Source organism: Rousettus aegyptiacus, unplaced genomic scaffold, assembly GCF_014176215.1.
Source record: "Rousettus aegyptiacus isolate mRouAeg1 unplaced genomic scaffold, mRouAeg1.p scaffold_m13_p_3, whole genome shotgun sequence".
NCBI classification, from domain to species: domain Eukaryota; kingdom Metazoa; phylum Chordata; class Mammalia; order Chiroptera; family Pteropodidae; genus Rousettus; species Rousettus aegyptiacus.
Window position 1 is genome coordinate 81,768,407 of NW_023416306.1, and position 137,424 is coordinate 81,905,830.

General features: G+C 47.6%; 9 protein-coding genes and 2 pseudogenes across 17 annotated transcripts in view; 7 read left to right on the top strand and 4 right to left on the bottom strand.

The window, feature by feature from the left end:
* The first annotated feature begins 12,904 nt into the window (after positions 1-12,904).
* RPP25 (ribonuclease P and MRP subunit p25) lies at positions 12,905-14,957 on the top strand. The gene has a single exon (XM_016144136.2). The coding sequence runs from the start codon at positions 13,264-13,266 to the stop codon at positions 13,900-13,902; it is 639 nt and encodes a 212-aa protein (XP_015999622.1). The 5' UTR covers positions 12,905-13,263; the 3' UTR covers positions 13,903-14,957.
* Positions 14,958-21,329: 6,372 nt separating this feature from the next.
* On the top strand, positions 21,330-33,023 carry LOC107510524 (cytochrome c oxidase subunit 5A, mitochondrial). Of its 2 annotated transcripts, none has more exons than XR_004949943.1 (5): positions 21,330-21,532; positions 27,137-27,253; positions 29,485-29,606; positions 30,886-31,054; positions 32,861-33,023. XR_004949943.1 is itself a non-coding variant. In XM_016144137.2 (5 exons), exons 1-4 carry the CDS (start codon positions 21,427-21,429, stop codon positions 30,997-30,999), a joined length of 459 nt encoding a protein of 152 aa, XP_015999623.1. In that variant the 5' UTR covers positions 21,333-21,426; the 3' UTR covers positions 31,000-31,008; positions 32,861-33,023. The 2 variants fall into 2 exon arrangements, 1 of the variants encoding a protein (XP_015999623.1); XM_016144137.2 differs by having other exon boundaries at positions 21,333-21,532; positions 30,886-31,008.
* Positions 33,024-49,520: 16,497 nt separating this feature from the next.
* Positions 49,521-55,646, top strand: FAM219B (family with sequence similarity 219 member B). Of its 2 annotated transcripts, none has more exons than XM_016144146.2 (5): positions 49,521-49,801; positions 50,002-50,089; positions 50,799-50,876; positions 51,308-51,356; positions 52,861-55,646. In XM_016144146.2, exons 1-5 carry the CDS (start codon positions 49,588-49,590, stop codon positions 53,023-53,025), a joined length of 594 nt encoding a protein of 197 aa, XP_015999632.2. In that variant the 5' UTR covers positions 49,521-49,587; the 3' UTR covers positions 53,026-55,646. The 2 variants fall into 2 exon arrangements, with proteins under 2 accessions (XP_015999632.2, XP_015999634.2); XM_016144148.2 differs by having other exon boundaries at positions 52,864-55,646.
* Positions 55,647-56,617: 971 nt separating this feature from the next.
* MPI (mannose phosphate isomerase) lies at positions 56,618-67,054 on the bottom strand. Of its 5 annotated transcripts, none has more exons than XM_016144141.2 (8): positions 66,943-67,054; positions 62,079-62,206; positions 61,120-61,320; positions 60,242-60,383; positions 59,723-59,905; positions 58,399-58,572; positions 57,577-57,785; positions 56,618-57,266 (listed from the first exon to the last, which is right to left on the bottom strand). In XM_016144141.2, the coding sequence occupies exons 2-8, from the start codon at positions 62,160-62,162 to the stop codon at positions 57,048-57,050; spliced, it is 1,212 nt and encodes a 403-aa protein (XP_015999627.1). In that variant the 5' UTR covers positions 62,163-62,206; positions 66,943-67,054; the 3' UTR covers positions 56,618-57,047. The 5 variants fall into 5 exon arrangements, with proteins under 5 accessions (XP_015999627.1, XP_015999628.1, XP_015999626.1 ...); XM_016144142.2 differs by lacking the exon at positions 66,943-67,054 and adding an exon at positions 62,654-62,751 and having other exon boundaries at positions 61,210-61,320; XM_016144140.2 differs by lacking the exon at positions 66,943-67,054 and adding an exon at positions 62,654-62,750.
* A 127-nt stretch (positions 67,055-67,181) lies between these two features.
* SCAMP2 (secretory carrier membrane protein 2) lies at positions 67,182-87,857 on the top strand. Of its 2 annotated transcripts, XM_016144145.2 has the most exons (10): positions 67,182-67,358; positions 77,789-77,857; positions 78,292-78,390; positions 78,903-79,031; positions 80,299-80,416; positions 80,907-81,035; positions 81,692-81,851; positions 82,964-83,065; positions 85,951-86,068; positions 86,281-87,857. In XM_016144145.2, exons 1-10 carry the CDS (start codon positions 67,302-67,304, stop codon positions 86,413-86,415), a joined length of 1,116 nt encoding a protein of 371 aa, XP_015999631.1. In that variant the 5' UTR covers positions 67,182-67,301; the 3' UTR covers positions 86,416-87,857. The 2 variants fall into 2 exon arrangements, with proteins under 2 accessions (XP_015999631.1, XP_015999630.1); XM_016144144.2 differs by lacking the exon at positions 78,903-79,031.
* On the top strand, positions 73,178-73,296 carry LOC118600542 (annotated as a pseudogene).
* A 635-nt stretch (positions 87,858-88,492) lies between the features above and the next one.
* Positions 88,493-96,267, top strand: ULK3 (unc-51 like kinase 3). 2 transcript variants are annotated; one of them, XM_016144138.2, is made up of 16 exons: positions 88,493-88,644; positions 89,307-89,447; positions 89,532-89,652; positions 90,216-90,320; positions 90,985-91,128; positions 91,323-91,405; positions 91,872-92,027; positions 92,206-92,311; positions 92,522-92,562; positions 92,795-92,897; positions 93,026-93,090; positions 93,177-93,255; positions 93,330-93,370; positions 93,741-93,788; positions 94,007-94,073; positions 94,194-96,267. In XM_016144138.2, the coding sequence occupies exons 1-16, from the start codon at positions 88,543-88,545 to the stop codon at positions 94,208-94,210; spliced, it is 1,419 nt and encodes a 472-aa protein (XP_015999624.1). In that variant the 5' UTR covers positions 88,493-88,542; the 3' UTR covers positions 94,211-96,267. The 2 variants fall into 2 exon arrangements, with proteins under 2 accessions (XP_015999624.1, XP_015999625.1); XM_016144139.2 differs by having other exon boundaries at positions 88,623-88,733.
* Positions 96,268-99,409: 3,142 nt separating this feature from the next.
* On the bottom strand, positions 99,410-104,262 carry CPLX3 (complexin 3). Its single transcript, XM_016144149.2, has 3 exons — positions 104,015-104,262; positions 102,753-102,840; positions 99,410-101,007 (listed from the first exon to the last, which is right to left on the bottom strand). The coding sequence occupies exons 1-3, from the start codon at positions 104,176-104,178 to the stop codon at positions 100,783-100,785; spliced, it is 477 nt and encodes a 158-aa protein (XP_015999635.1). The 5' UTR covers positions 104,179-104,262; the 3' UTR covers positions 99,410-100,782.
* A 92-nt stretch (positions 104,263-104,354) lies between these two features.
* Positions 104,355-120,442, bottom strand: LMAN1L (lectin, mannose binding 1 like). The gene is made up of 13 exons (XM_016144150.2): positions 116,715-120,442; positions 114,152-114,306; positions 113,938-114,045; positions 113,774-113,832; positions 112,173-112,272; positions 111,685-111,805; positions 110,578-110,633; positions 109,854-109,986; positions 109,405-109,556; positions 108,226-108,293; positions 107,228-107,351; positions 106,451-106,578; positions 104,355-105,425 (listed from the first exon to the last, which is right to left on the bottom strand). The coding sequence occupies exons 1-13, from the start codon at positions 116,890-116,892 to the stop codon at positions 105,293-105,295; spliced, it is 1,515 nt and encodes a 504-aa protein (XP_015999636.2). The 5' UTR covers positions 116,893-120,442; the 3' UTR covers positions 104,355-105,292.
* Positions 111,034-111,151, top strand: LOC118601437 (annotated as a pseudogene).
* A 1,826-nt stretch (positions 120,443-122,268) lies between the features above and the next one.
* The window catches only part of CSK (C-terminal Src kinase), an 18,111-nt gene continuing 2,955 nt past the window's right edge, over positions 122,269-137,424 (bottom strand). The window contains exons 2-13 of the mRNA XM_016144151.2: positions 127,170-127,249; positions 126,716-126,829; positions 126,493-126,605; positions 125,953-126,172; positions 125,002-125,095; positions 124,737-124,802; positions 124,554-124,653; positions 124,369-124,459; positions 123,848-123,921; positions 123,568-123,763; positions 123,374-123,460; positions 122,269-123,124 (exon numbers count right to left, since the gene is read on the bottom strand). Coding sequence (XP_015999637.1) covers positions 122,942-123,124; positions 123,374-123,460; positions 123,568-123,763; positions 123,848-123,921; positions 124,369-124,459; positions 124,554-124,653; positions 124,737-124,802; positions 125,002-125,095; positions 125,953-126,172; positions 126,493-126,605; positions 126,716-126,829; positions 127,170-127,184 — 1,353 coding nt within the window. The 5' untranslated portion in view covers positions 127,185-127,249 and the 3' untranslated portion in view covers positions 122,269-122,941. The remainder of the gene's footprint in view (positions 123,125-123,373; positions 123,461-123,567; positions 123,764-123,847; positions 123,922-124,368; positions 124,460-124,553; positions 124,654-124,736; positions 124,803-125,001; positions 125,096-125,952; positions 126,173-126,492; positions 126,606-126,715; positions 126,830-127,169; positions 127,250-137,424) is intronic.

The following is a 137,424-nucleotide window of genomic DNA, read 5'->3' on the forward strand; positions in this document are numbered from 1 at the left end:
GCTATGTGACACATTTTAGCTTTTTATCTGGGTACTTATCTCTGCTGATAAAATCAGTGTTATATTAGTAACAAAGATGAGGAAAATGGATACTGAGGAGGATATCAGCAGTGTCTGCCACACTTGGTGAGCATGAACACACTAGAGAGTAGCCTGCCAGCAACTGAGCAACAGAGTGTCATGTGCTTCATTCTGTGTGTTACCTGCAGAGGCAATAGGGAGTTCAGCTCAATCAATGACTCAATACCATGCAGGTGGTAATGAGCACATCTACTGGGTTATTTCAATTTTACTAGAATGTGAGCTGCACTGAGCAGTGTGGCTCTTGTGTTGTTCACTGCTGTATCCCTAACACCTACAACAGTATCTGTCATGTAACTGAGACCAAATAAGTATTTTGAATGAATAATTATTGATGATAGTGTTGCTTTCTTCCCTGGACATCCTTTCAATCCTTTCAATGAACTCCTATCACCTGATGTCCTTGAATGTGGAAACTGCCAAAGCCTGTTAGGGATAATTCCTCCCCAGTATTGCCCATTCCATTCATTCTTAGTATGTAATTTCAACTCCTTCACAGGGAAAAACTAACTGACATGTCTCTACATCCTTTCCTCCTTCTTATCTATCTCAGAAGAAGAGATATAGGCTGCATGTTTGCCCCCCCCCCCAAAAAAAAAATTAATATGTTGAAATCCTAATCCCTAATGTGACAGTATTAGGAGGCAGGTCCTTTGGGAGATGACTATGTCATGAGGGCAGAGCCCTCATGATAGGATTAGTGTTCTTATAAAAGAGACCCCGCAGAGCTCCCAAGCCCCTTCCATTGTGTGAGCATATAAGAAATCTGAAAAACATGGAAGAGGGCCTTCACCCAACCGTGCTGGCATCCTGATCTCAGACTTTCAGCCTCCAGAATTATGAGGCTGCCGATAAGATTCTCCAAAAATGGCTGCAGCACTATTTCTAGTCCCACACACCCTCCCAGAACCTTGTCAGTCCTCATCAGAAAATGTAGACTACTTCCTTTCCTCTTGAACATGAGCAAGGTTAGTAACTTCCTTGATAAAGAGAATGTGGCAGAAGTGACACTGTGTGACACCCAAGATTAGGTCATAAAACACAATATGGTTTATGTCTGGCTCTCCCTCTGTAATTCAATGCTCACCCTGGAATCCAGCCACCACACAGTGAGGAAGCCCAAACTAATCCAAGCTGAGACCACAGGGAAAGGTCCACGTGCAGAACCCAAGGCTTTCAGCTGACAGCTAGCAGGAACCAACAGATATGCGAGTGAATAAACTTTCAGATTCCAGCTCACAGTCTTCATGTCTTCCAGCTGAAATCTCAAATATTGTAGAGAAGAGAGAACAATCTTGCTGTACCCTGCCTAAATTCCCAATCCACAGAATCCGTGAACATAAGTGATCGCTTTACACAATTAAATATTAAATAATTTGTAATGCAGCAGTTGATAACTGGAACAGAGGCCTCTTAGCATCCTATGTGCACTTTCCAAAGCATTAATCTAATCAGGACAGGTCTGATTAAAATCCTGCAATGATTTCTTAGGCTAAAGTCAAAGCTGGTGAGCCCATCAGAGTATTATAAGAGATTTCAGGTATCACTTGGCCTTCTTCCCTCCAGGTTACATCTGTGCAACTTTGGGATTCAGGGCAATGGGTAAAAGCAGTCCCAAAGTAGGTTAATAAAGAAGGAAACAGTAATAGTCAGGCACAGGCAGTGCCTAGTTCTTAACATTCTTCTCCAAGGAAGAGGCCACATATAAATCAGAGAAAGCTCACGGTCTCCATCCCCTGCTATTCTCCATCCCTTTCTCCTGCCATAAAAAGCTGCTGGTCATGAAAGATTTCCAGGTGAATTTCTTAAAAGTTTCAAGTCAAAGTTGTAACCATGGGTCACACTGATCTGCAGATTGTGTTTTAAAGTATGAGTTAGTTGATATAGTTAACTGTCAGTAGAGATGGCTGCCACCTCTATACAGGCTCTCATGCCTGTATATGCGAGTCAGGCCTTCTATTAAGAGGTAGAGTTTATTTCCCTACACCTTGAGTCTGGGCTGGACACATATCTTGGTATTCGTTTCTTTGACCAATAGAATGCAAAGGAAAAAACAATATGCGAGTTCTAGGCTTAGGCCTTATGAAGACTTCCAGCCCCTACTTTCATCCTTTTGGGATTAAGCCACTCAAGATATAAGTTTAGGCTATAGACCACATGGAGAGAGACTACATGGAGAGCATTCCAGCCATTTTAACCAGCCTAAAGGCAGCCCCAGACACGTGAGTGAAGCCATTTGAGTGCTCCAGCCTCTGTCAAACTCCCAGCTGAAAGAAGATGAATGAGTGACCCCAGCTGGCACCATGTGGAGCAGAACTGCCCAGCAGTGTCCAACCAAACTACAGAAGCATTAGAAATAATAAATTCTTGTTATTTTTAGCCGCTAAGTTTTAAGGTGACTTGTTACCCAGAAAAAGGTAACTGAAACAGTTGACACCATTAAAAAACATTGAAAATGTTACATAAAACTATAGAATTTGGGGGTCCTTTTTCTGAAAACATACGGACTTCAGGGCAGAATCTGAAAGGTGTACCCCCAACCCATAGTGAAGATTTGTGGGTACAACAAGACAACTGCTTCAAGCAGGGGAGGAGTTCTACCTTTTCCCATGAGTTTTCCCAGGGAAGGGGCAGAAATGATGAGAGCTGGTGACAACCAGTTATAACTCCATTATCTTTCCCAAGGCAGGTTCACTGAGCAGGTCATTAATCAGCAAGTACGCATAATTTCTGAGCACAGAGAGAGAGAGAGAGAGAGAGTTCTGGGAATTTTGCAAACAAAATATGTTCTTTTCCCTTGTCGAAATATATAAAAATTATTTTCTAGGACAGAACATACAGGGAGCGTCGTGATTTATTTCAGAACAACCAATGGCAGGCATACTCGGTTAACTTCATCTTTCTCTGAAGAGAAGGGAAAACATAATTACCTGATGGTGACAGGGAACCCTCATGGCCAAAAAGGAATTTAACCAGGTCACTCGCTGAACTTGGTGGAACCCCAATTCATCCAGCTTGATTTGGAGGCTCTGTTCTAGGCCAGTAGGCTAGGGGATAAGGACAACAGGGGTATTATGTGAAAAGAGCTGTTTTTCACTCTCACCACCCTGAAAAGGTGGGGAAGGGGCAACTGCTAGAAAGAGAGGTGACCCAGGAAAGAGGGAGCTATTTCCTGGCTTTTTCTACCCAGTGTTCCAGACCCTAGGAGCCTCTATAGCAACAAGATTATCATAAGCCTCACTGTGATAAGAAGTGATTGGAGAAGGGCTCTATACATGTAACATTCAGAAAAGCTGATACAAAAAAAAAGAAGCTGATAAAGCCACTCTTCTATTGAAATGAAGCGGAAAATGCTAAACCACACACAGGAAAAATAAAAGCACTGGGTCTGCATTCCTGCTTGTCAACAAATAGCTGGGGCCCAGCTGCTCTGGCTATCCTATGGAGGCTGACATCCTGCTCTGCCTCTATTTTTTTTTTTTTTTAACCTCACCTCCAGGTTTGCCTATAAGCTTTACTGCTCAGTAGCTGAGTCCTGGGCAAGGGAGTTAGCCTATCTCAGAAAAGTGGAAGTGATGATTCCGTGGAGGTACAAGGGGATAACCTCAGACAATTCCAAGAGGAAAGCACTACTGTCATTATCATCATTTCCATTTGACAGGAGAAGAAACTGAGGCACAGAGAGTTTCCACAGTTTGACCAAAGGCACAGCTAGCAAGGGGCAGAGCTGGGATTCAAACCCAGGTAATTACTCTTAACCACCCACTAGCTGCTTCTGGGTGTTATATGGGCAAGTATTTTGTAACTTGTGGGGAAATTCAGTGCACCCTGAAGAATAGTTATAATTCTAGGAAGGCATACACTAAGCACCCTAGCTCTGCCTCAGGTCAGAGCTAGAGGAGGAAGAGCAGCCCTGGTACTCCCCAACTAGACACAGCAGAACCCTAACCTGGAGTACCAAGACCTTCAATATGGATAGCTGAGGAGGCCTGTAGCTCAGCAGTTTCCAGCCTTTTTGGCACCAGGGACCGGTGATCCTTTGAGAATCTAATGCCTGATGATCCGAGGTTGAGCTGAGGCAGTGATGCGGCACTGGGGAGCAGCTACAAATACAGATGAAGCTTTGCTTGCTCTCCTGCCACTCACCTCTTGCTGTGTGGCCCAGTTCCTAACAGGCCACTGACTGGTACCAGTCCTTGGCCTGGGGATTGGGGACCCTGCTGTAGCTGATGACTTTCTATCTTTGCTTCCCTTTCATCCCGCAGAAGGTCTAGTGCCATAATTAAGAACAGATTGTGGAGCCAGAATGTCTTTGGACTCAGTCTAAGAGAAGAGGTACCTGGCCTGGCAGGGACTCTCTCTCTCTCTCTCTCCCCCAGGCCACTTTTGACTCCAGGCATCATGCCTAGCAGTGTTACATTTACGAAGAGCTGCGATAGCCATAATCCCACTCACCATTACAGGAGAGCCCTATAAGTTGGTGACTGCTCTTATGCTCATGACCCAAGACTTTAAAACAATCTTAGAAAAGTTGTCATTCATGCATCCATTTAACTAACACTTATTAAGTACTTGTTGTATGCGAAGAAATAAATCCAGCTCTCCTGATTCAGTCTTTCCACATATTTGCTTCACTATGTTGATTCCTGATTCCCTCTCCTCCAAAATTTGCCTCCTAAACACTCGCCCTCTGTTGTGGTTTTAAAATGTCTACAAATTATCCCCCAACAAAATCCCATCAGAATATTTTAAAGAAATAGAACAAAAAAATCATCAAATTTGTACGGAAGCACAAAAGACCCCAAATTGCCAAAGCCATCCTGAGAAAAAAGAACAAGATCAGAGGCATCACTCTGCCTGACTTCAAATAATACTACAAAGCGACAGTAATCGAAATGGCATGGTACTGGCAGCAAAACACACACACGAGCCAGTGGAACAGAATCAGGAGTCCAGAATTAAAATGATACTTTATGCGCAAATAATTTTTGACAAGAAGGAGCCCAAATAAACAACCGAACGCTTCATCTTAAAAAAAAAAAAAAAAAAAAAAAACTAGAAAAGGAAGAACAAATGAAGCCTAAAGTCAGCAGAAGGAAAGAAATTATCAAAATAAGAGCAGAAGTAAATGAAATTGAAAACAAAACAAACAAACAAGAAGAAAAACAATAGAAAAAATAAATGCCACAAAGAACTGGTTTTTTGAGAAGGTTAATAAAATTGACAAACTCCTGGTTAGACTCACTCAAGAAAAAAGAGAAAGGACACAAATAAACAAAATTAGGGATGAAAGAGGGGAAATTACGACTGACGTCGCAGAAATACAAAGGATCATACAAGAATACTGTGAAAAAGTATATAACACCAAATTTAATAACCTAGAAAAATGGACCAGTATTTAGAAAAATATCACCCTCCTAGACTGATTCAAGAAGAACTGGGAAATCTAAATAGACCGACTAGCAGTATGGAAATTGAAATGAGCATCAAAAACCTACCGAAAAGTAAAAGTCCAGGACCAGATGCCTTCACCGGTGAATTCTACCAAACATTCAAAGATAATTTAATACCTATTCTCCTCAAACTCTTCCAAAAAATCAAAGAGGAGGCAATACTTCCCAACTCATTTTATGAGGCCAATATCACCCTGATACCAAAACCCAGTAAAGATAACACAAACAAAAAACTACAGACCAAGATCTCTCATGAACACAGATGCAAAAATCCTAAAAAAGATACCAGCAAACCAAATACAGCAACATATTAAAAAGATTATACACCACGATCAAGTGGGTTTCATCCCAAGGGCGCAGGGATAGTTCAACATACGCAAATCGATTAATGTGATAGACCACATAAACAAATTAAAAAATAAGAATCATATGATTCCATAGATGCAGGAAAAGCCTTTGACAAGATACAGCATCCATTTATGATCAAAACACTTTAAAAAATCAGTATAGAAGGGAAGTACTTAACATAATAAAGGCCATATGTGACAAACCCTCAGCAAACATTATACTTAATGGTGAAAAACTAAATCCTCCCCTCTAAGATCAGGAACAAGGCAAGGCTGTCCACTATCACCAGTGTTATTCAGCATAACATTGGAAGTCCTAGTGAGTGCAATCAGGCAAGAGAAAGATATAAAAGGCATCCAAATAGGAAACAAAGAAGTCACACTGTCACTATTCGCGGATGACATGATTCTCTACATAGAAAACCCTAAAGACTCCACAAGAACACTACTAGAAACAATAAGCAAATACAGTAAAGTCTCTGGATACAAAATCGACATTCAAAAATCCATAGCTTTTCTATACTCTAATAATGAAGTGTCAGAAAAAGAAGTGGAGAAAATAATTCCTTTTGCAATTGCAACAAAAAGAATAGACTACCTAGGGATAAATTTAACGAAACAAGTGAGGGACTTATATAATGAAAACTACAAGACCCTATTAAAAGAAATCAAAGAAGATACAAAGAAATGGAAAGATATTCCGTGTTCTTGGATTGGAAGAATCAACATAGTTAAAATGACCATATTACCTAAAGCATTATACAGATTTAATGCAATCCCCATCAGAATCCCATCGGCATTTTTAAAGAAATAGAAGAAAAAATCGTCAGATTTGTATGGAATCACAAAAGACCCCGAATTGCCAAAACCATCCTGAGAGAAAAGAACGAGGCTGGAGGCATCACTCTGTCTGACTTCAAATTATACTACAAAGCTACAGCAATCAAAACAGGATGGTATTGGCAGAAAAACAGACACATAGACCGCTGGAACAGAATCGAGAGTCCAGAAGTAAACCCAGATTTATGTGGGTAAATATTTTTCAACAACAACAAAAAAAGCCAAAACCATATAGTGGAGACAGGAAAGCCTCTTCAATAAATGATGCTGAGAAAACTGGAAAGCCACCTGCAAAAGAATAAAACTAGACTGTTGTCTATCACCACACATCAAAATTAACGCAGCATGGATTGAGAGCCTGAATATAAGACCTGAAACAATAAAATGCATAAAAGAAAACATAGGAACTAAACTCAAAGACCTTGGATTTAAAGAGGATTTTATGAATTTGACCTCAAAAGCAAGGGAAGTAAAAGCTAAAATAAATGAATGGGACTACATCAAACTAAAAAGTTTCTGCTCAGCAAAAGAAACCATCAACAAGGTAAAGAGATAACCATCCTAATGTGAAAATGTATTTGTAAGCAATGCCTCCGACAAGGGCCTAATATCCAAAATATACGAAGAACTTATATGACTCAGTAATAACAAAAAAACAAACGATCCAATCAAAAATGGGCAGAGGACCTGAACAGACACTTCTCCCTAAAGGACACACAAATAACCAACAAGTATATGAAAAGATGCTCAACATCGCTAGCTATTAGGGAAATCCAAATCAAAACCACAATGAAATACCATCTCACACCTGTTAGAATAGCTATAATCAACGGGACAAGTAATAGCAAATGTCGGAGCGGATGCAGAGAAAAAGGAACCCTCATATACTGCTGGTGAGACTGCAAATTGGTAGAGCCACTATGGAAAACAGTATGGAGGTTCCTCAAAAAACTAAGAATCAATCTACCGTATGATCCAGCAACCCCTCTACTGGGTATTTACCCCAAAGACTTGAAAACTCATATCTGAAAAGATTTTTGCACACCGACGTTCATAGCAGCATTATTCACAGCGGCCAGGACATGGAAGCAACTGAAGTGTCCTATGATGAATGATTGGCTAAAGAAGCTGTGGTACATATATACAATGGAATATTATTCAGGCATAAGAAGAGATGAAATATCGCCATTTGCGACAACATGGATGGACCTCGAGATAATCATGCTAAGCGAAATAAGCCAGACAGAAAAAGTTGAAAATCACGATATCACTTATGTGTTGGATATAAACCTAAAAGCCACAAACAAACAGAACAAACAAACAGAGACTCATGGACATGGACAATGGACTAGTGGTCACTAGAGAGTAGGGGTTGGGGGAGGAGGGTGTAGGTAGATGGGATAAAGGGGTTCAAATATATGGTAGCTGAAGGAAACTGGACTTTGGGTGGTAAACACACAATAGAATATACAGATGTCAAATTATAATGTACACCTGAAATTTGCATTAAATAATGTTACCCCAACAAACTTAATAAAAAAGTATCCCAGCATTTTCAACAGAAAAAAATTAATATTCCAAACAGTGCAATGAATCCCTTCTAATCAATATTCTAATAAAGCAATTGTAAATTTGAAACAAATTAAAAATAAATAAATACATAAACAAACAAACAAACAAATAAAATGCCTGGAAATTCTTTAAATCTGTTCCCTTCAAGAAGTGGAACATAATTCTCCTTCAGATAAGGCTGGGCCATAATAGGCACTGTGGCTTCTTACTTGTTTTTGTTCTGTTCTCTCTCTGTCTGTCTGTCTATCTGTCTGTCTGTCTGTCTCTCTCTCTCTCTCTCAATCTTTCTCCCCCTCCCTCTTTCTTTCCCTTCCTCCTTCCTCTTTATTTGTTCTGGGGAAGCCTGCTGTTATGTCAGGAGTATGTCTAAGGAGCGATCCATGTGGTAATGAACCAAGGCCTCTGACCAATATCTGAGTAAGCTCGGGAGTGGAGCCCCCAGGCCCAGCCAACACCTTCACAGCAACCTCAAGAGAGGTCTTGACCTAGAACCACCCCATAAGCTGCTCTTGGATTTCTAGTCCTCAGAAACTATATAAGATAATGAACATTTTTGTTTTAAGCTGTTGAGTCTTGGAGTCATATTTATGCAGCAGTAAATAACCAAACATCTACCCTACTGTAGGAGCCCCCTGTCTCCTTGCTGGGCAGCTCAAAATCAGGTGAGGTAGTAAAATAAGTCAGAGCACTACCATTCAAATATCTGTGATTGCTGCTTTCTAGCTGTGGTATATTAGACAAGTTACTTAACCTCTCTGTGACTCAATTTCTGCATTTGTTAAACAAGGATGAAAGGAAGATTATGAAGATTAATGAGGGACTAGATCCGTTAGAGTACTTGGCCCAATGCTGGGCATTTGGTGAGTGCCTGATAAATCTGAGTACCTGGTTCCTGACTCTTCTGCGTGCTCCCAAGCCCCCACTGGGAGAGGCTGGGACTAAGACCAGAGGCTCCTCATCCTTGAGAGACTTTCATGATGTGACCGTTCTGTCCCTCGTGCTGGACCCAGACCAGATGAAGGTTGCTTTATGCAAAGCCCTCTTAGAGACTGTCCAATAGTAACTGATGTTCATTCTGACATAAATCAGCAGCTCCCCCTGCCTTCTGTTATGTGCTGGTTCCTAGAACAGGTTGTGGCCCTGACCTGGTCAACTATGGAAAGTAAATTCCGTACCTGGTAGCATTCACATAATGGTACCGTGACTATCCCTCCCTTAACCATATATAATTCTTTGGTACCTGCCAAGCTGCTTGGGGATTCATTTCCCTAGCAATCGCCCAAGACATGCCTGGTATAAATTGCCCTTAATAAACTCCACCAATTACCAACTGAAGTGGCTAGTTTCTCTTTTGGGTCTTTTCCGTGCCATCGGCTTAGGGAGGTAGATTTTGTTTCCAGTTTCTCCCTGGGCCTGCGTGTAAATGAACAATCCTCCTCTTGCCATTGGAGATAAAGGAGGAAGAGACTTACCTTGTGCCAGGGATTTTCTCCCAGCCTTGGGATGAGAGGAGACTTTCCACCACACGCAGGTTGTACTACTGGAAAGGGCACAAGCCTGGCCAATGCAGAGCAGGGCCTGGTGATGCATCGGCCAGGCTTGTGCTCCATCCTAGTCACCCAATCACCTTCTCTTAAGGTGAAAGGAGTCTAATTTGCTACTTGTTAGTCCCTAATATATTAAGAAAACTGAAATCTCCAAGGCTTTACCCATTTCCTTTCCTTTTCACCAGATTTATTTCCCCCTCATCTCTCTTTAAAATTTTAAAAAATTTACCTAATCACAAATACTATATGAAAAATTTTAGCCAACATTTCCTGAGAACTTACCAGCCAAGGTTCTAATGCTATGGGTCTCACAATCACTTTATGAGGAAGGTTCCTATGTTAGCTCCATTTTATAGCTGAGAAAACCAAGGCATAGGGGTTAAGTGAATGCTCAAGGTCACAAAGAGGCAAAAGAAGCTAATGAAAGGCTTCAAGGCCAGTATCTCACGACATGGGCAGTTCCAAGGCTCTGTGCTGAATTTCATATTCATATTTAGTAATTTAGCAATTCTTTTCTTAAAGAGGCCCACAAAAACTGGATGCCGCCTCAAAGATAACAGAATAGTGTGTTTTCTTGCAGACATTTTAAAAAATACATTTACATTTATAAACATGCATACACGGAAATAGCTTCTCTCCTTTTAAAATACCTATGGTCCCACTGTGTGTATAGCTAGCACCAAACTCTTTCAAGATAAAGCCCGCGTCTCTAACTATCTCAGAGTATGCGCCACAGATGTTTAAATTTGTTGACCCACCATTCCAAAGTTGAGTCTTCCACTGCCCTTCCAACCGTGACCGCCTCTTCCCCGAGGTTCCTCCCGGCGTATTCCCCCTTCTCCGCGCTCCTCATACCTGTTTCCTCCCTCACGGCTCCCCCTTCTACCCCACATCTTTGCTACCTCTACAACTCCCCCATTACTAGCTGTTCCCCGCATTTCTCCTCTCGTCGAGCCGCTGCCCAGTCACCCCTCCCCCGACCCCGCCGTTTCCCATGGCCCCTCTCGGATCCTAGTGTCCTGCCCCCGCGAACCCCCTCCCCCGCCTTGACCTCCCTCCCTAGCCCTGCTGCTCCGCCGCCCGGCAGGAGCGGGATACAGCCAACGGGATACGATGTGCTTTGACAGGGTAATGAATGGCTAAAGCGGTAATTAGGGACCCGGCGGCTAATCACCACGTATATTTACATTTTAAGTACTGCAGAGGGAGCGGGGAAGGGTGGGGACCAGCAGGAGGAGATGCCGGCTTTCCGCGCTCTCGCTCTGCCGACTCTAGTGAATGAAGTCTTGTACCGCTGGCAGCTGGGGAGAGTAGGGGCGATGCCTTCAAGGGGCAGCCCAGGCGGGTGCCCCATCCTCGCCATACGCAAAACTCGAGCTCCCAAGCCCCTTTCTCCTATTTGCAGACCCCTGCCTGCATCCCTCTTCACCCCTGAAAGTGAACTTTCAGCTTAGGCTGGCATACCCCATGGATGGAGAGCTCGCTTCTTCCATAACTAGACAGTTCTAACGTAGCTTCCAGTTCTTTGGGGACTTTTTCTCAGGCTTAACCAAAACTGCCGCCCTTTAAGTCTCACAACTGCCCTGGCCCTACAGAGCCTGAGGTTCCTCGCGCCCCGCCACACGCTGTAGACAGTCTTTGTATCTTCTAAAGGCTGCGGTGCCTCCAGCTCCTATGGTTGTTCCTCATGGGGTTCCCAGGAGCTGGCGCGGGGCTGAAGTCCAGGTGCGGAGCGGGACGCAGCCGGAGGGCGCCTGATCTCAAGAGTGCGAGCAGGAGATTGGAGAGGAGGTCGGTCACTCATATGTTGGGGCGCAAAGGTCCACTTGCTCCGGCCACTCTCAAGTGTCGGTAATGAGGTCAGCCCGATTCTGAACAGCGCGGGGCCGAGAACTAGGAGTTAAAGGATGCCGAGGAGGCTAAAGCAGCCATGAGGAGGACTCCAGCAGTCCCCTCTGAAGACTGGGGCCGAGCTTCTCCTGGCACTGTCATGACCTCAGCACTTTCAGGGTTGCCTGCCTGCTACATCTCTCTGTGCACTTCCCATGCTTCATCGTAGTCACCGGACTCCCTCAGTTCTGACTGTGCAGTGCGAGATGGGGAGCGAAAGGATTAAGAGCGAGGCGCTGGGGCAGTTCTAGGGAGGGTCTAGCTCCTCCTCCAACCCCCTTCCTCCCTTCAGCAGTCCTTCAACCCTAACCTCGCCTCTATCTTCATTGTTCATCTCTTCTGGCAGGAGATCCGGGGCTGCTCTCTCTCGTTTCTGCGGAGCTCCTGGAAAGGGGCACCCAGTAGCTTCATAATGACACCAAAGCTTCAACTTCTCACCTTCCTCCCTTTTCTCTCTTAAAAGCTTAGTCTTCGCGTAGTCTCCTTTTTGAAAAAAAAGGACCTCAGAGGTCTTGGTCCCCCTGACCCCTCTCGGTCAGGGGGACCAAGGCAGACCGACAACGAATTCCATCTGGAAGAAAGGGGATCCATGTAAGCAGGAAGCATGCCTGGCTCACCCTCAGGCGCATAGCTCTAATAGTGGAATTTCAGGAAGACATGGAGGGAGCGTAACTCCTCTTGAGACGGGGGATCTTGTTCTCTTCCCATTCATCCTAGGAAACAGCCTGACCCAGAGCCTCACTCCCCACTCCCAGAGGTGTCCGGGGGTCCGGTAACCTCCAGTCTGATCAAGAGCCGCGAGGCTGAGACCTCAGTGTCCGGCTGCCCTGAGAGGACCACGCCCGGACAGTCATCCGAGGGCAGGCGCGGAGTGGGGGGGCGGAATCAAAGCCGCCGGCACTTGCTGACCATGCACAGGCTGTCCTTGAGGCAAGAATATTGGCAGTTGAAGGGAGACAGAGTTCGGGGGTGGGAGGGTTCCTAGAAGAGTGGGGGAAAGAAGCCCCGCAGACCGCTTGTAAATCTTCCCTTGGGAAGGGAGAAGAGGCGGCCTTCTGTAAGAACGCGGAAGGGCTCCGGGATTGGCTTGAAGTGGCATTTGCACAGCAAACGCGGTTTTTATTCAGGTTGTCAGTTCATAAGGGTTGGCTCACGGAGGACTGATGGCGATTATAGGGGAATTTCGCCTACCAAGTCAACCCCTGGCTCTGCCACTGCGCGCCACAACGCGCGCCGCTCCCACGCCCCTATAGCAGACGATCCGACTGGATCAGAGAGGCAAATGAGGGTGGGGCGGAGCCTGGTGATAGGGGCGGGGCTCCCAGGCTCCTCGGCCGGGCCTAGGCTAAAGGCGTGGAGCACCCGGCGCTGAGAGCGCGTAGTAGAGCAGCGCCCACTGTACACAAGTGGGCGACGACGATCGCGACGTCCCAGTCCGCCCGCTAGCGTCCGCGCCGCTCCCGCACCCTTACCCCTGGCGGCCCTTGCTGGGCGCGGCTAGCGGCCATGCAGCCCCGAGGTTGAGGCGGCCCCATGGCGAAGCCCGCTTCCCCACTGTCCGGACGACGACGGCGCATGGAGAACTTCCGTAAGGTGCGCTCTGAAGAGGCGCCGTGTGGGGGCGGGGCTGAGGGGGGCGGCCCCGGCTCCAGCCCTTTTGCGGACCTGGCGCCGGGCGCCGTACACATGCGAGTCAAGGAGGGCAGCAAGATCCGGAACCTGCTGGCCTTCGCCACCGCCAGCATGGCGCAGCCAGCCACGCGCGCCATCGTCTTCAGCGGTTGCGGTCGGGCCACCACCAAGACCGTCACGTGCGCCGAGATCCTCAAGCGCCGCCTGGCTGGCCTGCACCAGGTCACGCGGCTGCGCTACCGGAGCGTGCGCGAGGTGTGGCAGAGCCTCCCGCCAGGGCCCACTCCCGGGCAGAAACCTAGCGAGCCGGCCAGTCTCAGTGTACTTAAGAATGTGCCCAGCCTCGCCATCCTACTTTCCAAGGATGCACTGGATCCGCGACAACCTGGCTACCAGCCCCCGAGCCCCCACTCTGGCCCCTCGTCCCAGCCAGCCGCGCCGACGTCCAAGAGGAGCCTAGGGAAACCCGCTGCTGAAGAAGGCTCCGCGAAGCGATCGCAACCTGAGGTAGGTGCTGCGGAAGAAGAGCGGACGGCCTAAGAACTCATGGCTCTGAGCCACCGAGACTAGCTGGATCTTAACCCCAGCGCCTCGACCTTGAGACGCACCTCCAGCACTTCAGCCTCGGTCTTGGGGAGCTCACAGCCTGATCTCAGCTCCTCAGACTGGCATCATGGACCCCACGGCCACAAGAGAGGGACCCCAGGGAAGCTTCTGAGGCGGTTGCTCCTCCACTTGCGTTGCCTGAAGACACAGAATTTCATCTCCAGCCTTTCTGAGCCATACTGGGATCTTCTTCAGGGAGGGAATGGTGGGCAATGAGACACCTGAACGTTGCTCAGGACCCCCAGTGTTTAAAGGCACCCAGCATTCATTAGGGGGAGAGAAGTGTGGAAGCCAAGGAGAGATCGCTCTTGGAATCACCTCCATGATTGGCAACGGAGGGTATGGGGTGAGAAACCGACTGTTTGGAGGCAGGGGCGTCTGAGTTGGGGGGAGCCCCATTCTGCCCCTCACCCCAGGACAGTTACCTTTCTAGTGTTCCTTCCCCTGCTTTTAAGGAGCGTCCTGAGATCATGGTGGCAGGTGCGTCACCATGGGCTCTAGCTCTTTTAACATCCCCGGTTCGCCATACTAACCCAGAGAAAGAGCCCCAGGACAGAACTCTCCATGTCTCCTCCCTTGAGCCCCACACAGATGGAGTCTTGCTTCCAATAAAACAAACAAAAATGGCTCTGTCCCAGGTTTTTTCCTAACCACTTGCCTGTGCAAAGACAGCTCTGGCCTGCCCCCTTGTGTCTCAGTCCCCTCTAGCCTGGGGTTCCTTAGCCTTTGGAGTCTTCAGGGTCAGGCACAGAGACGGGACCGCTTTAAAATGGTGCAAGAGGCATATTGCCTAGGTCCTGGTTTCTCTCTCTCCAGCCCTCTTTGGCTGCCTCTGGCATCAGGGGCTTATGGCTGGAAGGCAGCCTGTCTCCCCCTGTGCATTACCACTACGGGAAAGGTAGCAGCACATTACTTTTCTGCGAGGGGAAGGAAGGAGAGCATTGATGAACTCCCTGGGTCACTGCCAAGGGTGGCAGACCCTGCTAGGGTCCCTAAACCTGCAGCCTCCTGCCAATAGACTGGGCCTTAGCTGGAAGGCTGGCACAAAGCCCCCCGATCTCCATGGGTAGAATCTCCACTGCTCGCTCTTTGAGAAAGGACAGCACACCCTTGGGAGAGGGGGAGGAGAGAGACTGAGCACTAATCCACTGCTGGAAATTACTATTCAGCAGAGAAGCTGGGACTAGGGCTGTGAATCACTGCAGGCTTCCTGATAAGCTGTGCCTCCAGCCCTGCACAGCTGTCTACAGAAAGATAACAGCCTCACAAACCTCTGCCCAACTCCATGTCATCTAGGGGAAGGGGAAGAACTCTTGCAAGTAAAAGTGGGGGACACATAGCCCCAGGATCTCAGAATCACACCTCATTCCATGTAACTCAGCAGCACCCTGGGAAGAGGAGATGGGGAGGAATAAATGTCATTTTGATGGCAGTACCCTGAATAAGTCCTTCTGCTGGTGACAGGAGGTGGGATTCTGCAGCTGACAGGAGGGGCTCTTCAGAGAGTTGCCCCGGTTCATATCTCTACTTGAGCTTTGCTTTGGATCAGTTAGCCATGCCATCCAGACTCCAGCACTGGTTGCCCTCCCCAATTTGTTGTTTTTGATGATGAATCCCTGGGGAGGGATAAGGGGGTTGGGTGTGGTTGTTGACCCTCTCAGGGGTGGCCCAGTAAGTGTGGAAAAAATGTAAATTATCCTAACAACCAATGACCCCTGAGTTGGTCTTGGGCTTCCTCACTAAAAATAAATGATAAAACTTGAAAAAGGTTCTGCATGGTAGAAGCTTAAGAGAGAGACTGAACTTGGTTCTGGAAAAGGTCCAACTCTCCAAGACCACTAAAATCCTGATTGCCAGTCAACAGGACTATTATGCAAGTGGAGGCTTTCTTTTTCGATAGCTTGGGTCAGGTAAGTCCCCTTCCAGCCTGGAAACTTCCTGGTGTATGGAGAGAAGAGAGACATGTTGTTACTCCACTTTCAGAGTGTTAACCTGCCCCCGTGGAGGGCTGTTTCTGCCTCCCAAACTGGCATTCTTCTCTGCACCGCCACTCCACCTTAGCAGGTTCAGTTCCCAGGCTTTTGAAAGGATGCCAGTGGAACCTAGCACCCATGAGCACCCCACCCCTGCCTTGCTAATCCTCTGACCCTCCTGACCCAGGAACAGACTCTAAAGGAAAGTGACTCATATCCCTGTATACCTCCCCCAAGCCTGAGGTGGGACCTTGAGAAGTAATGGAATAAGGGGGGGAGGGTGAGTTGCTAGGGGAGCAGCTCAGAGACAGCCCACTTTGGGAGCCAACTAGTACAGAATGGGAGGAAGTGGGAAGCCCCCCCTGTGACCTCATCTTTCCAATAGCGGCCTCTATCCAGGAGCTCCTTGGACCCTGCCTTGGGGTATTTGTAGGCTAGAGGTGATGGTGAAGACTCATACCCACAAAATGGTCAGGTCACACAGTCAAAATCCATTTGGGAACATAAATGTGTATAATCCAAGTCCAGAGCCTGTTGTGGACCTCCAGCCAGGCCTTGAGGGACTTTATTGTCGTGCCAGTTTCCAATCCAGGTACAAGGTGGGATGGGGGTAAGAATCACAGAATAATCAGACATTATTTCTACCTCTAGGAAGTCTCTATCTAGTGGGAAAGAAAAGAAAGTTACATACAGCACAATGCCATAGTAGTGGGAGAAGGCAAGAGCTCTGAGAAGGAGCACCTAATTCACCCAGAGGTGTTGATGGAGCTGGTTCCCCAAGGACCAGAAGGTCTGGGCAGGAAATTCCAGGCAGAGCACAGAGGGATGATGTTGAGGCAGCCTCAAGTGTCTGAAGGATATTAGGATCTTAAGGTTACATGGTAAGAGGCAGGTGCGACTGGAAGACTAGGTGGGCGCAAGGCCACAGGGAAGCCACAAGAAAGTAGGGGGCTAATGGAAGCCAAGGAGTGCCCTGGTCTGCTTGGTGTTTAAGAAGCATCCCTCTGACACTTGTGTGGGTGGGAGGTAGATTGAAAGGGACCTGACTGGATTTCAGAGGCTACAGGGAGGTAAGAGAAGGTACAGTAGTATTAAAAACAGAGATGGGAACAGAATTGGTAGGATTTCACTTTCATTACAACCAGGACAGAAGAGGGTTTCTCCTTGCGGCATTAGCCCTAGCCTGGCTAGGACTCGACCTTCTATCCTGACATCCCAGGGGACGTGCAATACAAAGAATTTTTTATTTATTCATTTATTTTTGGTGAGTGAGATGTCCACATCTCTAAATTGGTAAAAGCCTTCAGAGTTGTTTTCCATTGACTAATAAATCTGCCAAACATGCTCACTGCACAGTAGGGAGAAGACTAGGGTCAGACACACTCCCACCCCACGCTCACACACACCCTACCCCCTTCCTCCATCTCCCAGCCCCAACCCCATTAGTTCTGCAGTTTGAGTTATTACTATGTCCACATTGGCCACTTAAGGATGCTCTAGTCCCCTCAATTTCACTGAGATTGAAACACCTCTTGGTTTCCCAGGGAGAGATGTAATTGAAGAAACAGAGGGAGGGAGGGAAGGAGGAAGGAAGGAAATGTGGCCACAGAGGGTCTCCTTGGTGACACCAGGTTTCTTCTCAGTGTGTAATTGTGCCTTCATTATTGTGATCCTCTGGTTGTCAGTTTCCCCACTGAACCAGAAGCCCATGATTGAATGGATCCTGCCTGTCTTACACTATAGCCAGCATCTAGTACACAGGAACCCCACAGAGAGGTGGTGACTGAATGAATAGACTGGCTGAGCCAGATTTCTGAACTACTCTGATGCTATACAAAGTCCTTAACTGTCTAGCTCCATGGACAGTGGGCAAAAATTCCCCTATCTCCAGCTCAGACAGCTACAAAGACTCAGTTTTCCTTGTTGGAAAAAAAAAATTATAAGGATGTGCAAAAATTGGAATCTGCATACATTGCTGAAGGGAATATAAAGTGGTGCAGGCAGTTCCTCAAAAGTTAAACATAGTTACCATTTGACCCATATGATACTCCTAGATAAATACCCAAAAGAATTTAAGACATATGTGCACACAAAACAGGTACTCGCATGTTCATAGCAACATTACTCATAATAGCCAAAAAGTGGAAACAACACACAATGTCCATAAACTGACGAATGGTTAAACAAAATGTGGTATATCCATATAATAGAGTATAATTCTGCCATTAAAGGGATGAAGTATTGATTCATGTTACAACATGTATGAACCTTGAAAACATTATGCTTACTGAAAGACACTAGACAAAAAAGAATCATACGTTGTATGATTTTATTTATATGAAATATCTGAAGTAAGCAAATCCACAGAGAGAGAAAGTAGATTGGTGGTTGCCAGTGATAATGGTTGTACAATATAGTGAATGTGCTAAAAACCACTGAATTGTATACTTCAAAAGGATGACTTTAATGGTGTGTGGGTTAATCTCAATAAAAATTATATCCTTTAATGATATTCTGATCATGAAAATAATAATTTAGGAAATTACATAAAAGGAAGGACAAAAGCATAGAAGAAAGAAAGGAAGAAAGAAAGCAAAACCATTAGAATCCTCCTACCACTATTGGATGACAGCCTACAGGATCACCTCTGAAGGTTGCTTCCTGTGCTACCCCTTCTCCCTGATTCTTGGTGGTCCATGTGGTTTGTTTGTCCACTCCACCTCCATGCTTTATCCCTCATCTCACAACCTGTCCTACGCTGGAAAAAGAACTTCTATAATTTTACAACAGGAATATTCTTTTTCTAGAGAGTTAATGGTTATCATTTATTGAGCCCATACTGTGTGCCAGCCAGGACATATTGTTTTACATGCATTATCTTATGTAATCTTTTCTAAACTTATTAGGTTGGTTCCATTTATTATTCCCATTTTATAGATGAGGAAATTCTGGTTCAGGAAATTGGAATAACTTGCCTAATGGCATATGACAGAGCTATAATACAACAGCAGCTAGAATGCCATTCCCTCAATGCCTTGTCTTGTTTATCATTTTCAAAGCAGTCTAGCATAGTAGTAGTGTGATCCCCTTCACAGGAAGTGCTCAAGTAGGGACCTGAGGAAATGGAAGCAATGTTAAATTCAATCAGACTAATGGCCTCAAAGTTTCCTTTCAGCCTTGAAATGAGAGGATTCATCCCCTCCCCCCACAACAGGCTTCATTCTCACCAGAGAAAATAGAGCTTTTCTTGAATGTGCACTTCCCTTTACTAGAAATTCAAATGGCGGAACAGTGTCTTTTTATTTATAAGTTCCTCAGTAACATTATCTCTTCTCTCTTTACACTTCAGAGGAAGTGCCTCATTACAACTCTTCCAGGAGGAAGGCTCTGGCTGCAGCAGGAAGCTGATAAGCTTATCAACTGGTGATGATGACATCCTTGAGGCATTGAAAGTCCAGCAACTGCTTCTCCAGAGGGACAAAAACATGGTAGGAAGAGACAAAGACCCTAATGGCCTTGGGCAAGTACCAGAATGGTCTAAACTCATCCAGGAAAGATCACCCACCAGAAACAGCGAAATGGATTGGCGCCTGGAGGCGCAACTGGAGGCAAACTTGGGAACAAGCAGCTCCCCCCCCCCCCCCAAGTAGGCTGACTTCAAAGATGAACCCCAAGATTCATGCCCCCTGGTGTACATGCCTTGTATAATTGTGGCAGAATCTGTAAATTTGTTGGGATAGCATTTGCAAGATTTGGCTACTAATCCCTTTACTTTTGAGTTAATCAAAAGAGAGGTGGCCTGGAATGTGTTTGACCTAATCAGACGACATCTTTAAAAGAGGATGGCTTGAAGAACTAAGCCGTGGTATTGTGAGAGGGCATATGGAGAGCACCATGTGGTAAGGCCCTGAGGATGGCCTCTAGTATCTGAGAATGCTCCTTGGCTAACAGGTAGCAAGAAAAAATTGGGACACGGTCCTACACTTGTAAGGACTGAATTCTACTGACATCCTGAACACGCGTAGAAGAAAACTCCGAGCTCCAGATAAGACCACAGACCTGGCTGACATCTTGATTTCAGTCTTGTGAGACCCTGAGTAGAGAAACAGCCTATACTTTTGACCTACGGAAACTGAGAAATATAAATGCGTATTGTTTTGAGCTGCTTAGTTTGTGGTAAATTGTTATGCAGCAACAGGAAATTAACACAGGAGTCTATTCCTTCATCCATAGGGTTAAATACTTCTAAGGTTGTTATGAGGCTTAAATGGGATAATAGATAGTTCGAGCATACAGTGGCACATAATAAATTATAGTCATAATTGTATTAAACAACCACACCCTAGTAGCCAATCTAAGGCACTATAGGCAAAGTGGAGAGACAGACTGGAGAGTGACCAGTACTTTTCCAATTGTGGGGGCCCTAACCTCATTCTGAGTTTCTAGCTCTTGGGGATTTGATGAATATTAATGAAAATGCAAAAAGGTTCAAGCTTTCCCAAGTATCCTTTGGTTTGGTTGGTGGGAGGTGAGGGCAGGAGCTTTGAAAAAAGCTTTTGTATCCTTTTCCCAGCCAGGTTCATACCACCTAAAGCTATACTGCTAGGGAAGAAAAATGGCAAATGCAGATGCCCAGGAGAGAGGGCCTGGAGTGAGGAAGAGGACCCTTGTCTATCTTGTCTTTCCTCATTGAGCCCAGGGATAGAGAATGAGGGAAACCAAGACAAAAGAGACTGTTTCATTAACTCTGAGTAGCTGTGGGATGACTCAGACCTGGGGGAAGTGGCTCCACTGCCCAGGAGCTCAAAGTCAGGATGTAGGGCTAGGCCAGAGGCCAGATTAGATGTTAAAAGTCTTAGAACTTAATCAATATTAGGGGCAGTTAGTTTGGCCAGAAATACCCAGAATTCTCAGAATTGGAGATTTGTTGAAAGAGCCTAATTCCTGGAAAACAAACTCATTTCTGAGCTTGTTTCCTTATCTGTAAAATGAAGTGGCTGTACTCATTTTTAATGATTGAGAGTTTATGATGTAAGTTACTAATAAGGTCCCTTATATGTAAGCAGTTCGTTCTCTTATTTTAGGCTCAAACCAGGGCATAAGTAAATAAGGCATTTTTATTATAATTTGTCGTTATTGTTGTTATCATTCCCATTTCGAGGTGATGGAGTTGCTTCCGGAGCCAGACTTGAACCACGATACCGTCCGCAGCTCTTTTCCTGATGGCCGCTGACGTCCACGGAACCAGAGACCCCACAGAGCAGAGAGCAGCGACGAGACAGTTTGTTCTTAATGGGCCGCCGTAGCCCGGCCTGAGCCGGGCGGTGATCCTTCCGCCAGGGCGCGAGCGTCGCAGTGGGCGGGATCTCATGCTCCGCCCGCTGTGCGTCGGTACGTGAGTCCGGTTCCCCGCAAACCTCCGAGCGGCCAGTGATCTCACAGCCGGCTTCTCTTCAGCTTCGGCCTGCGTGCCGCCATCGCCGTCATGCTAGGCACCACTCTTCGCCATTGCGCCGTAGCAGCGGCTGCAGCCGCCCGGGCCAGCCCTCGAGGCCTCCTGCACCCTGCCTTGGCTCCCGGCTCTGCCGCCGGTAAGCCCCCTGCCTGCTACCGCTCGCACCCGCGTGTCCTTGCGGTGACCTGGTCCCCCGCCGCCACACGAGGGCAGGCTCGCCCCGCGGCCTAGCGGCTGCCCTAACAGCCGGCGACCGAACCTAATGACCGTGGGCCGCCCTCCCGGCCGCCTCGAAGTGTGGAGGACACGAGGAGGCGCCCCCGGGGCCTCCTTCAGCGTGACTTCCTGGTGCGGGCTTCGCGGACCGGTCAGGTGTGGACCTGCTGTGGGCTCCCGAGGAGGGAGCGCATTGCACCTCCCGCGTCCGCCCGACCCCTTCGGTCCCTGGGCTGTGACCGTACCCCGGCGCTGACCCTTGCCCGACTGGGAGTGTCCGCCGCCGGCCTCCAGAGCTTTGGCGAAGGTGACTTTGAGCCTCCATGCGCGCCGCTCAGTCTAGGGACCGGGATGGCCCCTCCGGACACCTTGGCACCGCCGCCCCCAGCGTCTTTCGAGAACACAATATGCCTCCATGTGGGATACAGTATGCTTTTTACCAGGCATTTCTCATTTGGCATTTTGTGTTGTCTCCTTCACAGACCGTTCTGTTCATTTTTAGAGACTACTGTGCCACCTTCTAATTCTACGTTTACGATAAATCGACGTTATTGGTTGTTTCCTGAGGTCTAAGAGCCTGAATATTGATAGGTCATATCATAAGAATGTTACTGTTTCGAAAAGGGGGTACTACGGACTTGACTCGGGTTTGAAGCCTAACTGTTGGGAGTATGAGATGTGCTGCTGATTTCTGTCTTACTTTGCCTTCACCTTGTACAGTGTGTTGCGGGTGACGTTGTGTCCAGCACTATAGTTTTCATTACTGTAACTGTATTTTGATCTTAGCTGTGATGGTTGTATATGCTACATTAAGCTCCTAAACTTGCATATTTAAACGTAACGAACTCAGAAACTAAAAACTAATAAGGGTTAATCAGCATTTTGAGTGTTTTAAGTATACACTACAGGTCTTAAGGAATATTTTACTTCATTCAATTTAGATCATTCAGTTTAGACTCTGTCTTCTATAATTTATCATAGAACGGTAAGGCTGACTGACATACACTTCAGAGACCATGGAGATCATCATATTTTATCAAACAGGAAACTTAAGCTCATCTTGGGAATCTTAACTCCTTGATTAGTGGTAGAACCATTTTCTGTTTTTTAGCCATAGTAATTTTTGGCCCATTCTGATGTTTGTCAGATTTTATGGGTTTTTGTTCTTTCTTTATCTAAATGCAAAAGTAGCAAATACTACTAAAATTTTTTCATATAGATACACTTTGGGGAGGTTTCTTATGACGGCTTCAAAAGAATTACAACATTTTGTGGCAGGTTGAGGAAAAGGCAGAGGTTTTTGGCAAACTATCAGTTAAGAAGGTTCTTTTTTTCTTAGTGAATTCGGACATAGTGGTTTTATCTCCTAGTTATTTTATCCCTGCTCTTTAGTATAATCCATAAACAAAATTTTATTTCAGGTGTTTGTGCCATAAGGCCTAAATATATGCCACAAGGAGGCAGTATTGTCTACAGTTGTCAGCGACTTTCTAACTTTGTGACCTTGTACCTTAGTTAACCTTTAGATAAAATAACTCTTAGCATCTTTCCTTGCACAAATGATTGGTACATATTTGCTTTCTTATAGTGCATCTTAGTTTTGCTTATTATAGGTTGGGGTTTTATCACTATGAGACTGATGAGATTTTATTCTATTGAAAATCAGAAAGGATTAATGTTCTTAGATGAGCCAATCCAAGATCAAATGAGAATATACTTGAAAGAGAATTATGGAGAAGTTAACTCGAGGGCCCTTGAGTTTGCTCTAAGAAGCAACATAAATTCTTATTAGGTCCATAATAAAGCCTCCAACTTGAAACATTTTTCTTCCAATAACTGCTAAATTAGGTAATTAAAATGTTTTAAATAATGACTAGATTCTCTAGTCAACCCTTAATAAGTTAAACAATCCTGGCTCCTACATCCTTACCCTGATAATTTGTAAAGTGTGGGAGTTTTCTCTTTCCCTTATTGTCTCAAACAAGGAAAGCGGCTATGGAAGTAACACCCTTGGATGCGTTTACTTGACACGTTTGTGTCTTTCCTTAATGCCAGATTTATTGAGTGGAACCTTCTCAGATAAACCAGTCAGGTTTCCATGCAGGGTAACACAACACACAGAGATGAGAAGGGACGCGGAATGTACAGAGTCTTACGATACAAAGCGAAGGGATGGAAGTCAGCATCTCCAGGATGAACTCTGTTTACTGGCCCCGTAGATTGTGCGTCAGTCCCACGCCATCAGCTGTGATGGGCATGTCAGACTCTTCGACTCTCAGCGCACCTATTTGTGATGTTCTTGGCTTAGGCTTGAGCATGATTTGTCTAAGGTGTTAAGCTTATATGGACCTTCCAAGGTGGAATCCTTATGCTTATCGGCTCCTACAATAGGAGGCTTATTGGAAGCTTATCATGGTTGCTGTTTCTGTGGCTTTGGGCATTCTGGTCACATTCTAAGGGTGTTCCTATTATGTGCCAGTTGACATTACTGTCATGGCTCCCATGGAATCCATTTTGTAAAGTCCAAAAAGTCCTCAATTCCTTATACACTGGTGAAAGGCTAAATTATCACCTTCCAGCCTTTTCCACACCACTCCCTCATTTCTAGAGTTCCAGCCTTTGGGCCCTAAGGTCCAAGCCTGCTCTTAAGCTTTGCAGCTCAATAACCCTGCCTTTGAGCTTGTTCATTAGTTGCTTCTTTCCCTTACTTTTAGAATCACCGCCACCAAAATGTCCATTCTTTGGACTTTGTCCTAGCTGATTAGTTATTAAATGGAAACCAAAGAGATTAAGGAGCCCCCTAATTTTTCTAAATATGTTAGCTTTTTTTAATAGAGTGCTTAACTGAAGGCCAAAAAGCAGTATTAGAAATAGCTTTTTACGTTTTATAAACTATATAAATGCTAACCAATGTACAATATACTTGCAACTAATAAAATAAAGTTTAAAAAAAAAGGAATAGCCTTTTAGGTCTTCGAGACTGTAGAAATACCCGTTTTTCATAGTTGCTTCCCTTTTCTTGCTCTGGAACCTTCAGGTTGTATGAAAGCACTGAGTAATTGTGTTCTAAAATAGTTTGCCTTACAAGCCTCAAAACTAGGTTGAAATGCTATGCTTAATTTTGGTCAGTGGCAGGAAGGGAGAGAATGCCTATATAGTTTACCTACAAATCAAAATGTTAAGCATATGGGGGGCATGTCCATAGCTATGAGAATACATATATTTCATATTATCGGAATTAGAAATATAATTTAAACCATGTGGGAGAGTCTTTGTCCTCCTGGAAGGGATCTTTGTTCCTGGGACATGCTTGGTGTTCTAAATAGTTATTTCATATAAAGTTTTGGGGTTTTTTTTCCTTTTTAAGACAACAAGTTTGTAATTTGGGACTCCCAGAAGAAAGGTAAACAAATCATTGAAGATGATCCATTTATCTCCTTGACTAGGATTTGTAGTTGCTGGTCATCTTTTTTCATAGAAAACAAACAAAGCTACCAGTCATCTAATGAAATACATGCCCAGAAGTTAGCAATAGAATTGGCTATCATGAAATGGTTTTCTATGCTTTCTGATATATTAAATGTGAATGATAGTCCTGTAAGAGTTATTAACTATTGTGTAGTTTTGATTAAATGTTTACACTTAACAAATATGGTTAAGTCTAGAGATCCATTATTTTTTCTTGTCATAGAAATTAAAGAGTGTCCAATTCTAGCCCATTTATATAAATGTCCCACTTTATTCTGGACTCAGATTGTGGAGGTAATTTATGTCTCTGGTAAGATTGGGACTTGTTCTGCGGCCCTCTGTGACTAACAGCAAGTATTTTGCTATAGGCTTAAGCAGTAATTTAAGTAATTTAATCACTTTTGCTTGATCTAGCAGTGACAGCCCATCTCCAGAACTGGCCATTATTTCATCTTTTCATCTTTTTCTGTTTTCTTTTTTTCTTTGTACTTCTGCCAGTTATCATTGCATTCAGGATGCAAAGGATATTGCTAATATTTAAATTTCAGAGTATTTTTAGAGCCCAGAGGTTTCTGAGTAGTTTGGTTTTGGTTTTGTTTTTTTGGATAAGCTTTTAAAAATAACTAGAAATTATACCATGCTTGTCTAATTCATCTAATAGGAAATGCAAAATTTGAAGAATGTTTTATTTCTATAAATTATGATTTCCATAAATAGAAGGTCAGTTAAGACATTTTTAGACAAAAATTAATTTACAGCTACTATTTATTGAGTACCTACCTACAAAGTGCTAAGCCCTAGGTAATGTTACCTAGCTTTCATTTTTAATTGTCATCATCTGCTAAGGTGGTATCCCTATTTTACAGATAAGGAAAATAAGACTTGAGTTAATTTTACCAGGGTCAAACAGTGGGAGATTGAAGAGCCTAGATGTATTTGACCACTAGGCTTTGCTGTTTCCTAAAACCCAAAGGTAAAATTTCCTTCTGCCCCCTCTCTGATCAGACAGAGGCTTTTTAAAAGAATCAGACAGAGGCTTTTTAAAAGAATCCAGATTTTCTAACTCCCAATTCAGTGTCCATTTGACATGCAGAAATTAAAAATGGAAAGGCTTTGTGTATGGTACTGCAAAGGGTATATTGATTACGAGCAGAATGCTAAGTGTGTCTAGCTTCTTAGCAGTCTTATAAAGCAGTGTTTCTTTTATTGGATGTAAGTCAGAGGGCATGTTCTCCCTTAGAGGGTTTATCAGAATTTGTGGGGAAGGGGCTGTAGTTTGATCAAATGAATTTTAAATTACCATTGCTTTGTCATGATGTGTAATTTATTTTAGAATATAATAGTAAGCATAAGATGTTTTTAATTTATCAAAAATATATCTTATAAATTCTCTTAAGAACTAGAATGAACATTATTTTAAATTAGGAGTTAATACTCTGCTTATTACAAAAACTCAGATATTGTGGAAGTGTATAAAGAAACAAAGTTTTCCCTTCCAAAGACAACCAATGTTAAGAATTCCAAGCTATCATTGCATGCACATTAGGGGGAAAAAAGCATAAACATACATCTATAGCATTTTTTGTTCTACTTTTCTTTGCTTAATTTTTAAGATATTTTTTCATATCAATACATAATATTTGTTTTATTTGACCTGCTGAATAATTTTCCTACAGTGACATTTAGTTGATTCAAAACCTAATGCATTGAATGTATTAAATAACACTGAACTATACACTTAAAAATGGTTAAGATGGTAAGTTTTATGTCATGCATATTTTAACACAATAAAAAAAGAAAAAAACCTCATTGTATTGACAGAATATGTCAAGTATTACTTCTGTACATTGAAATTAATAAGAAAAGCTACATGTGACCCAGGGGGGGAAAAATGGACAAAAAATATAAATAAACAATTCATAGAAATGAACAAAATACATGCAAAGATGCTCAACATCTTGAGTAGTCATGGGGAAATCTTATTTTTATATTTAAAAAGTTGAAATGTTTTAAATTTAGAAAATCACTTTTAAAAATTATTCTTTCTTGATTGTAGCTATCCAGTCAGTTCGCTGCTACTCCCATGGGTCACATGAGACAGATGAGGAATTTGATGCTCGTTGGGTGACATACTTCAACAAACCAGATATCGATGCCTGGGAATTGCGTAAAGGTAATTGGAACATAGTTATATTTGTCTGTTTTAGTATAGAATTATGAACTGCTTCGTAGTCTTCCAGTACTTTGTCGAAGGCAACTATTTTGAAAATATGCCTCATGTACTGCCATGCAACTTGCAGTTGGAAAGTATTATAACTACCATAGTGTTTCCTGTAAAGCAGGATTTTAAAGCAGGCACAACTGACATTTTGGGCCAGTTAATTCTTTGTTGCAATGGTTGTCCTTTCCCTTGTAGGATATTTAGCAGCATCCCTTGCCTTGCTTCTACCCACTAGGTGTCACCTTCCTCCCCTGCCAAATTGTAACAACCAAAAATGTTTCCTGGGGGAAAAAACGCCTCTGTTTGAAACCACTGCTATAATGATAGGTCAAGGTGAGCAAGAGTTAACAGTTTTGTGTCTTTTAGACAATTTGTGCAATTTGGTTCTTTTTCTATTTTGGTAATAGTTTAGAGTCTTTTTGTTATTTTTATTCTTAGTTATGATTTGTTTTACCCTGACAGATCTTGTCCTAAGTAAGCTAGCTTGTTTTTCCTAATTTTGCAGACGTGCATTTAACATAAATAAGAAGCATTAATGATAACTAATCGAATAGTTAGACTAGTAGATCAAGTTTAGGCAATTTATCTTAGACCAAGAGTTCAGTCTCTAATGACTATATTCTAGCATTATAGTCACTAGTGTCTTTATTTAAATATTTTAAAATAAAAAGAAACCTAAGTGTTTCAGACTTCTCTGCAAGAATGTAATGACTCCATTTTGCTGCAACCAGTGAAATTCTTATTAAATAATCTTGAGAGGTAATGAAAAGAACAGCAATCTGCATTCCTATTAAGAGAATCTTAAATTTTATGATATGTCATTTGGTGCAGGGCTGAATGAAATCATGCCCAATCATTTTCTGGTTGAATATTTGAGTTCGTGCATTCTCTATATCTCCTAAATGCCCTCATCTGGGCTTCATTAACTCCCTTTAAGCATTTCTCTGGTTGTTTTTAGATTACTTTCCAATCAAATTTGTTTTAAAGCAACCAAAGAACATACGTTGTACTGAGAATTAAAGATATGTATTGAAAATAACCTTCTTATTTGACAAGAAACCAGCAAATTATTATGAAAATAGTGTTTGCATTTAAGGAAACTCTTGAATATTTTTTTCCCCCAATCTGCAGGCTACTTACAATAGTTCCTTTCTTTCCACCAATTCATTGTGGAAGATCCACTATGATCTTATCATCTAGAATTTGTTAAAGGTAGATTCTCTCGTTTTACACAGAGAATAGAGGCCAGATAGGGTTCCAGGACTCAAATCCAGTGTATGTGTGGAGGCTTCCCCACACCAACAAACAAATCTGGACCCCAGCAGGATGTCCAGGAATTCAACTCAATGTAGTATTATCAACCCTACCTGGTAGGAAGTAGAATCAGATTCCACAGGTAAAGAGCCCAGTATCACAAGACCACCCTCCACTTCAGAAGCCAGTTGCAAGCCCAAATTGTTTACCCATGATTCTGACCTACTGGCTACAAATCAGAGGTTCCCACAACCCCCTCCTTAGGTTAGGACAGCTTACAGAACTCAAGAAAACCTGTTTTATCATCAGATTACCCGTTTATTACAAAGGATCTAAAAGGATTCAAAGCAACAGCCAGATGCAGAGGTACATAAAGTGAGGTCCCAAACCAAGGAGTTTCTGTCCTCATAGAGCTTGTGGCCTGGCATAGTGGCTTATGGAAGCATTCTAGTACTCCAGCATGGAAGCTCTCCTAAAAAGGACTGAGAAATTGTTCTTTGGGTTTATATGGAAGCTTCATTATCTAGTTGTGATCGACTAAGTCCTTGGCCACTGGTTAGTAATTCAACCTGAAGTCCCACTTCCCTCCCTGGAAATCAAGGATGGGACTGAAAATTTTAATCCTCTAACCACAGGTTTGGCCCCTTCTGGCAACCAGCCCCCATTCTTTGGTGGGATCCAAAAATTATTTCCTTAACGTAATAGGAGATATCATCGTTGCTCTCATCACTTAGGAAATTCCAAGGAGTTTGGAGCCTCTGTGTCAGAAACAGGGGCAAAGACCAAATATGTTTCTTATAAATCACAATATCTCAAGGCCCAAAAAGACCAAACCACATGTCTGTTTTCAATAAAAATATAGATAACTAAATTATAGTTTTAAGTGAGAATATCCCAGGTTGATATGACCCCTCTTTTTAATTTAACAGGAATGAACACACTTGTTGGCTATGATCTGGTTCCAGAACCCAAAATCATTGATGCTGCTTTGCGGGCATGCAGACGGTTAAATGATTTTGCTAGTGCTGTTCGCATTCTAGAAGTTGTTAAGGTCAGTGAAATAATGCTAAAGTTGTTCTTGAAGTGGATGGGCTATTTATTAGGTATCAGCATATTCTGTATTTTTTAATTTGTTAAAATACCTAAAATTAGTTCTTGTATAGCTAGAGAAAGCATGCACTGTAGTTAACAATCTTTCTGGAGTGCATTTTGGCAGAATTTATCCAGGACCTTAAAAATTATGTTTGATACCCTTTTGTTCAGCAATTCCATTTGAGAATTTATCTTAAGGAAATAATTAAGGCTATTTAATGACAATTAATATTTGTTCTATTTGTGATATGAAATTAGGTGTAAATGTTATAAGTGGTTTCTTAAGATGAGACTTCCAGGAGAAGTTATTATTATATATCTCCTAATGTTGTAGTAATGTGTTTACCATTTAAACATATCTATATTAAACATTTATAGGGTATTAACTGAAGAAAATTGTGAAACAATTTTTGTGATATTACCCTATTTTATTAAAAATATAGATGAAATATAGGAACATATAGTCTCCCTCTTATTTGATGATAGTGTCTGGTTTTTCTGTAATGAGCAAATAAATATATTGCATTTTAAGCAAGATTGTATAATTAAATACAGCTAAGGAGACCTAGAATTTGTTAAAGGCAGAAGATTTAGCAGCCTGGCAGTGTCTTAGTTCATTTGACTTTTTAATATTTGTCCCTAGGGACCTTTGTGACAATATATAGGTATAAATTATATGTTAATGGTGAAAGTCAAAACTCACTTGCGCTGGAAATAAGTATTCTCTGTAGCTTTCCAGGAAAAGACATGGTCTATAAAAAAGAAATTCATAGTTCAAGATTATAAGAGGGAAATTGTGGCATTACTTTATCTACAGTGGGTAAGATAATTAAGGGTTCTGTAGGCTATCAATTCATTCAGCACCAGTAGTTAATTCAGTTAAGGTCTCAAATTGGAGGCAAATTTAAAAACTTTTCCTGTGTTAACTTAATTATTCCTGTTGCCTGCTGAGCATGTTTAATTACCTTCATAGAATTCTGTCATCACCACCTTCTTTTCCAGTAACTCAGGCTTTAAAATATTTTTTTCTGGATTTAGTCTAATTGTCTTAGTCTCAAAGTGTCTTGAAAATTCACCTTGAATAATGCCCACATTGTTGCTCTCTTTATTGAACAAATATGTTGACTTAAAAGTAGGTAACTTGTATTGTCTGCTACTGTCCACTGCATTTTCAAGTTTATTTTGTAAAAGAGACAGCATCTCAGAGAGCTAAATGTGAATATTTTCTTTGCTATCAGGACAAAGCAGGACCTCATAAGGAAATCTACCCTTATGTCATCCAGGAACTTAGACCCACTTTAAATGAACTGGGAATCTCCACTCCAGAGGAACTGGGCCTTGACAAAGTGTAAACCCAATGGGTAAGCAGCATACCACTGAATAAGGCAGGAAAGAATCCAGGGAGGGGTGAGTAAGTGACATTTCAGTGTTCTCAGAGTAGGACCTTTTAATGAGCTTGTTAGAGGCTATGAGCATAGAGATTTAGAGACTACTAATGATGATAACTTTACGAAGCTAGGGGTGTCATTTCTAGTTATTATCATTATTTTAGGGGTATAAAGGCAAGTAAACGTCTCCTTAATTAAAAATCTATATTAAATATTTCAAGCATAAAGAATAGCATAGAGAATAAATGTAACCACACCCAGATTTTTAGATATTATTTTGCCATATATGCTTTAGGTTTTCCCCCTCCCCAGGAAATGATTGTTTTCACATAGAATTGAAGCCCTCTGTGTACCCTTTCCTCATTCTAGCCCTTTAACCTCCAGCAAACTAAAGGTAATCAACTAATTCAAGGTGTTTATCATGCATGCTTTTATACATCTGTTTGTTATTAACAGCAGAGTTTTTATAATTTGATGCTTTTGTTTCTGTGTGGCCGGGTTAGAATTTAATAGTCAAGTCAATATTCATTGATAATAAAAACTTATTTGATACCTTGTTTCTGTGGAAAGATAACAGGTAATAAAACTAGCCACAAGATTGTCTAGGTAGTGAGCAATGTGCAGAAAATCCTATGTAAAACAAAATACATCAGTAGTAACTTATATTTTTATTTTATTTAACATGTACAATGTATATAATTCTTGATATGTGTCAGATATTTTTAAGTGCCATATAAATAGTAACTCATTTAATTATCAAACAGTCCTGTGAAGTAGTTATTATTATTATTATTATCCCCATTTTACTATTTACTGATGAGAAAACAGGCACCTTGTCTAAAGTCACATTTTAACCCAGGCAGTCTGGCTCCAGAGTTTATTATACTTACTATGCCACATGTCTTGTATAGGCATTTACTAAGGCCATACTCCTGATTCTCAGAGGTAAAAAAAAAAAAAAAAAAAAAATGAGACTTAAATAGAGGTTTTGCTTCTGAAAAATGAGAAGTTTATTTTTAGAAGGTGAAACTTAACTATATTATAAAAGTTTCAATAAAAGTGGACCCAAAATTATTTGAGGAACTATTATCAGATCCCTCACAAGATAACCAGTGAGCCTGGTTAGGATATCAGTAATAAATACTTATTTAAAACTCTTGGAACTCAAAGAATCCCTACGTTCAGTCTTCCTGCTGACAGATTGAGCAGAAAATGCCTGAGGTTTTGTAATCCACTTTTGAGATCTCTTTAAAACTTGCTTTTTGGAGCACAATCTTAATTTTATCTTTGGTTATCACCACCACCTCCCTGAAATCAGATAGCTTGTCTTTGTAATAAATGGAAAGGTTTTTGTGTGTTATTAAAAATTTCTGTGAGTACTTGGAGAAAACTAGATTTTCAAAATAGAAGATTTCCTAGTTAAATTTTTGGAGCTCTTGTCTGTGGTTCATAATTTCATAATGAAGGAAATAGACATACAAGAGGTGGTCTAAACACCTGGGCTTAATTTTTATTTTATCAAGTATTAATCCAAGGAGTCCGGAAGATCTTTGTTATATGAGATATATTCTAGCTGCAATAACAGGTTTCTTTTAAAAAAAATTTTAAGGGCAACCCCCCAGCACTTTTCCGATTGGAAAAGAAGACTAACCCAGTAAGCACCAGGTATCAGCTAGCCCCCTGTGAGTTGACTATAGGCAGGATTAAATAAGAGCTACACAGAGGCAGTGATTTCCCTGAGCTGTTGCTCTAAAAAAGGTGAGTTTTAATAAGATTTCTGCCTTTTCTTTATTTCCTGGCTAATTCTTCATGTTTTCTCTTACAGATGGGCTTCCCAAGGATTTACTGATTATGTTACTTGAGTAAACAATCACCTGGAAATACTGATGATAACATATTACCTTATTTGAACAAGTTTTCCTTTATTGAATATCAAACTATATAATAAATAAAATGACTTTAATAAAAATTACTTTGAACTGAAAATAGATATTGTTCCATGTGTTTGCATTTAAAAGCAGAAAATGAACTATAGTAGGTCCATTGGCTTCACGGTTTTATTGTCACTTTATGTGCTGAGAGGACTGCTTTAATTTTCTGGAAATCACCTGACATGAAAGTCAACTATATAAACATATTTGAATGCACTGGCTGGTAAATAAGCTAAAAGCTAAAATTCATTTATATCGAATTTCCTTGTTGACAGAGCCAGCAAGCACTCTGGACTTAAGGGATTTGTTGTTAGGGGATCAAATTGTATGCCTTCCCAAAACATACAAAGTTTAAAAGTGGTCATTGAAGTAATCTTGAGGATGTGCTGTGAAGTAACCAGCCCCTCTCTTAGTGCCCCTTTCCTTCCCTACTGGTTCTTCCCTGGCAGTGCAGTATTAGCCTTTGACATCAAAGAATTTGCTATCGTAGATTTTGAGACTTTCTGCTTAAAGAACTGAATAAATGGGTTTACTTCTTGAAAGAATTAGTAAACAAATCCTGTCTTATTTTAGAAGTCCCATAATATTGGAAACCAGCTGCTGGATAAAGGGGTTCCAGCTCTGAGTGACTTCTGCTATAACCAGTTCAGATTGCAGCATTTGCGGAATAGGATTAATATTAGGTTGAAATTTAGATGTCTTCTCTCCTAAAGCCATGTAAGGAAATGTTAGTAAAATTAGTTTTGGTAAGCTTTAACACAAATGACCTTTTATAAGAAGCTGATTCCCTACCAAAAAGCCCCCTCTTCTCCTTTTTTAAGAAGTAGAAATGTGAAATAAACTAAAGCATCCACATACATCTGTTTAATGGTTCTTAGGTTTGATCCTTCTGTGGGCCAGGTTTTTTCCCCTCATTCCATGTAGTATAATGTCCTAGTCTTTGCTGCTCTGTTTTTCCTCCAGATTCTCTAAATGTTTCCCTGCCAAGGATGAATATCAACATCATCCTGCCCTTATAACCCTAGAGACTGTGGGGGGCAGGGAGGGGCGGTTAACAGAATAATCACTTATGTAAAGATGTCATGGCAGATTTTTAAAGGTCTGTGAACGTACATATTGGTACTATGAGAGAAGGAATGTTTAAGTTCAGGTCTAAAGGATCGGGGCTGTTTGTTTATACAGGGCTTTAGCTAAAAGGTAATTTCAATTGTATGTCATGTTTGCCTTTTGCAACATTAGAGTGGGGAGGAGAGATTTTTTTTGACAGCTCCCATATGTGTATACATAATCACATTTAAATCTGCTTCTTTATTACCAAGATCGAAAGGATTTACTCTAGCCGAAAAAGGACCATGTCAGTATCATGGGCTCTTAATATATAGGAGGAAGACAAAATGATTAAAATGGTTTCTGTTCTTAAGGTCATGCGAGGTGCCTGAGAAAGGAGCAGGTTCACAACTACAAGGGTAAAATAAGTGCTGCGATGGTCTTTATGCCACAAACATATTGAACAGGTACTATATCCTAAGCATTGTGCCAGGTACTGAAGATAAAGCAGTGAACAGGAAGGACAGAATTGGAGCCTGGAGAAACTGGTTGTAGGGGCTCAATTTAGGAAGCTACGCCTTGTGGTTATAAATGAGGATTTTGAGTTATGGTAGTAGCAATAGAAATAGAGATGAATTTTGAGTCACATTCTTGAGGTGTAGTTAACTAACTGATGAAGGGAATGAGAGCTCTTGGCCCATTTTACAGATTTGAGTAATGGTGCCATTCATAGGAAAATAGCAAAAAGAGGAGCTTGCTGCTGGGTAGAGAGGGTACTGCATTTGATTCTGGCCCTGTTAAATTTTAGTGGACAGGGTAGGCCTAGAACTCTTGAAAGAGACAAAGACTAGAGGTTTGAAACAGCAAAACGTGAGATTTCTAAGGAAGGCCATTAGATGTGAACTATGTAGGCTAATAAGTTGTGGGAGCAAGTACATTTAGAGGGAAAGGAGAATATTACAGAAAATTTCAAACATTTACAAAAGTAGAATGGTATTATAAATTCCTGTAAGCTCATCACTTCAACAGTCATCAATTCATGGCCACTCTTCATCTATATCATTTACCTCAACTCCAAATATTTTGCATCAAATCTTAGGTGTCATGTCATTTCATCTGTAAATAAATATTTTGGAGTATCTCTAAGTACATACACATATTTAAGCACAACCACAACAAAGAAAGGCTATTAAACTTTTTTTAAAGGAAGTTTGGTCTTTTTTCCTACAAATAAAAATATCTTTACTGTTTTTCTTCATTATAAAGATAATACATGCTCATGAAACAATACAAAAAAGTACAAAAATAAATACCTAAAATTTCATCACCCAGTTATAATCACAGCTAGTATTTTGGTGACAATCTTTCCGAATGTTTCTCTGTTGTATACATGGATACACTTTTGCAGGCTGCTTTACAGAACTTTTTCTTCGGTAGGTCAAGACTTATTTTTTATGTGGATAAATTTATGTCCTGCTTTTTAGTGGGGTGTAGTATTCCATAGTATGGATGTTTAAACTTGAGTAATGGCTTTTGTAATAATTTTGTCAAAAAGGTATACATGCATTAAAAATGTGCTGATCCTAAAGTGTATAGCTTGAATTTTTACGTATGTGTATCTATGAAATCCAATGAAGGACTTCTAAAAGCCATTTTTTGAGGATTAAATGAGATTAAGTGAAGTTATTAGCATATAGCAATGTTTAACAAACGTTAGTTTCTCTGCAATGGAATTGAAGGAGATCAAGGCCAAATTACAGGAGGTGAAGTGATCCTAGGCAACGAGGGAGGAGGACTCCTGAAGAAAGATTGTCCCACGAGGGTGATTAGAGAAATGGTGATTGTTGAAAAAGGTACTGGCGTTTTTTTCCAATTAGTTGATTCATTTTATATTAGTTTCACGTGTACAACATAGCGCTTAGACATTTATATAACTTACAAAGTGATCACCCCAATAACTCTAGGACCCATCTGACACCATACGCAGTTATTAAAATATTAACTATACATACTCCCTATGCTATACTTTATACTCCATGACTGTTTTGTAACTGCAAATGTGTACTTGTTAATCCCTTCACAATATTGGCATTTCTTTTACATGCTGGAGATTTTTATTATGTACTCGGTTAAACCGGTAGATAGAAAGTGGTTACTGTTTCCTTTGCATCTCAAATTCTGTTGAAATTTCTAAATTTACTTTTTACCTGAGTAAGTCATTTGTGGTATTAGAAACAGATGGGTATTGTGATGAGTTTTGTATGTGCTAACTTTTTTTTCTGGGTTTATTGAAATATAGACAATTAGTTGCTCATATTTACATTGTACCATTCAATTAATTTTTTTCATTTATAGTTGGCATCCAATAATACATTAGTTTCAGTTGTACGGCATAGTAATAAGAGATCTATATAACTCACAAAGCGATCACCCCACTAAACTTAGTACCCCCTTCCCCCTTACATATTTATCACAACATTATTAACTATTTTCATTATACTACACTTTATATCTTCATGACTGTTTTGTAACTATCCATTTGTACCTCTTAATTCCTTTGCCCTTTTTCACCGTACCTTGCAACCTCCCTCCAATCTAGTAGCCCTCAAAACATTCTCAGTATCTATGAGTTTATTTCTGTTTTTTTTGTTGTTGTTGTTATTTTGTTCTTTAGATTCCACATGTACATGAAATCATGCAATATTTGTCTTTCTCTAACATTTCATTCAGCCCAATACCTTCTAGGTCCATCTTTTTTCCATCCCCTTCCTTTTAGTCTGTGTGTGTCTTTTAATCTGAAGTGAGTCTCTTTGTAGGCAGCATGTGTAGGAATCTTGTTTTCTTATCCATTCAGCCACTCTCATCTTTTGGTTGGAGGACTTAATTCTTTTCCATTCTAGTTACTTGTTGATGCAAATGTGTAGTTATTACCATTATTTTCATATTTTTGATACATGTTTTTTATTCTTAAAGAAGTCCCTCCAACATTTCCTGTAATACTGGCTTGGTGATAAATTCTTTTAGCTTATTTTTGTCTGGGAAGCTCTTTTTCTGTCCTTTGACTCTAAGTGATAACTTTGCTGGATAAAGTATTCTTGGTTTTAGATCTTGGGTTCTCATCACATTGAATATTTTGTGCCAAGCCCTTCTGTCCTACATAGTTTCTTTTGTGAAATCAGCTGCCAGTCTTATGGATGCTCCCTTGTAGGTAACTAACTGCTTTTCTCTTGCTGCCTTTAAGAGTCTCTCTTTGTATTTAAACTTTGGCATTTTAATTATAATGTGTCTTGGTGTGGGCCTCTTTGAGTTTATCTAGTTCGGGACTCTCTGAGCTTCCTGGGATTGTATGTCTATTTCCTTTATGGAATGAGGGAAAATTTCCATCATTATTTCTTCAAATAGCTCTTCAACTTCTTGTTTTCCTTCAGATACCCTATGACACAGATATTTCTACATGTAATTGTGTCCCATAGCCTCCTTAAATTATTATTATAGTCTTGGCTTCTTTTTTCTTGCTGTTCTGATTGAGTGTCCTTGGCTTCCCCATCTTCTATATTTGATCCTCTTCTTTATCCATTCTGTTGACTCCCTCTAATATACTCTTCTTCATTTCAGATAATGTATTCTTCATTTCTGACTGGTTCCCTTTTATAATTTCCATTTCCATTTTTATTTTTTATCTCTTTGTTAAAGTTCTGAGTTCATCTACTTTTCCCCTAAGTTCATGGAGCATCTTTATAACCAGTGTTTTGAACTCTGCATCTGTTAGATTCCTTGACTCCATTATTTCTGGATCTCTGTTCTAAAATTTACTATCTTAAATTTTAAGTGTACGATTCAGTGGCATTAAAGTACATTCACATTGTTGTGCAATATCTCTTATATGGTTTCTGCTTCTTTGTATTCTCATTTTGGCTGCCTTTCTATGTCTGTTTCTATGTATTAAGCAAAGCTCCTAAGTCTCCTGGTCTTATTAGCATGGCTTTGCTTAGTAGGTGTCCAGTGGCACAGTCCTGAGAGGGGTTCAGCTGCAGGCCCAGTTTAGCCTCAGCCTGTGCTCCTCCAGGACCACCTGTTAAGATTCATCAAGCAGTCCACAGATGCTATGCTTATAATTGCCTCAAGAGGCCATGTCAGAAACCAAGGACAGCTGCCACCAGTGTGAGTCTTGGAGTTGGCTCAGCAAGGAGAATGGGCTCCCTGCAAGGACACAGCTGGATATGGCTTAGATGGGCCCATGAGTTGGAGGAGGTGGAGTTTCAGGGAACCCTCTGGGCAGAGAGACTTCTGTAATCCAGATTGGCTGAGTCCGCACACTGGGAGGAGGGAGGACCTCAACAGAGGATCAATGGATACTGCCAGCACTTCTGCCTGGGAGAAAGCCTCGCCTCCAGCCCTCACTCCGACAAATCAGTGTCCACCCTGGTGCCACCCGACCCCGTACAGCTGACCTGGCGCTACTTCTCAGAGCAAGCAGGTCCATCACTGTGAAAGTCAGCTCGTGGACACAGCCCTTTTAAGAGGTGTCTGCAGCTGCCACAGCCTCTATCCTACTCAACCGGTAGAGACTGGCAGCCTCACATCTTTACCCCCTACCTTCTACCATTGTAGAGTGATTTCTTGTTTATCTCCCTAGTTGTAGTGCTTCTGTTCATCTCGATCCCAGATGACTTTGCCTGCTGTTTGCTCCGTTTCTGTTACAACTTTAATGTGGTCACAAGAGGGATCAACAAAGCCTCTATTATCTATGCCATTTTTTTTTTCAGATCTCTGTAAATGCTAACTTTTAAACCCCTTAAAATTTGTTATAGCAAAACCTTAGATTGCAGAAATAAGCACTACCTTTTAAATTACCTTATGTATCCCCTTTTCTCTAAGATAAGGATGGCGAACTATAACCTGGGACAAATCCATCCTATCACCTGTTTTTATACTGCTGGTAAACTAAGAATTGTTTTAACGTTTTAAGTTGAAATGTAAATAGTTGAAAAATCAATAAAAATAATATTCTATTACATGCGAAAATCATTAAATTCAGAATTCATTGTCCATAAATAAGGTTTTATTGGAACAACTTGATTTGCTACACCTTGATTTGCTACACATTGATTTGCGTATTATCTATGGCTGCTTTTTTGTCTTTTTAAAAAATTGTAAAGCACGTAAAATTTACCATCTTAAATTTTAAGTGTACGATTCAGTGGCATTAAAGTACATTCATATTGTTGTGCAATATCTATGGCTGCTTTGCACTACAATAGCAGTTGAGTGGTGGGAACAGAGACTTCATCATCCACAAAGTCAAAATTTTTTTCTTTAATATTTTTTACCTGGCCATTTATTGAAGAAGCTTTCCAACCCCTAATCTAAACTGGTAGAATCATTTTCAAAGCAAGCAAATATCTAAATCAAGCCTATTACTAAGAGGCAAAGGTGATTAGGTAAATTAAATCTGATACATTTCTTATTCCCACCAAATGTCTATGCTTCCCTCTCTCATTCCCTCCCCCTCCCTCCACACACACTTTAGTCAAGTTGGATTGACTCCTTTGCTCTTCTGGAGAAAATAGGTATATCTTTTAGCTTGATGGATTCTAGCTCCATCTAAAAGAAGTAAACAGCAAATATTGTTCGCAATGTAAGGAAGACGATCCTTCCATAGGTTTTTGGTGGCTTCTACCCTAACAGAATAGGATTTCTAGCTTTTTCTTTCCTACTCTTCATCTTGAAAAATTTCAGACCAATAAATGGTTTGCTACATTTGTTTTTTACCTAGTTTATATACACACTTTTTTCCCTCAACCATTTGAAAGTTGCAGCCATGAAACTTTACCCCTAAATACTTAAGTAGACATCTAAGAACAAGAATTTTCTCTTCCTACACAACCACAATATTGTTAATATGCTTCCAGAAGTTTGGCATAAAATATGTAGCTTATTTTTCTGAAGAGTACAGGCCAGCGGTGGTGTAGAATGGCCTTCAATTTGCATCTACCAGATTGTTTCCTTATTATTAAAATCCGGTTAAACATTTTTGGCAAGGATATTACAAAGATGATGTGAAATTCCAATCATATCCTACAAGAGGACATGTCACTATGCCCCTAGTATCTTTTTATTATATCTACCTATCAGCTGATGGAAAGTAATACAATGTAGCAATAAGGTGAGAAAATGGAGTTTGGTTTCAGACCTGTGTGCAAATCCCAATCTACTATCCACATGACTGAGTACTTTCCACATACCCTTCCTGTGCTTCAGTTTTATTTGAAAATGGAGCTACCTTGCAGGGTTATAATGAGAATGAAAGATAAGGAAAATTAGGTCTTAATTATTATAATCATCTTAATGATTTTGGTGCTTGGGAAAACAATTTAAGCCTAGCCATTCTTTACTGATCTTTGCTAGGTACCACCACAGTTTTTCCTGTCTGTTTAACTAGATGCCAGGGAGATTTCCTTAGCAGCACACACACAAAAAATCCATCTTCACAGTTTGCAAAGGCATTATTCATTTTGTCTAGTTTTGCATCATTTTCCTACATAGGGGAAGTTTGTTCAAAAAGACAAGTGATACGATTCTGTGCCAGGCTTGGCTCTAGAGCTGTCGCTATGCCTTTATGACTAGCTTTTCTGCCCAGTGTTTTATTTTTAAAATTTTCCCCCGTATTCTTCTCTTTTTTTAAAAAATGATTTTTATTTTTCAATTATAGTTGGCATATAATATTAGTTTCAGATATACAACATAGTGATTAGACATCTATGTAACTCATGAAGTAATCACCTCAATAAATCTAGTACTCATCTGACACTGCACAGGGTTATTACAATGCATTGACTATATTCCTTATGCAATGCTTTATATCTCCATGACTACTTTATTACTACCATTTTGTGCTTCTTAATCCCATCCCCCCTTTTCACCGACCACCCTAAATCCCCTCCCATATGGTAACCCTCAAAATGTTCTCTGTACCTATGAGTTTGTTTTTTTGTTTTGTTTTGTTTTGTTTTGTTTTGTTCTTTAGATTCTCTCATGTACATGAAATTATATGGCATTTATCTTACTCTATCTGACTTACTCCACTCAGCACAATACTCTCTAGGTCCATATGAAATATCTTTTTCCACCCCATTACTTTTAGTCTATGTGTGTCTTTTAATCTGAAGTGATTCTCTTATAAGCAGCTTGTATAAGGGTCTTGTTTTCTAATCCATTCAGTCACCCTATCTTTTGATCACAGCATTTAATCCATTTACATTTAAAGTACTTTTTGATAGATATGTAGTTATTGCCATTATTTATATTCATATTTTTGGTACATATTCTTTTCCTCTTCTTAAAGAAGTTCCTCCAACATTTCCTGTACTACTGGCTTGGTGGCGATGAACCCCTTTAGCTTTTTCTTGTCTGGGAAGCTTTTTATCTGTCCTTCAATTTTAAATGAAGCTTTGCTGGGTACAGTGATCTTGGTTGTAGACACTGGGTTTTCATCACTTTGAATATTTTGTTCCAAGCCCTTTTGGCCTACAAAATTACTGTTGAGAAATCAGCTGACAGTCTTATGGGAGCTTCCTTGTAAGTAACTAATTGCTTTTCTCTTGCTGCTTTTAAGATTCTCCCTTTGTCTTTAACCTTTGGCATTTTAATTATGACGTGTCTTGGTGTGGGACTCTTTGGGTTCATCTTGTTTTGAATTCACAGTGTTTTTCGGACTTGTATGTCTATTTCCTTCATCAGGTTAGAGAAGTTTGCAGTCATTATTTCTTCAAATAGGTTTTCAATTTGTTTCCTCTTTTATGGTTTTGATACCCCTATGATGGGAATGTTGTTGTGCTTGATATTGTCCCAAAGACCCCTAAACTATTCCCATTTTTTTTGGATTATTTTTTCTTGTTGCTGTTCTGATTGGGTGTCCTCTGCTACCCCAGCCTCTAAATTGATGATTCGATCCTCAGCTTCATCTACTCTGTTGATTCCCTCTAATGTACTTTTCATCCCAGATATTGTATTCTTCATTTCTAACTGGTTCTCTTTTATGTTTTCTATCTCTATTTTTGTTTTCTATCTCTTTATTAAAGTTCTCGCTGAGTTCATCTATTCTTCCCCTAAGTTCATTGAGCATCCTTATAACCAGTGTTTTGAACTTTGCATCTGGTAGATTGCTTGTCTCCACTTTGGCTCTTTTCCTAGAGCCTTGTTCTGTTCTTTCATGAGGAGCATGTTTCTTTGCCTCTCCATTTTGGCTGCCTCCCTGTGTTATTTTCTATGTATTAGGTAAGGCTCTTAAGTCACCTGGTCTTAGTAAAGTGATTTAGTAGGTGTCCTGTGGGGCCCAGTAACACAGTCTTCCCTGGTAACCTGAGTGTGGTGCTCAATGTATGTCTCTTGTGTAGGTTGTGTGTGCCCTCTTGATGTAGTTGAGCCTTGGTTGCTGTTGGTACTTCAGTGGGACTGACCCTTGGGCTAATTGGTTGGGAGGGTTGGCCAGTGAGGTGCTGACCCTATGGAGCAGGATTCACTTTAGCAGGGCTCTGGTGGCTGCCCAGTCTGCCTCTTGGGTGTGTCTTCCTCAAATGCAGCCCTGGGTGTTGCTCCAGTACCGTAGCTGGGCAAAGCAGGCCAGTGGGTGTGCCAGCCCAAGGGCCTCCTGAGGGGGGCCCGGCTGCAGGCCAAATTCAGCCACAGCCTGTGCACTTCTGAGGCTACCTGGCAAGAGTCACCAAGCAATCTGCAGATGACTGCTACCTGTGCTGGGCTTATAGGTGCCTCAAGAGGCCAAGACAGAAATCAAAGCTGTCTGCTGCTAGTGCTAGGCTTAGTGCTGCTCAGCAAGAGGTACAGGGTACACTGAGGCCAGATGCTGTTTCTTTGGGCTTTGTGAGCCATTGAGAGATTTTAGGACAGTCTGCAGCAAGAGCCAAGACAGGTCATTTGTATGGAATAAACCATACAAATGGTGGGCCTGCATATTGGGAGAGGTAAGTCTCAGGGGCAGAGCAACCTATGTTATCCAGGGTGATGGAGACTCAGATATGGCGGCTGCCTGCATCCGCATGCTGGGACCAGGGAGGGCTCAATCAAGGAACAATGGATACTTCCAGCACTTCTGTCCCGGAGAAAAATGCCCCTTCAGACCTCACCCTAAAGCCTGACAACTCAGTGTCTCCCTGTGTGACCCTGGAGCTCTTCGAGCAGGTGCCCCACTGCTGGAGCTCAGAGCAAGTGAGTCCATCAGTGAGTAAGTCCAAGTGCGAGCCTTTTAAGAAGAATGTCTGTGACTCCTGCAGCCCTCTGTCTCACTCAGCCATAATCTTCACTGGGTTTTCACAGCCAGAGGTTGTAGAAACTTCTCTTCCCAGTACTGGCACCCTAAGCTGGGGAGCCCAGTGTGGGCCCAGGACGCCTTGCTCTTCATGGAGGGGAGGGTGCTCTGCAGCCAAGATAACCCTCCCGATTCTCCACCACTACATGCCACACAAACAGAACAGGGCCGTTTTGCATCTCCATCCCTCCTACCAGCCACAGAGTGATCTCTTATGTATGTCCCTAGTTGTATGACTTCTGTTCAGCCAGAGCTCAGGTGACTCCCAGTGATAGTTGCTCTGTAGTTTCATTATAATATTGGTGTGGTCATGAGAGGAGGCATGCACAGTATTTACCTTCTATGCCATCTTGGCCAGTCTCCTCGCCAGCATTTTAATTCTAAAAGTATTTTGTTAGAGCAAGTATCGTGCTCTGGATATAGATTCTGCACATTTCTCTCTGAAATTTTGGAGACTGTCATTTGTATTAGTGTGCTAGGGCTGCCATAATAATACCACAGGCTAGGTGGTTTTAAACAACAGTAATGTATTTTCTCACAATTCGAGAGGCTGAAAGTTCAAGATCAAAATGCCAGCAGGGTTGGTGTCTGATGAGGTCTCTCTGTCTATCTTACAGATAGCTGCCTTCTTGCTGTGTCCTCACAAAGCCTTTTACTCTGTGTGCACACATCCCTTAAAAGGGCACAAACCTTATTGGATTAGGGACCCACCCTCGTCTAACTTTAATTACCTCCTTAAAGTTTCTGTCTCCAAATACAATCACATGGGCTTTAGGGTTTCCACATATGAATTTGGGGATGGGGTGGGGGAAATGACACAGTTCAGTCCATAATATTAAAGACACAAACCTGACTGGTAAAAAAAGAAGACAGGCTTTTGAGGCAGATAAGGATTCAATTCTCAACTCTACAACAATGTGGCCCTGTGACCTTCATTTCCTCTTACATATGTAAAGTGGGTACGACAGTCCATATGAGAATGTTCTGAAGATTGGGAAATATCTCTTCCCTAGAGGGAGGTGACATAAATTCATGTTGGGATGAAGGTGAGGTGATCTGGGAGGCCAGAAAGACCTTGAGATTCATTGGCTCCATCAGTTTCCTATGCTCTACCAATATAGGAGAAGTCAAAGGCTAGACGGATGAGGTAGGAAAAGAGCGCCTCAGAAGGAAGTAGCAGAACAAAAAATTCACCCCCCCAATGCGCATAGATACAAAAATCCTCAACAAAATATTAGTAAAGTAAATACAACAATACATTAAAAGGACCTTATACTATGATCAAGTGGATTTATTCTATGGATACAAGAATGTTTCAGCATGCATAACTCAATCAACGTGAAACACCACGTTAACAAAATTAAGCTTAAAAATGGTATGATCATTATAATATAGAGAAAAAGCATTTGACAAAAATGTAACATTCATTTATGATAAATGCTCAACAAAGTAGGTATAGAGGAAATGTACCTCAGCATAATAAAAGCCATACATAAAGGGCAGGCTTTGTTTCAGGGAGCAGGGTATCAAAATACATACATACATACATGCATGAAAAGAAGTCCATATATGAGAAGCCCACAGCTAACATCCTACTCAATAGTGAAAAACTAAAAGCTTTTCATCTAAGACCAGGGACAACAAGGATGTCCATTCTTCCATTTTTATTCAACACAATATTGGAAGTCCTAGCCAGAGCAATCAGGCAAGAAGAAATAAAAGGCATCCAAATTGGGAAGAGAGAAGTAAAACTATCGTTATTTGCAGATGACATGATATTATATATAGAAAACCCTAAAGACTCTACCAAAAAAGAAAAAAACTGTTAGAATAAATAACTTCATTAAAGTTGCAGGAATCAAGATCAATATTCAAAAATCTGTTGCATTTCTATACACTAATGATGAAATATCAGAAAGAGAAATTAAGAAAACAATCCCATTTCTAATTGCATCAAAAAGAATAAAATGTCTAGGAATAAATTTAATCAAGGAGATGAAAGAACTGTACACTGGAAACTATGAGACATTGGTGAAAGAGATTAAAGACAAATAAATGGAGAGAAATCCTGTGCTCATAAATTGGAAGAATTTATGTCCATACTAAAAGATGAAATGTTCACACTAAAAGCAATCTAGATTCAATGCATTCCTATCAAAGTTCCAATGGCATTTTTCACAAACAATCCTAACATTTGCATGGAACCACAAAAGGCCCTAAGTACCCAAAGCAACCTTGAGAAAAAAGAACAAAGTTGGAGACATCAAAGCACCTGATTTCAAACAAAGCTGTAATAATTAAAACAGTATGGTACTGGCATAAAAACAGACACATAGATCAATGGAACAGAATAGAAAACCCAGAAATAAACCCACATATACATGGTCAATTAATTTACAACAAAGGAGAAAAGGATAGTCTCTTCAAAAAATGGTGTTGGGAAAACTGGTCAGCCATATCAAAGGAATAAAACTAGATTTCTATCTTATACTATACACAAAAATTAACTCAAAATAGATTGAAGACTCGAATGTAAGACCTGAAACCATAAAACTCCTAGAGAAAAGATAGGTGGTAAGCTTGACAGTGGTTTTAGCAATGATTTTTTGGATCTGATTCCAAAAGCGAAGGCAAAAAAAGCAAAATAATAAGTGGAACTAAAAAGCTTCTGAACAACAAAGAAAACCACTAACAAAATGAAAAGGAATGAGAGAAAATATTTGCAAATAACATATCTGATAAGAGGTTAATATCCCGTATATACGAAGCTCAATAACAAACAACAAATAATCCTATTTAAAAATAGGCAGAAGATCTTAAAAGGTATGTTTCCAAAGAAGACATATAGATGGCCAATAGGCATATGAAACAATGCTCAACATCACTAACCATCAATGAAATGCAAATCATAGCAAAATGAGATATCACTTCACAGCTGTTAGAAGGGTTATTTGCAAAAAGAAATAACAAATGTTTGCAAGGATATGGAGAAAATGGAACCCTTGTACACTGTTGGCGGGACTGTGTGTGTAGCCACTATGGAAAACAGTATGGAAGGAAGTTCCCTAAAAATTTAAACAGAACTACCATATGATCCAGCAATTCCACTCTGGGTATTTATCAGAAGACAATGAAAATACTAATTTACAAAGATATATGCACCACTGTGTTCATTTTGAATCACTGTTGATAATATGGAAACAATCTAAGTGTCTGATAGATAAATGGATAAAGAAATTATATATATATATATATATAATATACAATTAAGCCATAAAAAAAATGAAGTCTTGCTATTTGTGACAACATGGATGGACCTTGAGACATTATGCTAAGTGAAATAAGTCAGACAGAGAAAGACAAATACCATATGATCTTACTTATATGTGGAATATAAAAGCAAAACAAACAAAACAAATTCATAGATACAGAGAACAGATTGGTGGATGCAGGGGAAAAAAAACCTATTAGAACCAGGGGATGGGTGCAGGAAATCAAAGGGTATAAACTTTCAGCTATAAAATAAATAAATTGTGGGGATGTAATGCACTGCATGGTGACTGTACTTAATTCTGTAATGCATATTTGAGAGTTGCTAAGAGAGTAGATCTTAAAAGTCCTCATAAGAAAAAAAGAAAAAAATTATAACTGTATGGTGATGTGTGTTAACTAGACTTATTGTGGTGATCATTTTGCCATGTATACAAATTTCAAGTCATTATGTTGTACACCTGAAACTAATATAATATTACATGTCAATTATACCTCAATAAACAAAAATTCACCACTGTTCCCCATCCCTACGCCCAATCCCAGATACTTGCCAGTGGACAGGATAACCATAATTCTTGACTGATGAAGATTCATATGTTCCAGGATTAAAGATTAGGGAATGGGTGGGATTCCCATGATTTGGGGCCAAGGATAAAGATGTGACTGCTCAAACAAGGGCAGGAGGGCTTGAAAGCCAGGGTGGAAGTATTTGCTCCTAACAGCCAAGAATTTACCTCCACTCCACCCCACCCCCAATAACAAAGAAGACTGGAATCAGAAACAAGGAGGTGCCTTATCTGTCCAATTCATCATTATATCTATAGGGCCTGAAATAGTACCTGCCACACCTTAGATGAATAAAGCTTTCCTGAACAAAAGATCTGAGGATCCCTAGTACAGCAAGGGAGCCAGCCAGCAGTCACTTTGTGTTAGGGTTTGAGTAGAAGGGGTGAGGAAGAGTGGTTTTGGGTCCTATGTGCTACGGAAGTTCTTGCCCAGGAGACTCATTCCCTTCAACCTAGACTTTACTCTTTGTTGTTTGTTTTGGGGAGTGAAGAGTCATTTATTTTGCTTGAATTCCTAATGAATAAATTTCTTAAATGAGAAAGCGAACTGCCCACATCCAGGCCAGAACAATTGGGCAATCACAATTTCTTCATTAATAAAATGAGCTTGAAAAAAATTTTAACAAATAAATAATAAATGAGTTTGGGCTATATAATTTCTAACATTCCCTCCTATTCCCAAAGTCCTATGGTTCTAAATTAACTAAAAGTTAAAAGTGGAAACAGAACATTAGACAAATATGTATTACTATGACTTTGTGCTAAAAACAAGGGATAGGAAAATGAATAAGGTAGTCCCTTGGGGAGTATAAAGCCAATTGAGAGAATAAACACTAAATACTTAGAACACTGTGTAACCTTTGTAAGGTTACATTTCTCCAGTGCTTACTATATTCCAAGCACTTGACATTTAACCTCACAATACTGTTAGAGAGGTACAATAATCCCCATTTCTCAGCTAAATAAATTGAAACATAAAGAGGTTAAATAATTTGCCAGTAAGTAGTGAAGCAAATAGTCTGGATTCAGGGTTCATGTTCAATCACATAGCAATTAATTGATCACTAATGATGAGACTCAAGAGGGATATAGATAAGAGCGCTCAGACTTTTTTTTACTACAAGTTCCTGGACATTTTGTGACATCAAATAGGTTTTGATCACATTTTCTTCGGCCTTTGGTAAGGTCCGCATCAGTTTAACTAGCATCATAATCATGAGAAAAACCATTTCTTTGGAGTCCACTGGGAGCTGAGTTGAAATTCTAGGTTCACCACTTAACTAGTGAGTTTGACCAAGTCTAAGTCTCATTGTGTAATAGAAGTAACAACCAGCTTCAGTGGGTGGTCAAGAGGATTAAATATTAAGTTCAGCCATATAAAATTACTGTTTCTGGAGGTCAAAACAGAGGTGGAATCTACCAAAATAGTCGGTATTCCTTTGTGCTTCCACGTAAAAAAAACAAAAACAAAACTCCATCCCTAAATTTTTTTCTCTTATCCTTCCTAAGGCATAGTCTAACTCAACTATTTGGGTGGCCCTGGGAGCTCTTAAGTCCTATATTGTTGACATACCCTGTGGAGGCCAATAAATTAGCCTCGGGACAGCCTCATGAGATTTGGCAATTCCTACAAGGATCTGGAGCTTCTTTCTAGCCAGCTACAAACACGTCCCTTGGGGGCCAAAGAAGTCAAGAGCAGTGACAGCTCCGTGCTCTGCCGCACACAGACTCAGAGCACTTTCACCGTCCTTTCTACGGCCTATTTTTATTTTAGCTGTACGACAGTGCATTACATCCACATTTTAAACTGTGGAAACTGAGGACTAGAGAGGGTCTGGCCTCGTCCAAGGTTTCAGACATCGCGTAGTGCTGGGAATCACGTGGGTTCAGCTATAGTTCCATCAGTCCAGGCACTGCCCCTAGTTACGTGACCTCTCTCGGGCCCGTTTCCTTTTCTGGAGAAGAACGCTAATACCTCCCTTTCTCATACAGCCCTTTTCGATTTAACCATAACTCTCCCAGCCCCGCCCTTGGGAGTTCCGGGTTTGGCGATATGACCCGCGAGACACCGCAGAACTATGTGGGCGCAGGGACATAAAGGGCTCGGTCTGCGGGAGCACACTCTCTATGAATACCGATATGTGATTCTGACTACAGACAAACTGGACGCGAGAGCCCCAACTTCACAGAGACAAGAACCGCAGCGCACCGGAACAGATAAAGGGAAACTACTCCGTCCCCACAAAGGCGAAAGAGCTGTGCCACGCCTACAGGAGGCGGGGCCGGAAGCTCGTGTGAGTACGACCCGCGACTGCGCGCTGCCATCTTGTTCAAAGACCGCCTCCCTCCCTGCTGTCGGCTGGTTAGCCACACAGCTGGGCCCCGCAAGTGGGCAGGGCGTGGCCAGGCCATGGCGACCGCGGAGCCCAGTGGGCACGCGGCGCGGGCTTCAACCCCAGGACCTGGGTCCGGCGGGGTTCCGGGCCGCGTGGCAGGAACTGCGGGGGCGCCCTCTAGGCTAAGTGGCCGCAGAGTACCCCGGGTCGGGGAGCGGACCCCGGCGGCTGTGGAGAAGCGGGGCCCGTACATGGTGATGCGCGTACCTTCCATTCAGGCCAAGCTGCGTGAGTGCGGCCTGATGGGCGTCTCTGCCTGGGCGGGCTGCCGTGTCCCCCGGGCGGGCTCCGGAGCTCCACTGGGGCGACCTCGGAGGGGCACCTGCTGCCTGTTCCCGAAAATATGTTCGGCGAGAGTGGGTTCCTGGCGTTTGGGAGAAACGGCGGAGTGGGGAAGACTCCGCTGACCCGGGCCCTTTGACTTCCAGAGAAGCACCGGGACCTGGCCAAGGCCGTTCTGCGAAGAAAAGGCATGCTGGGGGCCTCGCCGAACCGCCCCGATTCTTCAGGGAAAAGGTGTCAGCAGGCGCCACCTCTTCTGTGCAAGCAGTTTCCAGAAAAGGCCTTAGTCCTGGGTCTGGGAGACAGAGGCCTCACGTTTAAGGCCGAGCTAGGGATTCCCCTGACGCCAACGTGTCAGGTTCACTATTTTAAAGTAGGAAGAAGAAAGACCTTTTTTTTCCTTTTTCCTTTAAGGATGTGATGGTGTCAGGGAAAGGACTTTCTTTGGAATTAGAGAGTTTTGTCAGGGCAAAGAATCATTCATTAAATGAGGAGCATGATGGCTGTATCTCTAGGACTGAGGATGGAGAGCAGTGTGGAAACAGCTAGTGCTGTGTTTTTAGTAAAACAGTGGTAAGCTGAGGGCTGGGTAGGACCTTATCCAGTGCCTCTCTTACAGATAAGAACTGAAACTCAGGTGAAGGGATTTGTCTAAGGAGTTGCGGTTTTTCTGTACTCTGGTTAAATAAATGTAGGGAGGGTTTGCTTTTCCCGATTCAGAAAGAAGGTGCACCTTTCCTCTGAAGTAGTAGGCGGAATGGTGTGAGGAACTCCATATTCTGAGGAGCTGTAGCCAGATACATGGCTGGCATTGGTGGGTGTGTGACCAGATAGAAGGCAAGTCAGGAGTACAGTCAGTTTTTTACATAAGAGCAAGTACTCTGGCTTTCTCTGTAAATGCTGGTGCTCATATCTGCATGACCTCTTTCCCGTCTCCCCTCAGGTCAGTGAAGTTTAATAAGGGCTATACTGCTCTTAGTCAGAGTCCAGATGAAAACCTGGTGTCCCTCGACTCTGACAGGTGAGTGCTCTCCTTGGAAATATTCCTTGGGGAGTGAGTTGGGTAAAACAGCAGATTGCTTGTGCCTTTGCTAGTTCCCTATCTCTTCCAAGACCCTTCATGCATATTCCAGGGCTGTCTTTAGAGCACTATCTCTTCCCAAGATGGCTTGATTAGAGGACTCATGCTGCTCTTGGAGATTTGGAGCACCAACCTTGTACGGGGGAAATCATCCTGCCTTATGTCTTGCACTGTTAGTGACAGTAACCCTGTCCCTGCTGGAGCCATTGAAGAAACCATTTGTACTTACAGCAGATTCTGGGCTTGAGTTCTATGGTGTGTGGTCTTTGCTTTATAAATCCTGCAGATGCCCTTGCATGCTCTCCACCTGGCCATATGCAGCTGTGCTCTATAGGCCTCCCACTGAACTGACTATCTTCCTCTTCTCCTAGTGATGGGGAGCTGGAATCCAGATACTCCTCCGGGTATTCCTCTGCAGAGGCAAGTCCAGAATGCCTTCCTGTGTGGGGCCAGGCTTCAGGCGGTGTCACCACCACTGCTAAATGCTTGTCCGGTGCCTGCTACATGCATGGCACTATGCCAGACTTCGGTTGGTTCTCCCAGTTTTCTACACTGCCCCGCCCCGCCCCGCCCTTCACCCAGCAGAGGTATAGGTATCTGAGGAGAGCTGTTGAAAATCCAAAAGACCATAGCCCCTTAGGGCTGGAAATGACCTCACAAGTCTTCTAGTCCAGGCCACCATTGAGAACAGGAATCTTTTAGATATATCCCAGATAAGTGTTTCCCAGCCTCTGCTTGCTTGGATGCTTCTTATAATCGGGTACTCACTACCTCTAAGAAACCTTGCTGTCTGCCTTCCCTCCAACACATATGCACAATTCTTTCTTCAGGGAGCTCTTAGAGCTAAGTCTTCCTTATTAATTTGAAACGTCTCCTGCAGCCTGGACTCTGGTCCTAGGCCTGTCCTTCAGTAACTCATAGTTACTCAGTTACTGGAGGACACACAGTAACTCATAGTCTCATACAGTAACTCATAGTCTCCTTTTTTATTGTCTCGCATCTGAGATCAGCATTCTTGTCTCTCCCCTAGCCATCCTCCACCAAGCTTGCTTTCTTCCAGGCCAAATGTCTATTCTGTCAGTTGTTCCATCCATGGGAACTCAGACTAAGATACTCTTGGGCTGGCCTTTTGGACATGTTTCCAGAGTGATCATCCCAGACAGAAACAAGGGACATAAAGTTCTGGCATATGTAGCTTACTGCCTATGACAAGTGAAGTGCTGGGGACATGAGTGTACACCACTGGTATTATTCTCCTGGAAACCCTTGGCTACCCCTGAGTTTCTGCTAAAGAGAATAGAGGCAGCTTGGAAATTGTATCCTCCTTCAATAGCTGGGTGCCTAAAATTGTTAAAACTAAGAAAAGAAAAATTAGCCAAAAGCCAGAGAAAGTCCTACACTAGTCCAGTCTGATTTTCCTTCTGCTCAGCAGAACTGGTAAAGCCAGGTTGACAGGTTCCACTTTGCAAGGAATGAGTTCTGCTGGTACTGAAGGACAACATGTCTAACCAGCAGTGTAGACAGAGCCGTTCTCCACCCTATTCTACTCTAAGTCATATTCCTCTACTATTCTGTCTCATCGTTCTATCACTGGCATATATTTTTCAGTCTTCTTAGAGACCAGTCTGAGTTCCCAGGGGGAAAGGTCAGAGCATTGATTTTCAAACAATCTAGAATCTTGTATTTATGTCAGATGCCTCAGTATTCTTTAGAGAGCACCTTCCCTGAGGTTCAAGACAGTGCAGCCTGGACAGTACTGGCTCAGGTGCTGCTGCCTGAGGCACAGGTAGGAAAAGTTGGTACTTCCTCCTATAGTCCAGGGATTTGTGGGTTTGTCCTGAGGGTGGAGCTTGGACTGGAAGCTCCAGTAAGGGAAAGTTATTTCTGCTTTGCAGCCTGGCTTACAATTCTCTCCTGCTCTTAGCAGGTGAACCAGGATGTGAGCCGCCAGCTGCTCCAGGATGGGTATCACTTGGATGAGATTCCAGATGATGAGGATTTGGACCTCATTCCACCCAAGCCTATGACCTCCTCCACGTGCTCCTGCTGCTGGTGCTGTCTTGGGGATTCCTCCTGTATTCTCCAGTAGACAACATAACCCCCTAAAATGGGTCCTGCCCATCATGCCTGCAGAGCCCTTTCAGTTCTTCATAGGTCACGGAGTGCAGTGGGAATTGCTGTTTGCCCCAATCACTGGAGGCATGGACCTTCTGGGAAGGTCAGTGACCTGCAGTTACCCCTTACCTGGTGCTTCTCAGGCCAGAGGCCCTCATCCAGGTGATAGGGTGAAACAGGTGCAATTCTGCAGATTTTCTTTACCGTTGGAACAGAGTTTGGCAAAACCACTTTAATAAGGGCAGGAATAAGAAATTTTGGCTCTTAGGGTGAGTGACAAAGCTGGCTAAGAAAAACACTTGAAGACATCCTGACTGGTATTTGTCATGCTCTTTGGAAGGAAAAAGAGCTTTTGTGCCCAGGCTGTGCTGGATGGTGTGTGGAGACAGAAAATAGCACTTTGTGGCTTACAGCTGGGAACCTTTGAAAAAGAATATAACTTGGGACCAGTTTTAAGAAATTCCTTAAGCTCTCCTACTCTTCCTAACTCCAAGAAAAGTTATATGTTTGCTCTTTCGGACACTGTAGAGCAAGGCTCTTTGGTCCTGTCTCACTGGCAGGGAGGACAGCAGGAATAAGGCTTCCAGAATCTCTGAACCCAGAGCATCCCTAACTGCTTCAAATGCCTGGGTAGGTTTAGTGACTCTGGTCAGCCCTAGTTAGAGAAAAATTGCTCCACTATGTATATATTTGTCTTTCATTAGTCACCATTCTTTGCCTTTGTCTTAGCTAGTTTTCCTACCCAGTCTTTGAGCTAAAGGTTGGGTGAGGACGTCTGCTTTACATGCAGAAGGTCCTGGGTTTGCACCCCAGTGGAGCCATTGTCTATGGTCTATGGCCATGCCACCCTGAACAAGCCCAGTGTCTGATCTTGGAAGCTAAGCAGGGCTGGGCCTGCTTGGATGGGAGATCACCTAGGAAGACCAGGTGCTGTAGGCATAAATAATAATTTTAAAAAATAAATAAAGGTTGGGTGAAAGGATTGGAGCTCACCCCAGAAGCCTCTAGTTTTTGGTTACCAGAAGAGGGAGCTGCAGGGAGTGGTCAGGTGCCTTCCTATTTGTTTAGCTTTTTAAACTGGAGAAATAGCAATGGATGAGACGTATACTGGTATAGCTGTTTGGCTTTCACATAGATGGAGGCACACAGACAGGACGAAGAGGGACCTGTGCTGGCTCCCAATGCCCCTGAGTTGTTAATCTGTCATTGCAGAGGGCCGTCCTTCACCCCAGTGTGAGCCATTCTATTGTGTCTAGCTCTCCAGATTTCTCTGACCACAGCATGGGCCTCAGTGGATATTCAGATTGGACTGTAAACCTCTGGGTGCAACAGATCTCTCTCAATCCCCAGTGTGGACACAGCAAAGACAGGCATAATCCCTCCCTGTGACCTCTTCTAGATAGCATCTCTTGCTGGACTAGACCTCTTCCCTAAAATGTAGTTTTAGTTTTTTTTTTGTGGGAGGGCGGGGGTGCCTTACCTAGAACCATGATGAGGGCTAAATTAGTGGACAGGGTTTCCATACTAAGGGGCATGGTAGTCAGGATTGGAGTGTGGCACATGGGAAGTGCCTGGCCTATTGCCTCATTTGATGCCCTACAGCTGCTAGGGGTATATGAGGGATGGCATGGTTTCTTACACTACCACATGAGGTGATTGAAAGGATGAGAATAAAAAGACTATTTGTTAGGCATTTACCCTCATGAGGATAGTCCTATAAATGTGAGCATTTATCTTGGTGGGCATTAGCTTTTCTCAAATCATAGAAAGCTGGGAGAAATATATGGTGTCCAAGTGGCTGTGGCTAACTTTTATTATACAATCTAGGAGTATCACAGTAGGAGGAAATGGGATGGAAACCAGAGGCACCTTACACTGGGGTCTGAGGAATAGGGGAGGCAGATGGCTATTCTATTTTGGAATGGGGCTCTGACTCTACACAGGGAGTGAAGACATCTCCATTCTGAACCCTTTGCCCATCCAGAGAGACTATCAGGCCTTTCTGGTTTCTGCAGAGGTAAAGTGTACACAAAGGGCTCAGATGTAGGATAGTGTAAAGACTGGTAAGGGGAAACCTAGTGGGGGCCAAAAAGTAACTGTGGCAGCCAAATGCAGGGCCACTTTTCTTTAGGGGAGTTGGTTTGGACAGTAACCTAAGCATTTGGCAGGCGTTGGAGAGGGTAGCAGCAAAATCCCAAGACCAAGGCCTTCCAGGTGGTTGCTGCTATTAATCAACACTAGTGTGTCTGGCTGCAGCTGTCCCTAGAGAGGCTGTTCCAGAGCTGGTTGACCCTGTGTGGGAGGCATTACCTTTGGAAGAAGTTGTAGGAACCTGGAATGGAGGATGGTGTACACTGAGGCAGGACAAAATGGTTTGTTTGTTTGGGTATAGAGGTCAGAGGCACTAAGAACCAAACTGCTATAATTCAGAGTGCTGGGTATTTTCCAGGTGACAGTGCCCTGGGGAGGATTTATTCAGGCTTACCTCACAGGTAGGAGTGGTACTGTGTACTATTTACAAAGTACTTTACAAACTCTTGGCTTAAGTTTCTACAGCTCTGTAAGTTTATAATAAATACAGTCATGTGAGTTGAAGCTGTGTGTTGGAACCGGACTTTTAAGAAAGGCCTAGGCTACAGTCATTGTCCCTTATAAATTCTGAAATGAAGAAATAGCCTAATATTTCCCAACTGTGACCATTCCCCCCAGCACCTCTTCTCCTTTCAGCTGTTCTCAATGGGCATTTTCAAGCCTGCCTTCACTGGAGACCAGGGATAGAGGCTTTGCACATCACTTCTCTTTAGAATGAGTTTCCTTTAGCAAACCCTTTCTTCTGTCTTCTCAGGTCCCTTTTTTTTTAGCTGAGGAAATTTGGGGCCCAAAAAACCCAGAACAGATTGGTTAGAACTTTTTTGAAGGTAGTTTCCTAGAATTAAGTTGTGCAGGGGTTCAGGTGTTGGCACCCTAGAAAGATCCTTTTGTACGAGTCTAAACCTTTGCCCCACAGGAAGGAGCCCATGGTCTAGGTCTCTGCTTAGTTTGGGGTGACACAATCCAAGACTGGCGAACAGGCAGCTGTGCAACCTCCTGCAGAGGTGTGTCCCACTTCTAAGAGGGTAGGCGCTAGGAGAGTAGATGTCCTCCCCTCCTAAATACTTCCTGTTAGTTTGTAGCTATGTTGCTTTTCATAAATTGGATTGTCCTGTCCCTGAGTCCCTGTACCTTCAATGACTGTGCTCTAGAGAAGTGATTGACAAACTTCCCATGAATGGCCAGTCAGTACTTTGGCTTTGCAGGCCATTTGGGTTGGTGTATCTACTCAACTTTGCCAACCTGAAAGCACGTGGACACTATATAAATGAGTAGGCATGGCTTTAGCATGCTGATCCCTGCCCAAAGGCCAACTGAAACCCTGGAGAAGAATCTTGCTTTTCAGACCCACCTTTCTACAGGGATGGAGGGCCTAAGGTCTGCCTGCAAGCTTTGCATGTGAGGCTGAAGCTGTCTGCCTCTCCCTGCTTCAGGGACTGAACCACCAAAGACTGAGTGCTCTTCAATGCCACAGCCTCAACAAAAGTTATCTTTAATTGCTTTGACAGAGCAAGAGGATGATAATGAACAACACTCATCACAGGCCTACCCTTTATCTCCTCTGCAGCTGAGGAAATGTGTAATCCTAGGGCCAGAACCCTATACCTAGACATTACCTACTTTCTTTTGCTGTAACTGATGCTGAGCTAATCATAGATGTCACCAGTTTACTACTGTGACGCAGGTGTGGTGAGAATGGAAGGGGAGTGTCAGGTCAGCCCTTAATCCTCACATGGCCCCTTTGAGGAAGAAGATGGTTCAGCCTAAGCCCGTTAGGAGTCATTACCTTCAATCTCATTGCTCTACACCAGCTCTTTCAAGGCAGGAGTTTGAGCTGGGCATGAGAAGGTAAGGCTGGCCAGGATTTAGGGTGACTGGGCAAGAGAGCTAGGATGGCTATGGCCTTTACAGGAGACAACAGGCACGGAATATCAGCAGATCTTCAGGAACAGTGAGCTTCAGTGAGACATTCTCATTAGCCCCAATGAAGAGCACTCCACCACGCTGCAAGGGGACTGTTGCCTGGGCTTTGGGAGTGCTGGCTGTCACTGTACCCTGTACCATCAGGAGGATGCTGGCAGAGTCCAATACCAAGACCTTGTACTCAGTGGTGGAACCAGGGACCTGGGCAGGAAGAAACAAAAGGATGGTGTACCTTAGACTCTGTTCCTCCAGCTCACAGGGGCACAGGACAAACCCAAAGGCAGTGAGAGGGAAGAGCTCTGCTGTCTTTACCCCTCTGCTCAGGTTCTCATCAGCGTGGATCCCCACCTCTGATCCTTGGTACAGAGAGGAGTAGGCAGGCCCTGTGGCTGGCTGGCCCTGCACCAAGTGAACTTGACAGGAAACCCAGCCCCAGGTATAATCCACATTGTGTCCCTTGCCAGGGTTTTTAATGCCCCACAAGAGACAACCACCATGGCCCCCTACTCACCTCCATCTTCATAACAGTGAAGTCTGGTATAGGGGGGTCATAGATAGAGAGATAGGGATCTTCATGACTCTGTGTTGGAGGAAAGAGCCTGTCCTTGCTGGGGCTGGGTGTGTAGCTGAGCATTTCACACAGGGTTGGCACATCAATGAACTTGGATGTCAGGCCAGCACGTACCGTGTTGTCTGAACACGCCATGCACTCCACGCAGTCTGGGGACAGAATTGTCACGTGCTAAGCTGATGAAGGATACCTTGGAGTTTGGCTCTCCAGGGCTGGGCCTTATAACCTGAGTACTATGAACTCCCAGCAGTTAGGTAAAAATGTGTGAATTGCATTCTCTGGGAAAAAATATCAGATACTGAAAACAGATGACAGGTCACCTGTTATTGTCAAGGGGAGTCATGTTCACCCTTGGAGCCCCAACCCTACCCAGACTATTCTCTCACAAAATCCTGTCCACAAGAGGATAAACAGCCAACAGTCAAAATGTGACACCCTTAAATGGCAATGTGTATTTTAAACATAAAAATCTCTGGGTTGACAGGACAGACATGAAGGCAGTGTGATAACGGGTGAGAACAACCTTGACTCAGTATAGCCTAGGTTCACATTGTGATTCCCACACAAGTTACAGGGTTGGTGTTAAGTTTCAAGCAGTGTCCAGCACCAACATGGCATTCATCCCTGCTGACCCCAAGAACCCCAGTCAGAGCTGGATGAGACCTGAAAGGTTTCCTTGACTACCCACTCCCAATTTGTCTGGATGGGGAAACAAGGCTCAAGAGGGATGGCAGTGGGGCTCATTGCTGAAACGTAGCTCACCTCCTTTCAGGTAGGCATGAGGCACATTGGCCTCCAGAAACATGGCCTCCCCTGGCTTCAGGGTTAACAGGTTCAGGAAGTAGATGGCAAAGCATCCGATATCACCTGGATACTGCTGGTGCAGCTGCAGCAAGAGCTCCCCACAGATGTCTTCCACACTGTTTCCAGCAGCCACTGAGGGTCACAAAACACCCCAAGGCCACTCAGGAATCCAGAAACTGGTGGGCATGTTCTCCCAGCCACATGCCCAAGCTTTTGGGGGCCAGCCTTCCTTGGAATTCCAGCTCGCACCGTTTTCCCCATTTTGACCATTTCTATACCCAGCACTACACTAGGCATTAAAAGGACTAGAGTGTGTTTTTTTGTTTTTGTTTTTTAAGATAGCGTTTATCAACTTTGGCACTCTTGACATTTGGGGACAGGTAATTCTTTGTTGTGGGGGCTGTCCTGTGCATTGTAGGAGTTTAGCAGTATCCCTGGGCTCTACCCACAAGATACCACTAGCACCCCAGCACAGATTTTGACAACCAAAAGGTCTCCAGACAACTGCCAATGTTACCTGATTGAGAACCACTGCTCTAGGAGCTCAAAACCTAGTTAGGAGATAACTAAAGAGTTCCATGTAGGGTGCCCAACTGTTTGAGCCCAGGTCTTTCCTTTTAGCACTGAAAATACTGTGTCTCATAAAATTACTCTGCCCAGGCAAACCAAGATGGTTGGTCACTCCAGATAGCATGAGAAAGAATGTGCCAGGGGCTAAAATGTGTCCTGCAGACCAACCAGGGGAGGGTGAGCTCAGCTTAGGTTAGTAGAGTGGTGAGGGAAGGCTTCTTGGAAATGATGGTGGTGTGTGGTGGTGGTGGTCAGGGTGGTGGCGGGGGGGGCGGGGGGGGGTTGCTGAGCTGAGTTGTCTTGAATGCATAGAATGAGGAAAGATATTTGTAAGTAAAAGAAGAATGTTTCAGTGTTACAAGAAAGAAACAAGCTGGTCTGGATTAGAGGGTTGTTCGTAGTCTTCAGACATGCTGAATGCCTACTCTGTGCTGAGCACTGGGGACAGAAAAGTCAAGGAGATAGGTTCCCAGCCTGTGTGTGCACATGATGTTATAAGACTCACAGGTGCTAAGGGCTATATCTGACACATGAACAAGATTCTACAGGAGCTCCAGGCAGGAGGAATCAGTAGTCACCAGCAGGCCATCTAAGCTGGACCCATTTTAGTGTTCTATTTCAGCAAAGGGGTTGAGAACCCTGTCCCCACAGCCTAGTGTCTGAGACAGGGGCCCAGGCTGGGACATTGCTCCTAGGCTACAATGACACCCACCTTGCTGGGAGATCCGCTTTACCAACAGGTTGAGCTGCTCCACCACCACCTTCTTCTCGCTTTTCATCAGATGGGAGAAACAGTTCTTCAGAGCAGAGGCCACAGTTTGGGAGTCACGGCTCAGGCTCTGCTTCAGCTGTGTTGCTGCGTTATCTCCAATTAAGAAATGGAACTCGGGCACTTCTGCAGGAAGGCAAGGCCAGGCCAGGGCCCATATCAAAAATGGCAAGATGGAACCCATAGAAGTGGGAAGTTGGAGGAGGCCTCCCCATGCCATCCCTAATCAAAGAGCCAAGCAATGCTAAGCAAACTTTGCAGTGAAAACCGACTACTCACCACCAACCACACCTGAGCCTGGTCTCAGGCCTTTCTCAGTGGTTTCAAGAATTTGAGGCCAACCAGCCCCTCAGTTCCTATGACATTCAGCTTTGCTTCTTGGCCACTGTTCCAGCTCTGCCCTGGGTTACCCATGAATCCTAGGCCCAATATGCATGTTCTCATCATTTTGCCCAACCTTACTCATCAAAAAGGTCACAATCTCCTCAGCTGGCCGGAAGCCACATAAGCCCTGGAAGGAGGTGAGGGCAATGGCCATCTCTGGCTTATGGTTGGCATCAGGGTAGTGCTGTGGAGCCTGGCGGTGCAGTTTCTCTGCCAGCTCCTATGGGATGGCCAGGGGAGGAAGATGGTCAAAATGCAGCCATTACTTAGGAGGATACTAGTTTCACCCAGCCCTTGCTCTCTACCCTCCCCAGTTACCAAAGAGAAGTGGCTTCCTATCTCTGGCAAAAAGCCCAGACAAGGCATAATGCAGAAACTCCAGGTTCAGCCAACCCAGGGCTGGGACATGGGCCAAATATGGGGAAGAGCTGGGGCAAACTTTAAGAGACTTGGACTGTGAATCAGAAAACACCAAGCCAAGCTCTGACACTAACAAGCTGTGTGACTTTGGGTAAATCCCTCACTTCTCTGGGTCTTTGCCCATCTAGAAATGAGTTTAGACAAATGCGTATGCTGTGACTCAATGGCTTGTTACAGAAAGACTCCCTGAAGATGGAGCTGAGGTAACCGGGTAACTGCCCTGAACTGGAAGGTGAACTTTCAGAGAGAGCCAAATGAGAAAATGGCAGATATGAATAGTCCTGGGCTGGGTAAATGGAGCCCAGGAAGAAGCTTGGAGAAACTCCCCTGGCACAGGCTGTTCACTTAGACTTAGCTGCCAACATGTGTCACCAGCATCTGACCGTGCACAGCTAAATTGAGAGTTGTCAGGCCTGGATTTAGCTTTGGGCTGGAGTCTAGCACACGTGGGGTAAAAGCAGCAGTAAAAGTCCTGGGAGGGCCTTAACGTAAACTCTTCTCTACTCTGACTTCTGTGCTCCACTCTGATCCTGTACCTTGTTAGGGTGTGCCTGGATGGACAGGGCTGTTTCAACTGAAAGTACTTTGAAGAGGAAGGGCAGTTTGCCATTAAAGGTGTCCTTGACCTTTGAGCCCAGGGAGTCCTGGTTCTCAGCAATCCATTGGCCTAGGGTCTTCTGTGAGATGCGGTTGTCAAGAATCTTGGCATCTCCCCGAGGGTGGGTCCCCATCCACAGCTGGAAAAAACATAAAATTTGAGAGGAAAGGGAGAAGAATCTGGTACCACCAGTTCACCTGCCCCAATCCCAGTTATCCTGTTCTTCCCCATAGGGCCTCCCAGGACTGGATATAAAGGCTTATGCCATCAAGGACATAAAAGGGAGGCAGCAGACCCCAGAACACCAGCAATTAAGAGACCCAGGGTCTGCCTCTAACGAGCTGTGGAGGCTTGGGTTAGTTATCTCGTGTCTTTGAGTCCCAGTTTCCTAATCTTTCCAGTAAGGAAAATGACACCTGCACTATCAAGGTCCCCGAAAAGCTCTGACTCTCAAATGGCTCTATGAGATGTTAGCATTCATTTACTCTAGTCTCAGAAGTGGAGGCTAAAGCCTTTTTATGCTATGATTTTTTCTCTACTAAACTGTCAAGAGAAATATATAGTATTTTTGGTTTAAAAATGTAAAAGTCAAAGTAAACATTTTAATTGTCAAGATGGCTGAATTAAAATTCAATAAGTGCTGAGAGTTCCTGAAGGAAGGACGTACTGGAAATCCCAGCCTATTTTAACAAAAATCTTTCTTTTGGTCCCAACAATCTGAGTTCATTGACTTGCACTGATCTGAAGCGCCTAGAGGCCTTCCTCCCTCTTTACTGCCGCTCCATACCCCTATCCCCTGCCCAGCTGACCCACGTGACTTGCCCTAGGCCTTTTGAGTGGAGGAGTCCCTTGCTCTGACCTGCTGTGAAGTGGGCTCAAATACAGCCCTGGTCTCACCTCTGCGTATGGCTTGTCCTCTGAGATTCGGGCCCGTGGGTCACTGCTGGCCAGCAGCCGAGCCACTTCACTGTTGGAACCCATCTTCCCCCAGGCATACTGCTGCACCACACAGGAAAGTGGGAATACTGCGGGCAAAGAGAAGGTCAGGTTCTACTCCATCCCTTAGGCCTGACCCTACTGTCCCGGGGAAACTAGACATGAGCGGAGGGTTTTGTCTGAGGGACAAAGTCAAATAAGGAGTTTGAAGGTTGTTAGTTAAGACACCTCTCCTCTGCAGACCTCGGTTTCCCATCTGTAAAACGGGCAGCGAGGATCTTCCGCTGACGTGAGGCCGACAGTTGCGGGAGGCAGCGGGAGAAACCTATTCCCACGCGCATACGCCTGCATCGAGACCCTCCTTGAGGGCTGCAATAACGGCTTAATTCCCATAGCAGGTACCCCTCCTCTGACTGGCGCCCGCCCATCTTTCCGCGGAGGCCCAAGGGTGGTTTCGACCTGGCATATCAGGTTGGGAAGGGTTCCCAGGACGCGACCCATCCCCACGCTCGCCAGTCTCCCGCCGCACAGCCAACCTCGCTGAGAAGCCATCCTCCCGACAAGGGTTCAGCCTTCCTCGCACGTATTTCCTTCCCGGCAACCCCTGCGGCCCCTCTGCGCTCAGAGCTTCATGGAAAATGTAGTTTCTCAAGCGCCTCCCCCGAAGCCTGTGAGTCTCGTGCAGCTAGCCAACCCTGCTCTCTGAATCTCTCTCCCACCCTCCAGCAACCCGAAGGATCCCCCACTAGCTCAGAAGCTCCTAGCACGCAATTTTGAAGTCTAGTATTCATTCGTTCCTTCACCGGAAACATTTATTAAGAACCTGCTAAATGCCACGACTGTTCTAAAGGCTGGAGATATATCGAAAAACAGGATACCGATCCCCATACCTTTGTAGACCTTACATTCTGGTGAAGGGAAGACAGGCAAACAGGTATAATAAAAAAGTAAATCTTACAGTGTGTTGAAAAATAAGTACTACAAAAACTAAGGGGGTGGGTGGCAGCGGGAGGTAGTTTGCAGGATTTAAAATGTTGTCTAGGTAAGCCTTATTGAGAAGGTGAGATTTAAGCACAGACTTAGAAGTGAGGAGGAGAGAATGTTCTGGGCAGAACAAACAGCTAGAGCAAAGGCCCTAAGGTGGGAACATGGGAATGTGCCTGTCATATTCTGGAGTAAATAGCAGAGGCCACTGTGGCTGGAGCTGAGTGAGCAGGACAGAGGTGGTCAGAGAGGAAAGGCACTGGGCAGAATTTTGGAGGCTATTGTGAGGACTTCAGGTTTTATTTTGAGTATCACAGTCATTAGTGTATTCGAGCAAAGAATTGCTGTTATCATTGATGCTCCATGATGACAAATGTCACATGCAAGGCCCTTAACCTGAGCTTTGTTCTCTTCCTCTGTAAAATAGGGTAATAATGCCATCCTGACAGGCTTGTTGGAGGGTCAGATGGGATGATGTGGGACGCAAGAAGGCAGTCAATACTGAGTGCTTCTCTCCTACTCCCTGCCCTAAGTACTGCAGGACTCAGAACCCTAACCCCTCCTCCAGGCTGAGCTGCCTACAAATCACAGACACAGAAATCAGGAGAGTCACCAGGACCCTGCATGGCAAAGGCTGAGCTGGGCCTTGGCTGTGGAGTAATCTTGCCATATCCTACGGAGAAAGACTGTGACATTTAAACCTCCTCAATCAACAGCACAGGAGGATGGCAACCAGCTGGAGGGGCCCAGGAATATGACAGCCAAAGCTCCAGGAAACCTGGAGTGAGGAGCTACAGCCTCCCCTTTGCCTCCGCCTTACTGATTTCCACACTCTCTGCCACATGCCCAGGTAAAGAGGGGGTATTGTTTTCTCTGAATATTCTGTCCAGCTGTAAACATCATGTTCTGGGGTCCCCTGGCCTTCATTTCAAAGGAAGCTTCACCATACACTAAGGAATAATAAAATAGAAAACACAAGAATCACACAAACAGCATATCTCACATATTTCTTATGTTTGCATACCTCTCCTTCCCTTCATCTCCACTCCCCAAGCTATATGAAACTTTTGGAAGAATGAGAGATTAGTTTACACACAGGGGATTCTTGGAGCACCTTCCACTACTACCACACTGAAGCCAGATAGTCACTTCCTCATAGTATCTCTGCACAGGAAAGGAAGAACTTACATTATTGGGGCATAGCCCCCACCCCCATGTTACCCTCCCTATACAGAGAAAAATATGTAAGGGAAAACTAGGATGTTCAGAGAACCTTTCACCTTTCACCTTTATCTCTTGCTTGTCTGTCTCTAGTAGAACTGATCACACTTCATTCTCCAGTGATGATCTGCTTTCCTCTCTTCTCTACTAGCCTATATGTTTAATTCAATGTCATGTTTCTGCCTGTGCTCAGCTGAGGGCTCAAGCTATAATATCAGTTAACATTTATTGTTTGTTATGTACTAAATCCTGTGCTAAGCCCCTTTCAAGAATTCTCGTTTTGTTTCCAAGACAACCCTATGGGATAGGTACTGTCATGAATCCATCTCTCGGAGAGATGAAGTCACTGGTCCAAGAGCATAGAGTTCCAATCTGTTATACCTCCTCCCTTGCTGAATAAGTGAATGAGTGAATAAATGCATTATGTCTCTTTTACAGAGAAGTAGACAGATCTCAAGGGTCTTCAGAGATAGATGGGTGGGCAAGCTCCACGTCGATATCAAGTTCCATTCTTTCTTCACTATACTAGCATTATACTAGCCTGTGCAGACAAGGCTAGTGTTGTATGAACTGTTCTCTCAGGCTGCAGACAGCAAAGCTGTCTATGATATTGTGATATTATGATAACCAGCTCCTGACCAGAGTTCCTAAAACCTTTGTAATTTCCTAAGCAATGAAGGTCTAAGGGGTACCTTTTGTTCTAATATTTGGTCTTTGACCCTTATTTCTGACACAGAGCTCCTAAATCCCTTGGAATTTCCTGCGTGATTGCAGTACTTTTTGTCCTAATGTGGTAACTCTTTGTGGGGTCCTGAATAGCTTCAGGATGGGGCTGGTCACCAGAAAGACCAAGCCTTGGTTAGAAGCTTGGAACCTGCAGTCCAGCCTTCCATCCTTTGGGCAGGGGTGAGGGGAGAGATTGAGTTAACAATCAATAATGCCTATATGATGAACTCTCTTTTTTGGAAAAGCTTCTAGGTTGGTGAACGCATCCATGTGCCCGAAGGGTGGTACACTACAACTCCACAGGGACAGAAGCTCCTGGTCTCAGAACCTAGATTTTGCCCTATGTATCGCTTCAACTAGCTGTTTATCCATATCCTTTATCATATCCTTTATTATATATTTTTAAAAACAGTAAATGTATTTCCCTGAGTTCTGGAAGCCATTCTAGCAAATTATTGAACCTAAGGAGGGGGTTGTGGGAACCCTGATTTATAGAAGTATAGGTGACAAAGTGGGACTTTTGATTTGCATCTGAAGTGGGGCAATCTTGTGGGACTGAGTCTTTATTTAACCTGTGGGGTCTGATGCTAACTCCAGGTAATGTCAGAACTGAACTGAATGACATTCAGCTGGTGTCAGACAATTGGTTAGTGTGTGTGTGGGGGGGAAACTACAAATGTCTAGTCACAGAAATGTCTGTGTGAATAGTAAGGAAAAACACAAGAGTCTTTCCTTACACTGCCCTTGGAGGGGTGGCTATGGGAGTTAAGGGTAGGTAGTTTCTAAGTGGACACAAACATGGATCCCTTCCAGTTCTCCCACTTGGGAACATTTCCTGGAGAAAAACTGAACTGGACCCTAAAGGATAGTTGGGTTTAGACAGAGGAGAGGCAGGTAAGAGAAACAGATGAGGGAAACAGTAAATATTTACTAAATGCCTATCATGTGTTTGGTACTATGTTAGAGCCAGAAATACAACATTGAGCAAAACAGACCCTACTCCTGCACTTGGGGAGCTTAGAGTCTAGTGGGAGAGGCAGACATAAATGAATAACCACCTATACAAGTGTATACATACAATGTGCAATAGGTATTATAAAGAAAAAGCACAGGGCAATAATGAGTGTATGTTGTGGGGCTACAGGGCTAATCTAATCTATAGAGTGAAGAGAGGCCACTCCTGAGGAAGGGGCATCTGAGCTTAAATTTGAAGGATAAGTAAGAGTTAATTAGGCAATGATGATACCACGGACTAGGAGCATACCAGGAAGAAGGAATACCTGGTGCAAAGGTCCTGAGGTAGGAGGCAACAAGGGAAGTTTGAGGAACTGAAAAGCAAGAGCTGGAATACATGGACGTGGACACGATAAAGGGTTGGGAATGATAGATAGGTGGGGGCAGATACTGCAGGACCTAGAGGCCAAACTAAGAATTTGGGCCTTAATGAAAATAATTGAAGGATTTTAAACAGAAGTTTCCATAACAATTTTGTCCCCTTTAAATAGATCTCTGGTTACAACATGAACCAATTAAGCAGCCCTGTACTAATCCAAGCTAAAGAATGTCAGAAGCTAGATCTACTGGCAGCAGAGACGAACAAAGCCAGAGAGATGTGAATAAGTAAAGTTCGGGGAGAGTGCAGCCATCTACCCCATGGCTCCATTCACTTAACAAATACTTGATGCTCAGGTTCAAATCCCAGTTTTGGCCCTAAACCTGTACGAGCATCAGGGAGCAAGGCCTAAAAAAGGGAACAGGTCTCAGCTAGTGTGGGGGACAGATGCACGGTTAGTTCTTCAGAAAAGAACCTCTTTGCTCGGCCCTTACCACCAGAATACAAGGAGGCTCACACTTCTATCTCTGGCCTGCACCACTGCGGGCTTCCCAAACTTGCCTTCCAGGGAATTGAAGGGGTTACGTTTCCGGCTCCACTGGGGAGTTTACTTGGGAAGTTTGCTTCGGGGAGTTTCTTTGGACGCTGGCTTCTCTGTCCCTCGGCGCCGCCCGGTCCCACGAAGCACACGCACAGGTAAGAAGGGGAGCGCTCCCCTACGGCTTAGTAGTGGGCTGGGCAGGAGGGCGGAGCGGACCTCTGTGACGTACCAGACCCTGCCTCTTGGGGAGGGCGCTGCGCCTGCGCCAGAACGGCTGCCTAGCTCCCGGAAGCGGAGGGTCTACCCGAAGAGCGCCGCTGGGTCTGGGTGCCCCGAGGCAGAAGCGATCGCGGAGCTCATCCGTTGGCCCTTGACTGCCATGTCGGCCTTCGACACCAACCCCTTCGCGGACCCAGTGGACGTAAACCCCTTCCAGGTAGAGCCCCTAACTCACAGCTCTCTGTAGTTCCAAAAGCCACCACCCAGGCCTCTTTCGCCAGAGCCAGGAGACGTGGCGTAGGAGGGACGGGTTGACTGCCCAATGGGAAAGCGGACTCTGAGGGCTGGCCTATCGTAGCGTCTGGAGGGCGGGACTAGCAGCAGGTGGCACTGCGAAGGGGCGGGGCGCTGTGGCTTGGGAAGAGGTGGGACTCTCTAGTTCCCCAATGGTAGCCTCTGTGACGGACACTGCTGGGGAAGGAGAATGAAGCCACTGGAGACCACCCCCCCCCCCCAGCGTCAGGGAGAGAAGTGACTTTACTTGAGGGGGAAGTGTGGCTACCACATCCCGGAGTCTTGGCTTGAGTCACGTTAGGAGAGAGGGGACAGTCGTGTAGCATAATTTGGTGGAAGTCTCTGGTGGGATGGAGAAATGTGGAAAACCCTAAAACAACCCAGCTCCGCCCCGCCAACAGCCAAACTAGCATATAAGGTATAGGAGAGCCCCTGAAATTTTCCAGGAAAGAAAGGCTAGGAGAGGGTGAGAAGGTAACTCAACCTGAAGTATGGTCTTGATAAGAATTCCACATTTTGGCCATGGGCCTATTTTGGACTGTTTTTGGCTAGATAGAAGAGCCCACGTTAGGGAGGGGGGAGAAGTGAGGAGGCTCTGAGGGTCTTGAAGCACAAGGAATGTTGGTCTGATGGACCTGTGTGTGGTGGCAGGGTATTGAGACCACTGACCTATGAGCTGGCCTGACTTTTTGAACAAATGAGATCGAGGAAGAAATAGTCTTCTTACTTAAAGGCAAGACCTTTCTGCCCTTGAGCTAAGAGCACAGGGGTAATTCTTTTTCCATGATGAAGGGCTGGGACTCCTGTTAAAGTCACAGCTCCTGTGCTGCTTGTTTCATGTCTGCTCAAAACCAGTTCTAGGAAAGCTTGCTTGTGCCGATTGTGATTTATGAGCCAAGAGGTTTCTGCTTTGTCAGGATGTCACCAGGCATATTAACTTATCCTGCTTGTACTTTGGTCTTTGGCAGCTTCAGAGTTTCCTGCAGATGGAGAGGAAGTCCTTGGAGGGGTCCTTCTGCAACTCACAGCATGAGCTTTTTCACCTTGAATATCTTCAAGGGTCAAAGCCAAAACAAAGGAGACTAGAACAGAGTTATTATATGCTATCAGGAAAGTGAAATTTTTATGCTTATTTTTTGGTTTCAAGGTGACTTAGCTAATGGGAGCCTCAAGGCAAATTTTGGTAGGTGGTTCTTTGTAACATCAGAGAATTTCAAACATCCCTTAATGCTTCTTGACAGAACCTGTGCAAAGACCTTGCCTCTTATGTAATGCAGTCACCTCTATTAGTTGAGTAAAGAAAGAACGTTGACATTTTTTTCTGCTTGTGCCTTTTGGTAACTGTTTTGTTCTAATTACAAAACTGCTGTGTTATACTGGAGTTTGAGTTTTAATAAGGAACTCTTTTGGTTGTGTGCTATGTAATCATTTGCCTTTTTTTCCCCTAACAGAATCAGAAATAAAATGTCTGCTACAGTCTGACAGAGGCGGTCAGCTGTTCAGAGATTCAGAGAGTTTGTCCCCAGTGCTAGCAGTGGGCAAGATAGTTGGCTTGAGTTCTGCCTGTAAATAGCTTGAAAGTCTTAAACCACATCTCCAGCCCCAGAAATGATTGTGCAAACTGTGGTAGAAGTAACTTCTGTATTCAAGCAAGACAGTCTGTCCATCAGGCAGTGTCAGGATATGGCAAGACAGGAAGCAGCTGCGGTCCTCTGAAGAGCAACATCTGGTGGGGAATGCTGTCTGGGAAGAAGAGAGCTGGCTGGCTGCTGCTCTCCTCACGCTGGGCTGGGTTCTTCCTCTTGGCGCACAGTTGTGTTGGGAGGAGCTTTTGAAGTGAGGCCCCCAAACTGCTTCTCCTGGGGAGCTGCCCTTCCTCTCCTTGTGATGGTAGTGTTCTGCTTCCCTAACTGCCAGGGCTGGAACATTGGGAGGGTGATTGGGTGTGAGCCCAGCTTCATTTACCCAGGGTGTTGGCACAGAGCTCAGGAGAGAGGTGATAGGTTCAGAAACTGTCACACTTAGTCAGCCTTCAGAGCAAAGTCTTTTTTTCTATCACTCGATGACGGGTCGTGAAAATTTACTTAGTGTTAAGAGTCCATGGTGGACTATTAGTGCTGGGCACATCCTCAGCAGTCTATCCTTCAGTTTAGTTATGAGGAAACCAAGAACCCAGTGAGGATGGGACATGCCAGAGTCACCATCTAATTTGCAGCAGTAAGGGGTCCAGACTTGGGTCTTATTCCCAGGATAGTGCTGTTTTAAAGGTTTTTGAAGCTCAGATACTGGTCTTAAGCTGCCTTGAGGTTATTTAGGCCAACTAAGGAAAGAATTTAACATCATCACTACTGTCACCATTCTTGAAATGAGAGTACTGGTAGGGGTAAAAGTAATAAATTAGTATTAGTTAAGCTATCCTCCTACCCTGCCTGTGTGTGGGGGACTGGAATAATACAGGTTGTATTGGGCTTTTAAAGTATTTCAAAGCAGCATATGTTCTGAGCATTACCAGTCCTGAAAGGTGCTCTGGGTTCTGTGGTCAAATAAGTTGGGGAATCACTACTTATTCCATTTTACTTGAAGATTGACAAGGCTTGTTAGTTTGTTAATGGCTCTGAGAAATCCTACAGTAAAGACATTTACTCAACTTTAGTTGACATGGCATTTCTCAAAGTTATTCAACCATGGAATCCTTTTTCTGCAACTTTTGTAATATCCCGTGAAACTCCCGATGCGCCTTTAAGTTGACTTCCTTACCCATGTTCTTTATCATCCCACTACTCCCACCCCCACCCCACACTGTGGGCCTGGGCTTTTATTACCTCTTCTTTGCACGTAGTATGTAGTTATAGTTGGGATTGTTAAAAAACCCTGTGAAGTAAGAGCTGTGAAAGGAAAGTTGTCACAAGAGTGCAGCAGTTTTACCAAACTCTAGGAGGAAGCAGGAAACTGCAAGCCAAGTGTTGCCAATTTCACGGCCTCCACTGGCACTCCCTATCCCTCTGTTAATGATGGTGCATCTGCCTTGTACCCTCTGGATATTCTGGGCCTGCTTTGGACAGATTCCAGCTTGTCTGCTTCCAAATATTTCTTAGTCTTGTTGGGTAATGAGGTAGAGGGCTAAAGGTAGGCATTTGATTTTTCAACAGTCCACTAATAAGCAGGTCATCCAGGCAAACGCCAGGGCCGCTTTCCTCAGCATTTCTCTGGTTACTGCTGGCACCCAAGTTGATCTCAGTAAGGGGAGTGGACCAGCTGGTGGTGCTGAACAGTCTTTCTGACTTCCATCTCTGTGAGTTGCCAAATCACACAATATCACTTTCACACGTTGCCTCCTTACACTTAAAGGATAATCTCAGTGGTGTGGCTGCTTCCTAAGGATTTAAAACTTTTGTCCCCTGTGGGAGAAGAAAGCAGTGGCAGAAGTCTGATTTGAGTATGAACAAGGGTATGAGGTTCCCTGCATTACACTAGGGGCTTTGCCACTTCCCAGAGAGGGTGGTCTTTTGCTTGACTGTAATTTGGGGGAATTCTCAAAACCACCAGATAGACCTGGTAGAACTTTCCTTTGAAACAGGAGCATCGTCTCAAAAAATTTGAAAATGTCAAGGTTCATGTAGTGTAACTGACTCTAGACAGCTGCCCAGATGGCGGTGTCTCTCTGCCTCTATGGTTGGCACCTGGAGCCGGGCTGGGTGTTAGAAAGCTCTTGGCTGGAGACACAGCTGACCTTTGACTCTACATGTCTGTTAAGTTTTCTTTGGAGCCACTTGGTGTAAAATAATCCTTCGTGTAGAGAAATGGTAATATTTACCTAGGACAAACAAGGGTACTTGCCACTCGTTCAGAGTAGAGTGCTATGCACATTAGCAAAGTGTGACCCATCCAGCAGCACTCCTTTGAAATGCTGACATGTTTCTGCACAATCACTGAGCCTCCACTGCTTTGGGGGCCAGTGCAGAAAACCAGGGTAAATGGGCATATGGCCTGCCAGAGCTTCTGGCCTGGCAGGAGAGCTAAGAAATGCTCACTGATCATGACAGCACACCATGGATACAATAAGGGCAATAAAAACTTGCCAAAAGGAGCTATGTGGGATCTGAGGAGGAAGGGCAGAGTCCTGTGGTAGAAAAGGCTTGGGCTGAGAGCAGAAAGCCTGGCAGATGGGAAGAGAGGGTGTTTAAGGTGAAGGAGTTCCAAGAACCAAAGGTCGCTCTGCATGCTCTCACCCCTACGGTCCCAGGCACCTCATCGCTCTTAATTAGATCCTGTGGCCTCTTCCAGAGCCATGGGCTTGGAGTAGTCTACTGCTTGTGAGACAAACACGTATGTTTGACCATTCTCTTTTGAAATTCCATCTGTGGCCTCTTTAACACTGGTAACTCTCACCTCCTTCTACCTGTTTTCACTTTCTGTCTCATATATTTAGGGCTGTTCCGGAGTTCTGTCCTTGACTTTGTTCTCACTGTATACCTCTCTGAGTAATTTCTTCCATTTTCATGGCTTCAGAATAGCATCCACATGATAACAATCCCAGATCTAGAACTCTAGCCCTTACCTTTCTCCTGAGCTTCAAACCAGGATTCAGCTCTCACCTGAACATTGCCAATCTTTCCAACTAGATATATTCCATAGGTATCTCCAGTCTGACCCAATATCTTCTCAGATCTTCTCCCTTCTCCCACACACCCACTCCTGAAAAACCTGTTCTTTTTCTCCCATGACTACTTATCTTGCACAATGGTGGGCCTGTTCCCCGGTCACCCAAGTTAGCCATCTGTCACTCAGCTCCTTCCTTTCTCTTCACTGCCCCCATTTCTTGCCCTGCAGTAATGCCATACCCTGACCAACTCAGAGAATGGCAAGCCTGTGGCATCTACCTGAGAAGGGTCTCTGGATTTCATCCCCTCTTCTCCATCCCCAGCTGTCATACCTTAGCTCAGTCCTCACACTGTTATGCAAGTGGACTGTTGTGTACCATCTAGTCTTCTTGGTATCCTTCTTCCCCATGCATTGTACTCTTCTCACTTCTGGTGGTGATGATCATGGCACTCCCTGCTCATAGTCTCTAGTTGTCTTCCATTGCCCATAGGGTAGAGTCCAAACTCCTGCAGTCTGGCCTGATCCCTTCTTCAGGCTAGTTCCCTGATGCTGCTCACAACACACTCCACTTCAGAGCCCTCAGAACCTTCTTTTATTCCCCAAACACAGGCAAGCTGTTTTTAAAGATGCTGTATCTTTGCAACTGCTGTTTTTGCCTCCCTCTTTAGTGCTTGCTAAATTTCTTTTATCTCTTAAGATCCACCTCAGATGCCAACTCAGTAAAGCCTTCCCTCGCTCTCTCAGATAGGCTAGTCACTCCCTCCCTATGTGATTCCCTTGCACCGTCCCTCACCTTGTTACTACACTGACCATGTGCTATCTCTTCTCGCCCTGACTTCTGTTTTGTGCTCTGTACTATTTGCTTCCTGAGGGCAGGAACCAGTGCTTTACTTTGGTGGTCTCGCCCTATGCTTATTGTGGAATGGTTTGTATAGAGAGTCAACAAAAAAAGATGGAAGGAGGTGGTGAGTTTGAGGATGGACTGTGCTGAAAGGAATGCTGGCGCCAGGCCAGGTGGTTCAGACTCACTTTCTGGTCGGTTCTGTACATCAGTGCTATGGCAGAGAGAGTGCACCTTGCTCATTTGGTGGATACGCAGGCTATTTTGAAAAATATGTGTGTTTTAAAAGTAAAAACATGGTCTACGACCATGCTACCCTGAACAAGCCTGATCCTGTCTGATCTTGGAAGCTAAGCAGGGTCAGGCCTGGTTAGTACTTGGATGAGAGACCACCTAGGAAGACTGGGTGCTGTAGGTGAAAAAAAATATAAATAAAAATAAAGTAAGGGATTGTAAGCTGACAAGGTCCTTGGAATCTGTGAGGCCAGCCAAGGGTTGTCTTGCCTAAAAAAAAAAAAAAAAGTAAAAACATAATCACATGGAAAATTTGGAAAACAAATCATCTGTTTTTCTACCAGTCTTTTGTAACCATTGTTATTTTGGTGTGTTTTCCTGCCAGTCTCTTTTTATATGAGTACTTTTGACAAAATATATGCATATATCAAAATCTTTTCTATATTGCTGCCCTGTGTTTATAGCTGTGATTTTTAATTTTAATGGCTGTTTAGGCCATTGAGCAAATGTGCACCAAAACATACTTGTTCTCACTGTCCTTGGATATTTAAGTAGTTTCCTGCTTTTTCTCCTATTGTAAATATTGGTGCAATGAAGATCTTTGCAGATAGAGAGTTTTATATGTTTTTGTCATATTTTCTTAGGGTGGATTCTCAGGTTCTAGCTCAGAGAGTACTAAGGTACACTGTGGCTTTGTGCACTTAGGATCTAGCCAGCCCGTCCGGGGATAATTGTCCTTTCTTGTTCTATGACACACAGCCTCCAAAACAAATAGGACTTTACGGTGGTTCCAAAGTATGGGTGACTCTATGCCTCTCAGAAAGAATGGCTGAGTTTGTTTTAACCCATGAGATTATTTAATATGTTTATTTGGAACCTGAAATAAACCCCACACTGGGAGCTTGGGTGGAATATAGGAAAGGAAAGCAAGGAGAAGTCACAGGGACCTCGAGCACAGTCAGGGCCTGTGAGATGCATGGAAAGAGATTGTCAAACCAGTGAAAACAGTTTTTTAAAGCTTCTCCTTGGCAGACCTCCAGGCTAACTCTATCTTTTCTCTTGGGTCCCTCACACCCAAGTGACACAGAAGTATTTCCCTGCCGCAGAGCTGTGGCGGGCCTTGCTGGGCCTTTGCTCGCTCGCCTTCCTCCCCTCCTCTTGGAAGTTTGCCTTCCTCCAAGCCCTGCCTTGGACCTCTCCTCTGCTCCCCTCCTGCTTTCACCCTGCACTGGGCTCTTGTTGTGAATGTCTCAGTTACCAGAACGTGGACTCCAGAAGGGCAAAAGCTGTGCCCTGTTCACCTTAGTGTGTCCCTCACACTGTTTGTGACTGTTTACTGAATGAAAAGAACTGAGTTTAGTAGCTTTTTATTTGTTATAAATTTAGTAAAAGGCTCTAGCCAGTCTGAGGCCTTTGGTACAGGGCTGGGGTGGGGTGTTAGATTACTTCTTTGTAGGTGAAACTTAGCTCTCACCATCCTTTTAAATAACTGCTTGACCCACTTATGAGTCAGTTGATGCTTGGTGAGTGGGAAAGAGGATTGCTACTGTTGACTTTTTATTTGTGTCTGGGAGTAAAAGCTGAGGGTCTTCATTCAGGCCAGTCAGTGTAGTCCTTAGCTGCAAGACTCTCTGCATGTGTCCTACCAAGGCTGTTCCCCAGGAAGGACTTCTCTGAGGCCCAGAAATAAAGAAATGAGAAGAGCAGTTGTCTTGGTCACTCATGGCGCTCTTGTGAGTGTCCTTCCGGAGTGGAGTTCATTTATTCAACCACATGCTGATGGAGCACATTCCATTTGTCAGGCACTGTACCAGGCTTTAGAAGTGCACTATTGAACAATACCTGGGCCGTGCCCTCTCAGGTTTATTACTCATGTCTTTGGAGACAGATGTGGATTCAGAGTCCATCTCAGCCAGACCCTGAGATCTTGGATGAGCTACTTCCCCTCACCAACCTGGGGCTTCTCTAGCTTCACTCCTCCCTCACAGGGTGATTGTGAGGAGGAGGGTTGTAGCTTTTCACAGCCAGGGGGCCTCAGCTGAACTATAAGACACATAAACTGATTGGAGTGATTGTTTTCTCCATTCTCTCAAAGGTGGACTATAACCAGGACAGTTCTAGATGCATAGGAGAGAAGTCAAGTCTTTGTAGACAGTGGATGCCTTAAGGCAGTGGGGCTTAATTCTCTCGAGGAACCAGGTTGATAAGGTCTGGTAGTACCTTCATTTCGGATGGCTTGACACAGTTGCTAGTTCTGAGGTGACTAAAATTTCACAGTAGCTTCCCGGTGTGGTAATCCTGGCACACAGTAGACACTCAGTAAATATCGGCTCGCTTCCTCAGTCCTTCCTCCTCCCTCTCTCTCTCCGCAGGCCTCAGCTTCTCTTAAATCCATCCACATCTTTCAAAAAGAGCCCAGGTCTCAGATGGGAAGTATCTATGTCTCCCAGAGTGCTCCAGGTTCCTCTTTCCAGGCAAGGTGCTTCTGGGCCTTGAAGCTGCTGCTGTGATGCAGGTGCCCCTTTCTCTATGCCCTAGCAGTGCCTCCTAGAGAAAGCAGAGGAGGGCCTACAGCATGCAGAATCTATTCTCAGATATTATCTGAGCTTCTGCTCTGCACAAGCCCTTCACCGAGCACTAAGAAGCCAGAGTATGAACTAGACACATAGAAGCACCTGGTTGCAGAGTTTACAGCCTGCTAGTGGAGATAGGACTTTTTATGATGAGCTTGGTGTCTTTAAGATTTTAGATAAAAGAGGAAGGATCAGTGTGGACAGGGTAATCAGCTCCCTGCACCCCCTCTGCCCCCCCCACCCCGGAATCCTCTTTTGGCTGACCTTGGTAAAGGAAATGACATCTCGTTATGGGACTGGAGGTTGCCTATTAAACATGTATGCTTCAGCTAGTTGTGTATGCCAGCATCTGAAACTGCTACCAGAGCTGCTTCTCTGTCAACTGTCCTGTATCGAGTCAGACTTGAATAACCAGTTCCTTGGATGATGGATTTAATTTCAGTTACTTTACCTCCTTACTCCACTGTGGCATGGTGTCTGCTGAGTCTGAAAGGGGAACACATACTGAATTTTTCTTGCAGGAAACCAGCCCACTAATTCTGGGAGAAATCTGCTAGTTGCTTAGCCAAAAACCAACCTTAAGGCCAGTTTCTCCAGCTTCCTGTGGTCTCTCAAACCTCACCTTGTCGCTTTGTCCAAGTTGCAGGAGCCACCAGGCAGGGATAGTGTCCTGCAAAAAGGATATAGCCACACTGCTTCTTTGCAGAGGAGATGGGTTAGAAGGTACAGAGAGCGAGGCCCAACCAGAGACAAGAAGTGAGTTGGGGCTGTGTGCCCAGGTCTGAGATAGGCCCTGACGCTGGTCAGACACAGTCTTGCCCTCTAGGAACTGCTGGCCTAGATAGGAATATGAGAGTTGGTATGTGTGAAAAGGTTAGAGAACACATGCAGTGTAACCCTGAGCTCTATAAATATTTAGAATAGGAAGCCGGCTCCTATCTTGAGACCTAGGACAAGTACAGCACCATGGTGAATGTCTGTTTCCCATAGAAAAATTGAGAGTGTTCTCTGGGTGTCTATCTAATATTAATATTGTATTTAAGAATTCAACCTATGGGGGCTTCCTGGTGGAGGTGAGGCTAGACTGCAAGGACAGGAGCATCTGGATGAGTAGTGATGGATGGGTGGTGAGGTGCGCAGACAGGGGAGCCTAGTTGAGGCCTGTAACATGGGCCTTGGCAGAGTCCAGTGGCAGTCTGCCTACTCTTCACAGCTGTTTCTCCCAGATCCCAGGCATTCCTATTGAGCTGGACCTGAGGGTGGGTATATAGGAGCTTTGCTGGGTGAGGGGCAGGATGAAGACAGACTGGCCTCAGGCCAGCAGGGTAAAGAAGATGTTAGAGAGCCCTAGCAGACCCTGGGCCAGAAGGGCTGGCCTCAGCAGAGATCAGATAGGAAAGGCAAGATGAAAAATTTAGGGAAAGGCTGTGTTCTGAGGACATTTTTGCATTTTTTCAAAAGAATCCAGATAAAACCAACCAAAAACATTTTCTCGGCTTTTTATCCGAGCCCTTCATAGCTCTCTATTCCTAGCAAGTCTGCCTGATTTATCAAATCAGCACTGACAGCCAGCAGCATGTTTTTGTTCCAGAACCTTGAGCTGCCCTTTAAAGAACAGCAGGAATAAAGACTTTCTGGAAAATAATATGTAAAGCAGTACACAAAGGTTAAAAAGTGAAAAGTCTCCATCCATACCACTCCACTGACCACCGCCACCCTGCACTCCTGCCCAAAAACCCCACTCCCTGGAGGTAAATTCTATGAACTGTTGTGACCCTATAATAGACATAAACAAGAAAACACGTAGTGTCAAGTCCCAGGCCTCAGAGTGTAAAGCTTGCTTTGTATCTCTTCTGGGAAGTCTTCTGGACCAAACCCCCCATACCCCTGTTCCAGAAAGGGAAAAGAGATTGAATCTCTGGTGTGGCAGGGGTAGGGCACAGCAGCCTTCAGGAGAGGCTCTTCAGGGGGCTAGGATGGGCCATCATCAGCCTCACTTTAACCAGGTGTTCCTGGGATTGCCCACTGGCCCTGAGATGGTGCTCTCTCTCTCACCAAGGTTCTCTCTCTTCAGCATCTAATGGCTCTTTTTAACCTTCTCAGGATCCCTCTGTTACGCAGCTGACCAATGCCCCACAAGGTGGCCTGGCTGAATTCAACCCTTTCTCAGAGGTTGGTGAGCATGTCGTCTTTTGGAGACTCCAAATCCTCTGGGTGGTTCTGGGGTCCCTGGGGCAAGGCGTTTTTGCAGAGACAGAATGCTCTGAGAAGCAGCAGTCCTCAAAGAGGCAGTCTTAATGTAAACTTGCGTGGTAGGGGTAGGATGAGGAAGTCACCAGTCCTCCACTTGGGGTCCACAATCTGGGCCCCTCCCTGAAGGGAGTAGGGCAGTACCAGGAGCTCTTGATCCAAAAAGGCCAGAGGTACAAGGTTAGGCATCACATTTCCCAGAGCCTGAGGCTTATTGGCCAAGAAGCTGCAGAAGGAGGCGCAGAGGGACTACCCCTCACAGGCAGGGGCCCATCACCCATCCTGCTGTGGGTTTGCTTCCACATGACTAACTATTGGAGTCCACTCACCTCATTCCTTTGATCTGTCCCATGTAGACAAATGCAGCGACAACGGTTCCTGTCACCCAGCTCCCTGGGCCCTCACAGCCAGCAGTTCTCCAGCCCTCAGTGGAACCAACCCAGCCAACACCCCAGGTACTGTTGACGAAGATCCCTTTTGCCTCTCCTTTCCAGAAAGGGAAGCTCCCAGACCAGTAGCTGTGTCCTGAAATTCGGGGGTGGGAAGAGGGCCTTAAGTCCTGGATCCTTTTCAAGGGCCGCCTTGATAATCTCTTTGGAGTTGGTCACTTGTACGTGGAGGGTCTGCTCACCTATACCCTCACCTCTACCCTGCTGCTAGCACCAAAGAATAAGCCCTACACACCAAGCTGGGTTCTTGGGTGTCTTCAGACAGAACTTTGCCCCTGTCGTGCCATTCCAGATCCTCCTGGGCCTTTGGTTTGGTCTCTCTTACTCAGGGCCTAGAATCTATCTTTTTTAAAACCTAATTTATTCTTGCTTCCTTCCTATTTTCCTTTGACCCTTCACCAAATACTGTGAATCTTGTCTGCTTGGTGCCCGACTTTCGACCCCCAGCCCCACTGCCCCGCCCCATGCTCCTCACTGCCTCTGGTGAGCGTGACCCACAGTGGAGTTGTATGTTGCAGCTCCTGCTTAGACAGGCCAGCAAGTTTCTACCTACCAGATTCCTGGCAGTGAGCGAGCTCTCAGAGAGGCAGATGCTACTAGGAGGAGATAGTATTCTCAGAGACAGCTACATGCGAAAGCTTCCAAAGGTAGGCAAAGTGTAGATGAGCGAGAGTGAGGGCAAGGCATCTGGAGCCTGCCCAGGCTGGGATTTGGATTCTAGTGGGCCCCAGGCTACTCTCTTTGTCTCGCTGGACTTATTTTGAATGTGCTGCCCCCGCCTGGGGTCCTAGGATCCTGGGTCCCACCCATGGTCCTGGAATCCTATAAGGCAAGGCTCAGAGGCAGAGGAGACTTTCTTATTCAGCTAGGTGGTGGGTTGTAGGGACCTGGGTCATGCTCAATTGAAGTCAGACTTGAGGAGAAGAGGCTAAGACCCCCAGCAGGATTAATTCTGGTCCTGCTTCTACCCTCAATACCTGAAACTTACCTCCTGAAGGCAGCCTTAGCTCTTTGGAGAACTCTTATTGAAGAGAAAAAGAGGCAAGTGCGAGGGGGTCAGGGCGGGTAGGGAACACGCACAAACGTATGTATGGACATGTGTGCCTGGCTCGTCACCCTGTAAGATGGCCAGTTTGATCTTTGCTTCCTAAAAAGCACTGCAGACTTGAGGAGGAACTGGGCCCCAACTACAGTACCCAGTAGGAACAGGGCCATTGGCTGGAACTCTGGACCCAACTTGGCTCAGCCTCACGTAGAGTCCTCTAGCTACCTCACTCAGAGGCCCTGCTCTGCCTGGAGAGGTAATAAAGCTTGGACTCTGCACACCATGAAAGCCAGGAAGAGCAGGGCCAACCTTAAGGAGCTATCCTGGGGTGTAACCAGTCACAGTTCAGGTGTATCTCAAGGGGCAGCTCCTGGGAGTGGAGCATGGTGAGGTACTTAAATATAGATCTTTCAGGCTCCAGGTACACAGTCTGCCCTCAAGTGCCTCCCCTCCCTACTCACTGCTAGCAGGTTTTCACTGTTTCCCTTTACACACACCTTCTCCAGGGTCTTGAAACGAGGCTTTGGTCTCTGGGTTCCTGGCTGTAGGGCAGTCTCTTGTGAGGCCTTTTTCCTTTTGCTGTCACCGCAGAGGTCACTATAACTGAACTTGCCTAGACTCCAATATGGGGGATGGTTCTCCTATCTCAAGCTTCGCAGTGAAGGGGAGAGAAGAGTCCTGGTAATGACAGAGGGGCCAGAGGTGGTGTAGGGGCAGTAGGAGACAGGACACTGTGGGGCTGGGACTACCTCTGGGACTCCCGGTTAGTTTTCCCCACGTAGGGCATGGCCCCTCTGAATTCCTATTCTGGCTGACACAGTCCCTCTGTCTCGGGTCTGGCTGACTCCCATTTCCCCTTTTTGCCCCAGGCTGTGGCCTCTGCAGCCCAGGCAAGCCTGCTACGCCAGCAGGAAGAACTGGACAGGAAAGCAGCTGAACTGGAACGCAAGGAGCGGGAGCTGCAGAACACTGTGGCCAACTTACATGGTAAGAGCCCTGAGCTGCAAGGCCTGGTGCAGGAGGGTTCCCTGAGCCTGTTTGTTCCTGGGGCAGCTTCAGACCTTTGCTGAGCTCTTGATCATCTTAGAATGGTGCTGGTCCTAGGGAGAGCAGTAACGTGGAAGTCAGGAGACCTGCAGTGCCATCCTAATGGGTATAGATTATTTCTGCACTCCTTTCCAGCTCTAAATTTTTTTGATAGAGTTGGGGCACCAGTTTCACGATTCCTTGCTTATGCACTGTTTTTCATAAAAATAATCACTTAGGCTGTTTAGTTCTGTGTTTCCCAGTGCATTTGGGGTCTTTTATCTTGGAGCGAACTTGTAGGTGTTTGTGTCCTATCATCTTTTTCCCATCTCCATACCTGTGAAGACCTTGAGCTCTGCCTCTGGCACCCCTCGGGAGCCCTGGTCTGGCCCATAAACAGGGCTGGTGCGTGCTGAAACTGGGCCTCATCTCGTCATCTCTTTCCACACAGTGAGAGAGAACAACTGGCCACCCCTACCCTTGTGGTGCCCCGTCAAGCCCTGCTTCTATCAGGATTTCTCTACAGAGATCCCTGCCGACTACCAGCGAATATGCAAGATGCTCTACTATCTCTGGATGTGTGAGTCCAGCTCCTGCCCCTTTGAGCTCAAGGGCAAAATGGGGTGTGTCTCCAGAGTCCTAGCTGTGCTCTGGCTGCTCCTTCTTGGCAGACTCCAGCCTTCCGCAGTGCTGGCCGTGCTGGGAGGGACCTTCTGCTTACATAATCGGCTGTCCACAGTCTGTTCCTTGTCCTGGGAACCTCCCCTCAAGGGCCAGTCCAGACTAAGCATCAAGTGGGTGGGGCTAGTTGGAGGCTTCTGAGCTCCTGCAGAGCTCATTGCAGAGCTCCCGTCCCCACAGACCCTTGGGCTCCTAGGAGTGAGGATAAAAGACTCCCTGTCACTCCCCTCTGGGTCATCCAGGGCCAGGGAAAAGAGTTGCCAAGAGAAAGACTTCATTTCCCAAGGATTAGTCTTTGAGGCTGCACCCCGCTGCCACCCCTCAAATACCTGGGCCGTCCCATCACCTCTTAGGAGTTTGGTTTGGTCTCTGGTTTTGAGCTCCTACAAAAGAAGGAATGAGAGCTAACCCTGCCGAGGTACAGATGGAGGTCTACTGCTGCAGCTGCTCTTACAGCACAGACCTCATCTCCTCTCCAGGGGTGGTTTGCCATGTTGGGGAACCCTTCAGCCACCTAGGCACCAGCTCATGTCTCTCTCTCCTCCCCTTCCTCAGTGCATTCAGTGACTCTGTTTCTAAACTTGCTTGCCTGCCTGGCCTGGTTCTTAATCGACAGCAGCAAGGGAGTGGACTTTGGCCTCTCAATCCTATGGTTTGTTATCTTCACCCCCTGTGCCTTCCTTTGTTGGTACCGACCCATCTATAAGGCCTTCAGGTGAGTGGGGCAGGGGTGAGGTGGGGAGTTTATGGAGGCATCCCCAGTAGCAGCCAAGGGCCATGAATTGGCAGAATAGAATAGTGGGAAATTCATTTCCCATTCCCACCCACAGCTAGAGCAGGTGGGGATCAAGAGCCAGTCTCCTCAGTTGTAACTGAGGTATGCTCTGGGCCCTGTCATTGAATCAGGACAGGAGACCTAGAGAGGGGAGCAGGAGTTGTACTTGCCCTCCCACTGTGCCCAGTCTGCCTGGTGTAGTAGGATTTCAGTCACTGGGAAGAGGGAGGGGTTTTCCTTAGCTCCCTCCTGAGGCTCTAGGGTATGCTTCTCTGATAGTTGGACTCTGATATACGCTCTCAATGGCTTGTTTATGCCCCTCCCTGACCTCCCAAGTAACTCTTGAGTGTAGCTAAGTACTATTATTTGACTAGTTGATTTAGAATAGATCCTGTGGCTATTCATGAATCCACTTAATAGATGCCTAGGGCTTTTGGAATTGTGCCTCAGAGCTGATGCTTTCAGGGCTGGGAGCCGAGCAGGCCCCAGGAAGAAGGGGCAGGGTAGTGGCTGAACCCGCACCCCACCATGCATTCAGCAGGCAAGACCTGAACCCTCACTGTATTCTGGCTCTCAAGGACATGGAGGTGGAGGTACTCAAACACCAGTTGTGTTTAGTGTTTTCTATTCCCCAAATACCTTTTCTTCCACCCAGGCATACAGTTTTATTATTAGAGGTTTATATGTTTGACTTAGATTTTCTTACCTATTACGAAATACAAATAAGTACTCTAGGAGATGGATTGTTAAGCTCTTTATTTTGTCCTTTGGGTAAGCAAATTTATAATTAGCTCTTTGAGGAAGGGGTCGAACATTGACCCTTAAATTGGAAGGCAGTGAAAGACAAGCCCTTTTTGATTATAGTGGTGGTGGGGCGGGGGGGGGGGGGCTCTCTCTGTGTGTAGACAGTGTGGCTGGTCCCCGGGAGCTCTCTCTACTCTCCCACCCTTCATCCTGGCTTCTAGTAACGAGAAATGTCAGACTAAGTGAGGAATGCTGAGGAATGAGTCCCAAGCCCTCTTGTGACTTCTGATTTCTCCCTCTTTCCACAGGTCCGACAACTCTTTCAGCTTCTTCGTGTTCTTCTTCATATTTTTTTGTCAAATAGGAATTTATGTCATCCAGTTGGTCGGCATCCCTAACCTGGGGGACAGGTGAGACCTGGGACAGTGCAGAGGGAACTATGCTTTGGAGGTGAGGTGAGGCCTTTCTCACCCTAATTCCCAGGCCCACAGAGCCCCACACAGATCACCCCTCTTCGACAATGCCATGGGGAGCAGTGGGCCAACTTGGATCTACCTTTAGGCCCTTCTCCAGTTCTTCACCGGTAGCTACTCACTATCTTGCCTTGCTCGCCACTTTCTGGGGTGTTGTAGGTGAACTTGGTCTGAATCCTCAGGCTACTTGGGCTGTGTCCTGCACTGGATTTCAGCCTCTTCCTTTTCTCTTGCCACGTCCTCCTGGAGGCTGGTGCTACTGCCACAGGTCCCAGGCAAGCCCTTGGGTTTAAGCATATGTTGGTGGATGCCCTTGTCTTTGCAGACCCGTTTTTTAGAGGCCCTATAACATCAGGCGATGGAACCCTAGCCTCTCTTGGATGGGCTCCTCTGGCTGCTTTTTTGAGCATACCGCTGGTTTGAGTTTCCTGGGTGCTGCAGTCTTCTATTCAAAATTAGTCTCAAAAAGAAAAGTGGATGGGTGATGTTTTCCTTTCTGCCTCAGTGCATGGGGAATATTACAGAAAGGTCAGGCTGGCACTTGGCTAAAAGTCTGAGCCTGGAAGAGGTACACTATTTTGGTTCCCTCCCTCCAGTAGAGCTGGCAAGTTCAAAACAGTGGAGAGGGGGCTGACTCACCTCAGACTTGGAGCAAGTGCATGCTCCCTTCTCATCTCTCTTACTTCTTGTTCCTAATCTGACTCTTTTCTCTTTGTTTGGTGACCCATTTTCATTACTTGATATCCTAAGTGAGAACCTGATAGAAAGGCTGTGATTAATAACTGCTGTTTGTACCCAGGACTCAGGGCGTCAGAAGACTTGATTTCTGGTCCTGACTCCACCCCTCACTACTCTGCCTTGGCTTACCTGCATGAGCTCTGTAGCCTCCAACCTCCCAATGCCCTTCTTCTATTGCTTCATGACAGCCACGGGTTGATGGACATAACTGCCCCCTACCCTTTGTTTTTTACTGTAAAATGTACATAACAAAATTTGTCATTTTATTTACTACTTAAACCATTTGAAAGTATACAATTCAATGCATTTAGTATATTCACAGTGTTGTGCAGTCACTACCACTACCTAGTTCCAGGACAATATCACCCCAAAAGGAAACTCCATACCCATTAAATAGTCACTCATCTCCTCCTCCTCTGAGCCCCTGGCAACCATTAAACTGCTTTCCATCTCTCTGGATCTGTCCATTCTGGACACTTTATATAAATGGAATCATACAACATGTGGCTTTTTGTGTCTGGCTTCTTTCAGCATGATTCGGGTTCATGTGGTAGCATAGATCAGTACTTTATTCCTTTTTATGGCTGAATACTATTCCATTGTATGGATATACTGCATTTTGTTCATTTACTTATCTGTTGATAGGGATTTGGGTTGTTTCTACCTTTTTGCTGTTTTGAATAGTTCTGCTACAAACATTTGTTTACATGTTTTTTAGTACCTGTTTTTAGTTCTTTTGGGTTTTTAATCCAAGGAGTGGAATTGCTGGGTCACATGGTAATTCTATGTGTAATTTATTGAGGAATTGCCAAATTTTTTTCCCTAGTGGCCATTTTACATTCCCAATATCAATATGTGAGGGTTCCAGGTTGTCCATATCCTTGCCAACACTTGTTATTTTCCACTTTTTTTCTTCTTTTTTCTATTTTAGTCAGCCTAGAGGTTCGATATCTCATTGTGGTTTTTGAATAGCATTTTCTGATAGGTCATCTTTTATGTGTTTGTTGGCCATTGTGTATCTTACTTGGGAAATGTCTATTGAAGTCCTTTGCTAATTCAGTATTTACGGTGTCTTTTTGTTGTTGAGTTCTTTATATATTCTGGATACAAGTTTCTTATTAGATATGTAATTTACAAGTTTTTTTTTCCATTCTGTGTTTGTTGTTCTTTCATTCTTGATAATATCCTTTGATGTGCAAAAGTTTTTAATTTTGATGAAGTCCAGTTTATCTTTTGTTGCTTATGCTTTGGGTGTCATATTTAAGAACCATTATCAAATCCAAGGTCATAAGGAGTAATCTCTGTTTTCTTCCAAGAGGTTTATGTAGTTTGGGTTATTATTAGGTCATTGATCCACTTTGAGTTAATTTTCACATATGGTTAAAGTAAGAGTCCAACTTAATTGTTTTACCTGTGGATATCCAGATGTCCCAGCACCATTTGTTGAAGAGACCATTCTTTCCCCATTCAGTGGTCTTGGCACCTTTGTGAAAACAAGTTGACAATGGATATATGGATTTGTTTCTGGACTCTTAATTCTATCCCATTGATTTCTATATATGTCATATATGTCTGTTCTTATGCCAATACCACACTGTTTTGATAACTACTGCTTTGTAGTAAGTTTTTAACTCATGAAGTATGAGGAAGGAGACATAGCTGACTGGAGGGGCTGTACCTGGGCTCCAGTGGGAAGAGCTGAGGTGACAGGATAAATGCAATGGGTTGGCCAGTAGCTCTCCTTTCCAGAGAGTGGGCCCTCAGGAGTGAGCAGTAAGACCTTCCATGTGTCCCCAGCGCCCAAAGCAGCAGTAAAATGTGGTACCCAGTGCTGTTCATGATTGTGAGGGCAGCAGCCACATCCTTCCAGACTTCAAGGATTCCCCATGGGCATTGTAGGGCCTTCACAGAGGCCTGGCCTCTCACAGGCCAAAGTCGTCTGGACCACAGAGTTCTGTGCTACAGGGGGATGCCTGGGTGGTGGTCAGCATACAGTGGGCACTTAAGGAAGAGCCTAGCCTCTTTTGGGGACCTCTGGGGCCCACTCCCAATGTGCCCTCTCTGGGCTCCTCCTCCCTTTGCAGTGGTTGGATTGCAGCCCTGTCTACACTGAAGCAAGACTTGGCTGTGTCAATCATCATGATGGTGGCGGCTGGCTTCTTCACCCTCTGTGCTGTGCTCTCACTCTTCCTCCTGAAGCGGGTAAGTGGTGAGTGCTGGACCAACAGCAAACCCGAGAAAGAAGGCATTTCTCTACCTACACCATGGGGGCGTTCATTGCTTCAGCAGCTGGGCCTCCTGGGTCCTTAAAGATCCAGCAGCTTTCTCCAAGGTTCTGGGTGAGGGGTTAGATGAGCTTGGGTTCCTAGTGGGCCCGCAGGGCGGGCCTCTGTCACCACAACCTCTCTCCCCAGGTGCACTCCCTGTATCGCCGGACGGGGGCCAGCTTCCAGCAGGCCCAAGAGGAGTTTTCCCAGGGCATCTTCAGCAACAGGACCTTTCGCAGTGCTGCTTCGTCTGCTGCCCGAGGAGCCTTCCAGGGGAATTAGTCCTCCTGACTTTCCTCCTGCCCCAGCCTTTTCTCTTCACCTGCCTTCTGAACTGCACATCCCATGGGTGCCTTAAGCAGTGCTTATGCCCAGCATAGACCCAGGAGGGTCTTGCCATGGCTCTTCCTTCTTCCACAGCGACCAGCTCTCCCTTCTCACCCAAGGGAAGGGGAGGGAGGGACAGGGATTTTTTTACATAAGAGAAAAGAAAAAAAACAAAGCTGCCTTTCTTTCTCAGGTGGTGGTTTGGTAGGATTCTTTTCTCTCTGGAAGCAGTGGGACTGAAATTCTCTCTCTCTCTCTCTCTCTCTCTCTCTCTCTCTCTGACACACACACACACACACACACACACACACACACACATCACCAGCTGACCTGGGCCCACTCTAGCTGGATTTGTATTTCCGTCAGGGTCCTGGGCCTCTACTCCCCAAGCAGCATGGCCTGAATCTGGCTCCACAGACTCAGCCTGTGGCTTCCACAGTCCTGCCCTCCCTTCCTTCCCTGGCTGGGGTAACTTCCCAAGTGCTCCCCTTTAGATGAGCCATAGTCTGGGCTGGTGGACAGCTCTGTTCCCCAGATCACTGTGGACAGGTCTCTTGGCTTCCAGAGCCTCTGGCCTGGTTCCCCAGCCTCTTCCTTGCCTCATGTTTCTCACAAACAGATGTATAGCCCTTTGGGTCCCCTGCACCCTCCTGGTATGCACAGTACTTTGTGCCCTCTGGGGTCCTCCCTGAGTCCTTCCCTCTTTAGACTTACCGAATGTGCAATGGGGTTTGTTGGGATATGGGGATGGGGAGGGACAGAGGATGACCCGAGGTGTCTCACCCAGCCTTTAGTGGTCTACTGGGGGGAGGGCCGGGATCTTACTGTCCTGATGTGGGTTGTTTGTTCCTGTTTGTTTTGATTTCCTTTCTTCCTGGGGGATAGCTGCACTCTGCCTTGGCCAGATTCTATCACTCTGCACCTCACATCAGCAATATCTATCTTGTATGACTCATCAGGAGGACAGGGTACATTGGGTCAGAGCTGCACCCTCCCTCCCAGCTAGACTGATGAGCCCCCTTTTCGAGGGTTCCAGACTAATCCTCCAGGGTTCCTCCATAATACCCCAAGAAGAGTCTAGGTCACCTTTCACTGGTTCTGGGCATTTCCCAGGAGGTGTAGCTCTCTGATGAGCACCTAGGAGTCCATGGTTAACACCTGCACCCTGTCCTCCAGAACCTATAGGAGTGGGTGCATGGACTGAGGGGAATTCTCAAAAAGCTAGCCAACCAACCCAGTGGCAGCTGTGAGGCTACCAGCCCATTCTGCCCCAGAGCCACTGAATAATGGCAGTGACCAAGGTTTTGTAAACTCCTTTCTGGTATTTTTTTCTCCATGTACAAATGTATATGTTATGTCTCAATTTTGTGCTTAAATAAAAAGACATTTTCAGACAACACTAGTCCTAATGTCTGCTGGACTTGGGAGGATGGGGGTGGCCCACAGGGGTAGGGGTTGAGGCACTCCAGTGATAGGTGAGAGAGGACAGTCAAGATGCTGCATCTGGCTACCTTGCTCCCTGGCTGGACTGTGACAGGCCAAGACCTGGGGACGTCCCTGGGGACGAGCCCCTTTCTGAGATGACTATTGGCCTCTTCTATGATACTTTCTTGTCTCAGTACTTCCCCTCTCAGAGCTGCTGGTCTTGGAGGAAGGGGCCTCTTTGACTCTCCCCACTACCGCACACATCTGCTCTGCCAGGCTCCTCCCTCCTTGCTCCTCACGTGGGAGATCTCTAGGAGGCTATCCGGGTTTGGATGGCGTTCGCCTGTGACCTTGGCTGGCCTCTTTCGCTCGTTCGGTCCGCGGGGACCTCAGTATCCCCAGATGGATCTTATGGTTAATGGAAGATAATGTGATTGGTGCAAGCGGAGGCGCAGGAAGCGCTCAGACCAGGACCTGGAGCACCTGCAGAGGGCGGGGCGCGGGGGCGGGAGGAGCTGGGCGCTGCACTTCCGGCAGGTGGCGCTGAGGACAGCGTGGAGTCGGGTCCCGCCGCTGCGCACTCTTCCGGTTTAGCTCCTGACCGGAACCCGCGCCTGGAAGCAGGAAGCGCCTGGAGGCCAGCCGGAGGCGGCCAGGATGGCAGGTCCTGGCTGGGCTCCCCCGCGGCTGGAAGGCTTCATCCTCACCGAGCGCCTGGGTAGTGGCACGTACGCCACGGTGTACAAGGCCTACGCTAAGGTGGGTGCGGGGCGGGGTGGGGCCAGACTCGCGGCGCGAGAATTTCTGAGGCCCTAGCCCTGTGCCCGCCAGATCCTGAGTGAGCCCAGGTGGGTGCCGGGCCGGGAAGCTAGGGAGAGTTTAGAGACAGCGTGAAAGCAGTTAGGTGCCCTCGGCCTGCCACGTCCCAATTTGACCTTCAGTGGAGGAGGTGGGAGCTGACTGCCATCGTTAGATCTTAAAAACAAACACACGTACACACACCCCTGTTTTGTTGGTGGGGCTGGTGAGGACCTGGGTGGAGCCTGAAGAATAGGCTCAAAACTGGGAGTATACTTGGTGGGCTGGGAGCCTAGGACGGGGTTCTGGAAAGCTGGATCCCCTTAGGAAACAGAGTGGGAAGTTCTAGAATCCTGAATGACATGCCTTAGCAGGGCACACTCTGAAGACAATGAAAGGGCTTATGGAGCAGAGGGGTGGAGAACACCGGGCTGGTTGAGAGGCCAGGATTCCAGAGTCAGGGGAGCTTCACTGGCCTGAGAAGGGGAAGCTGGGAATCCTGGATGCTGGTGTGAGTGGGTAGGCCCATTGATGGGGAAAGGGGCAGAGAGAACTAGAGCCATTCTGGCCAGGTGTGGACCCTGGATCCCTCAAGGTCAAAGCCCTAAAATCTGTCTCTGCAGAAGGACACTCGACAGGTGGTAGCCATAAAGTGTGTGGCCAAGAAAAGTCTGAACAAGGCGTCAGTGGAAAACCTCCTGACAGAAATTGAAATTCTCAAGGGCATTCGACACCCCCACATCGTGCAGCTAAAAGACTTTCAGGTGCAGGCCTGGGGTAGGGACACCCCCAAAGGGGGCTGGAGAAGGCACACTTTCTTAAAGCTGCCTCTCTGCCTCTAATTATAGTGGGACAGTGACAACATCTACCTCATCATGGAGTTTTGTGCAGGAGGTGACCTGTCTCGCTTCATCCACACCCGCCGGATTCTTCCGGAGAAGGTGGCTCGTGTCTTCATGCAGCAGTTGGGTAAAAGCCTCTGACCCTGCCTGACCCTTCCCATGATCTCTGTCTTCCCCGCTGTGCCCCTGCTCCAGGCTTAGAGCCCCTGCACTCTTAGCAGTTGCCTCCTTTCCCAGTTTGGATTTTTAGGGCCCCATCTTTGCCACGTGTCTGTTCCTGGTTTAAGGATCCTCTGAGAGAGACAGAAGGAGGAAGCCCCATCTGTGAAGATTCTAGATTTTCTACATGTGGATCATAATATAAGGACCTCATAGAACATTCCAGTGGGTAGTGCTTTGCCAAAAGAAAGCAAGAGCCTGAAGGGATGGGGCATCCAGGGAGGCTTCTAGGAGGAGGGGAGACTTGTGAAGGGGCCCAAGGAAGAAAAGAGGGCCCTTGGGGTGGGAGTGGGGGTTAGATTCTTAGAAGCGGCAGGAACCTGGTACTTGTAGGTAAAGCATTCAGTAGACTAGCCAGGCCAGAACTGGATTTGTGCATGCTTGAAGAAGCAGATGTAAGCTTGAGAGGCAAGAGGCAGAGAGAAGATGGGCTCCTCTGACCTGTTTCTCTGCATGTGTCCTACTCCCCAGCTAGTGCCCTGCAGTTTCTGCATGAACGGAACATATCTCACCTGGATCTGAAGCCACAGAACATTTTGCTGAGCTCCTTGGAGAAACCCCACCTTAAACTGGCAGGTATGAGTCTAAAACACCAGGGATGAGGTTGGGAGGGTGGGTGTGCACTCAGCAGCCCTGGTTCTCATGGTGCTATGGAGTCATTAAACAGTGACAGGGTGGGAGATTCAAGGCCAGGCCCCATCACCAAAAGGTAGGGCTACCCACACTTGACTCCAGCAGTGTAATGTTTGGGTTCAGGATCAAGAGTCGGTGTATGACCAGGGTCAGGACTTGATCTATCACCAGGATTGGGACTCAAACTGTGATCAGTCTGCGGCAGTGTCATGAGGTGGGGGAGGGGCGGTTGTGGCCCCTGATAACGATTTGGAGAAGAATTGAGGCTGGAGGCCAGGGAGTGTGGTATAACCTGAGCTTGGTGGGACAGTGAGGGTGGGTGCTAACATCTAGTGGGCCATCATCCTCATAGCTAATGTGAGCAAGGGGTGCTTCCTGGAAAAAGATGCCTGAGGGGGCTGTGTAGGATAGGTAAGATTTATGCCCCTAGAGGAAGATGTAAGAGGGTATTCTAGGTTAATAATGAGCAAAGGCTGGGAAGTAGGATTGATCTTGGTGAGTCCAGAAGGTGGACAGGAGCCCTGTTTTGGAGTTCAGGGTGAGGCTCCAAATGCCAAGAGCCGAAGCAGCTGGAATTTCAGCCCTACTGTCTGGCACTTGCCCACAGACTTTGGCTTTGCACAGCACATGTCTCCGTGGGATGAGAAGCATGTGCTCCGTGGCTCCCCCCTCTACATGGCCCCAGAGATGGTGCGTCAGCGGCAGTACGACGCCCGTGTGGACCTCTGGTCCGTAGGGGTCATCCTGTATGGTGAGAACTCGGTCCTCTTCCCCGACCCTGAGTCCTGTACTGTGTGTCCTCAGGCAAGGCCTCTCTAGCCATTCCTGAAGGGCTCTAGCAAGAAGGCTGACTCTACTGGTCTGGGGCCCCTGCTCTGAGGCCCTCCCAAGGGAGGCAGGCTGGACTTTGTCCCTTCCCAACCTGCCCCCTGCCTCCCTCCACAGAAGCTCTCTTCGGGCAGCCCCCCTTTGCCTCCAGATCGTTTACGGAGCTGGAAGAGAAGATCCGGAGTAACTGGGTTATTGAGGTGGGTCCTGCAGGGCCTTGCAACCTTTAGGGAGCAGGGGGGGAGTCAGGGCCCTGAGGTTGGAAACCTCACAGCCCCCTTTGCAGACTAGGATGTGGGCTCAAAGCTACTTTGTGGTGCTGGGCATGTTTCAAGCTCCATTCAGTTCCAGGGACCCAGATCAGCCCACAGATAGTTGTGCAGATCCAGGCCCAGTCTTCCAGGAACATAATCCAGGGAGTGGAGAAGAACTCGAACTCGGGTTCTGTGACAGCTCAGGGCTCCAGTGGGGGCACGGGCAGGAACCTGGGGCAGGAGGCTTGGCTCTTCACTGGCTCCACTGCCCTGACTTATCATTCTTCCTTCTGACTCTCAGATTCTCTGCCTGTCAAACATGTACTTCTGGGGCATCCCAGGACAGTGTGGGGACCAAGATGCTGGAGCCCACTGTGACCTTTCCCCTGCCTACCTCCCGCTTTTCCCACAGCTCCCCCTGCGGCCTCCACTCTCCCAAGACTGTCGGGACCTGCTGCAGCGGCTTCTGGAGAGGGACCCTGGACGTCGCATCTCCTTCCAGGAGTTCTTTACCCACCCCTGGGTGGACCTGGAGCACATGCCTAGTGGGGAGAGCCTGGCACGAGCAGTGAGCAGGCCAACAGGGATGGGCTGGAGTGAGGGCAGGTTAGGGGTCTCATCTATGCATTTTGGTGGTGAACAGGTGGCTTGCCCCACAGAGGCCAGAGGGTGGGCTCAGGGGATCTGCTCTTCCCCCTTCATGGAGAGCAGAGGGTGGGCATGACTCCTGATCTGCCTGTCTCCAGACTGCCCTGGTGGTGCAGGCCGTGAAGAAGGACCAGGAGGGGGATGCTGCGGCTGCTTTGTCTCTCTACTGCAAGGCTCTGGACTTCTTCGTGCCTGCCCTGCACTGTGAGTGCCTAGTGTCCTGGGTACAGCAGGGGTAGGGCAGCTATAGCTGCAGTGGATGGATTCCAGAAGCAGCTCCCCACCTGGAATTTTGTGGGAAACAAGATAGAGGGTAAATCCGGAACTTAGTGCTTTTGGGGGTTCCAGAGGGTTTGGTATGGGGCTGGGGTCCCCCTGCCTATGACTCCTCTTATATACTCCCACTTTCTGCAGATGAAGTGGACGCCCAGCGGAAGGAGGCAATTAAGGCAAAGGTGGGTGAGTGAGTCCCCTGGAGGAAATGGGTGAGGGGTCTGGGGGCTGCCAGGGACTGGCTCCCTTAGAACTGGGACTTCCTGTCTTGGAAAGGGGTCGGGCCAGCCTCAGTTGACCCCTGACATTACAGCTTGGGACATTCACCAAGGACCTGGAGGGAGAACTCAGAGGCGGGTGCTGGTGAGGGAGAAGGGTGGGACAGCCCCTTCTCATCTTGTTATGCCCCTGCAGGTGGGGCAGTACGTGTCCCGGGCTGAGGAGCTTAAAACCATTGTGTCCTCCTCCAGTCGGGCCCTGCTGAGGCAGGGGGCCTCTGCACAAGACCTGCTCAGAGGTAGGCCCGGCTCCTGACTGGCCATCGTGCCATTAGCAATTTCCCTTCAGGCAAATTGGTTGGTTCCCCGAGACAAAGAAATAAAACAGGCTGCTCCATTCACCCTGAGCCTTTGCTCCTCACCCCAGAGATGGCCCGGGACAAACCACGCCTCCTGGCTGCCCTGAAAGTGGCTTCAGCTGCCATGGCCAAGGTTTGTACCCAGCAGGAGGGGTCTAGGTGGGGCAGGGAGGAATATAGGTCATGATCCTAAGTGATCTGGTGTCCCTGTGGCTGCAGGAAGAGGAAGTTGGTGGGGAGCAGGATGCTCTGGACCTGTACCAGAACAGCCTGGGGGAGCTGCTGCTGCTGCTGGCAGGTGAGGTCCCTGTCACCACACTCCCTGAGCTCCTGCTGGCCTGCCCTCACCATGTGCCCTCCCTCTCTTTACAGTGGAGCCCCCGGGCCGGAGGCGGGAGCTGCTTCACACTGAGGTGCCCACTGGGGTTGGGAGGGTTGAGGGACTTCATCTTCCCATTTGACCCTGCTTTCTATGAGGGGGACCTCGGGTTCCTTTGGGGTGTTTCAAGTCTGGGCGTCAGACCTCACAGACCTGATATGTTGGTGGTCCCGTGCGTTCCATCAGGCTCAGATGCTCAGGTCAGGACAATGGGACAGGGAGCAGCTGAGGACCCAGTAGCAGAAAGTTGGCTAAGCTGTTTCAGTCAGGAAGGCTTCATGGAGGACTCAGAGGGGAGTTGCTCTGATGGGATAGAGGGTTCTGGAAAGCAGCAGGAATGAGGAGGAGCTCACTCTGAAGGCCCCTCCTCCCCCAAACCCATAAGCATGCCCTCCCCTTGGCAGGTTCAGAACCTCATGGCTCGAGCTGAATACCTGAAGGAGCAAGTCAAGGTGGGCACATGGGCCCTGTTGGGGCGAGGCTGTGTGGATTCTCTCCGCCATGGCTGGCTGTCCCCCACTCCCTTGCGTATGTCTCCCTCTCTAGTCTCCATCCAAAGGCCTCCCCATCACTGTCTCTGTCACTCTCGGTCGCTCAGCAGCTATTGGTGTGGCTCCTATACCTGCCCTTGACTGCCTGTCACCCCTTGTGCTGCCTTTATATTCCACAGATGAGGGAGTCTCACTGGGAACCCGAGACCCTGGACAAGGAAGGTCTGTCAGAGTCTGTTCGGAGCTGTGAGTCCTGCCCTGGGGTCCCACCCTCCATTTAAGGGGGGGTGAGAGCTGGGGGAAGCCCTGGATTCTGCCTTTTTTCCCAGAGACCTGACACTAATCCTCCTCTTGTTGCTTCCACAGCTTGCACCCTGCAGTGACCCCAGAAGGATTACTAGATGGATCACAGGCCACCTGGAGTTGGGTGCTACATACACTCATGCTGATGTCCAGAATTCTGTGACCTTCTCTATTCTGGCAGAGCAGCCTTTGAATAGGCACCTCAGATCCTCTGTATTCCAGGGTCCCCAGCACTCCCAGGTTACTCTCTACCATCTAAAGAGTGATAGCCTGGCTCAGGTGTGTGCTAGGAGCATTGGGCCTGGCTGGGGTGTGGAGGGACAGGGGAGAGGAGTGGGTTTTTTTGTTCATTTGTTTGTTTTTATGTGACTTTGGTTAGTTGGTGGTTGCTAGGCCCTGAGCCTGTCAATTTGGGGTAATCAAAGCTTCCATTTTGCTCTGAGAAGAGGGCAAGGGGTAGCTATGCCCTGTGCCTACTCTTGTTCTTCCTGGGAGCCTTAATTGCAGCTCACCTCCATCCTTGCAATGGACCGAGCACTCCAAGATCACTCAGGGACCACCCACTACACAGTCTACATTCAGCCCCAGAGAACTCACTGGTCTTCTTGGGACCTGACTTCTGCCTACCCTTTCAGTGTTTTAAGAAAATCCTTCAAGCATGAACGTAATATGCTTTGTGGGGCGGGGTAAATTGGAGAAACCTATGCCTTGTTCTTATCCTGGCCCAGTGGGTACCAGGGGAGGAGTCCTTAGTCTTCATCGCTCCTGCCTCAGTCGCTCTTTGGAGAACAACCCCTACTTGCCACAGAGCTGGTCCTGGCCTGCAATTGGGAGGCATAGGAGCTGCCTGATCCCTCAGGCTTCAGGTACCTGGCAGCCCAGGAAACCTGCTTCTAGGTCTGACATGACTGCTACACATGCCCCAGGCAAGCGCCTTCCCCTTGCTGGGCCAGGGTCTCCCCATCTTTCTAACAGGCCTGCTAATACCTCCTCTGCCCCCAATGTGGGCTTTTAGGAAGACAAAATAACTTTCATCTGGAGAAGAATGTACACACCTGGAGTTGTTTGGAGGGGTTTCTTTTTAAAGCTGAGGGGGTTACTGATTTTTACGCTTCTGCCGTTCAATGCCTCTTTGGGGCAAGAGTCATCTCTTTGCCCTGCTAGAGACTTGTGTAGAGAGTATCATTCATTGTTTCCCTATTAAATTATTTTCTGAACTTCTGCTTCTCTTCTTGCCCTGGAAGAAAGGAAGGAGCAGGTTAAGGTGGACAGCCCCTGTTCCCAGGCTAGTGCTATAGGGGCCTCAGGAAAACCTGGGTAACCTGAGGGAGGGCTGGGGGAGGCCACAGGTTGGTGGAGGAGGTGAGAGCCACATATTTCTTCTGCTTCAGTCCCCAGGAGATCCAGGATAGGCTGACCAACCACCTAGGGGACCAGTAGGGGGTCAGTCACAGGCCTGGTTGTGAGGCAAGTCCCTCCCTCTGCACCTGGAGAAGGGCAGACTCCTTTACAGGAATGTAGTCCTGTAAAACCTCTGTGCTTCACACTGCACATTTCCTTTCCCCAGACAAGGTCCCTGGCCTCCCACTGCTCTTCCTTTGGGCTGGAGGAAGCAGGGAGCTGGAGTGGGGAAAAGGCATCCTCGAGGGTTTCTCGTGCTCATACCCAGCTTCCCAGAACCTCAAAAAGCTGGGGTCATTTTCAGTAGTCAGATACCCACCCCCTGCCTCAAGGTTTTTGTCTGAACAGCACTCCGGAGCATCTTTAGGGACTTAAGGGAGGAGAAGCCTTCCCCCAGGCCGCCTCCGAAGCAGCAGTTTTGTATACTTTTCAGACACCAACCACCAAAATACTCTGCATCCAGTCATTATTAAAGGGCTTCCAGCACAGAGAGAAGTCCTTGGCCTGGCTGGGGGAAGGGAGGTAGGTGGGGCAGCAGTGTAGGGCAGTGGTCCAGAGGGCAGGAGGCGGGTCTAAAATCCTCAGTTCCTGCCACTGGACCAAGAGACCCATTGGCCTGTTTCTCAGCAAAACAAGAATGAAGTGAAGTGCCCTGTGAGAATCTGTAAGGATGTAATAAGTTACTGTACATGAGCTTGGCACACACGATAACATTCAATAAAATGTTATTTTCAGATGTAGGGGGGAAATGTACTCAATATCTTGAAAGGGACTGGACAAAAAAGTCTCAGTTAAAAGGGAAAGGAAGGAGGGGAATGAATGGAGCTGGTCGTGGGGATGAATGGAGAAGATTGAATGGGAGGGAGAGTGGGAATGAGGAAGGATGGGGGTGAGTGACTAGATGATGGGATAAAAAGGTTGGCCCACAGACCCCAGTTGTCGTTTGTGATATCCACATTGGCTGCCTGCAAACGGGCTTGAAATTCATAACTTATACACATGGGTGTGGAGAGGAGTGGGACCATGGGGGATTAGGCCCTCCCTGGGCAGAATGTTTTAGTGGTCTCTAGGCTTGTCCTGTGTCTGAACCATCTGCCAAAGAGGGAGGCAGCCTAGCTGGAGGGTTAGGGTCAGAGGAGGAGGTGATTTTCGCTCTCTAGGGCGGTCTTCAAATGGTAGAAGCCTATGGGAAATATACTAATCTACTTTTTTTTTTTTTAATATATTTTTCTTCCTGAGGTGGGAGTTGTTTCCATCTCTCACCTTTATCACTTTGAAAGTGTCCAAAGTGGGGGCAGACACCCCCCAGCATCTGGGTGCCTCACCCTGCCCTGTCTTCTCACTTCCATTAAGACCCCAAGCCCAGAGCGAGCACTGGGCCAAGCTGGGGGAGCGCCTGAGCCTGGGACTGTCTGTCTCCCAAAGGGCCAGTCCTGGGGGCAGCAGATGGGTCTCTGGAACAGATTGAGGACCCAAGTGTCCCTGTGCCCAGCGTGCCCCTTCTTTTGTTAACTGGGGAGATGTGAAAGGTCATTGAACTGCTCAGTTCCTGCAGGAGGTCATCTAGGAGGGCTCTTATCCCCAGAGGCTGCTGCCTTCCCAGCTCTCCCTGAGAGGGAAATGCCCTAAACCTGAGGCTGGGGTGTGAGGGGGACATGTCAGTGACCACTTTCCCTAGAGTAACTCACACCCACACCTAGCCTCTCAAAATCCCACAGAGAGACAAAGACACAAAAACACCAAAAGCCACGTCCAAGCTATAGACCCATGCAGACCCCACATAAATGTCTACTCATGTTCACACATGCTGGCACAGTCTCCCTGCTGAGTAAGGGCTGAGGCAGCCTCAGTGTTGCTTCTCCCCTGACCCAGCCCACCCTTGCTCTCCTGGAGCCTCACACGGATTTTGGGAACAGCTTTGCCTGGCAGACACTGGGCTAGAGGCAGGGCAGCAGGCTTTGTGGCTCCCTTCCAGTCCCCTCACACGTGGCTTCCCAACCCCCAGCAGCCTGAGGCATCAGCTGGGTCAATAGGCACTGCCAGCAGCTCTGGCTCTGCAAACATTCCCCCAGATGTCCCCAGCTTGCCTGCCGGGGGGCCTCCAGTGTCTGAGGATGGACCATCTGGCCACTAGGGGAAGGGGGGTGCCTCCCAACTCCAAACCCTGTCATCACTCTCCCCAGCTCCTCCCTGGGGAGCAACTGTCCTCAAGAGAGTCACTTGAGGTCTGTATCCCTCTCCCTCTGGGAACTAGGCTTGAGCTGTCTGGGTGGGTAGGAGACTTGAGCCATGCAGGGGCCAGGGCTTGCTACCAATCTCTCTGAAATCCCCGCTATTAAAGGGCTAGATAACCTGAGGGTGGGGGTGAGGGACAGCAGGCCAGCCATCTTTGCTGTCCCTCTCTTCCCGAAAGAGTGGGGCGGCACTGGAGAGCCTGTCTTATCATGTCAACATTTCCTATATCCTCAAGACTGCCTACAAGGGTGAAAAGAAGAGTGAGAAGGACAAAAGAAGGAGGGAGAACAGAAGGGAGAGAGGGAGAGGGCCTGATGAGTTAAATATCTTGCTCTAAACTATGGGGCTCTAATGGAGGGATTTCCATGAAATCCTATGAAATATGATCCTATAATCACTATGAAAAGGGAAGTTCTGGTGGGCAAGTGGCTTTCTTTGTGGCTCTCACATAACAGGTGGATGGACCAGTCATGGAGCGAGTGACTAAAAAGTAGGAGTAGAAACAGGATGGGAAGAGGGTAGTCATCACTAGACAGACCCTGGGGTCTTGGGAGTGGGGGTGGTGCAAGGTGGGCTCCAGCCCCCAGCTGAGGGCATGGGTGTAGAACAGGTATGAGCCAGGAATGAGGCAGAGGGTGGGGGGACACAGATGAGAGGGACATGAACTGACAGAGAAGCCAGAGAGCAGGGGAAGGAAGAGGGGAAGCTGGGGAAGGCCAGCAGTCTGGGTATCCCCTCAGCCTGCCTTCCTTGCCCATTTCTGCCTGAGCCCCAGCGCTGGCTCCTGCTGTCCCAGAGCCTTCTCTCCCCAATTCTGGAACATGCAGACAGGTCAGGACTTCTTGGAGTTCGCAGGCTGTGAAGAGGAAACAGTGTGTCGCCTCAGCCGCCTCCTGCTCCCTGACCTCAGGCCCCAAACATCCTGTTTTGTGAGGGTTCAGCCAGTGCTAACCCCAGCCTCCCTACAGCCCTATTTCCCTGCCTCTTTTGCTCTTGGTCCTGCAAACCACTGAAGGGGAAGGGGTCTGTCGAATCCCATTAGGCAGAAGGCCCCTGGAGGGTGGAGTGCTGACGTAGGCCTTGCTGCTGACGCTGAGAGGAGGCCCATACCCCCCTACACATACACAGCCTGGGGCCCCGACTTGGGCTCCTCCAGCTCCAGGAAGGTCAGGAGGGGTTTTTCTCCAGTGATCACTTGGAGGCAGCTTAGAGGACGCTCAAGAAGGGCCCATGATGACAGCAAGAGCAGCACTGCCCCTATCCTGGGCCTGTGTCCTTCCCTGCCCTCATTCTCTTAATTCCTCATCCTTCCTTTCTCTTCTCTCTTCCACCTGACCCTCCACACATCACCTATTGCATGTGCCTTCTTCTTATTTTAAAAGGAGGACTAATGGGAATTTTGCCCTTGAAACCAAACCCTTGCATGGCTGTTCTGCCTGTAAATCTTGGCTGGCTTCCCAACAAGCCAGTGCTGGGGTGGAGGTGGGGTGGAGGTGTAGTGCTGCCCTGTCGCGCCTTGTTCTGGCTCAGGCCCCTGGGAGCCTCCTGGTTGGTTCCCTGGACCCCCCACAGGTGAGCAGGATGAGATTTGGACTCTTGAGCTTTTTTTAAAAGAGTGAGTTAGAATTTATGGATATGGCCTGTCATGCTCCAAGAGCTTTACAAACAGTCACCCTTTGAAACATGTATTGTTATAATTTGAGGGTGGGATCTTCATTTCACAGGGGTGAAGAAAGGGAAAGGAACCCGCTCAGAGTCACACAGAAGTGCCAGGGCTGGATGAAGTTGCCCTCACCTTCCATCTCCAAGGTGAGGAGTGGGGTATAAGCACAGGTGCCAGAGAGAGCTGTGGTTGAGCTGCGGCCCCTCCCATGATCCCAGGTAAAACGTCAGAGGCCCTGCTCCTCCAGCTGCCCATCCTTCTCAAAGCCTAGATCTATTTGATCTGGTCCCAGGCTGGACCTGATGCTTGGTCAATGTGGGGGACTTTGCCCTTGCCCAGGGCCCCAAGACGGTGGAGCTTGAACATCTTATAGGGCTGGTGTTCCTATGAAACTGTGGGTGAGGAAGTAGAGAACACCCTTCCAAAGTCATGGTTGGAGAGCTGTGAATCCCGACTCCTGGAGGTCAGTAAGAAGTGAGAGGATAGGTAGGTCATTTGAAATTTTTATTTTTCACTGAGCCAAGAGAGGAGATTCAGCTATGGAATCCAGAGAGTTCTACAGGAACAAAACAGAAATTGGCTGGGCCCTGGGCCCAGAGAAGGACTGGAGCCGCTTGGGCTGTTATTCAATGCCAACTTCATCCTTGGCACTTGGTTCCTTGTATAGCATCTCTCAGCTCCCAAGAGCCAGAGCCCACGGTGGCAGCTGCTTGAGGCTATGGCTGCAGCTGCTGCCCTGCCCAAAGAGATGTATGGGGTTGACTTCAAGGGGTTGGGGAGGCCAAGCTAGAAAGTCTAAAAAATCACCTTATCCATTTTCATTTTACGGGTGATGAAATGGAGCCCAGAAAGAGTAGTGGGTTTCAAAGAGAATGAGTGTGGAGACTAAAACTCAGGCCTCCTGTCTGCTTAGGGTATCTTCCTAAAGCCTCCTGTAAGCATATCTGAGTGTTGGTGTTTAGAGGAGCCAGACTGCATCTGTGGCATGTGCCTCTGCACATACCAAGGTCTCTGTGACCCTCCATGTATCTCTCTGTGGGTGTTCATGTGGGCAGGAATTCAGGGCCATGGCTAGAGAGAGTCAAGTCTATTCCTATAATCTTGAGAGGCTTTCCCAGGCTCATAGGGAAGGTGAGTATTGTGGGGTAAGGGGAGGAGTAGAAACTTTGATCCCAGTGGAGATGGAGAGACCAGAAGGCAGGTTGGAGCCAGAAAAAAGGTCCTGGGGCTAGCCTGGGACAGGGGAAACACAACCAAGGTGAGTTATGTATCCATGGAAGTTGAGACATGCTCTTAGTGCTCATGTGGGCCCAGCCTTCTGGGTACCCCAATGGGCAACCCCAAGGGAAGTAGTCACATGATATGACACTTATCAGCTGACTGCTTGAGGTCCCCCAGTGTGGCCTGGGCCTTGTCCTTGAGTGAGCCAAGGTCCAAACCAGGGAGGCTGGCCAGCTGCCCAAGAACCGAGGCCCTCTCTTCCTCTTCCTCTGTGTCTTCCTCAATCATCTTGGCCAGCTCCCGGGGCAGCTCCACATCTCCGCCTGCCATCTGGATCTGGCTCTCATCTGTCTCGTTCTGAAGGGAAGAAAGGAAGGTTGGGCTGGAGTGGAGCTCTGAGGGGACCCTAAGCTGTGGGGCAGGGAAGAGGCCTGACTTGGGTTCCAGGCCCCTAGGTTCTTGAGCCCCATGTTTCAGTGAGTCCAGCCCCGATCCCCACATTCTAGGATCAAGGACATGGAGACTTGCACTTTCATATCACCTTACTTCACTCTGTGATACTGAAGTTAAGATATTAGCATAGTGAGTAAAGACAAAATGGAAAAACCTAGGAGTCAAATTGTTATAGTTAGTAAGTTATATGCTGACCATTAACTACACTGAAGGACATTACCAATAATAGTGATGGGTACCATTCATCAAACACCTGTTATACAGCTGACATTGAGCTGAGTGCTTTTAATTCTCACAATGACCCTGTGAGATAGGTATTGTTTTCTCTACTTTACAAATAAGGAAATTGAGGCTCAGATAATTAAAGTAAGTAATTTGCCCATCATCATAAAACTAGAAGGTGGGAGAGTTAGATTTAAACCTATATCATTGATACCGATACTTAAGTTCTCTTTGCAAGGTACCTACTGATTGTCATTGTACTTTCCTATTCCTTTGGGGGCCCTGGAGCTTTCTAGCATATGTCCTACTCAGTTACAGCCAAGTCTTCCCACCTCTACTGGGTTCAGAGTTCCCTGGTGGCAGAAGTTGTGTCTCTTATGTGCTTAATGCAAGCATTTGAGAAATGACTACATTCCTCACCAGGTTTAACTCAGCAACTTCTCAGAAGGCAGGCTTTCTGGACTGGTTGTCCCTTTGAGAAACTTCTAAAAGACTGGTTCCCTGTGGGGAGTCAGAGGCAGCCAAGGGCTCAGGAAACATTTGTCTAATGACTGAATGTGATGTTCACATATCTGATCTTCCAATTCAAGTGGAAGATCAAGGTCAGTGTACTATAGCACTGTGTTTCTGTTTCTCCTCAGAGTTTATCATAGTTCCAGACACTGGAAGTGACTTGTGCCTCAGTTATCTCCTTAGACAACAGGAATAGAATGCTTAGGGCCCATCTGGTGCTGCAGTGCCTAGGGGAGACATCCTCCTGGCTGCTTGGCCAACCAAGGGGGTACTTTGCTCTCTGTAGATAGACCCATACCTCGGAAGGCAGCCAGGGGTCTTGGAGTAAGCACAGGCTCAGCATTCACTAGCTTGAGCTCTATTGCTCACTGGCTTGTATGATCTTAGCCAAGTCCCTTAACCTCCCTGAGCCTCAGTTTCCTTATCTGTAGATGCGAGTGATAGCTACTTGGCAGAATTACTGAGCGATTAGGTAAGGATGTGAAGGTGAGGTGCCTGGACACAGAAGGTGCTGCCTTTTCTCTCCCATCCTACCCTCCCCAGGTATTTAGAAGTCCCAAGAGCACTTACCCCTATGGTAAAATCTACTGCCTTCCAACTCTTCATCTGCTCAGCCCTGACTCTGGTTAGGGGAGTGTAGGTTGCAGGACAAAGGGGCCTGGAATGGCTCCAGAAACACAAACCTATCAGTCTCCAGAGGACTTACACCCTTAGTGCTCAATGGTCCTTGGCAAGCTCCAGATAATCAAGAATGAGTGAACCAATGAATGAGTGAGAGAAGGAAGAATCTAATCAAGCTTCCTTCCCATGAGTCTTAGGATGTGAAAGTCACAGTGGCCAGAGTCAGGTAAAGGCGTCTGGACCCCAGGCTCAGAGTCCGGGATTTGCCTAGCAGTCCCAGCTCCTAAGCTTACCTTGGGAAGCCGATATTTGTCTCTGAAGTGGCTCCGCAGTGTGGCCCTCTCTGCCTTCCTCTGCGTAAACTGTGCATCTCGTTCCATCCTGCGGGGACACCAGGGGTGGAGTCATTGCCAGGACTGAGGGAATGGGTGGGAGTGGTCTGTGTTAGGTTGCTCACAGCACGGCTCCTGCCCACGGGTCTGTGTGTCAGGAGGGTGCTTGGACCTGGCTGGCCTGCCACTAGTCTTTGTGGCCCCTCTCCCCATCACAGCACCCTTTCTCATCTCAGCACTTGCCTCTGGACAGAGTTATTGGGGCAGAGGTCAGTCTGTCTGGTTCCGAGGACCCTAATGTATTTTCCTCCTTGTCTCCAACTCAGTCGGTCTTTTCCCTCCCTGGCGGGTTGTATGGAGTGGAGGAAAGTATTTGAAAGACTTGGGTTCATGTCCTGATTCCATTACCACTTTTGGTTTGTCTCTGGGTAAGTCACTTACTTTCCCCTTTTGTAAAATGGGGATAAGATTTTGCAACTCACAAAACTGTTATCAGGACTAAGTGGAATAATGATAGTTAACATTTAATGATTTATCATGTGCCAGGCTCTGTGCTGAGCATTTTACATGCTTTAAGTAATTTAATCCTCATAAGTCTATATAAGGCATGTTTTATGATTACCATAGCCACTTTACAGAAGAGGCAACTGAGGCACAGAAAGGTTAAGTAACTTGCCTAAAGTTGCCCAGCTAAAAAGAAGCAAAGCCAGGATCTGACTCAGGTAATTCTGGAGTCCAGCCCCTAACTCCACTTCAGGTGCCTCTCTGTCCCAGCATTGTTCACATACAAGTGGCCTCAATAGCTATGAGTACCCCCATATCAGGGTCTGTCTCCATGACTGGGAGGGAGCCCCCCTCAGCTGCACCGCTTTTCTCAGAGCCTCAGGCTCAGAGGAGTTCCAGTTAGAAGACAGAAACGCTCGGGCCAGATCGGATTAAAGGATTACTTGTTTCGTCAGAAATGCACGTGCCCCCACTCTGTCCCAGGCCCCTATCACCCCTGCCCCCACTTTCTCCAGGCCCTAATGTGAAGCTGGGGTAGGGTCCTGGGTTTGAGATGGGTGGCCCTGGGGGCAGCCTAGAGGGCACATCCCAGCCTCCTACGGAGTCTAGAAAAGTAGGGGAGGGGCTCAGTGCCTGAGACTGCCTAGGGGTGGGAGGGGTAGCTGAGGGGTGAGGTAGGGACAGGGTCGTTGAAGCCGGGAAGGGGGGATCCCACTTACTTCTCTTCCACCAGTTGCTTCTGATACTCTTCATACTCCTCTCGGCTCATACCCTGAGCTTCGGCCGCCGACTTGTCACCGTCCCCCTTGTCCTCGCCGCCCCCAAGGCTCCCGGTGAGGTTCTTCAGCTGGCCACCCACCATGGTCTTCACCATGAACGCCATGGTCTTCACTGGCCCGGGCACTGAGCGCCGATTACCGAGCGCCGATTACCATGCGCCGGACACAGAGCACGTCCGCGCCTACTTCAGCACTAGGTTTCGCGGACAGCTCCCGCCGCGGGCCAGAGCCCCACGCTCTGCAGCGCCCGCTGTCCGCCCCCGCCCAGGCCCGCCCCCACCTTCCAAACCCCTCCTCACCGGGGGCGGGGGGCATTCACGGGGCTGAGGAGGCTCTACCACGTGCCCGCTCCGCGCTCCCGCCTTCCCCACGTGCCTCCTTCAAAGCCAAGCTCTGCCGGGCACTGCTGACAACGGATTAGGGCCTTCCGTGGTGGGGTCGCTCCCCAAGGGAATGGGCTACGTTGATATGTGCCCTAGAACCCTGCTCCCCATTCTCCCACTACTTCCTGCTCACCCTGGTCGCTGATAACCAGTATTTCAGCTAGGAGTTGAGAGTAGTTGCAAAGGGCAAAAACCCAGCCCTGTGCCCTACCCCGCCCTTTCCCCAAACCTGTTGCCCCAGCAGCTGCCCAAAGAGCTTGACTCTGGAAAAGGGAGGGAGACTATAGAGCAGAGAATCCTAATTATGGCTCCATGGGTTGCCTCACAGAGTTCTGGTTGTGCCTGACCTGCCTACCCCTGGAGCTGAAGGGAGTAGGGGGAGAGAGAGCTGTTAATGGTGGCGCTGGCTGGACTGAGGCAGAAAGGGCACCTGGAGACACCTCTCCTTGTTCTGGTGAATTTGGGAACAGAATTATACATTTTTGTGACTCCTTCTCCTTCCGTAGTCCAGGGCTCAAGGTTTGTGGGGTAATGGGTCTTTAGAAGGTCAAGCCAGGCTTTGGCCTCCTTTCCCGCTTGGAGCCCACTCCCAGCAACCCCTCCAGAGGAGGTGGAAGCCTTCAGAGAGATTAAGGCAAACTTGGAAGGTAAATGAGCATATCAAACCATGGGGAGAGGGAAATCACCTTTAATAAAGTTGGAACTTCTTCAAAGCTGAGGTGCGGGTAGGAACTGGGCATCCAGAGGGAGAAGATACTGGCCTAACCTCCACCGCCAAACATCATCCACTCCTCAGTGAAAAGAAGTAGACATTCCTTTGCGGCTTTGAGGTAGGTCATGCATGCATGCTGGGGGAGAGGGGCTGCCTCCTCAGAGCCCCCAGGGCTCTGGGGATACACGGTGCAGGACTCAAGGGTAAGGGGCTGGTGTGCAAAAAGTCCTGAAGTCTCTTGTCTAGCTTTTGCCTGCTGCCAGAAAGAGGAGAAGGTTACTAGGACCTCTGCTTCTGGGTTTTTGAGCTGTAGTTCCCTACACTTAACTACACTCACTGTGCCACAGCCTCCCCTGCTCTGGGAACTTCTGTGGCTCCTTTGGCCTGCCCCATCAGGACCACACTTTCCCCCTGGCATTCAGGATCTGTGTGGATGATTCCAGCCTGTGGCCACCATTACACTCCTATGTTACACATAAGCCTGTCGTCATCCCACCTCATACCTTTGCTGTTCTTTTCACCTGGAGGTCGTCCCCTTTCCTACTCTACTTTCAAAGCTCAGCACACTTTACTCCTCCTCCAGGACCATCCTTGCACGTACTGCTTCTTGTCTTGAAATTCCACCAACAAAAACTGTCAGTCCCATTTCTGAGCTCTTTAGCACACCCTACATCTCTAAATGTTTCATTTATTCAACACTCAGCAAGCAGAAACAGTGACCTCTCCCCAACCTTTGCGATTCCCTTTGCCAATTTTCACAAACTGGTCTAACAGTACTGAACTTGCCGCTTGTCTCTAAAACAAGGTGTTTTTTTTTTCCCACTTCCATGTCTTTCTCATGCTGTTACCTCTGTATTGATGTCTTTACTTATCTTTTCAGTTTGGAAAATAAGTTGCCTTGATGACCCACATCAAATGTCCCTTCCAGTTCAATTCCCTGATCTCCCCCAACTGGGTCAAGTGCTTTTTCTTATACTTTTATAGGCCCTGAGCTTCCTGCCATCATGGCACCGACCACACAGGGTGTGACTACCAGGTGCATGTCAGTTTCTCACACTAGAGAGTGAGTTCTGTGAGAGCATGATCCAGATGGGACCAACAACTGAGCAGGTGGTCAGTAGTGCCAATTGAAAAAATGAGTCCTAATCTGGGCACTGCTCATTGCCAGCTGGTGGACTAGACAGGTCCCCTTTGGGCCTTAGTACCCCACTCTCATCAAATGCCTGTGCCCCAGGACCAAGCCAGGTAGGTGTGGAAAGTCCTGCCTATGGGAAGGCCTACCTGAAGTGCACATAGCAGAAGAAGCCTACAGTCTGAATAAGGAGGACGAACAGGAAGATGTAGGGCTGCAGGCATGAGGAGGTCCCTGGGGGCTGGTCAGGTGGGCGGGGGTCCTTGGCTGATGCTTTCTGAAAGGTGAAGTTCTTAGGTCTTGGATCAGCTTCTTAACCAGGAGGGGGTGGACCTGGAATCTGAGCCATTGTGGGCTCTGTTTCCCTCTCCCAGGCTTGGGCCCCCTGGTTCTCATCCAGAGGACTTGGAGAGGGGGCAGAGTGCAAAGCTGCCTCCCCCACTTTAGCTCCCATGGCTCCATCTGTGGGAATAGTTGGGAAGGCCTAGGGTCTAAGATCAGCAGGGGTTATTAAGATGAGAGAGGAAGAAATAGCAAAAGACAGGTGATGATGAAGGCAAAGGAAAGAACAAGATGGGGCATGCATACAGTGAGGAGCAGGCTGCTCTGAGTGATTTTGGGCATAGCCCACTCCCATTTCTCTTCTAGTTATTGAGGGAGCTGGACCAAGTGGTCTCCAGGGCCCTGCTGACACTGAGAGTCTGTAGGACTCTCCAGAGAGCACAGAGGGCAGAGAGAAGGTAAGATCTGTGTCCCAGAATGCACATGTGTATGCACACACAGAAACAGACACAGGTGCACCTGCCAGGGATCCCAAGAGGGAAGGGCTAAGGCAGGAGGGCCTGGGGCTGCAGAAAAGTTAGAAGAAAGGGACTGAGCCTGGATCTCAGGAATGGAACTTCATAGTGCCACTTCTTTCTTCTCACCGCTGGGCCCAGCAGGTCCTCCTGCAGGAGGCTCAGAATCTGGTCCAGCTCTAAGAAATGATGCTTGATGCCCACAGGCAGGTGGAAGACCTTGACTCTTGAGGCCATGTGAGTAGCTGCATCCCTGGTGGGAATGGAAAACAAGAGAGAAGACTCATTACCCCTTCTGGATGTATCCAAACCACCAAACTATTTCTCATTATCCTTGCAGGTAACTTGTGGATGAGGAACAAGCACTATCCATAGGGACGCTTCTTGGGGGGGAGGGGTGTCTGTTCTTACCCCAAACCTTCTTCTTTGATCTCAAGACAGCTTTAGCTCAGAGAAGGATGTCTCTAAAGCTGTCTGTCTCAACCCCATGCTCCCTGGACTCTTCTTTCTATCTCCAGCTGCCAAGAGATTTAGCTCTTCTCTCTTGTCCCATCTTCCCACCCCTAGTCATCAAGATGGGGGGTGAGGCAGGGGTCGGGTGGAAGCCACAGCATCCAGCCTGAAGCCTCCCTCTTTCCCAGCATCAAGGTGACCCCTTACTCCCATACTCTATGGGTCACTCCAAGTCCTAGCCTAGAGTGGGAGGCTGGGAGACTAGAGGGGGCAAAGTGAAGTCAGGGACCCCCTACTACTAGTAGGCCTGATCTTTGCTGTATTCTTTTCAAGAAGCCCAACATAATGTCCCTTCCTTCTAGGCTCAGATTTACTAACCCTCCCTGGGATGGGAATGTTGGGTGGGGGCCCTCATGCAAAGCATCTCTCAGTGAGAGTTGCTTTTAAAAGAGGGCTTTCAAAACTTTAAACTTGATTCAATTAAATTTAGGTCAACTCAATAAACCTAACTCTGCCCCCAGCCCCTCCCTATGTGCCAGGCTTTGGGCTGGGTGCTCAGGAAAGGATGAAAGGACTCAAGGGCTAAGGGAGGAACTTCAGGCAGAAAAGCAAATTAGTGGGGTGGGGATCCTCTCCCTCCTCCTCAACGATCCTTCCTCACCCTGTGCCCTTACCTCATCTCTTGCAAGTCCTGGAGCAAAGTCTGCTGTCCACAAAGCAGGGTGCTGACCTTGGCAGAGTCCTGCAGGAAAATCAGCTTCTTCTCTAGGGCCTAGGGCACAGCCTCTCTCTTCTCAGAGTCCACCTTCCCCAGGGCACTGCAGCCTTCTACCTTCTAGAGGCCTTACCAGATTACCTGGCCCTCCTCATTATGGACATATTGAGTTCATCTGACCCCTGTCTATTTTGGCTTCTGGATTCCCCTCCTCTCAAAGCCCTCTCCCTGAGGTTTCCCTCCAAGAGTGGCCACTTGTGGGCCTTCTCAGAAGTCTCCCCCGCACTTTCCAGAAGTGGATCTGCCCCTGAAGAAGGCAGAGGCCAGTCCAGTATTCTCCCCATTTCTTCCAACACATAGTCCAAACTGTAGCTGGTCAACTCCATGTGCTGGGGCTCCTGCTTGGGCCCCTGTCTTACTGAGTGACCTGGAGAGGTGGCCATTCCTCTCTGGGGTGGATGGAATCTGGCAGAAGGGGGCCTGGGCCTGAAAGTAGGATCAGAGAAGCCTGGCTCCTGAGTGTGACACCCCTCCCTTCTTCCTCACTCCAGCAGCCCAGCCTCAGCTACTCTAGCCTGAGGACACAAGATATCAAACCTCAAGCTGCCAGAGCCCAGCAAAGCATACAGGAGCTGCTGGCCTCTTCTGCCCAGCATCTAACATCTTGACTCAGTTCAAATCAGGCTCCAGGCTGGGCATGCCATGGGGCATGACTCTCCGGGGAGAAGCCAGGATGGCAGTGGAAATGAAATGAGGATTCTGGTGCATCTGAGCATTAAGCAAGCTGTATGTGAATCAAGTCACATGTGGAGCTACATGCACCCAGTCTATTTTTGTCACTTGTCTACAGACCCACGTCCAAATACCTCTCCCCAGCCCCAGCTGTGTGGCTTCTTGGGCATTTGCTTGTGCAGAGCTACCTTCCTGCACACTCCCCTGTCTGGCAGGTCCACTCCATCCCACGACCTGCAGTATTTCACCCCTGTTCTTCTTCCCCTCCAAACCTTGGGGGAAACTAGTTTCCAAGTATAGCAACATTCTTCTTTCTGGACACAGGGAGCCCACTGGTGCCACGGGACTCAGTACCTAGGATGCTCAGCTTCTCCAGGCCTGCATGGGTGTTCAAGGGACTACTCACCCAGGCTCCCTGTGGCCTGGCCTGGTCCGGGGACCCCAACTGCTTCTTCCACTGCCTCTCAGCCTGGGATAGCTGCTTGGAGAGACCTTGGAGGGCCTGCAGGATCTGGCTGTGTCTGCCCAGTATCTCCTCCAGGTCATAGGTCCTTTCCCCTGGGGATTAGGGCAGAGCTGGAATAGCCAGCCAGCTGGGGTGGGGCAACAGACACTGTCTATTGGTAGCTTCTTAGAGAGGGGGCCCAGAGAAGTGTGGCTTCTGCCTCTAAGACTCTCCCCTGGAAAGATCTATCTGGGTGGGGTGTGGGGACAGTACAAAGCACCTGACCCCAAGGCCTGCTTAGATATGGCTTCCGCCTCCCCTTTGGTTAAAGGACTCTTGATTTGTAGGGAAGAGGATCCTGTGATACTCAAACGGGCTCCTACCCCACCTGCCTGCTCCTTGTCCCCTACCCTCTTCCTGGTCTTCGGAGCTCAGCTTTGGAATCGTGTCCTCCCTGATGCCCAAAGCCAGCCTTGCCCGCAACCCTTCCAGCTGTCTTGCCAGGCGGAGCTGCTCCATCTCTAGGAAGGGCTGCAGTGGGTGCTGGAGGAGGAAGACAGGAACTAGGGCCTGAAACCTGCGCAAGATCCAGGGACAAGGAGAGCCTTCCCACAGGGCCCCTACAAGCCCAGTCTCCTTCCCTGACCAAACATTCACCCCAGCAGGGAAAGAACTCTGATTCTCCTTCAGCTCACCCACCAGGACCTGCAATTTCTGGGCCTCTGTGCTTTGCTCCACTGCCAATCTCCACACCCTTCTCTCCCCCTGCAGCCCAGACACCAATAGCTCTCTCAGGCTTCAGGCCTTTGTCCACACTGCTCCTCCATTCAGCTAACTGCCTCTGTTCCTTCAAACTCATCTCTTCCAGGAAGCCTTCCCTGTTCCTCTGGTTGGTTAAGACCACTTCCCTGTGCTCCCCAGCCTCCAGCCAGTCTGGGAGGTCCTTGAGGACAGGGCTTAGTTCTGGGTCACTTCTGCCTCCAGCCCAAGGCCTGGTCTGAGGAGAGCCCAGAGAGCAGGTAGAGATAACAGCTGGAATGGCAGGTCTGAAGGTGCCATGACATAAGCAGAAACATCTGGGGAGGTCCCTCTCCCCAAGCCCTTCCCACAAGGCAGACCCAGGGCTGGCATCACCTCTGGACCTGGCTCACTCAGACTGAAGGTCAGGAAGGACAGGACATCGTGATCATCTGGAAAGGAGGGTAGAGAAGGGAAGGTAAGACCTCTAGCCTCCAGTAGCCCACTCATTCAGCCCTCAGTCCTCAGGCTCCATTATATTCCAGGCAGGCAAGAGATCTGAGTGACCCTAGGCAGCTCTGACCCTTGTCTGGCTTACCTCATAGATAAGGTAGGAGGGTCAGCCAAGCAGATGGGTGAGCTGTGAATATTGACTGTCCCCCCTTCCAGCCAGAGGTGGGCCCCCAGTAAATAGGAAAATTGGACAGTCCTGGGCTAGAGCCATGAAAGCAGACTAAGCAACACTCTCAGGCCCCCAGGGAATGGCTGCTACTGGCAAAAGTGACTTCGTGGTAGCACCTTCTCAGTATGGCTCTCTGACCGTGTCACTCTCCTCCTCAGAAAACTTCCATGGTCTACGTCCATGCCACCCTGAACAAGCCCAATCCCATCTGATCTTGGAGCTAAGCAGGGTTGGGCCTGTTTAGTACTTAGATGGGAGACCACCTAGGAAGACTAGGTGCCATAGATGTAAAAAAAATAAAAATAAATAAAAATAAATAAGGGATTGTAAGCTGACAAGGCCCTTGCAATCAATGAGGTCAACCAAGGGTCACCTTGCCTAAAAAAAAAAAAGAAAGACAAGACAAGACAAGAAAGAAACCTCCCATGGCTCCCTAGTGCCCAGACTCTAAAGACCAAAGTTTTGGCATTCATGGACACCCACTAGCTAATTGTACCTTACTTTTCAACTATGGGTCCCTCCATGGACTCCATTACATCCTTTGATCCATCTCCCTAAATGTCCCTCATGGTTGTCTTTTTCTACCCAGAGCTCCCGGCTAGGGCATTATGAGGCCAACACTAGAATAAAAGTTTCTCATGTTTTATCTTATCTGAGACTTTCAACAACTCTGCAAGGCAGATAGATAGGAGAGGACTCATGACTTGCCCAGGTCACATGGTAAGGAAGTAGCTGGCCCCACACCCAGTGTTCCGTAGGTGTGCTCAGGATGATTAATTAGGAACCATTCCTCTGCTCTTACCTGCCCAGAAGGCCCTCACCTGCCAGGGTGCTGGTGGCTGCTGAGACCCCAAAGAAACCTCCAGGGGCCAAAAGCAGGGGCCCCACATCAGCGCAAACTTCATCTGGATCGCTGGGAGTGAGGCCACTGTTTAAAGACACCTGAGGGCAGGGAGGGATTGAGCCACTGCCTCTCCCCTGCCCCAGCAGGGGTGATTGTCCCCACCTCTGACTCCCTAAAGGGGGACAGGAAGCCACAGGGTTTAGTGTCAGAATGTTATGAAGGGGTTTGTATACTTTGTCTCATGCTAGCCCTCACATGTATGTTCTCTGGGCTAGTTAGGATTCGATGTAGGAAGGAGGATCCAGTGTATGCCTTCCCCATATATGCCAGGGACCCTGTGTGGTGTCACAGGCATGAATCTGTTGGGGTCATGGGCAACAGATCACACAGTATCTCTGTAGCTCTGAGCCCTGTAATCTGCACACCCTGCCCAGAGGACCCACATAAGCAGGAGGGACCACTCACACGCAGCCTCTGTCCCCAGTAGGTGATCTGCACTCTGAAGGGATACGGCCGGTTCCGGAAGTCCCGGTAGCAAGAGCCCAGCACTTGGCTGGCGTCATCCCTGTGGGCATTTGGAATCCATCTGGGCTATGCAGGACCCAAGGCCTGGCCAGGGGGGCAGTCCCAGAAGCTATTCTGCCCAGGTGAGCAGCGCCACATGCCCCTGACTGGATGACTGCTGTGGGACATGTCCCTGTGGTCAAGCTTGAGTCTCCTTGCTATAGTCTGCTCCCTTAGCAAAAGAGAGGGGCAAGAGAACAGCCCTGCCTGGCAGAGTATGGGGACTTGGAGTTTACAGAAGAGGCCAAGGGCCTTTCTGTGACTCTTCCCCAGGGGTATGAAGCCTGGACCCGCAATGGGCTTCCAGACTTCAATCCCCCAAGCCCTCTTCCCACTGTCCCTCCCTCCTTCTCCTCCCCTTAAACTCCAAATTTTCCTGTGCCTCTGGGTAGGCCCCCTTTTTCCTGTCCCTCTGCTGAGCTTGGACTGTAGGACAAACAACACAAGATGCATCTTAGTGGCCTAGGACAAAATGACCAGCCCACCTGACCTGTAGGGGGGTATAGCAGGCTCTGGGGAGTTAGGAGAAGGGTGTTGAGCCCAAGAGGCCCGGAGTTTCTCTGTGCATATTGACACACAGACGCTGCTCACACCAGAGTACCTGTCACTGCCACCTTCAGCCCCAAGGGAGGTGGCACAGAGCAGGGACAAGCCAGCTCTAGAGCAGCCTCCCAGGTGCACCTCATAGCTGTGACCTTGGCAAGTAACCTCAGCTTTCCAAACTCCCACTTCTCCATCTTTAAAATGAGGATAATAATTGAAACTATCTCATAACATTGTTATGAGGGTTAACTAAGACATGAATGTAAAGTGCTTGGCACTGTGCCTGGCATACAGTAAGCTCCACTCCATAAATGTTAGCAATTATTCTCATTGTTATAAGGAATGTTTGCTGAGAGACACTGACAAACTGGCCCAGCTACTGAAGAGGCAGCCAGGTTGGGGAGGGAGGGGAAGCCACATCATCTGGGAGAAAGGGAAAGTCACTAGCAGTCAGGCAGCTGTCACAGGGAAAGGGTATGGACCCTCCACAGGCAAGTCTGACCTCAAATCTCAGCTCTGTAAGAGCTGTGTAACCTTAGGCAAGTAACTTCACCTCTCTAGGCCTCAGTGTCTTCACCTTAATTAGAGACTAATAACCCTCACTTCTCAAGAGTGTTGGGGGTCATGTAAAATGATGTGAGTAACAACACTCAGCATAGGCCTCACCTGCGTAATTTCGCCACCCCACTAAATCTGCAGCTCTTGGGCTGGATGAATAGAAGACTTAGTGGGGAGGTTCCCAGGAAAAGTAAGCAACTCTTCCTGGGCTCAGAGGAGGCACAGCTGAGAATGAATGGGAAGGAGTCCCAGGGCAGCAGCTATTGGCTCAATTGAGCAAGGAGGGCACAGCCCTACCTAGGAGGGCGGGCTCCCTGTCAGAGGCTGGGGTAGGGGCATGAGTGGGCAGTATGGGTACAGCCCAGGAATTGGGGTAGGGGTCAGTTCAGGCAGGGCCTTACCGAAGCAGCTCGTAGGGGGTATGCCCGTTACTGGCCAGCACACGGATGGCAGGGCTGTTCTACATGGGAGGTAATGAGAGGCCTGAGTCATGGGCACGAGGAAGAGGGTGAGGATGTGGGCAGGGAGGACGATTAGGGTGTAGGCAGGAGACCACACTACTCACCTCGGTATTCTGAGCCGAAGAGTCGAAGAGGATCCCGATGCCGTCCCTCGAGGTCAGCCCCCCCAGGACAGAGCCAATTTGGCCTCTGTCCTGGGTGTACCACACAGCCTGTGGGTCCCAGCTACTCAGCTCCCCTGTGGGACACTGGAACCCTGGGCTCACCACCTGACCCCTGACTCACCCCCTCAGCTAGGACTTGGGAGAGGCCACTCACCATGCCCTGGGCTCCCCGGCGCCCTGGCCCAGTCACCCGCATCTGCAGCTCCACCTCCCAGCCAGAGAAGAGAACACGGGCCCTGCTCCACATGGCACCACTTCTGTTCCGCATGGATGGGGCCAGCCGCACTTCCTCCAGGCCCACGATGGCGTCTGCAGACCAGGGCAGCTCAGGGCCTGGGTCCCACTTTCCCCTTCTCCCCATTATTCTCTCTTATTGGCCTGGCTGGGCTCTGAGAGGAGGAAGCATGTAACATCAGGCCTGCCATTAAGTACCAGGCCAGGTGGTCAGATGCAGGAATCCACTGAATAAGTGGTCATTGGATCGTAGCACAACCGAGGGAGGGGTTTTGCCAGGGGAAGGTAACAAATGCCAGACCTATGCAAGAGCAAGGTGACTGCATTCTCACTTGAGCCTCACCGCAAGTCCATATGGTCTGTTTTCATCAGACCCCATCTTATAGATGGGAAAACAGAGGCTCAGAAAAGTTAAGGAACTAAGTGGATTGGAATTCAGCTCCATTTAACTCCAAAGTACAAGCTTCTTCCACCAGTAGAGAGCTTTGTGTCCAACCTTTTCTGTTTTTCAGATGAGGAAACTGAGGCCCTATGAGGGAAAAGGACATGCCTGAGACCACAGAATACAGGAGAGCGCTTTGAGAGAATAACCAGGTAGAGGGTCCAGTGTGCCCAAATGAGGCTGTGGGCTTCCTGGTTGGGGAATTCAGGGGCACTCCAAGGTGAGGAAAGCATGAAAGCAAAGGTGGAACTAACCTGCAGGACTGGAAGGAAAGGGTAAACGAGAGAGAGAGAGAGAGAGAGAGAGAGAGAGAGAGAGAGAGAGAGAGAGAGAGAGAGAGAATGTGTGTGTGTATGTGTGTACGTGCATGCACACGTGTAAATTATCATTGGTGAAGGTGGTGGGGACAAAGGAGGTCTATTTTGTAGGAGAGAGAAAAATGGAGAGAAACTGAGGCAAGCTTGGCAGGAATCAGAAGGGAGATCAGAGACCCCACCCCAGCTGGCTCCCTACCCCTCCATCCTGCCAGCCTGGAACCTGGCCCAGGGCCCAGTCCCTAGTCTCTGCCAGGACTTTCTGTAGACTGCTATTCTAGCCTGTTTGCTCAGCAAAGGCCAGGGCTGGGAATTGGCCAGGCTCAGAAGCTGCAAGGCCAGAAGTCCTAGGGGCCTTTGAAAGTCACCACTTTCTCCAAAGCGACTTGCAAGAGGCAAGGATTGCCCGCTGTCTATTACAGTTATGCCTTCAGCCTTATGTGGCTTGTGCATGAGACCTTGCTGCAGACAGTGGGCTCCTTGAGCCTGACGCAGCCCTGTGTCTCTAGGCTGGGCACAGAGAGGAATGGGGGAGGGAGTCTGATAAAAACATGAATGAATAAATGAAGAGACAATGAGCATATCACTGGATGATCTTGAGACTATGCCTCTGTTCTTCCACATGGTCTGTGACACTCCAGACTTGGTAAGGCCCAGAGCAGTGAGTGTGGAATAGGCCCTGCCATTCCAGCCCTGAGGCAGATCCTGGGTTGGCGGTTGGCGTTATGATAAACAGCCCCTCCTTTGTTTACTTCCTGTGCCTCTGTGATGAGGACTAGGCCAAGACCCCATTATAGGGCCTATCATCTTAAACAGATATTTGTTCTGGTCTCAGTCAGGAATAGCACCATTTATCAGAAGTTACTTCTCATAGACACAGAAATACACAATAGATCCGCTTTCTCTCTTTGCTTTGCTGCTAGGAGGCTCTGAACCAGATCTATTGCCCAACTCTGAAGGGTGAGCAGACCTCACAGCATGTATTTTGGCAACAAGCCACATTCCTGGACCCCAACCCTAAGCCTCATTCTTCTTGCTTATTCCTAATTTAAGCTCTTCTCTATTGCATAAGTCCTTGTAAGTCCTCAGATACCTTTTTTGAACAAGATTAGGTGGAATACAGATTCTTTGTAGGTTTGGGTTTGGAAGACCCTGAACACAGACCTGTGGGCCCAGACATTCTAATGCCTGCTTCTACTCAGCACACATACAGAGCAGGGCTGGTGCCTCTCTGGCAGAACAACCAGCCATAAGGGTGCCCTACCCAGACAGCCCCCACCCCCACCCCCATAACCTCGTCCTCATGGACAGCCACAGGGCTGACAGCGTGGAGTCAGCAGAGTAGCTGGTCTAAATTGCCTTGTGTCTCTGTGTCTGGGATTCAGCATGTGAGCCTGTGTGTGTGTGTGTTGACGAGTCCGAGAGGCAGGATCCTCCAAGGAAAGGAAGAGGAGTAGAAGAGAAAAACCATAGAGCAGAGAAAGAAAGAAGTAGAGAGGAGAAACTGAGGCTGGTGGATGGGGGTAGGGTGTGGTGGATGAAACAGGAGACAAGCCTGGGAGGGGTCCTGGGTCCCAGGCACTGCCTGCCCAAGACCTGGACCCCTCTTGGGCAGAGGTTGGTACTGGCAGGCCTATTCCCCACCAAGTCACAGCCACCCTGAGTGATCAGCTGCTCTGGCATTCTGAGGAACCCCAGGAATGGTTGGTCCCCACCCTACCCCTTACCTCCATGAAGGCTCCAGAAGGGTATTTCAGCCCCAGGCAATGCCAGCCTCGGTCCTTTGAAGCTGAGCTTGTACTCAAATCTTCTCTGAGGAGGATGGCCCCCCTTAGGGTTGTAGGGGGCCAAGAGCAGGAGGAGGAGAAGGTGGAGAAAGGGATCATGACCACTGGCCACCAGCATTGTGAAAAGATCTGGCGTCTGGGCCCTGGGTGGATCCCTAGCTGGGAGGCCAGGGAGGGGCTCTGGGAACAGGCCGGGTAAGGAGGAGCTGGGTGGGACTGGCTAGGAGCTGGCTTTTGGCACTGCCAGTCTCTCTCCCTCCTTGCACAGACATCCTGTTCCTTCTAGGCTTGACCTCAGGCCCCATCCCTCCCTAACCTCCAGCCTGACAGAGCCCAACCTCTGACCCCTGACCTTTGGCCAAACTGAACTCTGTCCCTGCTCCTCGATTCTTTCTACCTTCCTTCAGTTCCAGCAGCTCAGGGGCCTCAGGGATCACAGAAATGGACCCGCCATTCAGTAACCCTGGTCTCTCCTGCTGGCTCAGGACAGGCCTTCACACCCTGCCTCTGTCCTGCAGATGGATGTCCTGACAGTCTGGCCATCATCCGCCCCGTGCTTCCTTGTGCTGCTCTTTCCACTTTAATAATGCTGAGCTCTCTCCCATATTCCTGAAGGCTCATGTCTCTGAGCAGCCTGCTTTCCTCAACAAACAAACTACATGAAAAACAGAAAGGGACAGAGCAAATAAATGCAGTGTGCGAACCTTGTTTGAAGCCTAATTTTAAGCAACCAATGGTGAAGAAGAAATGAGACAGTTGGGGAAATGTGAACAATAAACATTTGATTAAATTAAGAGATATTGTTAAAATTTTTAGGAGTAATATCAGTATTATGTTATGTTTTCAACAAGTCTTTTGTCTTTTGTAGAAATGTACTAAAGCTTTCTGGAGGAATCGATATAATGTATGGAATCTGCTTCCAAATATTCCAGAGCATGGGGAGCGTGGCTGGTACAGCACTGGCCTTGTGTTGAATGGAGGAAACATGTGGGTTCCTTATAGTCTCCTCTCTACTTTCATATGTTTGATAATTTCCATAAGGAGCACATTTTTAAAAAATAATATATTTTGAATCTTTTTATCCAAATAAATGTTGGTTTTAGAGTGGCCAACTTGCCAAGAATTCTGGCTAGCTGAAGTTTACTATACCTTGTAAGTTCCCAGTAGGATTTAGTTACTGAAGCTCTTAAAATCAAGGCTGTAAATGGAAAATTTTAGCACATGCTAAAAGGAAAACTTCATTTCTCAACGCTAAGTCCTCAGCCAGCTCCGCCCCCTTTCTCCTGAACCATCACAGCCAAGCCGTGGAAATGCGGGCCCCCCTGAGGCCCTGCTTCTTCACCTGCCCCTTGATCTTTTCCCACTGCTGCCCCTGACGCTGGGTGAAAACTGCTCCAGCGCAAGGCCTGACAATGATCCTTGTTTTCTGTGCCTCATTAACACTTGTTAACCCAGTCTCTGCAACCTGAAATGCTACGGACATCCATCCTCTGCCCCATGCTCTGAGACACCCCCACCCCAGGGCTCACCTGCCTCTGACTGCCCCGGGCTGCTCCCTTGCCACTGCTCTCCCTTTGCAGCCCTTACACTGGGGCTCCTTACAGCTGCATCTCTCCTTACTCACCACACGCTCCCTGGCCAAGGTCCTCCATGCCCATGGCTTCAAGACACCTGCTGTGCCCATGATCCTCGAATCTCTACTTTCAGCCTGTCTTCTCCCTGGAGTTGCAGGCCCTAATGAATGCCCAACTCTGCAAGGGACAACTTGGCTTGGATATCACATAGGCCCCCAGACGACATGTCCAAACCAAATTCCTCTTCTCCAACTCCAAGCCATCCTCTTCCAGGGCTTGGGTCTCATGGATGGCACTCCACCTTATCAAGCCAGAGACTGGAATCCCCCAGATCCCTTCTGCCTCATCCTCTTATCAGTCATCAGCAAGCTCTTCAGTCTGCTCTTGCCCTCTCATATTGCAGTACCTGATTCTCTCCAAGCCTCAGTTTCCTTACTTGTAAAATGGAGATAATAATAGTGTATATCTCCAAGAGTGGTTTGGAGGGTTACATGAAGTAATATATCCATTGTGCTTAAAACAGGGCCTGGCAGACAGCGAGCGCTCAGCTTAGTAAAACATCAGCTGTATTAATCTTACTCTCCATTCCCACTGGCTTCACCAGCTCAGGCCACCATTAATCACCTGCCTGGCTGACTGTAAGCCCCCTGCTCTCTGTCGTCCAGTCTCCACTTGGGATACCCCCCTTGCCCTCCAAGCCAGATTCTTCTCAGAAGGGTCTTTCTAAAATGCAGATCTGACCATTTCACTCCTCTGTCTTAAAACCTTCAATTGCTCCTTGTCATCTTCGCATAAAATTAAACTCCTTGTGGGGCCTGCAGAGCCACGTGGATCTGGGCCTTGCTTTCTCTTCAGCTTCACTTGCTCCCAAACCACACCCCTGGCACCTTCGCCCCAGCCACACTTAAACACCTCACCATCTTTCCCCAGGCAGTGCCTTTCCTTTGCCAGAGCACCCTTGCTCTCTGTCCCTGCCTGTCCTATATGTATCTGAGAAGCTGCCTCACCCCTCCCACCTCCTCTATCTCATGGGCTTGGTGTGGGTGGTGGGAGATGCCCACCAGATTCTGGGCATCAAGTGGAGTCCTGAGTGGGATCCCCATCAGTCTGTGAGCTCCTTGAGGGTGAGAACTATGTCCTGCTCATCTCTGATGAGTCAGTGGCCAGCATAGAGCAGAAGGGAAGAATGAGAGAAAAGAAAGAGGGGAAAATGAAAAAAACTGTAAACTATGTCAGAGAAAGGGGGAGTAATGAAAAAGCTCACATACCACCAAGTGGAAAGAATAGGCATCTGGGCTACCTGAGCCTGCATTCCCACAGGGCCGCATCAGCTGGACTGTGTCCCTTACTCTCGCTTGTCACACCTGGTCCAATTGTTATGGTGCCTGCCTGGCCCCTCCCTGACCCATAGTCACCAGCACCATTGCCTCTTTCTGGACTGAGCTAGCTTGGAACAGCTGGTGAGAGTCCATTGTCAAAATCCTCCAACCTCTGCCTTCGGTAAAGGGAAATGAGGAGTAGACCACTGTACCAGCAACTATAAATCAGGGTCCCCACCCATTGCTGCCCCAGCTGACTGTGAACTGTGAAACGTTCACCAGGCACCACTGAGTGACTCTCTCTTCCATCGCAGGCCCATTCTCACCCCTTTACTCTAAGGAAGGCTCCACCTTCCATCACTACCACCCCCTGTCCTCTCTACTTTCTGCCTCCCTCTCAGTACGTAGACTTGAATGTAAATGTCCTTCCTTTTGGCAGTCAAATTTGAACAAACCTCTGGCATCTTAAAAGTCCTCTCTATCTCTCATCCTCTCTATTACAGCTAAATTTCTCAAGATTTCTGACCTTCCCTCATGGCCCGCCATTGTAATCTAGAATCTGCCACCCTCCCAAACCCAGGTCTTGCTGAAGTCATCAGAGACCTCCTTGTGGCTAACACCGAGGGACACTCAGTTTCCCTTTCCTGTGTCTTCTGGGAAGTGGAGACTTGCTGGCTCTGCCTCTTGGACTCTTCCCTCAGCCCCTATGATGGGGTGCTCTCTTGTTTTCTCTACAACTGGCCTGGACAGGACCCTCTTCTTGACCTTTGAGTGTTAAGAGCTTGATCCTGGGCCTTCTTCTGCATGTCCTCCCAAAGTGACCTCCTCATTGCCATGCTTCAGGTTCAATATCAGTTATCATACACTGGTAACTCACACTTCCCTTTTCAGCCTTTTGGTTCCAACAACTTACTCAACATCGCTTGCCATTTTCCGAGGCACACTCAAAACTCAACATGCCCTTAACAGAACTTACGATGTTTTCTCCTAAACATGTCTCCTGGTTCTATTGCTCAGAGGGTGCCCCCAGCCCTGCCCTCCCACATCCACTTGGCTAGAATTAGGGGTGGCTATGGCTTAGTTCTCCTTCACCTCTGTCTTGAATCTATTACCAAGTTTTGACAATATTACTTCTCACACCCCTCTGGAGTCTGTCCACTTCCACCATCCTCTCTCACATGGATTAGTCCTCATTATGCTTTTTTCAGATCTCCACCAGCGGCCAGGGCAATCGTTTAAAAAATATGTATCTGACATATCACCCTCTTGCTCAGAACCTGTTGCTGACTCCTCATGGCTGTGTGATAAAAGCCAAGTCCTTGCCACAGTCCAACTTCTCCAGCCCCTCATATCTTTTGGAATTGCTGTGCACCTTCATCCATCTTCTTGGAGACCCTTGAACAAGCTGCCCCTGCTCTAGTTTCAGCGTCTTTACCTAGAATGCCACCGCCTGCCCTCCCGTACCTCCTGCTCATCCTCCCAATCTCGGCTTACATGCTGCCTCTTCCTGGAAGCTCTCCCTGATCTAGAGACAAGATCTTATTCCCATGGCATACATATTTCTTTCATAGCACTTAATTGTGTTTGTAATTGAGATTGTCTTCCTGTGAACTTCACAGTCCACTTTGCTCACTACCGAACCCCAGTCCTAGCACAACAGGTATTCAAATATTTTGTTGTTGGAAAGATCCAGTTTTAGAAAAACGAGTCTGGTAGTACGCAGAGAGCAGACTGGGAGAGGTAAGGAGGCTGCCACACTGGGCTGGGGATGGGGTGGGATGGTGGCTGGACGGTGATGCAGGCACAAAGAACACTGCAAGGTCAGAACTCCCTGGATTTCAGGCCTTGCTGGTTGGGGCAGGAAAGGTCAGAGAGCGCCCCAACTGGACAAGGGGACCCTCAGCTGCCTCAGTGAATGAAGTGAGCCTTCCCCTGACCTTTAGAGGTTCTACACTGACCATTTGCCCCTGGGGAACCTGAGGGGAAGAAAATGCCATGGTTGGTCCTCATTCTCCATCTGTGTCCTCCTGGAGAGGCCCCCCACGTTTACGTCCTCAGGCACAGGGGTGGAGATAGGGCAGTGCTCTTACGTCTCAGGTGAACCATGAAAACCACCACAGCTCAGAGCCTCCCTCCTCTCTCCTTTTAGGGTCAACATCTTCTGTGAGGCATGAGTTATCTACCTGGCCTCCTACCAGTGGGACCCCATCTCCAACTGGTCAGGCCTGGCTTCCTCCCTGCTCCGTCCTTGGCTCCTGCCCTCCTTGTATGGATGGCTTGAACAACACAGTGGGAGAGGCAGCCGAGACCCCAGGCATTACCCTGTGGATGGGGCCCCAGAGCCCAGATGGCCAAGCCTCGGCTGTAGCAGGACAGAGGAGGAGGGCAGGTGGTGAGAGCTCCCCCATGGCAGACACAGGACACTCGCTCGTGCAGCTGACACAAAGCGGCGGCCACCTCTCCCCACCGTGCTCCCCACCCGCTCCACTCACAGGGCAAGCACAGCCCCACTCACAGAAACAGGGGGATGGACAAGATGGCATGGGGATGGGGGGCAGGGGGGACAGGCAGGCTCGGCGGAGTAAGCGCCGAGGCCGGGCAGCGGAGTCCTCATGGAGTGGTTTATTACGATTCCATCTCACAAGGCAGGCGGGCGGCAGCACACATGAGCTCCAAGCCCCTGACAGACGTCCGCCTCGGGCGCATGCAAACAGTGCAACATGATCAAGCGCAAACACAGGGCGACCGAGGCGACATGAAACATGGACTGGGGTACAAGGCTGGGGCAATGGGTCCCTGAAGAGGGGCCTGGTCTCCCCAACCCTTGTGGGCAGGACAGGAAAAATAAGATTCGTACTTCTTGTAAAATGCCCATTTCCTGGGTATTTTCTTTCTCCTTATTTTGAAAAATAATAAAAAATAAACACACAGAAGAAAAAAATCTCAAAAAAAGGAATAAAACTCTAGGAAGGTGAGAGATAGGAGGCCAGAAGAAGCCTGACCACGGTGGGGGCATCTGCCTCCCGCTCCTCAGCCTCGTCCCTTCTTGGTCCCTCAGTGGGGCTCCCTAAGCCCCACAGGTGGGTCCATGAGAGAAGGTGCCAAGCGTAGGTGGGATCCCTATGGGGCCAGAAGGGGCGCAGGCTGAGACAGAGGAAAGAGGCCCACTGGCCCACTGGGCCCAGTTCAGGCTTGGGCCCAGCAAGGGAGCACGAGGTCCACAGTCTCTCCAGGTTCAGTCCCCACAGGCCCATGACCTGGGCGAGGCCGGCCGTCACAGGTGCAGCTCGTGGGTTTTGATGTGCTCGAGCTGCTCGCGGAGCTGCAGGAAGGAGGGCCGCGTGGCAGCGTCCAGCTGCCAGCAGTTCTTCATGACTTCGTAGACTGCAAGCGGGCAGCCGTCGGGGGCATCCATCTTGTAGCCCTTCTCCACCCGAGGGACGACATCCTTCAGGGGCTGCAGGCAGTGGGGTGGTGAGTCTGTGTAGGACCTAACCCCTGGAGGGGACTCCCTACTCAGCATTCCTCTTCAGGGATCCCCTTCAGCTCCACCTCAGACTCAGGGCCAGGAAGTGGCCTGGAAGGCCCTGAGGGTAAGTCTATGGCTTCTCGGCCTCAGACAGGAGGCAAGGCCCAGGGAGGCCCCATACCCTGCCAACCCCTCTCTCAGCCCCAGCCATGCCCCAGCCACAGCACCCATACTCACAATTCTTGGATAAGGCACTCGCCCAAAGGAGTAGATTTCCCAGAGAAGAATTCCGAAACTCCACACGTCAGACTTGGTGGAGAATTTCTGCCATTTGGGTGGGAAAAATAGTGTTAGATACTGGGAATTTGAGGGTGGGGTGATCCAGGACCCCTGTCCACCACTGCTGATGCCGTGGGGGGAGGCCCACTCACCTTCTCTCTCAGAGCCTCGGGGGCTGTCCACTTGACTGGCAGCTTGCCTGTGTCCTGGGTGCTGGAGGCCTCCTTTGTGAGGCCGAAGTCGCTGACCTTGGCCACATTGTCCTCAGACACCAGCACATTACGAGCAGCCAGGTCACGGTGCACAAAGTTGTTGCCCTCCAGGTATTCCATAGCCTCACAGACGTCTCTGGGGGCGAGCCGGCCACATGTCCCCTCAGATGGGCTCCCATAACAGGGTGGGGTCCCCTCCCCCAGGGGCTGCTTCACTCACAGTGAGAACTTGAGGAGACAGTCTCCGCCCAGCACCGACCGACCACGTGATCGTAGATAGTCCACCAGGCTCCCCTGGGGCAGAAGAGACAGACCCACCAGCCCATAGTCAGACTTGCCCTCCAGCCCTCAGGAACAGTGCACTTGAGGCTGGGTAAAGGGTGAGAAAAGGGGAGGAGCATGGCCTCAAGGAGTCAACATGAATGTTGGATTCTACATGCTGGACACTGTACTTAGCTATTTTCATGCATTATCTCTTAATTCTCATCAGTCTCAGAGGTAAACTTTGTTAGTATCTCCATTTCACAGATGAGTAAATTGACAGAGAGGTGACACAACTTGTCCAAGGACATAGTGAATAAATGATGAGCCTGGACAAAAGCTGAGCCCTGGAGACTTCAAAGCTCAGTTGGAGGGAAGGGACTGAAAGCAGCCCAAGGGCACTGTGGGGGGCTTGGGGCAGTTGGAAAGCCCCAGTGTTCAATTCCAGCACAAGAGATGGGTCACCGGGCAGGAGCGCACCTTGGCCATGTACTCGGTGACGATGTAGAGCCCACCCTTCTCCTCCACGATCACGCCAAGAAGCTGTACCAGGTTGCTATGTCGAAGTTGCCTGGGGCAGGAGAGGTGGTCAGACCCTGCCAAGCCTCCTCATCCCTTGCCTGTGCCAGGCAAACTCCCCACCCACCACTCCTTGCCCAACTCACGTCATGACTGAGGCTTCAGCCAGGAAGGCCTGGGCAGTGGCGTCATTCTTAATGCACTTGACAGCGACTTTGTTCCCTCGGTAATCACCTAGCATCACATCTGCAGGGAGAGAGCCGGGGGTTGTTTCTGGACTCTGCACAGTCCCTTGGCCCCTCACAGGGCTCCCAGCCCCACTCACTCACCTCCGAACTCCCCTTTCCCAATGGTCTGCAGCAGCTTCAGGTCCTTCATATTCAGCGCCCAGCCACCTAGTGGAGGGGGAGGGGGTTTAGTGGGGGGTGTTTTGCTGGAGCAGAGTTCACAGCAGGAGCGACAGAGGCTGACTGAGCTATAACACGTGGGGTTCCCTAGAGGTTTCCAGAGCCTCCGGGATGGGGTAATGCCAAGAAGCCTGGGTAGCAGGTGGTGGGTAGGAAAGTGAGGAATGGGGGTGAGGGTGGTACTCACTGCGAAAGAACTCATCCTGAGCTGCCACTGTGCCCTCCATGACCTTTGGCTTGATGAGCCGAGTGCAGAGCCCGTCTGCATCTGAGGTGTAGTGCTGCAGGGAACAGGGACGCTCACCAGAAGCTCACATGCACTACCCAGGTCTGACCACCAGAGGGTGGCAGAGGCTCGTTCCACTCAACCCCAGAGTACTTTGGGTAGGAAGGGTTCCCTATTTCTGGCAAGTCTGGGCTTAGGGAGGCCCCAGACTCTTGATATATGGCCTACTGCCTATGCCGCCCCACACCCAGGTGCTGGACAGATTCTCCACTGTTGCTACCATTCTGGGCCTTACAAGCATTCCCAGGCAGAGGGCAAGCCCTGACTCAGTCCAGACACCAGCCTGTAGTCAGGTATGCCCAAGTCCCTCCCCTGCCAGAGGCCAAGCCAGGACTGCAGGGGAAGGGAGCTAAGATTGAGTGCAGGAGGTATCTGGGAAGCTGTCTGGGACTACTGGATGCCAGGAATGGCCTGGCCAGGGATGGCAGAGCTGGCCTCAGGAACTTTAGGGACATGTGGGCACACCCATGCAGGTGCAGGAGCTCGGGGAACCCTGGCCATCAAGGTGTAGCTCATCCTTTTGCTTGGGCATGTAGTTCCATGAGTGGCTGGAAGGAAGCTTGTTCTGGGGTAGGACAGACTCAGATTCAAGTCCTGAATCTATAGCTGTATGACCTCCACCAGGTCCCTTACTTGCTCTGAACTTTCATTTCCTGGCCTGTGAAATGGGGATACTGCCACCCTCCCTGTGGTGGTACTGTGGGGTCAGAGATGCACCCTAGCACGTGGCAGGTGCTCCATCGAGGCATGAGGAAATGCAGGCTCACAAAGGCTACATGACGCTCCCAAGGTCACCCAGAGAGAAGTGTGAGACTGGAGCTGGCATCCAGGCCCATAGGTGCTGCGGCTCACCTCCACCAGCTGCATGAGGTTCTCAAAATACACCTCCTCGTCGATGCTGAGCTTGCTGGCATGGTACATGATGCGGTAGTGCTCCACCTTGCCGTCGCAGCTCACGCATAGTGTGTAGTCGCCAGGGTAGTTGGTGCTCTCTCGCACCAGGAATAGGCCTGTCTCTGGAGGGCACAGAAGTCGCTCTGCCTGCTCCCGTGTGATCTTGCCATGGAACCAGCTGAGGGACAGCCAGGCCAGGGGTCACGGTGGCCCAAGGGTATGAAGCCTGGTGCCTCTGCCAGCCTCTCCGTGTATCTTCCAGGCTCTACTTTCTGAAGGCCTTCCCTTTCTTCCCACCCTTCCCTCTGCAGGCCCAGCCCCATTCACCTCCTTTGAGGTACAGCATCAACATATTTCCTCTCATTTTGAGAAGCCCTCAGGACACTCCAGCCCTTTCCTCTGACCTCCCTGTTTCCCTGACTCTCGTCTAGGGGAACTAGGGCTCCTCATCTTCCCTCCTTTCCAGACTGGGAGAGGGGCCCCCTCATCAGTACTCACGGCATGAGGCTGAGTTTCGTGCCAGCTTTCACGCCCTCCCGCTTCTGGACGTAGTTGGCTGGGATGATGCCCTCACGGCCCACCTTGTTCTTGGCTTTGTACCAGTTGGGGTCCTGGGGAAAGGGCAGCCAAGACATGCTCTCAGACCCACCCTTCCCTGCGGTGGAACCAGGACCCCAGATGTGGGAGGTGGAGGGGGTAGGCATGTGAGACTCCCGATTACCTTGGTGACGGCCACAATGGTGAGCACGTCTCCCTTGCAGAAGGGAAGGTCCTGCTCAGCAGTGCCATGAAAGTTGTACTTGGCAATACATTCTGTACCGGATGGCCAGGCGGCCTGTAGGACAGGCGACAAGTGGGTGGGTGCAGCTCGGGTCCCCTCTCTACCCACCTGCCCACACACCCTTGAGGTCACAGCTCTTGGCTGGCCCCTTTGAGCCTGGGCAAGGCAACCCCTCCCATGAGATTCCCACACTGCCCCAGACCTGTGCTCTCATTTGGAGGGCCCTGTGTCTGACAGCACACCCTGGAATTCCATTTTGTTGGAAGCCAGGGCTGGGACAGACGGCTAGGAAAAAGGGGAGCAAACTGATCTGAGCCCTCATTCTCTCTTCTGCTCAGCAGCCCCATGGGGTGACAGGGATGCTCAACTGTCCTAGACCCTGCCCCTGTGGCACCTGTATTGCTGACATCGTCTCAGAAGATCTGGTGTCCCCGTGTCACAGGAAAGCTGACCTGTCACTTGGTACCATGGGAGCTGTGCAAAGAAAAGGAAGAGCAAAGAGCGGTATGAAGAGATGGCTCCTTCCGCAAGTCCCTGAGATTATACTCCTCTCCACAGCAATACGAACAGGTGGCCAGGGTTGGGAATGGGACGAGGGCAGCCTTCTCCAGTCTTGGCAGGCTAAAGGCACTGAAGTAGGAAGGGGGCTGAAGCTTGATGACTGGGGACCACCAGCGATGGAGGGGTCACCAACCCTAAGCCAATAGGGGGCTTACTACCCAAAAGAATGGTCAATAGAGGCAAAGGAGGTTTGGGGGCTGAGTAGCACCAGTGCCATCTGCCCTACCAACCCAAAGCCCAATGCTAGCTAACTGGTCTGTGGGGAAGGGGGCCCAGGGCAGTTCTGTGATCCTGGGGAAGGTGCTATGTGACTTGGAAAAGTCACCTGTCCTTTGTAAGTGTCTTAGTTCCTTCATCTATAAAAACTTGCCCAGGTGGTATCTCTAAAGCCGAGGTACACTTACCCATGGTGTGGCTGTCCCACCTCTGGGTGCACACCCATGAGAAAACAGGGCAGGTGTCCACAGATGCAGGCACAAGAGCACTCACTACAGCACGATTTGTAATAAACTTGAAACTGAAAACTGCCCAGATGCCCACCAAGAGTCAGGTGGACACCCTGTGGTTACATCTGCAGAATGGAACACTGCTGTGGTGAACATCAATAAGCTACAGCTATGAAACTGCACTGAAGAACTTCTAAACATAAGGTTAAACAAGAAGCCAGTCACAGACAAGCACCTGCCATGTAATTCCATTTGTATAAAGTTCAAAATCAGGCCTAACCCATGGTGCAGGCTGGCGACTGCCCTTGGGAGGGAGTGGTGACTAGAAGGGGCATGAGAGAGGCCTCTGGGTGCTGGTTATGCGATTATCTGAGCCCTGTCGGGGGTGGGTTCTCTCTGCGGCAATTCACTGAGCTGTACCCTTATGACTGGTGCACTTTTTGGTGTGTATATTTACTTCAAAAAGTTAACTCTTCAAAAGAGCTACCCTAACCAACCCCACACCCCAAGAGCAGCAAGACAATGCATCGAACACACATATACTTGTACCTGTCTCAGGAAGCAGAGGGGCTGGGGCTTTGACAGGGTTAGTGACTTCTCAAACATGACCACCTACCCCACTCTTGGCAGTGGTAGAATTCATTTGAGTGCAAGTGTCTAGGGATGTGAGGTCAGCAAGGACTGCAGAGCTTACTAGGTGGGCTTCCTAGAGGAGGGAATGTTGGAGCTGAGCTCTGAGACTGGAGGGGTTAGAAAGATAGGCAGAGCGGGCTGGAGAGAGCACCTCAGGTTGGTTTGACACCCTGAGCAAAGGTGCTGGGGTAGAGACAGGCACAGCCGTGAGAAGCTGGCTTAGCTGGAAGCCCATGGTGAGGGAGGGTGAGAGACAGACCCTAGCCATCTGAGCACCATCAGTCTTCTGTAGAAACTGTCTAGAGTGAGCCTGGCATAAATCTTGCAGGGCACAGGAACTTCAAACACTAATGTGAGGAACCAGGGTTTGCTTCTGAGGGCCATGGGGCCTGGGGGCCTCAGCAGCAGAGCATGTGGTCTTGGAGACTAGGAGGAGCCACGGAATATAGAGCTGGGAGAACCACCAGCTTCTAGGCCTCACTCCTGGGTCTAGAGTCAGGCAGATCTGGCTCTGTCAAGTGGGCAACTCAGGCAAATGACTCAACCCTTCTGAGCATTTAGATCCCTCAACCTGAGAGGTAGGGACAAGGATGCCCTGCAAGGAGGCTATGGAGGGAATGGAATGAGGCCATGGACTTGGAAGTGTCTGGTGCAGGACCTGGCATAAACTGCACCAGCCCCCATCCCCAGTCCCCGGCCTTTCTTCCCTTCCCCAAAGGCTAGCCGGTCAGCCTCTGACATCTGATAGGAAGACTGAGGCCCAAGGAGGATGAGCTTTGTCTCCCCACACCTGCACATACACATTCACACAACTAAGCCAGCTCGAATCCAGGAACCATCCCCTGGGCTCCCATGGTCCGTATACTATGGGAGCCATGAGCGCCTTACCCCTATTTTATGGAAGCAGAAACTGAGGTTCCCAAGGTTGTACAACTTACCTGAGCTAACACAGCTAGTTAGGGGTGATGGGTGGCCCAGACCTGAAACTGGGGCCCTCAAACTTCAGACCCTTCTGAATAGGGGCTCTGCTAGCTCTCTGTTTCCCCACCTGCTCTCCCCACCCCCAAAAACCTGGAAGCCACTGCAGGAGGGCATGGAGGCTGTGGCACCATTAGTCACTCTCTCAGCTGTGTTTGCAAACTCTCTTTTCCCAGCCTGCATCTGCTGCCACTGACTCCCCAGTGACTTGATGATAATAAAAATAATACAGGCCCTGTTTTCTGAGCACTTATTCTGTGCCAGGTCCCATCTGCAGAATGTTATAACTTGTCAAATCCTGAGGGGGAAGCTATTATTACCCCCATTTTACAGATGGGGACCCCGAGCAAAGCCAAGAGGCCTTGCTGAAGTCACAAGTTGAGTGAGCATCCTGCCCCACTGACATGTGAGCCCTCAGGCTAGTCCTTCCTCACCCCTGTGCCTCCCTGCCTCCTCTGCCCACACCATGCCACGACCACACTGGCCCAGGAGAGAAAGTGTGCACAGGAGGAGAGAAGCAAGCAGTGCTCAGAAGGGGGCAAGCCCAGGAGGTGGTGGCCAGGGTGGCCTTCTTCGAGGGACTGTGCTTGGGCAACGCAACAGGAGATCTGGAAACGAGAGGATGGAGCTATCTCCTTCCCTCTGCTCTATTGGCTGAAACCTGAGGATATGATATCCCCATCTGTACATTGGGTTGGTGGTAACTCCACAGCTTCAGGGCTATTCTGAGGACTGGAGTTGCTGCCTCTCAGGGCCAGGAACAAGGCCTGCCTTGACATAGAAACCCTGACCATAGGAGCTTTGGACTATTGACAGCTCCTCCCTAGCACAGCCCAGGGTGGCTTAGCAGCCTTGAAGGCTAGGGGCCACCCTTAAGGCCCTGAGGGTCCAGCCGGGCTGTCCCCCTCCAGGTCATGGCCTAAAAGCCAGACTGGCTAGGAGGGATTGGTACAAACCTAAGCCTCCAGGCTGGCCTAGGTAAGGCACAGCGGCCTTTTTTAGGGTTATGTGAATCTGGTTTCAGGCCACTTTATGGAGGCTGTGCAGAAACACTGTCCTGGGACTCAAGGGCTCTGAGTCCTGTTCTTTGCTCAGCCAACTGGTTGTGTGACCTTGGGAAAGTCACTTGACTTTTCTGAGACTTGCTGGATCTCAGATCTCCAGCATCTCAGCAACACTTGTTTCCCACCTGCCGTTCACACCTTCTGCCTTGGCATTCCCCTCTTACTCTCTCCCCTTGCTCTACCCAAGGAAACTCCACTCTATCTTCAGGTCGCAGCAGAAGAAATGCTTCTGTTGCACATGTGCCAAAAAAATGTAACAGGACAGTCCCTGCAATACTGTTTATAGTGGAAAGAGATCAAAAGACAATCTCTATGTCCATTAATAAGGGACCAAATAAATAAATGACCAGATAGCCCTCAAAGAGAACAATATACTCCAGATGTGATAGGGCCAGAACACATCTTCAGCTGCTGATACACAACATTCCTCATGACAAAGTATGTAGAAATGGCAAAAGCCAGACCAAATCATTGGAAGGAAAAGCTACTGGATGCAGCTTCCAAGTACTACCACACAGAACAATCAGAAAAAGGAAAAAGCACCTTCACAATAGGGAGATCTGGCAGACACCTCATTAACCAAGTGCTGGCAAATCAAGCATCACCAATAGTGAGAGAAGTGACACTGACTGCCTCCTGCTACGATGTACTGAGGAGGCACAGCTTCCAGTGTGGTATTCCGCAGAGCTGCTCAGCCTGACTCCCGTCAGAAAGACAAAATCAGACAGAGCCCAAATATTTGGCCTGAACCCTTAAAGTCAATGTCATAAAAGACAAAACAAAGACTGGGGAATATTCTACATTAATTAAGACATTGAAGGGACATGACACAACAACAAAATGATAATTACATCAGGTGAAAGATATGTTATCTAACCTTATTACGGTAATTGTTTTGCAATATACGCGTATCAAATCATCACACTGTATACCTTAAATTTACACAATGTTATACGTCAATTATAGCTCAATAAAGCCGGAGAAAAAAGAAACATAATGATAAGATTCAACTAGTGATTCTGAATCTGATTCTGCATGAGAAGGGGAAAAAAAGCTATAAAAAATCATTTGGACACAATTGGGAAAATGGAAATGTTAGATAATATTAAGTGTGACCATGATATTATGGTTATGTAAGCGATCCACGCTACAATACTTGGGAGTGAAAGGTATGATGCCTGCAACTAACACTCACATAAATCAGCAAAAAAAAATACATATACACACGTGTCCAATGTATACAAAAGAAGAGGTAAAGCAAATGTGGCAAAATGTTAAGAACTGATGGATCTGGGTAAAGGATGTATGGATATTCATTATACTATAATTTCAGCTTTTTAGTAGGTTTGAAATACGCAAAAGGCCGTAAAAAAGAGCATGGTGCAGGACATGATCCATGGTACATTACAAATTGTGTTTTTCAAGGTGACACGCAATTCATCCCTAAACTCGGATATACATAACTTATCTTTGAAAGACAGAAGAAACTGACAACAGAGGTTGCCTCTGGGATGAGGAGGGGGAATAGCATCAAGTTTAAGGAAAACTGACTTTTCGCTGTATATTTGCTATGGCCCTTTTTGACATATTTTTTTAAGCCACATTTATTACCTTTCCCCTAAAAATAAGACTGAAAATATATAACTTTTTGAAAGCCACCTCTGCCAAGAGCGTTCCTTGGTCCCCCAGCTGTGTTAGCTGCTCTGGGGCTCCATAGCCTCTCACACATTCCCATGCTCCAGCAAGAACCTCACTGATCCTGGCTTGGGAGCTCTGCTGGGTAAGAGCTGGGGGTTGACTCATGGCCCCAGCATGGGCTGGGCCCAGAGTGGCTGTTCAGTAAATGAGAGCTGGATGAATGAATGAACCAACAAACGAAAAGGGAAGCTAGGGTGGCTGCACCACACTGAGGTCTCATAACCGACAGGACTATATTTAACCCCAAAGGACAGCAGCTGTTACCCCACCCCCATAGGGTAGGGGACAGGGAACTTTGTGAAGTCAATGCTTCACTCTGACTTCCTGCCCCAAACCCTGCTCCCAGAAGTCCTTGTGCTAGGGTCCCGGGAACAGGCTGGGCATTGTGCCCAAGGGCTGAGGTCAGTGGCCACAGCCTCAGACAGGCCTTTCTTGGGAGTCGGGCTGGCAGGGTTGGGGGCAAAAACTCTGGGCTGCCCTTTCTCTGCTCTGGGGGCAGTTTTAGACCCCTACAGCCAAGTAAGCACTGAGGGCCCGGGTAGGTCAAGGGGTTCCTGCCCTACCCCCCACCAAAACGCCACTGCCTAATGGGGCGTGGGAGCCTTCAGTAACTGTTTACACCCAGCTAAAAATATCCACTAAAAGGGGAAGTACACAAGAGACCTGGGGGGAACTCAGGGCCAAGGCCCCCAGAGGCTCTGCTTCTGCCACAGGACCCAGCTGGAGTCTGGGAGGTAGAGCACAGGCAGTCACTAGAGGCAACAGTTAAGTTCACCTTGCCTTCTCATTCTTATAGCCAGTGTTTCAGAAACCTCCCTATATACCCAGTCCCATGCTTGGATGGGCTAGGATGGGCAGGAGAAGGAAAGGGTCCAGAAGGTCCTGCCTGTGAGGTCCCAAGAACTCCACTTGATGCCTCAACAAGATGCAAACCATCTGGATGTGCTCAGTGCTTCAACAGACAGGAGACGTGGGCAACCTGGGAAGGCTTCAAGGAAGAAGGGGAGGGGAGCTGGAACTGGGAGGATTTTAAGTAGAAGTGACTAAGAGGGGGATGAACTAGATCAGGTCAGACTTAAGATTCCAAATTGTGGTACAGAGGGAGTTAATTAAGGCTGAAGAAAGCTCAAGGTGGGGGTCCACAGAGGCTTTGAAGCCAGCCCGAGGTTTCTGACAGGTCACAGGATGGACATAAGCAGAACTGAGTTTTTGATTTGGGCACCCACTCCCACCCCCACCCCAAAAGGGCAGTGTATTCGAGAAGGGTGGGGCACTGCCAGCAGTTAGGCTGGTTTGGCAGCAGTAAAATCAGCCCCACCTCTGGTTCTGCAAAGGACACCCAGGCTGTGGGCACTGGGACGCCCCTGGCCACATACCGGGCCATTGGGTAGAGGGTTGCAGCTGACCCAGGCAGGTAGTCCCAGAGCCTTCAGCACCCCCACTGCGCAGATATCTCAGGGTTGGGCAGCAGAACTGGGCACAAGATGCTTGGAGATGCCTAAACTTCCCTGAAGGTTCAGGAAGAGCTGGAAAGGCAGTTTCATTTTGGCTCCAGTGTGTGCTGCCTGACCCCCACCCCTGGAGCTCCCTCAGCCTTCAGCAACCCTGCTCTAAGGGGAAGGATGAGTTTAATGGCTGAAAAATGTTAAAAAGGAAATTACAGCAACTCTCTGGCTTTTTCTTGTCCCCAATGGTTTGATGGGACTGGAAATTCCATCTAGCGGTTTGGGAAAGGTAGAGGCTAGAGTGAGGAGGCCAATGGGAATCTCTTCTCCCAGGTCCCCTGTGGCTGGAGGCTGACACAGAAAGGTTTCTAATTACTGCTCAGGAGTCTAATTACCTACGTGCACTGGGCAGTGGGAACTGGGGCTTCCCCAGAGCCCTCCTACAGTCCTCTGTTGGCTTCTCAACATAGGCTGTAGTGTTTGCATCTTCATTTGCCTATATTTACATAAAGCCTCTCAGCACTGACCTCCAACAAGCCCTTAGAAATCATGGAGTGTCCTTGTCCCTCACCCGAAGTCTCCTAGCCATGTTACAGATGGGCAGACTGAGGCCCAGAGGCTCATAACCTGTCTAGAACTTTGGCCTCAAATTCCTGGTCTTTCCATCTCACAATGGGGCCCACAGAACACACAGCTCAGAAGGAAAAGCAATGGGGCCCAACATAGGACATACAGCCTTGCTGCCCACGTGAGGGAGAAGGTGGGTATCGATACCTTCCCCAAGAAGGATGAGCTGTGAAAAAATGAAAATACAAAACAAGAGTTTACCAGCCCATCCTGCCTTAGTTACTTAATCTTCCAAAAACCCTGTGAGGTTTTCAGTTGATCTGTTTGACAGAAAAAGAACCAGGCTCTAAGCAGCATCATCCAGCTTCCCAGGGCTAGATCAAGATGTTGAGCTCATATCTGTCAGAAGAAAAACCTCCAACCAACCTTTCCTTAGGCAGGACAGATGACATTCTGAAAATGGACAGATAGGTGAGGAGGGCAGCTGCCCAGAGCTTGGCCCTCCTGCTCTGGGAAGCACAGGTTACATCTGTGTCCATTCCTCATCTACCATACCCTGCCTCACACGGAGAAGCGAACAGTTTGTCTAGGGCCACACAGCAACTAGAGAAGCTAGCAGCCCTAAAGAGGATAGAAGCTCCTAGCAAGGACCTCGGCCCCAACCCTGCCTCTTCTGCAAATGCTTCTTGATTTTCATGGCCCTTCCCCTCCAGGAAGTCCTCCTAGCTGTTCCGGCCTACACAGATCCCCAGCTTCTGAGTTCCCACCAACCCTGCCAGGAAGTCAGAACCACAGGCCTCCCCTAACTGACTTCTCTCTGAATCTGGTCTCCCTACTGGCCAGCAGGGGAGCTCTCAAGTTTCCTTCTTCACTGTCCCCTTCCAGTCTCCCTGCAGCGTGGACAACACAGGCCACAGATGCCTGCTTCTGGGTGAGGACCAGGTGCTGGGCAGAGCTGAGAAGTAGCAGCCAGGTTGGGCAGGCGTCAGATGACACCCAGGTTTTCACCCACCCACAGGCTTCCTACTGTGCAGAAAGCAGGAGAGGCAGAGAGAGTTACCAGGCAGCCTCTCTTCTGCTTGCTCCTGCAACTCAGGGCCCAGACCACGGAAGAGGTGGGGGTGGGGGGGGAGGCGGAGGGAAGCTGCGGTTGGAGGCCCAACCCCACCGAGGCATACACAGCTAGTGTTTGATGAGAAGCTGCTCTCATCACAGTACCTCAAAACCAGGAAGAGAAACTGAACAGACAAAAAGGGTGAGATAGGCTGTGTGGGACCCTCAGATCTCTGGGGGCCTGCCAAGGGGAGGTACCAGACAGTTGCTGGATAGATCACTTCTGGGCCTCAGTTTCCCCTTGAGAAAAATGGGACTCTCTCCCTGGTCCTGCCCCAATTGGTGCAGGCTGCATCCTGCTAAGAGACCCCACAATTGGTAGAGCCCTCCTGATACCCCAGTGGGCTGTGGCCTCTCCCAGGAAGGAGGGCCTTGGCCCCCTGAAGCTAGTCTTCCCTTGCTTGCTTCTCCCCTTAGCCACACAGGGAGCACACCAGCTCTTCCTTCACCAGCTCTTTATTTTTAGGTCTAAATTTGACTTTAATCATTACTTAGCAGATTCTATTTCCAGCCCTTGGATGAAGGGACCCAGAGGAGAGGAGGAAGGGAGGCAGTGCTCCCTGCCTGGTATGGGGGGTGGCCTGCTCCTCCACCCATCCTGTCCCTAACCAGGGAGCGGGGGACTGAGAAACACCCAAAGGGCTCACCCCAGCCGGACCAGCATCTTAGAAAGGACCCCACCCTGTGACCTCATCCCAGTCTAAGCTGTGAGACAGGAGAGCAGTTGTAATACCCACTTCCCCTGAACCAAGACCAGGGAGAAGGGAAATACTCTATAGGCAGAAGTCTGGCAGCCAGAGTCCGAAGTCACGTGCCTGATAGACTTCTGTATTGACTGGGCCACCTGGGAGAGGACCCTCTGCCTAGGTTAGTCCTGGGCCATCTTAGGGTCATCTGGGGCTATGGTCTCCTAGGCCCAGGAATTCCAAGCTGAGAATGGTTTCCTCCTCCTATCCATGGGGTGGCCCCAGAAGGGCACTCCCAGTTCTCTGGTCTCCAGAGAAGCAGAACAAGAGGAGGAAGCAAGTGATTTCTCAGTACACACTCAGGTTAGACTGGGGAACATCTGCCAAAGAGGAGGATGCTAACACACGAGACTTCTCCAGGGATTTATGAACCATCTATGTTCTTCTACAACTGCTAGTCGGGAGGCCCTAAAATCCCTGCCTCCCCCTAGCTTTCTTTCTTTCCCTAGCCACTGGGAAAGGGTGGGAAGATGAGGCTAGCATGCCTGTCCCTGGATTAGGGCTCAGGATGCCTATGTCCCTTGCACGAGTCTCAGTTTTCCCAGGGAAAGTAGGCCTCTGTCTCCACTGGGGAAATGCAGGGCTGGCCTACGAAGTAGCTGAAGCCGGGGGACAGGAGGCAGCTGGGCTCTCAGAGACGAGACCTTGTCCACTCAGCTCCAATGCTGGGAGAAGAGAGGGATGGGTAGGGTCTCAACCCAAGCAGTAGACCATCTTCCTAAGGCCAGGACAATGATCTGGGCTGGCCAATCACAGATAGGAAAGGGAAGGCAGGGAGGTGGATTATGGCACTGGCCAGAGTACTCCAGAAGCTCAGGAACAGAAGGTTTCAGAAGGGCCCACAAGACAGAGGCCAGCTATTGGCTGTGTGAACCATCAGCCAACCCTGGCCCAGGCCTCTTGCTCCCGTGTTGAGTCAGCCTGTGTTGGGTCCATCAACAATGTCAACCCTCTTGACGAAGTGCCTATGGAGTCTAGTGGCTGTGCCAGGCTCTTTCTAGCACATTGATTAGTTCACACTGTCTGCACACGTCCCTCTAAAACAGGTTATCACCATCCCTCATGAGTATATAAAGGAACTCTGGCTCAAAGGGTGACTTGTCCAAGGTCCGTCCTCCTGGGCCTAAATGGCATGGCGGGGCCTGGAACCCATGCCGGTTGGGTGTCAAGTTGCCTGCTCTCTCCAATACGCCTGGCTGCTTTGGGGGCCTGTACTGACCACCACCACAGCAACAGGTAGGCAACAACAGTGCATGCGCTTAGTAAGAGGGACTGGGTGAGGTTGCTGTGGCAGCTATTCGGAAAATTCTGTAGCTTTTTAGAGGCAAAGTTACACAGACCGTACAGCAACATGAGAAAACGCCTACAGACACAGTGTTAAACGAAAAAAGGTGTTAT

What these genes read in the sequence shown, in the direction of transcription:
- LMAN1L (XM_016144150.2), bottom strand. Translation starts at nt 116,892, where the DNA reads ATGCTGGTGGCCAGTGGTCATGATCCCTTTCTCCACCTTCTCCTCCTC. An exon ending in CTTCTGGAGCCTTCATGGAG is followed by an intron (nt 114,307 to 116,714) that starts GTAAGGGGTAGG and finishes CCTGGTCTGCAG; the next exon opens with ACGCCATCGTGGGCCTGGAG. An exon ending in CTTCGGCTCAGAATACCGAG is followed by an intron (nt 113,833 to 113,937) that starts GTGAGTAGTGTG and finishes CCTCCCATGTAG; the next exon opens with AACAGCCCTGCCATCCGTGT.
- RPP25 (XM_016144136.2), top strand. Translation starts at nt 13,264, where the DNA reads ATGGCGAAGCCCGCTTCCCCACTGTCCGGACGACGACGGCGCATGGAG.
- MPI (XM_016144140.2), bottom strand. An exon ending in GATTGTGACCTTTTTGATGA is followed by an intron (nt 59,906 to 60,241) that starts GTAAGGTTGGGC and finishes GCCTTCCTGCAG; the next exon opens with AAGTGCCCGAGTTCCATTTC. An exon ending in AAAGCGGATCTCCCAGCAAG is followed by an intron (nt 58,573 to 59,722) that starts GTGGGTGTCATT and finishes TGTGACCCTCAG; the next exon opens with TGGCTGCTGGAAACAGTGTG.
- FAM219B (XM_016144146.2), top strand. Translation starts at nt 49,588, where the DNA reads ATGGCGACCGCGGAGCCCAGTGGGCACGCGGCGCGGGCTTCAACCCCA. An exon ending in TTCCATTCAGGCCAAGCTGC is followed by an intron (nt 49,802 to 50,001) that starts GTGAGTGCGGCC and finishes TTTGACTTCCAG; the next exon opens with AGAAGCACCGGGACCTGGCC. An exon ending in GTGTCCCTCGACTCTGACAG is followed by an intron (nt 50,877 to 51,307) that starts GTGAGTGCTCTC and finishes CTCTTCTCCTAG; the next exon opens with TGATGGGGAGCTGGAATCCA.
- ULK3 (XM_016144138.2), top strand. Translation starts at nt 88,543, where the DNA reads ATGGCAGGTCCTGGCTGGGCTCCCCCGCGGCTGGAAGGCTTCATCCTC. An exon ending in CGTAGGGGTCATCCTGTATG is followed by an intron (nt 91,129 to 91,322) that starts GTGAGAACTCGG and finishes CTCCCTCCACAG; the next exon opens with AAGCTCTCTTCGGGCAGCCC. An exon ending in GCTGCTGCTGCTGCTGGCAG is followed by an intron (nt 93,256 to 93,329) that starts GTGAGGTCCCTG and finishes CTCTCTTTACAG; the next exon opens with TGGAGCCCCCGGGCCGGAGG.
- LOC107510524 (XM_016144137.2), top strand. Translation starts at nt 21,427, where the DNA reads ATGCTAGGCACCACTCTTCGCCATTGCGCCGTAGCAGCGGCTGCAGCC. An exon ending in GGCTCCCGGCTCTGCCGCCG is followed by an intron (nt 21,533 to 27,136) that starts GTAAGCCCCCTG and finishes TCTTGATTGTAG; the next exon opens with CTATCCAGTCAGTTCGCTGC. An exon ending in TGCCTGGGAATTGCGTAAAG is followed by an intron (nt 27,254 to 29,484) that starts GTAATTGGAACA and finishes TTAATTTAACAG; the next exon opens with GAATGAACACACTTGTTGGC.
- SCAMP2 (XM_016144145.2), top strand. Translation starts at nt 67,302, where the DNA reads ATGTCGGCCTTCGACACCAACCCCTTCGCGGACCCAGTGGACGTAAAC. An exon ending in CACTGTGGCCAACTTACATG is followed by an intron (nt 80,417 to 80,906) that starts GTAAGAGCCCTG and finishes CTTTCCACACAG; the next exon opens with TGAGAGAGAACAACTGGCCA. An exon ending in CCCATCTATAAGGCCTTCAG is followed by an intron (nt 81,852 to 82,963) that starts GTGAGTGGGGCA and finishes CTCTTTCCACAG; the next exon opens with GTCCGACAACTCTTTCAGCT.
- CPLX3 (XM_016144149.2), bottom strand. Translation starts at nt 104,178, where the DNA reads ATGGCGTTCATGGTGAAGACCATGGTGGGTGGCCAGCTGAAGAACCTC. An exon ending in AAGCAACTGGTGGAAGAGAA is followed by an intron (nt 102,841 to 104,014) that starts GTAAGTGGGATC and finishes GTGTCCCCGCAG; the next exon opens with GATGGAACGAGATGCACAGT. An exon ending in ACAAATATCGGCTTCCCAAG is followed by an intron (nt 101,008 to 102,752) that starts GTAAGCTTAGGA and finishes TCTTCCCTTCAG; the next exon opens with AACGAGACAGATGAGAGCCA.